This window comes from Asterias amurensis, chromosome 9 (assembly GCF_032118995.1).
Source record: "Asterias amurensis chromosome 9, ASM3211899v1".
Lineage (NCBI taxonomy): Eukaryota > Metazoa > Echinodermata > Asteroidea > Forcipulatida > Asteriidae > Asterias > Asterias amurensis.
In genome coordinates this window covers 14204323-14326848 of record NC_092656.1, presented here as the reverse complement: position 1 = coordinate 14326848, position 122526 = coordinate 14204323, and the positions used below count along the sequence as shown (strand labels likewise).

The window sequence follows — 122526 nt, the reverse complement described above, 5'->3', positions numbered from 1 at the left end:
AATCCCGAGTCAAGCTAGGCTTGCGTTTCAAGATTTGCAACTGCGCTTACGTTTCAAAATACATTTTCACAAGGACGTTTTTGAATCCCTCACGATTCCCTCCCCCTCCCCTCCCGACCCCCACCCCCCGAGATTACAAAATGTTTCACTGTGAATATAACTGGGCCCATTTATCCGTCAGTTTCATCTGTTTAGCAAAAAATACTGCTTACAAAATTTCTTTCTATTCAAAAATTTAGTTGGGCACTAGCCACAAGTTTACATCATTTCAAATTTTAAAATTTGGCTGGTTTCTGCTATGCAATACTATTTTGTGATAAGCAAATTTCTGTGCCTCTGTAGGCGCCTACAGGCATTGAATGGGTCCTGGCACGTCGGTACTCCTAGAACTATTTCGGTTTCAGCCGGACGAAACTGAAATAGTTCTAGGAGTAGCACGTCGGGAGCAAGATTGTACGCCACGATCGCATTTCAAACTGCATCATGCCTATGCACTGCAGTAGTATGCCTAGTTTGTGCCAGGAATGCTTTATTTACTTGTCACTGTCCCATCATTTTCTGGGTTAGTTTTTTGTGTTTTTCGTGACGATCTTTGGATGTACGTCGAAGCACGACTACCTCCACCGTCGAAGGATTTGCCTGATCCGTATATGTTGGTTGTTTATAATTTATGGATAGACTGGATCCTTATGCTGCGTCGTAGTAAAACGTTGCTATAAACAAAGCACCAGTCTACTTACAACATTGTGCGACAATGCCACGAAGGTTTGACAGTTGCAACGGCTGGAAACACGTACACGCTGGCCTTTTGCCGCTTTTGGGTTTTTTAATCATTTTTCGCTAATTACGTGACATTTTGATGATTTTATTTTACAGCAACCATCTATAAAAACATTATTGATGATTCTACAGCCCTAAATTGCGTAAACGGTGAGCCGGTGTGTCCCTTTAAAGGAGTACCAGAAGGTCAAGTCAAGCATCAAGAGGACGGTGCAACACCCGAGCTACTCAAGTTTATCCCACTGGACAACACAGTTCTGGCGCTCATCAAAACCTATGAGTTGGGAGAGCTACCTGAGAAGTGGGTTTTCTTCACATCACACCACTACCCAAATCAGGTGACCTCTCTAAACCAGAACTACCGGCAGGGGATCAGTCTGGGGATCAGTCTGTCCTCTCTTGTCTTAAAGACATACAACCGTATGATTCTGAATCGCATACGCCCTGTGCTTGATCCGCTTCTGAGAAACTCGAAGAATGGTTAGAAAAGGCGTCAGGGACAGAAACATGTCGTGTATCATCACCTTCATCAACATCAAGAAAGCCTTTGACACTATGCACCGATACAAGCTCATTGAGATTCTTCGAGCATATGGTGTTCCAGAGAAGGTAGTCATGGCAATCATTGCAAGCTACAACAAGACGTAGGCTAAGGGCGTCACCCCAGATGGTACCACATACCTCTTTGAAATCAAGGCGGGAGTACTGCAGGGGGACACACTACCGTAGAGAATAACATTTCGTAGATCAGCTGAAGAAGGAAACAACGCAACAGGAAACAACTGAGCTTAGGACGCTGATGCTGGACCGGAATGTGTGGAAGACGCTGATGCTGGACCGGAATGCGTGGAAGACGACCATCAGAGTTTCCCGAGAATTCGTCGGCTGAAGACATCCTCTCGCTCAACTACTACTGCTTCAGACCTGTACTGACATGACCTGACTCATCTTGTAGACCTGCGTATTCTGCGCACTGCTTCTAAACCTGAATTGACACGACCTGACCCATCTTGCAGACCTGCGTATTCTGCGTACTGCTTCAGACCAGAACTGACATGACCTGACCCATCTTGCAGACCTGCGTATTCTGCATACTGCTTCTAAACCTGAACTGACATAACCTGACCCATCTTGCAGACCTGCGTATTCTGCATACTGCTTCAGACCAGAACTGACATGACCTGACCCATCTTGCAGACATGCATATTCTGTGTACTGCTTCTAAACCTTAACTGACATGACCTGACCCATCTTGCAGACCTGCGTATTCTGCGTACTGCTTCAGACCAGAACTGACATGACCTGACCCATCTTGCAGACCTGCGTACTCTGCGTACTGCTTCAGACCTGAACTGACATGACCTATATACTCATTTTGCAGACCTGTATATCCGCGTACTGCTTCAGACCTGAACTGACATGACCTGACCCATCTTGCAGACCTGCGTACTCTGCAAACTGCTTCGGACCTAGCTGAACTGACATTACCTAACTCATTTTGCAGACCTGTATATCCACGTACTGCTTCAAACCTGAACTGACATGACTTGACCCATCTTGCAGGCCTGCGTAATCCGCGTACTGCTTCTGTCCTGAACTGACATGACCTAACTCATTTTGCAGACCTGTATATCCGCGTACTGCTTCAGATATATTCCACGAACTAAATGCCAAGGAGCTTTAAGTGCAGTATAAGAAAAACTGTTAAAAACAAAAAAATCGGGCCAAGCACCTTTAAAATACACTTGCATAGTGTTGCGACACAGTAGGGATATTCCCGAATGAGAAATGTCCCAATATCATTGTCGTATGAATTATCATGACAATACTGTGTACTGTGTGGGGCGGAAACGGGGCTATTACAATCATCATCACTCCCCATTTCAGGCTATTTGTAAAAACTATTACTGCCTACTTCATACATTGAAATCGGTACGGCGGGATCCAGAGAATGCATGGTATTATAGAGGAACGAAACATGTATTAATAGATTTTAACTGACATAATGATTTTTAAAAACACTTGACACCTCTGGTAATATTGTCAAAGACCAGTCTTCACACTTGGTTTATCTCAACATACGCACAAAATTACAAACCTGTAAAAATTTGAACTCAATTGGTCGTCGAAATTGCGAGATATTAATGGAAGAAAAAACACCCTTGTCACACGAAGTTGTGTGCTTTCAGATGCTTGATTTTGACACAATTTAACTATTTTAGTGGATAATTACTTCTTTCTTACTTTAATTCAGAGGGAGCCGTTTCTCACAATGTTTATTACAACAGCTCTCCATTGATCGTTAACAAGTACGTTTTTATGCTAACAATTTTTTTGAGTTATTCCAGTAGTGTCTATCAGTGCCTTTAAAATTGTTAGTTCCCAGATTTACATATAAGGGCCAACATAGTTTAAAATACTAGTGGGGAATAACTTCCCTTGAAAGGTTTGTTGTTTCATTAAATCTCGTCTGCAGTGTCTCGCAGTAGGGCCAATATAATGCAACACATCGAAAGTAAATACTTCAACACAATTGTTACATTAAAATTAGTTTATTGCATTTTAAAACTTACTCGTCCAATTGCATGCTCCCTCCCTCTTTGATTTATCTTATTAATGTTATTTTACCTTGTTACTCAAATTATTTTCAGCCCAACTATGATTGAATATTTCATCTACAAGCATTCACACTCCAAACATAATGTAGTTTCCAATAGAAAACCGGTCAGTAAGCCAACAATACACATCACGAGCGTGTATAACAAAAGCAGAACGACAACATTAAACCCTAGAATGCAAAAAAGTATTCCTTTACCTTTTATCGATGTTCAGTGTGAGTTCGCTTCTTCAAGGAATTCGAGGGACGTTCGAGGGGAATCTTGGAAACTGTTGATGCCGTCCTCCTATAACACAGATTTTTGGATATGTCCTGGCTTGATGACTTCAGCCTTATCCACCTACACATAACGGGGAATACCCATGTGAGAAATCAACACTCTTCGCCCGGTTACTTAGACATGATTTTGACTATCGCCCTCAAACGTTAGGAAATGAACTCTGGTTCATCAAATTCAGTCACTGGTGTGAATTCATTGTAGTCTAGTTTCCAACAAGGTAATTCAATGCAGTGGGGTAACCAGAGGGGGGGGGGGGGGGGGGCAGGGGGGCCGGCGCCCCCCCCCCCCCCCCCCCGTTTAGAACCCTTGCCCCCCCTCTTGCCCCCCCCATATGAAATCAGAGATAAGTATATTCTTATAGGCCTGTAAAACGGAAAACCTTTATTCATTATCAGTAGGCCCTATGTGGACTATAACATGAAAAATGCGTGGAAACGCGCGCGCGATCGTATTGGCGGTAAATGTTTGTTGTGGTTTTGCGGTTACAGAGAGCGCAGGATGTGACAAAGTTCTGTTAAATACGTGGTGGTCTGAACGCAGACCAATAGCTCCGTAAACACAAAGTCAGATCATGGAGGTAGAAATTTCTACCTCCATGGTCAGATGCACTACAGAGAAATTTACTACAGCACAAAAATGGCCAGCGAAAAAGGTTGCTTAGACCATTTCTTCTCCTTTGAAGCAAGCGGTGCAATTGAGAGGTAGGCCTATTATTTTTAAATATCCGTTTCGTAACTAAAATGTGATTATTAAACACCCACAATTTCGATCCTGTATTTTTGGCTTACACTTGTTACAATAAGGCCGAGTAAAAAAAGAAACATGTTTAGTGTCTGGGTTTCTCAAAAATAAGGAAGGAGGAGGGGCTTTTTATTATTTATTTCAAGATGGTCGCCATGAATGTCAAATATCAACTGGTTTTTTTCTGCTGCTGAAATACACAAAACATTAATGAAACAGTTTGGTCAAGGCATTCAGACAAGACATTCAGATTTTTTTTTTTTTTTTTTTTTTCTGAGATCATTTAAAATAACCCTTTTTCAAAAAAAAAAAGAAAAAAAAATGTGCATAAAAAACTTAAGAAAAAAAAGAGGTGTCCTGTAAAAAGGAAGCGGGCGGGGACGCTAAACATTTCTATTTTTCTATTTTTACTTGGCCTAATATTATTATGTTTTGGGTATTTACACACCCACAAAGCCTAGTTGAGAATACCTTGTACAACTCTAAATTGGTACTTGTTGACCACAGTTGGTAATTTAATCCTTTTATACAGTCAAAAAGTTTTATCTTATACAAAATGACATGTTCTCTAAGATTTTGTTGTTTTCGCAATCGTTTGTTACATGCTGACTATAGACTGTTTTAGAACTGCATTGGTGTGTATCAACTATATATCAGTTAACATATTTAATAATAATCTTGCACTTCTTTGGCCCCCCAAATTTAATCTTTGCCCCCACTTGCCCCGCCAAATGAAAATGTCTAGTTACGCCACTGATTCACTTCTGCAATTCTATGTAAATTTCGCGCTTTTTATTTATTTATTTATTTATGGTGAGCACTTTCTTGTTAAAGGCACTCTAACGTTTAGTAAATTATGAAAATATAAATTAGAAAGAAATTAACTTACTTGGTAACGAGCAACGGAGAGCTGTTGATATAAAACATTGTGAGAAACGGCTTTCTCTGAAGAAACACAGTTTTTGACAAACACCGTTTTTGACAAAGTTCTCACTAAAATAGTAGAATACTTCTGGCCAGAAGTCTTTTATTTATATACTATCTGAAAGCACACTAAATGTACATCAAGCGTGTTTTTTCTTTCAGTATTTTCTGGCAATTCAATGACCAATGGCCAATTCATGAGTCAAAATGTTCACAGGTTTGTTATTTTATGCATTTATTGGGATACACCAAGTGAGAATACTGGTCTTTGAGAAGTACCAAACGTATTCAGTGCCTTTAACTATTTAGGGTAGACTTCTATAGACCACCCCCATCTTTTATGCCTTGGGGATTTTTTTTATATTGATTATTACATGTATGTCTTCATGTTTGTCTCGCGAGTAATGCATGCCCCAAATGCACCCCCTAACCCTACCTAATAAGTATGTAAGGGGCTGAATGCATATTCCGATTTTCTCAGATAAGTCAAGGGCTGTTTAAGAAGCAAAACTCGGATGTAAAATCCCCTTAGAAATTTAATATTTGAAGTCATTTCTCCGAGAAAACAAAGCAATGGCTACTATGTTTGAGAGGTATACACGATACGGAGACACACATACGTTGGTACTCGCTGAAACTGGGCCAAAACATTTTTATACCCTTTAAAGGGGCATACCGGCTCACCGTTTACGCAATTTAGGGATGTAGAATCATAAATAATGTTTTTATAGATGGTTGCTGTAAAAAAAACATCATCAAAATGCCACGTAACTAGCGAAAAATGATTAAAAAAAAACAATGCGGTAAAAGGCCTGCGTAAACGTGTTTACAGCCGTTGCAACTGTAAAATCTCCGTGACATTGTCGCAAAACGTTGTAAGTAGACTGGTGCTTTGTTTATAGCAACGTTTTACTATGACGCAGCATAAGGATCCAGTCTATCCATGTATTATAAATAACCAGCATTAAAGGAACACGTTGCCTTGGATCGGTCGAGTTGGTCTTTAAAAAGTGTATGTAACCGTTTGTTATAGAATGCATATGATTAGAAAGATACTTTAAAAGTAGAATATAATGATCCACGCAAGTATCACTCGAAATTGCGTGGTTTTCCTTTTACCTCGTCGACTTACCCGGTCGTCTGTTTATGGGAGTCAAATTTTTGACTCCAATAAATGGCCGACCGTGTTAGTTCGCAGAGTAACAGGAAACCACGCAATTTCGAAGCAAAGGACGTCTTCCTTTAATAATTATACGGGTAAGGCAAATCCTTCGACGATGGAGGTAGTTTGTATTTTGACGTACATCCAAAGATTGTCATAGCCATGATGCAGTTTGGAATGCGATCGTGCCATGGCGTTGCGGGCCCAATTTCATTACTGTAGTGGCCCCAAAAAATTGCTTAGCACAAAATAGTATTGCATAGCAGAAACTGATTACCAGCCAAATTTTAATTAAATTTGAAATGTTGTGAAGTTTTGGCTGGTGCCCGACTAAATTTTTAAATAGTAAAGAAATTTTGTAAGCAGTATTTTCTGCTAAACAGATGAAACTGATCAATGGGCCCTGTTATTCACAGTGAAATATTTTTTAATCTCGGGGGAGGGGGGGGCGGGGAGGGGAGGGAATCTTGAGGGATTCGAAAGCGACCTTGTGAGAATGTATTTTGAAACGTAAGCGTAGCTGCAAATCTTGAAACGTAAGCCTAGCTTGACTCGGGATTGAAAGCGTACTATTTGATTATAGCGTAACTGGAACCTAAACATATCTTGGGTTGTATAAGCGTATGGAACGTAAGCGTAACTTGACACAGGATTAAAAGCGTACCTTTTGTTATTATAGCGTAACTTGATGGAAAGTAAGAGTATCTTGTTATGTAAGCGTAGCTGAGTAGCTGTGTAACTTAGAAAGTTTGTAATGAAGCTTATCTTGGAACATAAGTGTAGCTGGGTATCTTGGAGCGTAAACGTAGCTGCGTATGGAACGTAAGCGTAACTTGACTCAGGATTGAAAGCGTATACCTTTTGTTATTATAGCGTAACTTGAAGAAACGTAAGAGTATCTTGTAATGTAAGCGTAGCTGAGTAGCTTTGTAGCTTAGAATGTAACCTAAATCTTTTGGAACGTAAGCATATCGTGGCGAAACAGTCGCATGGGGACGCAATTGCTGACCTAGTTCCAGAGCCATCACCAGCGGTGCCGGGCACATGAACGGTGTGTGCACGGCGCGTGATCCCCGCATGGGGATCACATGGACAGCATGTGCTGACCACAGGCCGTAGCAGTGGGCATTTTAAGGCTGCGTTTGTTAGAAGTGATTTGGCGGGCTGTGAGGAAGTAGCGTTTGTAGAGAACAGGTCAGTAATTGCGAGCCCAGGGCTTGATTTGTGTTATTAAAATGAGAGAAGTGGACAGAATCATTAAAAGAAGTTGAAACAACAAAAGAGAAGGACTCAAAATAAACCGTTATCCTTATCAACGAGAAATTTTGCTTCAAAACAGTTATTTCTTGTTTTGTGTCCGTTATTGTTATTTGTTAGCTGCAGCGAAGACTTAAGACCGCTCGAGTCGACGTTACATTGGTGGCAGCGGTGGGATTTTAGCTCACAGGTAGGGCACATTAGGAGTTTAACTAGATGAAATAAAAACCGGTAGTGGTTTATACCGAGCCGGGAGGGAAATCTACGGGGACGGAGAGTCGTCAAAACCGGCAGTGGTGTATACCGAGCCCGGAGAGAAAGACGGCGACTGAAAGTCTCTAAAAATTACTAGTGGTGTAAACCGAGGCACTTGTAAATAACCAAAGACGCTCGGAGAGCCGCCCGGAGAGCCGCCCGGAGAGCCACCCGGAGCCGCCGGCCGGAGATCCGACCGGATAAATACGTAGAGCCGCCCGGAGCCAGACGTAGAGCCGCCCGGAGACAGACTTTGAGCTGCCCGGAGACAGATTTAGAACCGCCCGGAGAAACCAGAGGTTTTTAATAGTTTTTCAAACGTTTCATTGAGCATTCTACAATGGATAGGGCAAATACATTCGGGGTTGCTCCAAGATACTCCAATTTGAGTAAAGTTGAACTGTATCATGCCTTGGAGAGAGAGTATGAATGGATTTCCACCGAGATTGAACTGTTGTCACAGAGTTTAAGGCACAATGTAAGGCAGTTCAATGACATGTCTTCAAGACAAAAACTAAATGAGCCCGACGTAGGTGCAAATAGGGTTTCCGGGGATTCAAATACCAGCAAGGATGTAGCGTATACCCCTGCTATAAACAACGATCCAGCCCAAAGTGTAAATGAATGTGTGGCACCGACTAATTGACGAGATGAAAATGAAGGTCCATCAAGTCAGCACATGGATGGGAATCCCCAACGAAAAGACACGACTCTGGAATGGGATTCTCAGGGAGTGAACCCCAGACATGGGACGCAGACGGAATGCGCAGGGAGTTATGGCCAGAACGAGACCTTGCGGGTAGTTCAAGGGCCCTCCCTGTATGTGTGGATTGAAGAAGACCAGAGGGAGAGTAGCCCAACACAGAGAGCTCATGGGGCTGGACATCAACCACCTGATGATGGGGATAGGGCAGTGTTTCCAATGACAGATGAAACTAGACATTTCGGTCAGATGACACGCGATGACAAAGATTGGACAGGGACTGGGCAAGCTGATCCAGTGGACTGTTTGTCAGGCAAGACAGGGGGAAATCATGACTCCAATCAAGCCACCGTCTCTGTTAAAAGTGGCCTACCATTGAGAGAAGGGATTGACGAAGGCAACACAACCGGGTTGTCTACTCCAGTGGCAGAGGTTCCAATAGATAGGACCCAAAATGAACCAAAAGTGGTAAAACAGAGCAGCCACAATAAGTCAATAGTGTGGATAACAGACAGAGAAGAGAAGTGTAAAGAGCTTCAGATGAAACGGCAAAAGGGGGAAATGGAGAGTCCCACCATCAAGCCCGACCGCTACGACGGGAAGAGACAGTGGAAACCCTACCTGAAGCACTTTGAGATGTGTGCCAATAGAGATGGTTGGGATGACAAAAGCATATCTCAGTACCAAGCCGTAATTTTGATGGGGTCGGCACAACTAACCCTGGGTAGTCTAAGCCGACGGAAAGGACTACGAGCAACCAATCAAGGCTCTAGAATGTCTCTTGGATCCTTCCGGGGGAAGGACTTGATCAGGGCCACATTGAAAAATCGTCGCCAGCAGAAGCCATCAGAGAGCCTTGTGGCAGAGGAGAAAAGAAGACTGATAGACTGTGATAACCTGTAGTTGATTATTGTGTTAGCGCCCTCTATTGACTGGTTGTAGAAAGGGTGTTTTGTAGTTTAGTTGGCATCGATCTTGTTGTTTATTAAAGTCATGTACACATGGTTCGTTAACCTAATCCAGTGAGTTAAAGTCAGTATTTGAAGTTACTACATTTTGGCGACGATGATGGGATCCTGCTAAACAGGGAGAACATCCAGAAGAAATCTCAGTATGAACACCTGTAGGAATATCGGTGAATTTCAAGATGAAAAGGACAGTGAAGCATGGCCTCTGTATGTGGAACGATTGAAGCAGTTTTTTGAAGCAAACGATGTAGAGGATGCTGGTATACAGAGAGCTATTTTGTTAAGTGTTTGTGGTGCTGACACATACAAGTTGATATCAAGCCTTGTAGCACCAGCAAAACCAGGAGAAAAGACTTTTGATGAACTGATATCGATTGCTAAGGATCATTTCAACCCACTACCCCGGTAATCGTTCAGCGTTATAAGTTTATCACACGCATTCAGCAACAAGGAGAGACAACTGCAGAATTTGTTGCTGAATTACGCACGACACTGTGAGTATGGGTCTGCACTATAGAGGATATGTTGCGTGATCGCTTAGTATGTGGCTTAAAGGATGAACGAGTGCAACGAAGGCTGTTATCAGAGCCCTCCCTTAAATTCAAGAAAGCGTGAGAAATTTCACAAGCCATGGAGCTAGCCATGAAGAATGCCAAAGACCTTCAAAGAAACCTTGAGTCTTTGCCCGTACCAGTGGCCGCTGGACCCCTGCAGCAAACCTGTATAAGTTATTGTTTTGCCCTCGTGCTTTTATGAAGTACTCATCATCGGCTTGTCTCCGCTAAATGCCATGAAGTCCGTTTCTGCTGGGCCCAAAACTCACGACTAATCAAGATCCAAGACCAAGACCAAGGGATCACATGGACAACATGTGCTGACCACAGGCCGTAGCAGTGGGCATTTTTAGGCTGCGTTTGTTAGAAGTGATTTGGCGGGCTGTGAGGAAGGAGCGTTTGTAGAGAACAGGTCAGTAATTGCGAACCCAGGGCTTGATTTGTGTTATTAAAATGAGAGAAATGGACCGAATCATTAAAAGGAGTTGAATCAACGAGACAGAAGGAATCAAAATAAACCATTATCATTATCAACGAGACATTTTGCTTCAAAACAGTTTTTTGTGTCCGTTATTGTTATTTGTTAGCTGCAGCGAAGACTTTAGACCGCTCGAGTCGACGTTACAATATCTTGGAACGTAAGCGTAGCAGGGTATCTTGGAACAAAAAAGTAGCTGCGAATGGAACGTAAGCGTAGCTTGACTCAGGATTGAAAGCGTACCTTTTGTATTATAGCATAACTTGAAGGAACGCAAGCAAAACTTGGAATGTAAGCGTAGCAATTGGAACGTAAGCATATCTTGGAAGGTAAGCGTAGCTGGGTATTTTGTTACGTAAACGTAAGCGTAGCTTGACTCGGGCTTGAAGACGTACCTTTTGATATTATAGCGTAACTTGAAGGAACGTAAGCGAAGATGCATAGCTTGCAACGTAACCAAATAATACCTAAACAATCTCAAAAATAACACTTCATCCACCCAGAATTAAAAAAACAATTATGCTTTGAGGGAATTTTGTTTTATCATTATTTTTGTTCCAACCTTTTATAAAAAAATCTTATTCACCTGTTCTTTTCTTGATCGGGGGCTCCGTTTTTTGTAATCCTTTTTTTTTCTTCTTCATAAAACATTTTTTAAGCTATTCTCACACAATAACACTGTCAATATAACAAAATGCGGTATTCCTACGTTTTGACATCATCAATCTTTTTTTTATTACCTGAAAACTCCTGACAAAAAGAAATTAGAAGCCATGAAACAAAACAGAGCATAATATCGGAACGTTGCATTCATAAGGGGTTCGCCCCGGTGTTCCTGGTCCGATCGGCAGCAAATTGCGCCACAGCACCTTGTAAAACATTACATGGTGCTATAAGAATTAGGTCTCATAATTCAAAAACAGTCCCACATCTTGCAGGAAATACTGTGTTACAGCGCCAGGAGCGTCACTGAGTGACGGACATGTGCGCTATATAAGAAGCCACAATTATTATTATTATTATTATTATTATAAGAAATAACGGATTCGCCACGAGGTGTACCGACTGACAAACCCACGATGACAAACATGTACTTTGATGTCTGGCACCCAACCCCTCCCAAGCTCACGGCGAGACCCGCAAGCTGGGAGTTCGTAAGCGCCCGGGCTTACACACCTCCAGCCCCCACGAGACACGGCATGTGCGGTACGTGATATTCCCCAAGGCTTACGTTCCGATTGCTCCACGCCGTGGGGCCATATAACAAGCTTCCGTTACACGGACTCTTTGAATGCAAATCTTACGGTAGATTTTTCACCATTATTTATATTTTGTAGTGATAATTTGAATACATGATCTTTTTCGTCAAATACTCATTAATAATTTTGTAAAAAACAACATTTAAATTTGGTGTGGTAAGTTAATTTTAGACGGCTGGAAGTAAAACTAGCCCGGAGGGTCACGTGATTGTTTGTAACAGTTTTCGGTTAGAACAGTCACGCGACCTTCGTTTTTGTTTTAAAATGTTCAAAAACGGCTAAATTTGATGATTTTTTTAAGGACTGTTCTTCTTCATTCCTGGAAGACCATTGAATCTATATTTTAGTCTATTTTGTAGCCCAAATTGCCCAATTCAGCCGGTGTGCCCCTTTAATGGTAGGGAAAACCAACATGAGTTTTCCCATCATTTACCAATAGTCCCGTACTTTCTAGAAAACAACACGCACGAGAGTGAACAAAAACATTGCTTATTAAATGTTTTGCCTAATTTTTTATTTCCCCCCGATTAATTCTTCATAAACAGTTAAGTTCGAGTGTGCTTTTTATGGAAGGGCTCGGAGATTCTGAGCAATCAGAGTGTTCCGTCCACACTTGGACTAATTCACCATAGGGTGTATACTTTAATCGCAGGTCAATGACGGACCGGAGGTTTATCTGCAAGAGGGCGCTATTTTAGGCAATATTGTGTTGGCTAGAAGGTAGACTCAAGCCACAATCACAGACTTGGAACCATTCAAACTGTACTCGTAGTACTTCCAAGAAAAATCTGTTCGTTTCCCGAGAACAACATTATAACAAATTATAACACACCTGTTGCTTGTTCTGTATTCTGGTTGGCTGAAACACGGTCACGTGGAATGAACTAAAAAAGTCCATGGTCTAGTGATCGCGCGCGCGTGTTTTGCGGGAACTAGTTCCCGAGTGGGCACCAGTCTTTGAAAATAATGCCCGGTTACAGCGCCCTCTCTTGACTTGAACCGTGAACAGCAACTACATAACTTCCTTTCTTTTCCAGATTTCTGTTTTTATTTCACATTTTAAGACCGAGCTGTGTCATAAAACACATAATATATTGACTGGCATTAATCGGTAACTATAGTGTTTGTCTCCCCATCGGACCTGTGAGTGACCAAAAGACTAAATAGGTCGCTCTTCTGGTCACTAAAAGTCCCTCGGGGAAATAGACGTATACTAGTGACCTCATTGCCAGTTATGAATGTCAGCAACAGTCCCCAATTAGTATAAATGTATAGATTATTTCATATTCTTCCCGAAAATGTTAAAAGCGAGACCGGTGTGGCGGTTTCAACTTTCCGCTGTGTTCAGTTTTCCGAATGACCAAATACGGTAGCATTACGTCATGCGATGCCTGCGCACAGCAAGCGAAAGTAGTCCATTTTTAGTGCCGTATTGAGTCATCCGTTACCCTCGGGTAGCTGTCATGGCGGCGTCCACGAGTCGAGTACAACTAGCGACAAACGCGTGGATCGTATGACTTTTTTTATGCAAGCAGAGTGTGACCTGCCTAAAGTTGTACCCATGAATACATGTAAAGATGGGGCAAGAGATTATGTGACTACACAGAAAAGAATCGTAATAATTGAACACGCCGGAAAGCTAAAACCGTTCGAACAACGTGCTGATATGTCCGACTACGTCAAGACTGAAACCGCCACACCGGATCGTACCTAGTCCAGTCAGGATACAGCGATTTCCACAGTTAATCCAACTAGGTACGATCCGGTCTCGCTTTTAACATTTCCAGGTAGAATATGAAATAATCTATCCATACATACTAATTGGGGACTGTTGCCGACAATCATAACGGGAAAATTTGCAATTTTTTTGTGACTTGTTTTCTTTGTTTTTGAAGTCATTTTTTACGTACAAATTTCTCTTTTTAAAATTTGAGTTTTTATACATAACGACAGATATGCTCTTCATTTCAATTTTATACTGGTACATTATTTTGGTTGAGACTTTTCAGAAAAGGCTGAAAATGACCGAATTCCAGAAGCCCTTTTGACACAGAGGTCACGCACGAAAAACGATGCATACTCTGCAGATAAATCACAAAGGAAATTAGTGACCTGCGGGTAGACTGTGACTTCACACCAGGAAGCGCAGCCTATGTGTGACCAGCAATGTACACTGTTTGTACACTGAGTTGCGTACACTGTTTGTCATCCTGACTGCTCGGTCACACAGGCCCCGATAACGATTGCCTGAACATCTGACGTCACACTTCGAGGCCCGTGAATATTAACGCCAGAGACCTGCCTCCAGACCGGCGTGTTCACCTTTGACCTCAGTCATTTCACATAATGGGTGCGTTCGTTTAGCTTCCCCAGGTCGACCCCGGTGAGTGGCGTTTTTTTCCCCCAGGACGAACGTGTGCAGATTATAACTCACGTTCGTCCTAAAAAAGAAAACCGCCACACACCGGGGTCGACCCAGGGAAGCTAAACGAACGCACACATAGAGATACGCAGTCAACTTCTATTGCGGACGTGACAGCAGTCACGGATAAAGACAGGGGCTCAGTCTACGATAACGAGAACAAAAACGAGAACGTTTACAATGCACGCCCTCGATTGGTTGAATAAGCGTGCGCGTAATCAGTGCTGAGCAACTCAACCAATAGAATGCGTTGTCTTCGCGTTGTTCTCGTTATCATTTTTTTTCATTATCACTGCAGTGTGACCGGGCTTCAATCATACAAACTCAGGACGCCGACAGGTATATACATGAAACCTATAATAGAAGTTTTGAAGAATATAACCATTTATTGGGTGGAATGAGGTGATTAAAAAAAACAAAAAAACTTGCAATGTTAGACAACTTTATATCAAAATAAGAATGTGAACATTCTCAGGGGTAGAATGATTGAAACTTTCTCTTCCATCGCACTTTGTGACACTGTTTGGTGAGTGTCGAGTTTTTCGGTCATTGGTTAACGGTATGCCTGGCCATGCTCCTGGTGTTGGAGGGTCGAATGCTTTTTCAAAATGGTCTTGTCTAGATACTTGTCAAATGTTTGCATTTTCTTCCACTCCAACAACCTGAGAAACAAAATATTGTATAAATGGTAAAACACTGCCTTACTTTTATAGAAATCCATTCGATTTGTTTTTCTTTTTTCTTTCTTTTGAACTTGGGGGAATTATTAAGGGGGATGGAAGTTGATGGGAGTTTGAAGCAGTTAATTGAATCAATGCATTTGCGTGGTCTGGCAGTGGTTTCTCTGCTCGTCGCTCTCGTTGGTCGTGTGTGACATTTTGTTCAAATGCTAATCATCAGCCTCCTGGTTTAACAATAGTCCCATACTATTTCCACTCAACCCGATCCTCCCAAGAAAAAAACAAACCTGCTGTGCAATGTCGAATCTCCAAATTATAACTCGATTTATTATTGGGCACTTTTTTAATAAAAATTAATGCTTGAGCTCATCGGTGCGATTTGAGTGGGAATAATCTCCTATCGACTCAATGCAGTCGGATTTAATTAAAATAGAATGACGGATGTTGGGCAGTCATCCTAAACTTAAGACAGGTGGTATTTTGTGTACTCAATTTATCAACTAGATGAAGAAAAGAGAAAATCATTATTGCTGAATAAATATTTATTCAAAATCGGCGGTGTTGTTGTCACTAAGGCAGATATATAGTGTTGCCCAGTGTCATTTGTTTTTATTTTACTATTACATGAAAAACATTTCGTAAACGTAAACACATTATTAAAGCGGTCATTAAAGGAAAGCCGTGGGTTAAAAACACTGGACACTCTCGGTAATTGTCAAAGACTAGTCTTCTCACTTGATGTATCTTAACAAAATGCATAAAATAATAAACCCGTGGAAATTTGAGCTGAATTGGTCGGCGAAGTTGCGAGATAATAATGAAAGGAAAAACACCCTTGTCACAAGAAGTTGTGCGCTTTCAGATGCTTGATTTCGAGGCCTCAAATTCTAAATCTGAGGTATCGAAATCAAATTCGTGGAAAATTACTTCTTTCTCGAAAACTACATTACAGCTACGTTACAAAGGGAGCCGTTTCTCTCAATGTTTTATACTATCAACCTCTGCCCATTTCTCGTTTCCAAGTAAGGTTTTATGCTAATAATTATTTTTTAGTAATTGCCAATAGTGTCCACTGCCTTTAAACAAATTTGTTTAGTGGTGCGTAAAAATGTTCCGCTTTAAAGACGAGTTTATAGACCTCAGAATTTGATTTTAAGGTCTCGAAATCAAGCATCTGAAAGCACACAACATCGTTTGACAAGGGTGTTTTTTCCTTCCATTGTTATCTCGCAACTTCGACGACTAAGAGTTCAAGTTTCACAGGTGTGTTATTTTGTGCATAATGTTGAGGTACACTTAGTGAGAAGACTGGTCTTTGACAATTACCAAAGGTGTCCAGTGTCTTTAAAGACGAGTTTATAGGTGTCCATCCAGTCAGTGCTGGGAGGTTATTGTTGCCAGTAACTTGTTAACGCTGCATTCGACCAATTGCCTCGCTCATACGCATGAAAAACAAGAGTATCTATAAATTCAATTCAATTCAATTCAATACACGTTTATTTCGTACTCTTGTTGAGAAAACAAAACAATTGTGAGAATTAGACAGTACATAGAAATTTAACAAATCTAAAGTGTGTTAAATTATACAGAAAAACAATATAAACTAAAAGCATATAAACTAAAAATAAATATAAATATGAATAGTAAACTTGTGGGTACAACCATGAGTAAAATCTTTTTTGAAGGAGTGGTGGCTCTAAAAAGAGCCGGTTTGGTCTCGACGTTTCGAAGAGTAGACTCTGCTCGTCTGTACCCGCAAGTTTATTAAAATTATGATGAAAAACTAAATCTAATTAAACTAATCTAAATAAATAAATTGAAAACTAATCTAATAAATAAATTAGCTTTATCTCAAACAACGATAATTAACAAGGCTCTCTTCGCCCTTACTTTTATTTATTAGTTTTATTTTGTACATTTCATAGAGTCAGAAGATCTGGGCTTTGGTAATTCTTTAAGACGTTATCGAAAATAGGAAGAATTCCATTTCATTTCTACTTTAACTTTAATGAACAAATGGCACCTTAGGCCCTTCCAAACTCGTTTCATGAAAACTTCCACTTATTATGGCCTTGATCGACTTGAATATTATGGCCTTGGTCGACAATGACCTTGGTTGCCAATGACTTTGGTGTACCAGTGTCAAACGTTGCTTCTGTGAAGGAGGTTTATGTGGAGCTTTTCTTGCACTCGTCACAGTTTGTTGCACTATTAGAGAGTCGAAGGGATTGCTTTCTACACTTCATTGATGAGGGTTCGTTTGTTGAGGCCGCGGTCGCAGTAATAACACTATCTGAATTGCATTTAGACTTTAAAATGTGAACTCCGAAAGACCGCAACAATTTCATCAGTTACTGGGAGGAACAATAGGGAAATGTAAACTTGTCATCCAAGCAAAGAATTCCCTTTGTATAGGTACGCATTGATTTTCCCCTTCAACTTTGCAGCGAAAGCTTCGTGCAGAATCTGGTTCTTGATATCATCAAATGTTTGCGGGGAGTTAAGCCATTAGGGATGCACGTCCAATCTGTACAGAAAGACACCATTTTAAAATATTTTGTAAAGAAATAAGTTAATAAATTAGAAAAATTTACTTATTTGCACCGATGAGTCCGTTGAGTTATAGAGACCCAAGCAATGAGTGTTAGTTTCTACCACGTTTATGGGCAGGTTGACCAGCTAGATGTAGTGGTAAGATCTTTAACCCAAGGCGTTTGAAGGTCCCTCGGGAAAACAGGCTCCTGGGAATCCAGTCTTACGTCCAACGTGATTGTGTTTTGTAGACAAGTGCTAAATATTTCAAGAGCTATATTTTAAGTGATGCATAAAACTGTCCCTTGAAGGCACTGGAAACTATTGGCAATTACTCAAAATAATAGTTACCATACAAACTTACTTGTAAGCGACCAATGGAGAGATTTTCATGGTTTAAAACATTTTGAGAAGCGGCTCCCCCTAAAGAAACGTGGTTTTCGAGAAAGAAGTTATTTCTCACTGAAATATTTGAACCTCAGAATTTGATTTTGAGGTCTCGGAATCAAGCATAAAGCACAAAAGTTCGTGTGACAATGGTGTTTCTTCTTCCATTATCTCACAACTTCGACTACAAATTGCGTTCAAATTTTTGGCAGGTTTGTTATTTTTAGCAAATGTTGAGATAAACCGAGTGAGAAGACAGGTCTTTGACAATCACCATTGGTGTCCAGTGTCTTTAAAGACGAGTTTATTATGTGTCAATCCAATCAGTACTATGGGAGGTAATTTTTTGTAACTTAATTTGTCACGCATTCGACCAATTGCCTTGCTCATACGCATGGAAACAGTTTGACTTTAGATAGACCGATAGATTGATCGGTGAATAAGGTGGCAAAAGAAAACAAGTTTTTAATGAAAATAAATATGAATTTATTTAATTTACACCAAGGGATTGGATTAAGCATGTAGACGCTAAGTTGTAATAGTTCATAAACAAATTTGTTTCTTCTTTTTTAACTTAATAAACTTCCTGAAAAACTAATATAATTAACTAATCAAAATTTAACAATTCAAACAAATTAACTATTTTGTGTTATCTCAAACAACGATAATTAATAAGACTCTCTACGCCCTTACTTGTTATTTATTTTAGTTTGTACATTTCAATGAGGCAAAGATCTAGGGTTCTGAAAGCACGCAAATTCGTGTGACAAGGATGTTTTTTTTGTCATTGTTATCTCGCAACTTCAACGACCAATTGTGTTCAAGTTTCCACAGGTTTGTTATTTTGTGCAAATGTTGAGATACACCAAGTGAGAGAAGAGTGGTTTTAGACAATTGCCTAAGGTGTCAAAGGTGTCATTTGCCAAATGTGACGAGTTCGTAGGCTAAGTGTCAATCCAGTAAGTGCGGGGACTTATTTGTGACAGTAACTTGTTAGCGCTGCATTCGACCACATCCAAGTTTCGGCCACCACCCATACAGTGGTGCCAATTTCGTATCGCATGTTCATTTGCGTCTGAAACATCGGGGCATCGGAAACAAGTTTGGAATTCATAAATAAATAACTATTTAACTTATGGCATGAGATTGGGTTCAGAACTTTTTAATAATCCATAAAACATAATTATTTGTATTTTAATTAACTTTATGAAAAACTAAACTATTAAACTAATCCGTTTAACAATTCCTTTTATATAGGGTGATTTATATTAATAAATAAATAAATAAGTTTAAAAATTAATTGAATACATTAATGAAATTTTATTTATGTCAAGCAACGAAAAAGGGTCCATGTACTTTTTGTAGGACAAAAACACAATATGTACAGATTTACACTAAACTTACACAGTTTGAAGATAATGAATAGTAGAAAGCTTCCCTGAAATAATTACTTGCTGAGGTGCTGTAGTTTTTGAGAAATGAGTAAAACAATGTCATGAAAATAATTTTCGTCTCAGTGATCATGGGACGAAAATTATTTTGGCATGTAAAAACGTTTTTTCATGACATCGTTTAACTCTTTTCTCAAAAACTACAGCACCCCAGCAACTAATATTTTAAAGTCACCTGGAAGTGGTATTTTTTCAAAATAAAGCTTTTGTCACTAATATATGTGTTTTGATGAGTGGAATGTGAATAAACAGTTAACTAAGGTTTCTAAAAATCAGTTTTTATGTTATTTACAAATTTAAGAGTAGACCCCGACCCGAGAGGGCGCTGTTCGTGACGTCAATCGAGGCAGACTTTGCCTGCAATGCCGACCAGGTGTATTGCTGCTGAATGCAGAAAAACACTTTTTGAAATGTACCAACTCACGACTTGGACGTACATGCACTTTGCACGTGTGTTTACACACGTGCAAAGTCTGCCTCGATTGACGTCACAAAAGGGGTAGGCGGAGTCAGCCCCCCAAACAACTTTATATATTTTTTAAACATATAAATCGTGACAAACAATTACTAAAAAAATTGTTTTATTGTTCGTAAGCATAGATACTCTTATGTTTGAAAGAAAACAAATTATATTTCCAGGTGACTTTAAAGGAACACGTTGCCTTGGATCGGACGAGTTGGTCAAAACAAAAGCGTTCGTAACAGTTTTTTATATAATGCATATGGTTGGAAAGATGTTTTAAAAGTAGAATACAATGATCCACACAAGTTTGCCTCGAAATTGCGTGGTTTTCCTTCTATTGTGCGAACTAACACCGTCGGCCATTTATGGGAGTCAAAATTTTGACCCCCATAAATGGCCGACGTGTTAGTCGACGAGGTAAAAGGAAAACCACGCAATTTCGAGGCATGTTTGTGTGGATCATTGTATTCTACTTTTACAACATCTTTCTACCCATATGCATTTTATAAAAAAACGGTTACAAACGCTTTTCAAAGACCAACTCGACCGATCCAAGGCAACGTGTTCCTTTAAGGTACGCTTTTTACTATAGATTTTCTCGGTCAAATTCGGCAAATGAGCAGCCAATTTCATTTTCATGCGTTCAAATTAAAGCTGTTTTGCCTCTCCAGTTGTTACTGCGTTTCAAATTCAGAATTCGGCCATTCAATTTCGTTTTGAGTCGAGTCAAATTCATTTGGCACTCTGTTCAATTTAGCGTATCGTCATTCTTTTTCGAGACACACACGCCTCAAGAAGCGACTGCGAATTTGAATGCTGCCTTGATGAATTGTTAAATTGAATGTTTATTTTGTTACATCGAATGACGCAACATTACATTTGACTAATCATAAAACGAAATCGAATGACTCTTTTCAGTAGCACTCGATTTCGCGCGAAATAGAATAGCTTAATGGGTAAATTGGCTGCTCTTTTTCCGAAATTGGCCGAGAAAACCTATATACTTAACAACAGAAATTTACATTCCAACTTCAATATACAAATGGCACCTAAGGCCCTTCCAAACTCGGTCGATGAAAACTTCCACTTGCCTTTAAGGCACTCGGTCCGAATACTGGCCTTGATCGACAATGACCCGCCGTCGATTTCACAAAACTCTTCCTAAATTAAGACTAATCTTAAGACTTAGGACGAGTCCCAACCCTACACTGTAGCATGCAGACCTTAAGATTAATCCTAAGTTAGGAAGAGTTACTCGTCCTAACTCGAGATAAGACAAGCCCTAACTCTTTGTGAAATCGACGGCTTCATGTACCCGTTTCAAAGGCTGCTTGTGTGAAGGATAGAGCTTTTCTTGCACTCGTCACTGTTTGTTGACAGGATTGTTTTTGCTATTTATAAAAGCATGTAACCACTTTGTTGAGGCCGCGGTCGCAGTAATAACACTATCTGAATTGCATTTAGACTTTAAAATGAGAACTAGCAAGACCATCAATTACTGGGAGGGTCATAGGTAAATGTAAACTTGTCATCCAAGCAAAGAACTCCTTTGTATAGGTACGCATTGATTGTTCCCATCAACTTTGCTGCGAAAGCTTCGTGCAGAATCTGGTTCTTGATATCATTAAATGTTTGGGAAGTTAAGCCAATAGGGATGCACGTATAATTTGTTCAGAAAGACAGAATTTGAAATTATTTTATGAATAATTTTATGATTGAGAAATCTAGCTTGATTGCACCGATGAGTCCGTTGAGTTATAGAGACCCAAGCAAAGAGTGTTAATTTCTACCACGTTTATGGGCAGATTGACCAGCTAGCTGTAGTGGTGAGATCTTTAACCCAAGGCGTTGGAAGCCCCCCCCCCCCACCACGAGAAAACGAGTGTCCCCTTCCTCCTAAACATGGAGATGTGACTTAAGACACTCGGAACATTAGGACTACTGGGGGAACTAGTAAGGCGTTATTCCGGACCAGTTCTGTGCGAAGACCTCAACGCCTGAGGTACCTGGAGTCTAATATCTTGAGAAAAACTTGTTCACTGTTGGCATTGTGAAAACTAGCGAAACAATCAACTGAAAGGGGCCCCATAGCCGGCTGGTGGAGAGAGAAAAAAAATCGTCTGTTAAACACCAATAATCGATCAGTGTTAATAGTTCTGCTAACATAACCAGCTTGTTCATTGAGGCTTCTGGGAATCCAGTCTTACCTCCAACCTAATTGTGTTTTGTAAACAAGTGCTAAATATTTCAAGAGCTAAACTTTTAAGAGATGCATTGAAATGTTCCCCTTTATAAGCACCGGAAACTATTGGTTATTGCCCAAAATAATTGTTACCATAAAAACTTACTTGTTAGCGACCAATGGAGAGATTTTGATAGTATAGAACATCATGAGAAACGGCTCCCTCTGGAGTAACGCCATTTTTGAGAAAGAAGTTATTTTTCACTAAAATATTTGAATTTGATTGCGAGACCTCAGAAGAATAGATTTCGAGGTCCCGAAATCAAGCATCTGGAAGCACACAACTTCGTGCGACAAGGGTGTTTTTCTGCTATTATTATCTTGCAAATTCAACGACCAATTGTGTTAAAATTTCCAAAGGTTTGTTATTTTGTATTGAGATACACCGGGTAAGAAGACTGGTCTTTGACAATGACCAATATTGTCCAGTGTCTTGAACTAATGAGCAAAAGTGTTGAAGAAAATCAACAAAATCAGAAAAGTTATCAAAATATTTAAAACAAATTGACGGATGCTGTTTGCATTGGAGCCTAATTGCTTGATGAAAACACATGGTGTAGCTTCATTGTTGCGTCTGAGAATCCGACGTCATAGGATTGCACCCTACCACGTGACCTTGGTAGGTGAAGCATAGGGCATACGCTATATGTTTATTTGCAGTGAATTGACCAGCTCATATCTCTTATAGGAACTTCTTGTAGAAGACGTCATCAGCAAAATCTCTGATAAAACATTTGATTTGTTTGAGAATCCATACAAAGTGAGTAGAATTTGTGTCTGCTTTTCATTTTCTTTTGTCTGTTTTCCTATATTTAGTGTGATTGCCTTGTACCATTATGCTACTGGAAATTAGTTGATTAATTTGTTTACAAGCCACTGTTCAATTTACAACTTATAACAGGTTCATATTTAACTGTATTTTTTTTAGATTTGGATATTTTTCAAATTTACAGCTTAAAATTGTCATTATGGTCTGTAAATTGCTCTCGAAATAGGATTTTAAAGCAACCAATTTTTGTTTTACAATTTTTTCCTTCAAATCGTGAAAAATATGCTGTAGATTTTACGACTCAATCTAATTTTGCTTTGCTAACTTTTTTCAAATTGGATAAATCACACGTATTTGTTGCATTATATCACACTCGTTGTCGTGTTTTAGTTTCAAGGGATACAACAATCTATCCCTTCCTCTTTTTCGGTTGGTTTTGAGCAGCAAAGGACAAACAAATATATCCCTTCCACTTTTCAGCTTGATTTAAGCACCAAAGGATAAACAAAACTATCCCCTCCTCTTTTTGGCTAAGTTTGTGCACCCAATATTGACTTTGTTCTCCCAAAGGTATTTTATGGAGAAAAACAGTATAGTTTAACATTTTGAAAACATCATCAAGAAAAGTTGCTATATATTACCAAAAACAGTACAAAACTAAACATTGTTTTTTTTAATTGTGAACCTGTTTATTTTTGGTTATTCTTGTCAAGTATCTTAAAATATTCATTATGGTCTGAGAATTGCTCTCGAAACAGGATTTAAAGCAACAAGTTTTTGTTTTACCATTATGTCCTCCAAATCGTGAAAAACATGCTGTAGATTTTACGAATCAATCTAATTTTGCTATGCTAACGTTTTAAAAATAGATAAATTCCACTTATTTTTTACAATATATTTTCTTGCTCAGTTTGTGCACCCGATACTGAGTTTGTTCTTCCAAAAATATTTTATAGAGAAAAACATTGTGAACCTGTTTTATATAAAACAAAGGGATCAAGTTGAAGGCCAAAAATCAGGAGATAAAGTATATCTTTTGCAAACAAGATTAAAAAAAATAATTCAAGTTAAAGAAACAATAAGTGTTTGTAATGCAAACTTTTTTCATTTTGCTTCTTTTGTTAACTGTTGTGTATTTTTTAAACCATAATGCTATTTCTGCTCGAGTTTTTATTCTGTATCGCTCTGAAACAGTGTCAAAGCGCAGTTAAAGGCAGTGGACACTATTGGTAATTAATCAAAATAATTATTAGCATAAAACTTTACTTGGTGACGAGTAATGGGGAGAGGTTGATGGTATAAAACATTGTGAGAAACGGCTCCCTCTGAAGTGACATAATTTCCGAGAAAGAAGTAATTTTCCACGAATTTGATTTCAAGACCTCAGATTTAGAATTTGAGGGTCTCAAAATCAACCATCTAAACGCACGCAACTTCGTGTGACAAGGGTGTTTTTTTCTTGCATTATTATCTCACAACTTCGACGACCGTTTGAGCTCAAATTTTCACAGGTTTGTTATTTTATGCATATGTCGAGATACACCAAGTGAGAAGACTGGTCTTTGCATTTACCAATAGTGTCCACTGTCTTTAAGTTATAAGTAAGTAACGAACAAAACGATCAAATAGAAGAGTTTTTAAAAGTGAAGACATGTTCAAAAGTGTTACACATTGCAAAACTGGGGAGGTTATAGTTAACAGTGACATTGGGTGTTGTCACATTTATTATAACAGATCAACATTTACATCAAAGGGTGTTAAAATAGCACAAAATTTCTGCACAAATAACAACATTGGTGTTATTGGAACACCTTTCAATTTTCTTTTTGATTCTATATTCGGTATTAACAACTCCCATATGCTACCAATTTAAACACCCCAGTTGTTGAGTTGCATTTATCAATATTAAACATGGTTCTGCAACACAGTCACGCTCAAAACTCTCAATTTACCCACACTCATTTATGTTTCGATTCGCAACATCAGAACAAATTTAGGTTCATGCAATTATAGTATATGATCTCATTTAATAGGATGATACTCATATGGCGGTCTTTTCAGTCCTTTATTAAGATGTTTTACCCAATCTCCTGCCATGATATAAACAGAGCGAATCTAATAGCTCGTTCGTATACAGCTGTGATGTTGTCAGTTTAAAACGGTAGCGCAACTGATGACATGGTTATTTTGGGAACAAAATATTTTTTTTGTTACAATCGACGAGTTAATGCAATTGTAATAATCACTTTGAATCCACGATATTTTAATATTTTATTTCAAAATATCATTGTTTGATTTTCATACAATTTGAAACAATATCAAAACGGAGGGCAAATTATGTAGGGCCTATTGTCCAGCTTGTGCTTAGAAGACGTACATTTCAGCGTGTGTCAATCTCATAACTCCCAATTCATGTTCGTCACAACACAATCGACTTCAGAGAAGGTATTAAGGAGAGATACATGTATTGTGTTAGACCTAATGATACAACTTGATGATTTTATGAAACACTCACACAGCATAAAATACAACATTCGAATCCACTAATTTAATGTTTTATTTCAAGATATTTGTTTGATTTGCATACAATACGAAACAATATCAAAACGGATGGCAAATTATATAGGGCCTATATGGTCACGTTACACTATCTTGCGCCCAGATATAAGAAGACGGGTACACGAAACACTCATAAATTTTCAAGCAGACTTCTTTTTCGACTTTATAAAATAAGGAAGTTGAAAACAGTCTTTTTGTTAAACTGTGGCTTTATTGATATTTCTTTTTAAACAAACTTGGGAGTGATTCTACTCGTCACTTTCATATTAAAAATAATAAGTTTCGGTTTGACAAAATTGTTCTACAAACATGGTTGCCAATTATTTTGTAAATCAGTTATTAAAATGGAGACGTCATACTTACATCTGAAACTTGCTGTGGTGTTCAGATCATTGAATCCAGTGGCTTAGGTACAACCAAGTACAAGAACTTTCTTAACTCGTTAAATTAATACTCGGTCAAATCTCTCAGCACGATCTGTTGTCAGTGTCTGTCCTTTGATTTATTGAAATGCTAATTATTATAACACTTCTGGACAGCAACTTAATACAGCATCATATGCCTTTTCTTTGATAAATTAGTCTAGAGAGGAACGTATGTTTAAGTCGTTTTACGTCATGTAAATGTCTAAGTTGCAGATTGACAAGGCGATGACTAAAATATTCCTGCGGAGTTTGACCTTTAATAATTAGAAACGCCACCCACAAAGGTTCTCCTTCACTTCACTCCACAAAACGCTCTTTTAATTAGGATATTACGCCTTTTATACATGAACAATAACAACATGTACATGTTATACATTGGTAGACTTGTAGACATATTTTCCCATTTTTCGAGTTGATACAACTTTGTTTACTGTTTATTTTTGCACCAACTCCACACAAGACGTCATATTTTTGATGCTCAGATTATACGCTTTTATTTGTCTCGACATTTGATGAACGTAATTATTGTAGAACGTCGCAACTAAAGTAATGAATACAATTCATGAAAGGTTCTAGAATTTGTAATTTGGAATCATACCTAAATATTTTGTTCTGGATGGTTCTTGAAACACTTTAAACTATGGTTAGGCCTACCACAATGATAACCCAATCTAGATTAACAATCGATGTAAAAGATAAGGGTTTTAGTGATTGCAGTTCTCATGTTGATGTTTGATTACGTTTTATGAATGAGGGATGGGTGGGTGTGAAGGAAGGACAACATTATAAGTTGTCCAAACCTATCAATAAATCATTAAGATTTGTGTGTATGAATGAGACATGGTGATCTTTCATGCCGTCTATTCTGCCGAGAAGTACCCATCCAAGTGTACACTGATGATCAGGTACGGTGAAAAACAGTTTTTTTTTTCATTAAAATAAAATTAGCAGAATGAGCGATTAATGAGGCGCATCGGAAGCGGTTTGATCACCGTCATTTCCTCCATATGCAAACTCTACATCTGGTTTATAAATCCAGCTGTGTGCGCATGGATGACAATAACTTCATAACGATTTATTCATATTATCATTCATATGGAACTTTGGAGGAAATCCAGCATAGCATCATACTATATATAGCTCCCGTATCCGTTTTGCGATTTGAATAACAAGTTTATTTCTTTTCGCCACAGCGATCATTACTTGATCACTTTACCGTATCGATAACATTAAAAATAAGATTTCAAATATAGGAAGACTTTTGAACCAACTGGGACAATGTTTGTATTGATCTTCCTTATGACTTGTAGGTTATAATTATTTACCGGTCCAAATAACGTGCAATATCGCAAAAAATTATATCATTCTTTTAGATGTTTGGAAGAAAATTTTTAATGGAAAGTTTGGGTTTGGTGATATTAACAGGTGTTTTATATTGATGGAAAATCAATTCGGTATGTGAATGAAAAAGCAAAAGCGAGGAGTGATTTGTGACATGAGAATGTAAACAACCTAGTTGGTAATGTTAATCGACCTTCTGCTGGGTTGACAGCTGCCCTAAAGTGCCTTGGCACATATGCGTAATATCTTATGGCAGGAAGTTGATGTATTACTTACAGTATATGTGATGTATTAAGACTAGTGAATGACAACTATTTCTCTGAGCGATTCTGTAAATCATGCAATCCAAAACATAGGATAATGCCCGCTGAGTGTAAATCAAGCACAGCCAGTTTAATGACATGTGACGTAACAAATGTACAAAGCTATCAATAGTTTACAAACAAATTTGGATTCGTAGTGTTTTGAACTCAGTTGTGAAAGAGGGTTTACATCCTTCGGATGGGGCGTTAAGCCGTTGGTCCCATGTGTTGTGAAACGCATGTAAAAGAACCAAGAGAAGGGGTTCGCCCGGTGTTCCTGGTTGTGGCTGCTTAATGCGCCGTAGCACCTCAATAAACACTTATAAGGTGCTACATAATTGGGTCTCAGAATTCATCACTGCAATAACCTATCTTTCTGAAATGTTGTATATACTCAGCGCCTTGAGTACCTTGTTTGGTAGATACGTGCACTATATAAGACCTCGATATTATTATATTACTATTATTACATGAATTCGTAGTTTTTATTAATTTCTTCCAGCTCAAAATGAAGAAGCACCTGACGGTTCTCAATGTTCTCGTTTTCATGATGCTCATAAAACACGCTCTCTGCGGCGGCCACAGCTCTTGGTACCGAAGCAGTAGCGGGAGGAGCTCAATGCGGAGCAGTGTAAGACTTCACGGTGGACGACAGTTTACAAGCAGCAGTGGCAGTACCAGCAGCATGTGTGGCGGTGCCTATTTTAGTGGCATGAGTGGGATGAGCGGTAGTACAGGCAACGAAGACATTAGTGCTATGCTGTCTTCTCGTCGGTACAAAAGCAGGACTCCCCCGGAGTCATCAGAAGAACAGCAAACCAACAGCAATGGAAACACTTGTAGCCTGACTGATTGTTTGCCGTACATCAAAACACAGGAGGTAATTGAGCTTAGCTGGTCGCAAAAACGAGAGGCCTTCTGCAAGACACCGTTCATAAATACCTGGCGTGATGCGGATAAACTTTTGCAAGCGTCAAGCACTATTCTGCACACTCCAATCGTCACACTCAATTCGGAACAGAAATCTAAAATCTTATCCCGCTATGGAAACTACTTCCACGATCCCGATCGAACGCCACCCATACCATCTACAACTATCCCACCTCATCATCGAGAGAAGCGTAGCTCTAGCGTCAGTATCTGTCCGAGAGAAGAGCTATGGGATCCACTGGTTTTGGCTCTTACCGATGACGATGAGCTTATTCAAGTTATACAGGTTAGTGTAATAGTATTTTCTCTAACTAAATACTATCAGAAATAACTCACTATGAAACAATAAACTGGGCTTCTCAAATCGTGTTGTCACAAACTCTCCGTGTGTAAGTAAGAATAATCATAACATGTGAAACTATATACAGCTAGCTAGAAACCATCCAGTTGCAGGAGCTGCCAACTGAGGGCGCTAGACGTAGACAAGATGATGCACTTGTCACATCTTTCCTCCAATAAAGAAATGAGTCATACAGTTCAAATAATATTGTTCATCCAAAGAATCTTAAAGAAATAGATCAAGTTCCAATGTTAGGTCCATCCATAGAATATTGTGGCTCCAGTGTGGTTCAGTTTCAAATAATGTTGTGTCTTCAAATCAAACAATCCGAGTAGCCTTTTTTATGCATAACAAATAAACACTAACTCAACTTTCTAACTTTTGTTATTTTCTCAAGCCTGTTCTTTTCTCAGTCCTGTACTTTTAGTAGGTTACAAAGTCAGTGAGATGTGAGGGTTGTTTCACTGTGCGTCCTGATCTAGTTGTGACCAAAGGTTGTTGTCCTGGGTCTTGTTGTGGTTCTATGTTCGCGTCAATGGTTGTTTCCTTTGTTGGGACATTGGCATCAAAGTTTGGGTTGATTGGACTGTAATCCTCTTTGGTGCTGCGGAGATCTCTGCGATTTCTTCGGTATGTTTTGCCAGTTTGGGTCATCACTTCATATGATCGCGGTTCGCTTTTCTTGCGGGTTACAATCGCTTTCTTCCACTCTACCTTGTCTTTCATTGGTCTGACTCGAACTGTTTCACCGACTGTCAGTGGGGGGAGGTCTTTCGCTCTTTTGTCATAGTGATATGCCTGTCGTTTCTTGTTTTCAGCGAGTTGTTGGGGAACCTTCGTGATAATCTTTGGCTTAAGAAGTTTGTTTGTTGAAGGCAGCAGTGTCTTGGTTCTGCGATTCATCAGGCGTTGAACTGGACTGCTGGACAGTCCTTGAGATGGCCTGTTGCGAAAATCAAGTAACGCTAGGTAGGGGTCAGCTTTGGCGTTTGCGGCTTTTTTGAGCATTGTTTTAGCCATCTTTACTGCTTGCTCGGCTTTTCCGTTGCTTTGCGGATAGTATGGAGAAGAAGTTGTATGGGTAAACTCCCAGGTCGAAGTGAATGCTTTAAATTGTTCAGATTTAAACTGTGGTCCATTGTCTGTGATTAAATTATCAGGGATACCGTGTCGAGCGAAGTTAGCTTTGAGCTTCCTTATGACTGTGTTAGCCTTGGTATCTTCTAGGTAGTCGATTTCCCAGAAGTTGGAGTAGTAGTCGACTGTGATGAGGTAATTCTTGTCCCCTTGAACACACAGGTCTGCTCCAAGTTTTGCCCATGGTCTATTTGGAATTTCATGAGGGTGTAGAGTTTCTTTCTGCTGCTTGGACTCTAGTGATCTGCAGATGTCACACTTTTGGATGAAGTCTTTCACCTCTGCTGTGATACCTGGCCAGTACAGACACTCTCGTGCACGACGGAGACACCCTTCAATTCCGAGGTGAGACGAGTGAATGCGCTGAAGCATACTGCTACGAAGGGATTTTGGCACTATTACTCTTTCCCCTTTGAAGAGAAGTCCATCCTGGATGCTTAGCTCATCTCTGATGTCAAAGTAGGGGGTGAGCAAGTTGGGGACGTCACGTTTTATTTCAGTCCATCCATTCAATATGGAATCTTTGAGCAACATCAGCGTTTGATCATTTGCTGTGTGCTGTTGTATGTCATTCAATCTCTGTGGAGTGATAGGCAGATGTTTAATCATGTTGACTGTTTCTAGTCCCTTTTGAAAGCAATCTTGCGGTTTCTCGGGTAGGTATGCTCTGCTAAGTGTATCCGCCAGATACATTTCTTTACCCTGGTGGTACGAGACCTTTACATCATAGGTCTGTAGTCTCATCAGCATCCTCTGCAGACGCTTAGGTGCACGATGTAGAGGTTTGAGAACAATCATCTCAAGTGGCTTGTGATCTGTCTGCACATTAACTTGGCGACCATATGTGAACTGATGAAACCGTTCCAGGCCAAAGATGACGGAAAGTAGCTCTTTCTCAATTTGAGCATATCTTGTTTCACAGTCAGTGAGGGCTCTGCTTGCAAATGTAACAGGCTGACCTTTCTGCATCAATGCTGCCCCTAGCCCGGTCTGTGATGCATCAGACTGCAGAGTGAGCTCCTCCTTTGGATCATAGTACTTCAGTACTGGTGCCATGGTTACCATCTTAGTAATGGCATCTACTGCTTTGTCATGGCTATCTAGCCAGCACCAGTCTGCGTCCTTTTGTGTCAACTTTCTCAGTGGCTCACAGGTAGCGCTCAGTTGTGGAAGAAACTTGCTGAGATAATTGACAAAGCCAATGAATCTTTGTAGCTCTGTCTTGTTGGATGGCTTAGGCATCTCTTGCACAGCTTTCACCTTTGCTGGGTCAGGTTTCAGTCCATCTACTGTGATGAGATGTCCCATGAATGGCACCTGCTTCATTTTGAGCTTCAATTTGGCTTTGTTTAGCTTCAAATTTCTCTGACGGCATCTTTCTAGCAGAGCTTTTAGCTTCATGTCATGGTCAGCTGTTGCTTCAGCCATTGTATCCCCTTTTCCGAATACAAGTATATCATCAGCTATGGTTTGAACACCCTCAAGACCTTCTATAACTTGGTCTTGTCGTCGTTGGAATTCCTCCGGCGCCGTGCTGATTCCAAACGGCATACGCAGCCATCTGTATCTGCCAAATGGTGTGTTGAACGTTGTCAGGTAGGAGCTTTCTTCATCTAGCTCAACATGCCAGAAACCATTCTTTGCATCTAGAACGGAGAACACTTTGGCATTGTTCAAGTCGGGAAGGATATCATCAATCGTCTTCATTGGGTAGTGACTTCTGTTGAGTGCTTTGTTCAGATCTTTGGGATCAAGACAAATTCGCAGTTTGTGTGGTTTGACAACACAGACCAAACTTGATACCCATGGAGTAGGTGTATCAACTGGTTTGACAATTTGTGTTTCAGTCAGTTTGTCTAACTCTCGCTTCAGCTTCTGCTTCAAAGCGATTGGCACACGTCTCGGTGGATGCACCACAGGGTTGACGGTTGAATCCACATCAAGGTGATATTTGTTCTCGAGGCATCCTGTTCCTTCAAAAACATCTGCAAACTCGGTGATCAGTTGCTCTGCTGACTTCACTGTCTGCATTGGTGGGGCAACATAGGCAATATTCTCATGATGAACTTCTATCATGCCCATCTGTTGTGCTGCTTTACTCCCCAGTATCGGTGTCACTCCTTCATCTTGTACAACAACAAAATCTACCTTGTACTTCTTCTGGTTCTTAAGGTTAATCATCTTTAGTTTGCATCGCCCAAGTGGAATCAGTGTTGTCTTGTTGTACATGGACAACACCTGCTTCGTCTCTGTGAGCTGTGCATCTCCTATCAGATGTTTAGGGATCACATTACAAGTTGCTCCTGAGTCGATTTGAAGAAGAACTTGTTTTTTCGCTATCATCATTTTGGCATAGATGTTTTTCGCGAATGATTTCTCCACTGTGTGGATTGTCTCTGGTATGAGCTCCATGGTCATGAGTTCCTCGTACGTTGAGTCATCGGAACTGTCGTCATCTGCAACTGCATAAACTCTCGTACCTTTCGAAAGGCATTGTTTGGCAAAGTGGTTCATCTTGTGACACTTTGTGCATTCTTTTCCATATGCCGGGCATTTCTCTTTCACAAATTCATGCTGTAGCCCACAGAATTTGCAGACTCTTCCATGTGTGGCCGCTTTCTGTCGTGTCCCATCACTACGTGCTGGTTTTCGTTGCCTTTGTTTGTATACAGCATGTACTTCTGTGGCTGCAGGTTCTTCCAAGGTTTTAATTCTTTCCTTGGATAGCTCTGATGCTCGACTTATGGCTAGACATTTCTCAAGGTCAAGGCTACTTTCTCGTAAAAGCCTTTCACGTAGATTGGAATCTTGTATTCCACATATTATACGATCTCTCAGAAGCGAGTCACGAAGTGTTTCGAAGTTGCAAGTTTCGGCCAGTAGTTTCAGCTCAGTAAGATACTTCTCTATGGACTCTCCACCCTCTTGATTTCTAGTGAAAAATCTGTATCTCTCTACTGTTTCGCTCTTTTTGGGATCACAGTGTGCATCAAACGCCTCCAGGACATCGGTAAGCTTTGATTCATTTGTTAGCCCAAGTGTCTTGAACAGCTCTCGTCCTGTAGTACCAACAAGATACTGAAACATCTTCACCTTGATTTGGTCTTCTTTCTTGGCCATTGCTAGGTCAATGTAAAGTGTAAGCTCTTCTCTCCACCTTTTCCATGTACGGGAAAGGTCTCTGACCTCCATGTCAAGGTTGGCGGGTGGCCTGATTCTGTCCATTTTCTTTGCACTGCAGTCAGACAATAATTATGCTCACGCACAGAAATCTACCCAGGTACTTACTCCCAAGACTTATACTAATCAGCTAAATCATGGAAGGGGTCAGACCCGTCCCCCAGGATCAATAACTATACACAAACACAAAAATATCTGACTACTGCAGCAAATAGATCATAAAGTTCACTTTGTTCCTTCCTTGTCTGACGAAGTTCTCCTGGACAGTTCATGTGGTTCTTGATAGTTATTTGTTTCTCAATTTCAACAAATTATTTCTAGAGTCTAGCTGTACTTGTGACAATTTCTAAAGTAAATCTGTTACCTGGTTAGACGATCACTTCTTCATACCATACACACACACCTGGAGAGCACATGTCATGAGTTTCCAAACAATCACTAATCAGTGCAGCCTCGGTCAATTTCAATGCCTTGCCTTGTGCTGTCCTTTGGAAATCTTCTTCAATGTATGGACCAAATACACGATAAACACTTCTGACACCATGTAATAGTATTTTCTCTAACTAAATACTATCAGAAATAACTCACTATGAAACAATAAACTGGGCTTCTCAAATCGTGTTGTCACAAACTCTCCGTGTGTAAGTAAGAATAATCATAACATGTGAAACTATATACAGCTAGCTAGAAACCATCCAGTTGCAGGAGCTGCCAACTGAGGGCGCTAGACGTAGACAAGATGATGCACTTGTCACAGTTAGTTTCCTCACAGCGTGGTGCCCTATAAACCTTCAGGCAAGTTAATGGCTGACGGCATTTGTGATGTTCTCTTGGTGCAATATCATTTATATCACTACGTGACCGTACCCCACTAATACCTGTTCACACAGTCATAGACGCCGCTTCGTAGCCGGGTCGTAGCCAACAATGAGCGGGGAAAAGTCGTAGTGGGAACGCCATTATCGCACAAGCAGCGTGGTAACATCGTGGTGAGATCTCTGCGGTGGTCGTAATAAAAGCGCAGCACCGTCGGCAACCATTTCTAAGTAGAAAACCGCTTGGACGGCATTGGTTTTGGTGTAATCGCCAGTAATCGTAGGGGCAGTGAGTCAGAAACACTTTTTACGTAGAATTAGTAAAATGGGCGGAGTCTTCAATATGCCAAATTGATGATTTTGACGGCGATCATACTCCGACTTGATTTTTTTGAGATCGGGGTGATTGGCACGATCTTCGTAAAGGTCTGAGTGCTGTGTGAACAGGGGTATAATCCAGACAGTAAACTACACAGCTGGAATCGATGTTAAGTGTGTTTAAAGGACCCAGGAAGGTTCTCATCGTTCAGTACACTTCTTCAACCCCAAATCAGTGAATATGGGATTTGTTTTAATCAAACAGCAAAACATCATTTATTTATTTAACACCAAGGCGCGTGGGCTCCAAGAAAGGCTTTTGTTTTTTCCCCTCATCAATTATGCCTCAAATTGGCTTAAAGACACTGGATACATCTGGTAATTGTCAAAGACCAATCTTGTCACGTGGTATATCTCAACACATACATAAAATATTAAACCTGTGAAATTTGAACTCAATTATCGTCAAGGTTGCGAGAGAGAAATGGAAGAAAAACACCCTTGATGCACAAGTTGTGCGCTTTCAGATGCTTGATATCGAGACCTCAAATCAATTCAAATCAATTAGTGGGAAATTACTTCCTTAAAAAAAAACTACGTTACTTCAGAGGGAGCCGATACGGACAATGGTATACAAATATTGAATGGTTCAGAGTTCCATTTCACGAGGCGAAGCCGAGTAAAATGGAGCAGTCCACATTTTACCGAGCGATAGTGTTCCTTCCATTCCACGAATTAAAGCCACTCAATATTTGTTTTATTTAACTGACATATATATCCTTGTCATTTGATGTATTTCAAAAGTATAACATTATGAAAAATCACACAAATTACTGACAACCAAAATTCATAAAAGCGCCGCGTAGCGGCAACAATGCACAAATCGGATCACAACATTGGGAACAAGGACGATCCTAACTGTTGAATGGAAAATGCTACTCCCCATGGGCGAATAGGTCTTTTTGATCGCCGGTGCGGATGGGAGTAATAGTGTATGTCACGTGAAATAAGTTCCACCAATCAAATGACAAGGATCTGTATGTCAGTTATATAATTCATACTATCAACAGGTCTCCATTGCTTACTACCTAGTAAGTATTTATGCTTACAACTATTTTGAGTAAATACCAATAGTGTCCAATGACTTTAAGATTGCAACACCCAGACCACACGCCATGTTAGTTCATTACGACAAACATGACTTGATGTCTGGCTTCCAACCCCTCCCATCAATCTCCGAGGAGTTCAGCCCTTTTTGATTCGGATACATCACGTGAACTTTTTTTTAAATGCTCAAAAACGGCAAGTTCGATGATTGATTTTTAGGAACCGTTCGTTTTCATTCCTGGAACACCTTTATCGGAGTCACGTTGTAGTGTAGCCCAAATAGCCCAACGTAGCCGGTATGTCCCTTTCATGTGAGTCAAAGAAACCTGCCGATTTACGAAATGATGAGTGTTTGGTATTGGTTTGATTGCTTTTTAGATCGATGATGCCACGCAATGGATCCTGATGGAAAGGTGTGCGCAGACTCATTGTAACTTCGTATCAAGCTGTCAGTGCACGCACCACACCCGTCTCGTACGTGCAGCCGTCATCAGTTTTGACCAATCACAGGTGGTGGAGAGATATATCAAAGTGTACTGTTGTATTGGACAGATATTGTTTTAAAATCACTTTCCGGTCAGCATAGAGGTCAATCACAAAAAGACCCGAAGGCTAGGTTCAGTAACAACCGGGAGTTTTTAGAGTGTAGAAACACTTGTCGGTTATTTATTTTAAAGGGACGGCTGAGGTAGGAATATGGAAAAACAACAATTGTGGAAATAAAACTAGGGTACTCACAAAGATATCATGCCAAGTTCATGTACTTCCCTTTTGTTTTCACTGTATAAGTCACTTCACGGTCGTTAGCCTTATAATAAAGTGTATGTTTAGTAACGTAGTATAAGTATGTAGGTGCAAATTCAACTAAACTATTGATTGTTCACTTGGGCTGGCTTAATTAGTTTTCAATTCAATGTTTTATTACCAGTCAACTTTCGCAGAAAGGGAAATGGCAAGCTCTTCTTACCTAGAGGATAAAACATAACACTATTTCAAAATATGACATTGGTGGTACCCTTTTTGTTGAACTGTTTCTTAGGGCACTGGACACTTTTGGTAATTACTCAAAATAATTGCTTGCATAAAAACTTATTTCGCGCAATGGAGAGCTGTTGATAGTATAAACTGTTGTAAGAAACGGCTCTTTCGCTGAAGTAACATAGTTTTTGAGAAAAAAGAAGTTTCTCACTAAAATATTTGAATTGAATTCGAGACCTCAACTAAGTTCTCGATCTCAAGCATCTGAAAGAACACAACTTGTGCGACAAGGGTGTTTTTTCTTTTATAATTCTCTAGCAAAATCGACGACCAATTGAGTTCAAATGTTCACAGGTTTGTTACTTTATGCATATGTTGAAATACACCAAGTGAGAAGACTGTTTTTTGTCAATTACCAAAGGTGTCCAGCCGTCGATTTCACCAAACTTTTCCTAATGTAACCGAGTTGTAAGGAAGGCTACTATACAGGCAGTGACAAACAGACGGATGTTGAAGTTGAAGTATTTTTTTATTAGTGTTTATTTACAGTTGATGGTGTAGCTCATAAATACAAAAAAACGACAGTCAGATCGGTTCTATCTGGAAGTTAAGAAAGAACCAGAATTTAAATTACACAAATTGTACATATCTGACCAAGAATCAATAAATAATAATAATTTAAATACAGTGAAATAAGGCAACTTGTAAAATAAAAACTGAAACAGAGCTCTTCTTTACTCTAAGTATTTATAATTTTAGGAACAACCAGTTTTAGTACTAACGAGCCACTCAAAAAGCTCGCAAATGTTTAGATTGGAACAAAGGAGTGAAAATAACAATAAAGCTTGACTAAGAGAAAATTACAACAAGTGGGTTCTTCGGCATGATTATTCTTGATCCCATTCGGATACCTGGATGCATGAACTAAACAAATTATATAACTATTCTCCAAACTTCTCAAAGCCTTAGTAAAATCAAAAAGAAAAAAAAAAACTAAATAAATCTTACGCCAAGTTATAATCACTTTACTACTTCCCAAGGTCTTAGCTAATTCCAAGGAACAAATCTTGAACCAAGATATCATGTCAAGTATTTGGAATATTGCCAATGGGAGTCTAAAGATGTTCGTCACAAAATATACGGAGGGTGCAAGTAAAACCTAGAGTAGCACATAATAAATAATAAATAATTTTAAGCTAAAAGTACTTACGGGGATCTTGCTTCTTCTCACTCTTGCCTCCGATAAAGTTGGGGTTATATTACCCACGGCTCACAAGAATATAAAATTGCCAAGCAGCCCGACGACAAATATAGGTGTGGCATCAATGTACCAAGATGCGAAAGTGTTCCCGCAGGTGTGGCATCAATGTACCAAGATGCAAAAGTGTTCCCGCTAAACCACTTGCTATTTCCCAAGTACTATTTTTGGTATTCATGGAATGTCTTTCCATGAATACCCAAACTGATTGGATTATGCAAAGTATTTACAAAGCGCAAAGCAAACTAAGGAGGCTTGAAATTATGCAAATTAAATACGTAAACAACCAAAGAGGGCGCTATAGCATGCAGTTGTTGGACGCATGGCGGCGCTGCAAAATAGTCCTAGTGTATACAAATAGCAAAACTCGCCGAGTGCGTCGCGATCGCAAGTGCTATAAATGATTATATACATGGAAACAATGAAAAGTAAGACAATAATTATGTATTTACAAGAGTGCCTGGCAGCGAAGATTTATAATAGAAGTCTGGCGGGTCACACTTACTTAGGATTAATCTTAGGACTTAGGACGAGTTCAGTTCCGTATATGAAGACGTTAGGACGCATTGAACCCATCCTAAGTTAGGACGGACTACTCGTCCAAACTCGAGATAGGATTAATCCTAGTGTTTCGTGAAATCGACTGCAGTGCCTTTAAACAACAACAACAACAACAACAACAACAACAACAACAACAACAACAACAACAACAACAACAACAACAACAACAACAACAACAACAACAACAACAACAACAACAACAACAACAACAACAACAACAACAACAACAACAACAACAACAACAACAACAACAACAACAACAACAACAACAACAAAAACAACAACAACCAGAGATGTAAATATCATACTTGATTCTAGGTATTTTAATAAGTGTCTGTATTGAGCTGTTCTCTTAAGATCTTTACAAAAAGTCTCTTATTTGTAAGAAAAGGGGAGTAAAACATTTCATCTCATCAGGCACCCCTTCGTGACACCCAAATCCTTACTTGAGATGTTTGTTTCACCCATTGGTTTCTTGATATTATTAACTTTATGTATGTTATTATACTCAGTTCAGTAGCATCACCATTGCAACAAACACAAACTGGTTTACATATGGCAAAAACAAAAAGCCCCTTCATTTTAACCATTTCATTAATTACCAACAATCCTTTTCAGAAGCAGCATTTTGAGCAAACTTATTCTTCGTGCCATTGTGTATCATGTTTGCGAACATTATTTCTCACAGCGCCCTGTAAAGCAGGCTTGTAAATCAGAATGCTGAAATCCGCGCAATAAGCAGTGTCATTAAATAATTGGGATATGCTTTACCCGCTAGAGTATTACTTCATACATTGTTTGTGACTTTATAAAAATGTACGATATTTAATCTGCTCTCTAAATGTAAAAGAGTGAAAAAGCACCCATCTTTACGTTTCGAGTTGTCCCTCATATGGCTCTCTTTAAAAAGAGTGGTGGTTATTTCACTCTTTTAGAGGGGTTTCACTCCAGGACAAAGTGAAAAATCACTCAAAATGATGCAAACTTCAATCTAAAAAGATTGGAAGACCACTCGAAAAAGAGTTGTCCCTCATATGGCTCGTCAAAGAGTGCCCTTTCACTCTTTTGCATTTAGAGAAGGGTGCCAACTATAGCTTGCAAATTTCTTTGAATTATTATAGACTCTTTGTATAGGTAGAAACTATAATAAAATGTGAATACAACTTGAAGCCAATTAAAGAATCGTTCTGAATATGACGTAACGACTTACTATAACAATTCTTTAAATTCAGGCCTATTGCTTCAACGTCTGGGTTTTACGTTTTTCCGTTAGTCCAGAAACGAAAACATTTGAAGGACTATATATTTGAAAAACGACGATTATCTATAACTACCCCCATCTATAACTACCCCTATCCGTTGTGGAAGACTGTGCAAGTCGCGCGCGCACTGAAACAAGAAATCACGACAAACGAAGAACTTTATTTTGTATGAAATCAAATCTTTGCTTTAAATTAGCTTTAATGACAAATCTGAACCACAAAAATACTGATTCTTAAACTTGTATAAATTAGTTTTAGATTTTAAAAATAGATACACATATCATAACTAGTTTCATTGTGTAAACAAAAGAGACAAAGATGTTTATTTGATCTTAACTTTTTTGTAAACCATTTTGTAAATCTAGCCCATTAATGTTAATGTGAAACTACAAAAATTTGGTTTAAACGCAGACGCGCGATGGTAATTGCAAGGGCGTAAAATTAAGGCGTGGCGCAGTTTAAAGCCCGGTTCATACTTCCTGTGAATGAGAATGCGAAGCTAATCTTGACGTCACGAATTCGCAACGAACAATTCGCAGTAGTTGCCCTGTGCTCAACCCTTGCGAATTCGAGCGAAAACAAAGTTGAGCCGTCGATAATATGTTCCGCCTCGCATTCGCATTTGTGGAGGAAGTATGAACCTGGCTTAAAGACACTGGACACTATTGGTAATTGTCAAAGACCAGTCTTCTCATCATATACATAAAATAACAAACTTGTAAAATTTTTTACTCAATCGGTCATTGGAGTTGCGAGATAATAATGATAGAAAAACACCCTTGTCACACAAAATTGTGTGCGATTAGACGTTTGATTTCGAGACCTCAAGTTCTAAATCTGAGGTCTCGAAATCAAATTCGTGGAAAATTACTTCTTTCTCGAAAACTATGGCACTTCAGAGGGAGCCGTTTCTCACAATGTTTTATACCATCAACCTCTACCCAATACTCGTCACCAAGAAAGGTTTTATGCTAATAATTATTTTGAGTAATTACCAATAGTGTCCACTGCCTGTAACAAGACCTCGGCACCACCGGTTGTTCTTTTATTCATTCAGTCAGCGTCATTTTGTCACTGTCACGAAAACGATCAAACTGTATGTCCTTCAGTTCTATAAACTGCATTGAGTCATCACTCAACGTACCATCGGCTGTAAATGGGACAAAGTCTAGTATCCTGACACTCTCTGGAACTTCACCCGTGATGTGTAGCCATAAATTCAATTCGTCTGGTTCTCCAGATAGATTAGACAATTCCTGAAACAATTGAAGATAATGATTCATAAGGCAATGTTATAAGAGTAGTTAGATGTCATATAACGTTTTATAAAGGTCATCGACCCTTCAGAAAGTTCTCCCAAAAATTCGCTAAAAAATATTGACTTGATCCTTAACTCTGTCACAATCAGTGTCAGACATATTTTCCGATGAGGATGGTGGCACAGAACTAAGTTGCTCAACACTCAAATTGTGTGCATGCAAACGGTAACCAGCATGAAAACAGCATGAAACGGTAACCTTTATGAACCATCATTAAAATTTATCTGTAGTTCCAAGGGGTGAGGGATAGCATTGTCATTGGGGAACTGTAGTTCTGAGTGGTGGGGGATAGCATTGCTATTGGGGAACTGTAGTTCCATGGGGTGAGAGATGACATTGCCATTGGGGAACTGTAGTTCCAAGGGGTGAGGGATAACATTGCCATTGGGGAATTGCAGTTGCGAGGGGTGAGGGATAACATTGCCATTGGGGAACTGTAGTTCCAAGGGGTGGGGGATAACATTGCCATTGGGGAACTGTAGTTCCAAGGGGTGGGGGATAACATTGCCATTGGGGAACTGTAGTTCCGAGGAGTGAGGGATAACATTGCCATGGGGGAACTGTAGTTCCAATGGGTCAGGGATAATAATGTCATTGGGGAATTGTAGTTCCGAGGAGTGAGGGATAACATTGCATTGTGGAACTGTAGTTCCAAGGGTTGAGGGATAACATTGCCATTGGGGAACTGTAGTTCCGAGGAGTGAGGGATAACATTGTCGTTGGGGAACTGTAGTTCCAAGGGTAGAGGGATAACATTGCCTTTGTGGAACTGTAGTTCCAAGGGGTGAGGGATAATATTGCCATGGGGAAGCTGTGGTTTCAATGGGTCAGGGATAACATTGTCATTGGGGAATTGTAGTTCCAAGGGTTGAGGGATAACATTGCCATTGTGGAACTGTAGTTCCAAGGGGTGAGGGATAATATTGCCATGGGGAAGCTGTGGTTTCAATGGGTCAGGGATAACATTGTCATTGGGGAATTGTAGTTCCAAGGGTTGAGGGATAACATTGCCATTGTGGAACTGTAGTTCCAAGGGGTGAGGGATAACATTGCCATTGGGGAACTGTAGTTCCAAGGGGTGAGGGATAACATAGTCATTGTGGAATTGTAGTTCCGAGGAGTTAGGGATAACATTGCCATGGGGGAACTGTAGTTCCAATGGGTCAGGGATAGCATTTTCATTGGGGAAATGTAGTTCCAAGGGTTGAGGGATAACATTGCCTTTGTGGAACTGTAGTTCCAAGGGGTGAGGGATAATATTGCCATGGGGAAGCTGTGGTTTCAATGGGTCAGGGATAACATTGTCATTGGGGAATTGTAGTTCCAAGGGTTGAGGGATAACATTGCCATTGTGGAACTGTAGTTCCAAGGGGTGAGGGATAACATTGCCATTGGGGAACTGTAGTTCCAAGGGGTGAGGGATAACATAGTCATTGTGGAATTGTAGTTCCGAGGAGTTAGGGATAACATTGCCATGGGGGAACTGTAGTTCCAATGGGTCAGGGATAGCATTTTCATTGGGGAAATGTAGTTCCAAGGGTTGAGGGATAACATTGCCATTGTGGAACTGTAGTTCCAAGGGGTAGGGGAAAATATTGCCATTGGGGAACTGTAGTTCCAAGGGGTGAGGGATAGCATTGTCATTGGGGAACTGTAGTTCCAAGGGTAGAGGGATAACATTGCTATTGGGGAACTGTAGTTCCGAGGGGTGAGGGATAACATTGCTATTGGGGAACTGTAGTTCCGAGGGGTGAGGGATAACATTGCCATTGGGGAACTGTAGTTCCGAGGGGTGAGGGATAACATTGCTATTGGGAAACTGTAGTTCCGAGGGGTGAGGGATAACATTGCCATTGGGGAACTGTAGTTCCAAGGGTAGAGGGATAACATTGCTATTGGGGAACTGTAGTTCTGAGTGGTGGGGGATAGCATTGCTATTGGGGAACTGTAGTTCCATGGGGTGAGAGATGACATTGCCATTGGGGAACTGTAGTTCCAAGGGGTGAGGGATAACATTGCCATTGGGGAATTGCAGTTGCGAGGGGTAAGGGATAACATTGCCATTGGGGAACTGTAGTTCCAAGGGGTAAGGGATAACATTGCCATTGGGGAACTGTAGTTCCAACCAATGGGTCAGGGATAACATTGTCATTGGGTAATTGTAGTTCCAAGGTGTGCAACATTCAACACCAACAATTAGATTACTGGAAACAGTTTGCTCTTCTTGGTGCTTACATTTGATTGAACGGTTTCCGATTTGACTCCATCCATACTTTCTGCTGCCCCATCTAGCTCCATGTAGTCCGAGTCTTTTGCCAATAACTCATCTAACAACTCTGAGAGTTTAGTAAAAGAAGGTCGCAATAAGGGATTCTCCAACCAACACTGTCTCATAATATCATATCTGTAATTGGAATAAGGGGAAAATAGAACTGTTTCAAGTCGTGTTCCATCGTGAAGGGATTGTATTCCTACGTGGTTTTATGCAGGGAGTCAAAGAGGGAAATTATACAAGAGGTAATAATGCCCCCAAAAGAATTAGCTGTTACATATTTGCTTAACAACCCAAAAGGACGTGTGGTATAAATGCAAACATACAATTCGTTGTTGCAAATTGCTTACCAACCAAAAAGGACATTTTGTAAAATTGAAAAAAAATAATGTGAGCAGTTGCTCTTGCTGCTTACCAACCCAAATAACATAATTGCAAAAAAAAAAAAAAAAAAAAGGAAACGACGTTTCGATCTCACCAGAGTCTTAATGACAACACCTGACAAAAACTAGGGAAATGGAGACCGGGGGGGGGGGGGGGGGGGGTTGTTCAGAGAAGGGGCTGGTCTAAAACCACAACAGGTTGGAACACAAAAGACGGATAAGAGGTAGACAAAGTATGGGATATCTGTGGCAAAGACAAACAGTCGTTAATCATTTCCTTCAGAGCTTGGGGTTAAACAGTCTGGGGGCGCATTGTCCACAGTTTCTCCCTTTTGAGCCACATAGAGAACCATAGATAAAACAGACCTGTTGGAGTCCCAGGGCAAGACTGGGTCATGTCCGTCGTCTTTTGAGCCTGGACTACCAAGTGGGTATCTTTGGTCGAGTATTCGGTCGAGAATTGTGTTGGTCTCGGGGAAGTACTTTATGTGGTTAAGGCTGGATTAAAGAGTGGCACGTTTCCTGATTCCATGATAATCTTTATAACATAGCATCAGGAAACGTCAGAGATTTTAAAACGATGTTAGAATGACGACATAGTTGCCTCTTAAAGAAATTTGAGTTATAATTAGACCAATCCACCTCGTGATCAGACAAACCATGGAGGTAAAAATAGTGGACGCTGACGTAAAGGTTACATAGTGAACTTACACCTCCAGAGGGCAGCCTTCTGGTTGGTCCAGACGATAGCCTCGCTTTAATTTGGGGAGAAGCTCCGCATTCTGTATACCCTGATATGGGGCATCTCCTAGTGTGAAAATTTCATACAACACGATGCCGAATGACCAACTAGGAATGGGTGACGAGATCAGAAAAAGAGAAACACGATAAATTTAAGATAAATTCTCAATATAATTAAAAATATTTCAATTCTAAGCATAAAATTTAATATCACTCACCGTTTCAAATTCTTAAATTTAAATTAAAAATTTAAAACTTTTCAAGTTTTAATATTTCACAAGGAATTGTCACATTATTTTAAGATGAAGTGAAATCGCTTTTTAACAATAGAGGGTCCTTCTCTAATCACAAAGTGATGCTTTTCTACTTACACGTCAGCTTCAATCGTACATTTGCCAGTAAGATTGGTCTCCAGACTAACCCATTTCATAGGTCGTTTTTCGTCTGGTTCCAGCCTCTTGTATCCCCGTTCATATATATCAGCTGCTAGACCGAAGTCAGATACCTTAATCTGAAGATTTGCTCCTACCAGAACATTTCTGGCTGCAAGATCACCATGGTAATAGCGTGTCATGGAGATGTATTCCTTCAAAACAATTAAGGTAAATTACACTAATTAATAAGTAACCAAGGCCAGAAATCACAAAGAAAGGTGATTGATAACAACCATTGCCAACTGAGGCAATGGTTGTACTACTCCTGCGAAGGACCACAACAGGCTGAACGAGATGCTCAGATCTCGGCATATAACTTGTTTTGACTGCGTGATATAAAACAAAATGTCACAATTTTAGTGAGGTTATCCAATGCCGTTTATACATTTCTACTTATTCATAAATTAATTTTGTCTGTTTATTGGTCGACCGTTTCTTTTAATCATCACATTCACCAGGACGGAAAAACAAGCTGAAAAACATGTTTCTTTTCTATACCGCACTATGCGCCCATGCCAATTTCCGTTTGATATTCGCCCCCCCCCCCCCCCCCCATAAAGCAAGCTGTGTACAGTTCTTCTGATAGCGCCCTCTTTTAAATTATCTTTCTCAGCCCATGTTAAATTTCTCAGTTAGGGGAATGAATCTCCGGCGGACATAATTCCCTGGGACACCGGCAATAATAGGGCTTTTGCTTGGGTCATTAGTGCTGCAAACACAGGAGATTTATAAACTTATTTCATTAGGATGTTGGTACTACACAATGTATCAACGTGTATGGAATAAAACCAATCTGGTTCTTCTTGCCTTAACAAACGTTTCATTGAATTTGATGTGACAGTGAAGATTAAGGGAGAACAAGCCATGTTATACTTTACTTACATACCACGTGCTATCTGCCTAGCTATTTGAAGCTTTGATTTTTCAGTAACTTTATATATAGAATCCTCCTCAGCTGACTTACTCTGATCAAGTTGAAAAAATATTGAAATTTAAATTAACCAAGTTAAAGGCAGTGGTAATTACTCAAAATAATTTTTGGCATAAAACCTTACTTGGTAACGAGTAATGGGGAGAAGTTGATAATATAAACCATTGTGAGAAACAGCTCCCTCTAAAGTGACGTAGTTTTGGTGAAAAGTTATTTTCCACGAATTTGATTTCGAGGCCTCAAGTTTAGAACTTCTCGAAATCAAGCATCTGAAAGCACATAACTTCGTTTGACAGGGGTGTTTTTTCTTTTATAGTTTATCTCGCAACTCTGACGACCGATCGAGCTCAAATTTTCACAGGTTTGTTATTTTATGCATATTTTGAGATACACCAAGTGAGAAGACTGGTCTTTGACACTTTCCAATAGTGTACACTGTCTTTAAATCTTAGAAATGCTTAGGATATGAAATTTTACATTATTGCAAACAAAACTGAAACATGGCGTTTGCTGTGAGACAATGTAATACAATCGTCTATGAGCTTGAGCGATTAGACGAGAACCATTGGTGGCAAATCCGGAGCATTAAAATTCACAAGTTTTAAGATTGCTTTGTTTCAAAGCTAGTACTTGGACTGACCATCTTACAAAAAGAGTTCCATTCGTCGACGAGCAATCTAGGTGGTCCAGACCAACTAGTACAAAAAAGGAATCTTTTAAACCCACTTGCGACGTATTTAAGGTTTTGTAAAATGTACATTATATATAGACCTCACAAAGTCTGAGATTAGGTTTAAATATTTTGTAAAATAAATGATGGTAAATTTTACCTCTCTGCTTTTCCACATGAAATGAAGAAGGTCTCCGTATTTCATAAATTCTGTCAGGAGAAGATAAGGTTCCTCAATAGTGCAACATCCAAGCAAGGTTAAAATGTTGGCATGAGAACCGATCTATACATCAATTCAATCTCACCCAAAAATTGCTTCTTCATATTTTCAGTTGCATTGCCTGAGTTATAAACAAGATCATTTTAGAGAATTATAGTATGAGCTTCATTTATTAATTATTTCCTCTTTTTGAAGGCACTGTATGGACACTATAGTGGTAATTAAAAAATAATGTTTAGCACAAAAAGTTACTTAGATGAGCAATGGAAGCTGTTAATTGTATAAACATTGTGAGGAACGGCTCACTCTAAAGTAACTTAGTTCTTGAGAAGAAGTTTTTTATTTTCTCACTAAAATAATAAAATACTTCAGCGGAAGCCTTTGGTGAGGGAGATGAAAGCACACACATTTTTGGAACAGGGGTGTATTTTATTCATTTTTCTCTTGCAACTTCGATGACCAATTGAGACAAAAATTAATGTTCACAGGTTACTTTATGCATATCGTGGGATACGCCAAGTGAGAACAATGGGCTTTAACAATAACCAAAGGTGTCCAGTGCCTTTAAAAACGGACCATCAATATGATGACGAAGCTGCATTGCGAACAAGTAATAACTACCGCAAAAGCAGATTTGCCTTTCGGTTTCTGCTCGTGACATTACTTGGTCACAAGTACATGTTGAAATTATGTAATAATTTTGATTAATATTTGCCCGGTTTAGGCAAAAACACAGATAAAACAATTTGAAATGGTGTTTACCCTCAATGGTATTAAGCAAGCTGACATTGACCGTCTACAAAGGCTCCAAAACAATGCTGCTCGTATCATTTTCTTGCAACCCAAATACACACACGCATCCACTCTTCTCAAACAATTACACTGGTTACCAGTTAAACAACGCATCACCTTCAAAACATCAGTGAACATGCACAAAGCACTCTCCAACGTACTTCCACAATACCTTACAGAGTCGCTAAATTTCAACAAACCTGGCCGGAGTGGGCTCCGCTCCGGCCAGAATCTTACAATCCCTCGCACACACAAAATGGCAGGGGACCGGTCCTTTTCAGTCGCTGGTCCCCGGTGCTGGAACGCCCTACCAAGTCATATTCGGAACACCAACACACTCCAGACATTCAAGAGTAAATTATAAACACATCTATTCTCATAATCGTCTTTTCCGTAGCACTCTTCCAGCGCATTGAATTTTGTAAAATGCGCTTTATAAGTCTCATTTATTATTATTATTATTACCCTTTAATAAGTGTTATTTATTTTTCATTTTATTTACTTTATTTATTTATTTATTTTATTTTTTGGGGGAGAGAGGGAAAAACACAAACTACTTCGAAGTCGAATGTTTCTCAAAATGCATTATCCAAAGCTTCTATACTTCCTACCAAGCAAGTTTAGTGCAGCGGCGTAGTGAGAATATTGTATGTGATTCACCCCGCCCGACAAAAGGTGAGAAATGGGACTGAGACATTGAATGCAGTAAACGTGAACAGTTTAAATACCATGGGCCTGAGACATTGAATGCAGTAAACGTGAACAGTTTAAATACCATGGGCCTGAGACATTGAATGCAGTAAACGTGAACAGTTTAAATACCATGGGACTGAGACATTGAATGCAGTAAACGTGAACAGTTTAAATACCATGGGACTGAGACATTGAATGCAGTAAACGTGAACAGTTTAAATACCATGGGACTGAGACATTGAATGCAGTAAACGTGAACAGTTTAAATACCATGGGACTGAGACATTGAATGCAGTAAACGTGAACAGTTTAAATACCATGGGCCTGAGACATTGAATGCAGTAAACGTGAACAGTTTAAATACCATGGGACTGAGACATTGAATGCAGTAAACGTGAACAGTTTAAATACCATGGGCCTGAGACATTGAATGCAGTAAACGTGAACAGTTTAAATACCATGGGCCTGAGACATTGAATGCAGTAAACGTGAACAGTTTAAATACCATGGGCCTGAGACATTGAATGCAGTAAACGTGAACAGTTTAAATACCATGGGACTGAGACATTGAATGCAGTAAACGTGAACAGTTTAAATACCATGGGACTGAGACATTGAATGCAGTAAACGTGAACAGTTTAAATACCATGGGACTGAGACATTGAATGCAGTAAACGTGAACAGTTTAAATACCATGGGCCTGAGACATTGAATGCAGTAAACGTGAACAGTTTAAATACCATGGGACTGAGACATTGAATGCAGTAAACGTGAACAGTTTAAATACCATGGGCCTGAGACATTGAATGCAGTAAACGTGAACAGTTTAAATACCATGGGACTGAGACATTGAATGCAGTAAACGTGAACAGTTTAAATACCCTCATCTTAGGGACTACTTCAGGACACCATATTTGGAAAATCCAATTGAGGTTTTGCTCAATACTCAGGTTAATTAAATGTTCTTGTATAAATGTATAAGCAGTGTCTGCTGCCACCATGTGATCTCTCCCTTACTTACCTTTGATACTTTTGACTGCAACAGGGTAGAAGCCTGCTATCCCTTTTAGTGAACCAAAGGCTAAAGCTTTGTACACAACACCAAAGCTTCCTCGTCCGATCTCGGTACTACCTCTCAATAAACTCCGGTCAAATTCCTTTTCTGAAAAGCGTTCAGCACGTCTGGTATCTATACAATGATTTAATTTGTTTAACGTTTATTCAGAAAAATTATATTAACAACCCCAACTTTGGTCATAGAAAGATGATATTGCGCAGTCCATTGCGTCACTTTAGCAGGTAAGTTCCTCTGCAAATGGATGTATGAAGTTTCATACAAATGCAAATTATTATTGTTTTAATACTATAAAAAAAAGTCAAACATAGTTATGCAATTTGTGATGTTTGCCTGTGTTTAGTGTACTTGCCCTTTACAGATGTAATGCCAGATCTTTTACGCCAAAGGCAGATGAAGCAAATCACCACAAACAAAACAACAAGAGCACCGGCTGAACAGCTGGCCACAATTATCCAGAAATCATCTGGAGCTGAAGTGATATAAAATTGAGATTGCCACGGTTATTCAACAGAATGTCAAACCAGTTGGTAAAAAATACGTCCAACGATAAACTAATAATGATGTATAAAGTAACTTACAAGGTGGCCCTTTAGCTGTGCCTATGGTGATATTAACGTGTTGCAGAAGCACAGCAGTCCTACCAGTACATTGTTGCACTAAGGTATTGCTCATGCAGGATTTGTTGCCACTCTTAAGAAAGCCCTGTACCTGGGATAATATGAAGATGTCCGATGAAACGGAATTTTCAATATATATATTTAGCTGAAATTCATTCATTTCCTGCATATTTAAAGGAACACGTTGCCTTGGATCGGTCGAGTTGGTCTTTGAAAAGCGTTTGTAACCGTTTTTTTATAAAATACATATGGGTAGAAAGATGTTGTAAAAGTAGAATACAATGATCCACACAAACATGCCTCGAAATTGCGTGGTTTTCCTTTTACCTCGTCGACTAACACGTCGGCCATTTATGGGGGTCAAAATTTTGACTCCCATAAATGGCCGACCATGTTAGTTCGCACAGTAGAAGGAAAACCACACAATTTCGAGGCAAACTTGTGTGGATCATTGTATTCTACTTTTAAAACATCTTTCCAACCATATGCATTATATAAAAAACGGTTACAAACGCTTTTGTTTTGACCAACTCGTCCGATCCAAGGCAACGTGTTCCTTTAATCCAACCAAAAACAGGGAAATTTAATGCTTAAAAGAATAAAAGCTAAAGCAAAACTGACTAGAACCTAAAACTGAATGGAAATAATTAACTGGAGAATGAAACAAATAAAATACTCTAGATGGCTCTTTGTAAACAAAGTTCATAGCCTAACAATGATTTTAAAAGGACACTCACGCGGCAACTTTTTAGGCCTCGCAGGCACCCTTACTAAACTGAACAAGCATGATGTTGCCTCGAGAAATGATATCGGTTCCGTAGCAGCAGCTTTGTGTTGACGAGATAGGAATCAGACTGTTTAAAAAAGTCGTAACCTAAAACAAAACAAAATTGCCCCCCCCCCCAACACAAAAGGGGGGAAAAGTTGCCGTTAAAAATAAGTGCGCGCCAAAACTGCCCGCCTTCGGGTTTGGGCACTGTTGGGCGTTTGGGGGCTATGCGTCGCCGCGTAGGTGGCCATTATCATAGAACACCGTAACGTTGCAATATAAACCAAAACCAATACATGATTGGTCAGTGCAATAAGACAATAACATCTTTTGTAAAATGATAGGGTATAGGTAGTCATTGTGCCTACAAGGTGATGTCTTCATAACTCATTGTTATTTGTTTCTCAGAAATTTGAAGCAAACAATTTAACCCTCACTAGGTAAGTCTTACTTAAAAAAAAGCGTATGAAGAATGCCCATGAAGATTCCTACCCTGATTTCAATAACCTCGGTCCAGTTAGACGGAACATCAATTTGAAATGAATGTTCGAATGAGACATCGAACGGGTTAGTGTACATCATCTGGCTCTGAAATTAACATATACATAACAAACCGATAACACTCGTCCTGAATGTAGAATAAAATGTAATGGTTCATTGACACTTCAAGACTAGTTGACTAAGTAATGTTATTGACGTGGTTCATGTCGGGGTATTTCTTTGTTTTGTCATAATTGACTGGGTTTATTTTGGGTGAATATAATGTGACCATGAACAAACAATACTTTAAGAGTAACTATAAGTATAAATATGAATAGTAAACTTGCGGGTACAACCATGAGTAAAATCTCTTTTGAAGGAGTGGTGGCTCTAAACGTGGCTCGAAACGTCAAGACAAAACCGGCTCTTTTCAGAGCACCACTCTTTCAAAAGAGATTTTACACATGGTTGTACCCGCAAGTTTACTATTATAATTCATATTTATATTTATAGTTACTCTTATTCTCCACACCATGCAAAGTTTCAAACACAATTTAAATAATACTTTCTAGTCATTGGTTATAGCTCGAATAATGAGACTGAGAATAATTCTTTCAGTTATTTTCGGATACCCCATGTCACAAGAACATGACGACAAACATAACAATAACATCATTACGCATACTTACTGGCGCTGGTACAACAATATCGCTGATGAGAGGTTTAAACTGACTGTCAGATCGTATCACCACGACTTCAAACTGCCCTATCATTCTGTCGACTGGTATCTGGGCTGGTGGGTGCCAAAATACGTTAAACATACCGACTGGTGTACCTTTCGTAGTATCTACCCGCGTTGTTATGTTATCCACACGCAGTCCTATAGGCTTCGACAAAATTGGTACAACTGAAATGTATAAAAAAAATTATGTTATGTTACAACTTGTTTAATTAGTTATAATCATCACTCCAATATAACTTATATGACATGTCAATTATTTCAGTTTTATAATTGAATACTGACAAACTTTACTTGAAACAAACCTTTTGTCTGACAGAACTGCAAATCTTGTGTACTCTCAAAACAATCTGAATTCATTTGACAAAAAGGAAAAAGAAAACATGGTATCCGTTCTACAACAAGTTTCAACAACTTCTTAACATTTTGCTATTGACAAAGAAGAAAAGAGTCGTTCATACCTGGTAGCTCAATAACTCTCAGAGTCCGTCGCACTCCGTTTCTTACCATTGCAGTTAGGTTAACAGAATATACCTGTGTCCGGACAAAATACAGCATACAATAGGTTTGTCTTGTTGCCAAAGTTGCAGTTTGAAGACGATCAATCAAATCATGATTGGCAACAATGTACTACAGTTCCCTAAGAACAACTCTACCTGGCAAGTAGATATACACACATGGTGTTACCGCAAACCAATATATATTGATACCCCACCATGCATGTCTCAAATCCTATATACGTATGCTCTACGGGGAGCGCACCAATGGACTTGTAAAGTTATATCAACGATCTTCTACCAGACGTTATAATAATAATATTTATTCGGGCAATCACATTTACAAGCACACATACATACATTAAAAATATTTAAGAAAACAAAGAAAAACAACAGTGGGGTGCCCAGGAGAGCATAAAAGTTAAAAAAAATAACTGTCGCCAAAAGGCGTATGTCTCCTAAAACCTTAAAAATACATTAAAAGGCAAGAGGGGGCATATAAAAAAGCACAGAAGATAATACAAATCACAAAACAATTTAAAAAGGCAAACAAGCAAAGACATACACAGAAAAACACACCAAAAATGATATACGTAAAAAAAGCAAGTCTATACATCAAAATGGTTTAAGAGCAAAACAACATTTCCGATGAGGGGACACAAATGAAATGACATTGTAAACAGGCAAGTAACTCTATCTAAGAGCAAAACTGCAGGGGGTGGAAAAAATTTGAACAATTATAAAAATAACTAAAAAGCATAGAACATGAAACAAAACAATGAACAAAAAGGCAAACGAGCAAAACATGAACTTTAAAAAGCCAGTCTATACATCAAAATGGTTTTTGAGCTTAGGTAAAAATTCCTGTAAGGGGGCACATATGAAATCGTTAACAAGGTCAGTAGGCAAGTTGCTCCAGCCACGAGCAAAACGGCAGGGGATGGAAAATTTAAACAAGTCGGTACGGGCTGATAAATGATGAAAAACAAGTTTATCTTAGTGTCTAGCATTAACCAAGATTTTGCATAAAAAGGATGACAAGGCACCTGTATGATTGTGAGCAACTAATTGTTTACATACAAAAGCAAAGAACAGATATTCTCTTCTATTACTTAGGGTGGAAAGCCCTGTTTCTATAAGCCTGCTATTGTAGGGTTGTTCCTGTCTCCTTTGATGAAGCATTAGCCTTGTGGCATACCTCTGAACCTTTTCTAGTTGAGTCTCGTGTTTTACACGATAAATATGCCAAACAGGAGAACAATAATCTAAAAGAGGTAAAACAATAGACTTGTACAAAGTGAGCAGTGTTTTAGAGTTGCAGTCTCCCACAACATGACGAATAAAACCCAAAGTTCTATAGGATCTACCTGTGACAAAATTAACATGCGCATCCCAGGAGAGATTGTTTTGAACAAGTACACCTAGTAGTTTAAGCTCAGTGACCTCTTGAACAAGCATATTATTTATGGAATATGAAGCCTGGTATGACCAGCGACGCATTCTAGAGATGGAAAGAAACTTGCATTTACCTGGTTTCAAAAGGAGTAAATTTCTATTTGACCAGGCACTTATTTTGTCAAGATCTCTCTGGAGGGACAAAGAATCATTTTCTCCCTGAATTTGTCTATACAAAAAAGTGTCATCAGCATAGTGGCGAGGGGAGTTAGACAGCTGCATATGTAAGTCATTAATATAAATGTTAAAAAGCAATGGCCCCAAGACAGACCCCTGTGGTACTCCAGATGTGACATTAGACCAGCCTGATTCAGATCCGTGAAAATTTACCCTTTGTTTTCTTCCTGTGAGGAATGAATTAATCCAGCAAAGTAAGGAATCGTGGATCCCATAGGAATATCTGAGTTTGTTTACAAGAATATTATGAGAAATACAATCAAACGCTTTACTATAATCAAGAGATATAACATGCACAAATGACTTGACTTGATCCAGTGTTTCAGACCACTCCGTTATTGTGTCAGCAAGGAGTGTTGCACAAGAACGGCCTGGCCTGAAACCATGCTGAAAATCATACATCAGACCATTCAATTCCAGATGGGAACGGAGATTATCAGAAACAATACTCTCAAGTAGCTAAGAAAAAAAAACTTATCAACAAGTTGACATTTCTGAAGAGATGTAGAGATGCAAATGTAGTCCCCCGAAGTCTCTGCCTTAGGAGCCCATCCGAACTGAACAATTTGCTCGAATCATTCGTAAAGCCAACAAAGCTTTACTCCGAAGCCAAATCGCCTCAATCCGATGTTGTCTAGCCCAGACAGATCAACACATATCAGAATGCAAAGCTATAGTCTCCGTACGACTATGCAAACCATTGATTATGATAAAATTTCCGCCCTCACGGAAAAATCCATATCATACACGAATGCCTCAACCCAGAAGAACCTTATTCATAAATTCCAGCGCCTCTAATCTATAGCCAACAAGGTACGAACGCACCCTAATAGCAAGGGTTGCACAAGTAAAGGGACAAACAATCAGGGAATTAAACATAAATCAGTTGTAAACCTCAGTCAACGCCAGCTATCTGAAACTGAAACGGATGTCTTATCCTTGGGTATGAATTTTGCCACTACCCCGAACAAGATACCAGTTGAGGAATTCATCCAAGCAGTTGAACCCTCTATCCGAAAGCTGGACAAACAAAAGGCAGACGTCATCCGCATTCAAATTCATGAGGTCTTGAAACATTCTAAACCTCCTAAATCCAATCTATCTAAACGAGAATTCCAGGCTATAAATGACCTTCGCCGGGATCCCTCAATACACATCCTGAAGGCTGACAAGGGTAATGCCACTGTTGTAATGGACCGCACTGAATATGACCAAATTGTTCAAAGTATCCTTGACACAGATACCTATGTCCGCCTAAAGAAGAACCCGATCCCATTAGTTGAAAGGAAGCTCGCTGCCAAGCTCCTCTCCCTAAACCGTAGCACTGCCATATCCACTCCACTGTACAGACATCTCAGGCCTTCGGCCTCGAAGTGCCCGAGATTCTTTGGTCAGCCAAAGATTCACAAACCAGACAAACCGCTCCGCCCTATTGTCTCCTCTCGAGGTTCCCCTACCTACAACCTCGCCCAACACTTGACTAAGCTTTTACACCCACTTGTGGGCAAAACACCTCACCATGTACCCAATTCAGCAGGGTTTATCGATATTATCAAGGGAATTGAATTACAGTCATCCGATATATTAGTGAGTTTTGATGTCAAATCTCTTTTCACTAACGTACCCACCGATGAAGCTTGCCAAATAACCCTAGCGGTACTAGAACAAGATGATACTCTAACCGATCGAACCAGCCTAACGCCAGACCAGATTCATGATCTATTAATGACATGCGTGAAGTCCACATACTTCCAATGGAGAGATGGATATTACAGACAGGCTTTAGGAACTCCCATGGGGTCTCCTATCTCCCCAGTCTTAGCGAACATTTTCATGGAAGACTTTGAACAGAAAGCCCTGGGTACCGCTCGACTCAAACCCAAACTTTGGCTCCGATATGTGGATGACACGTTCATAATTTGGTCGCACGGATTGGAAAACCTTGATGACTTCCTTAGTCACATTAACCGCCAACACCCTAACATTCAGTTCACCATGGAAACTGAGACATCCGATTCATTACCTTTCCTTGATGTACTCATTTCCAATTGGAATGAGACCAATTCCGAACTGACTCCGCGGCAGTACAGTTATTACGATCCTATAAGCTAAAGTAGTAGTCCAGTCAAATTTCTATACCATCCGCCTTGGTAATAGCATGGAGCAATAGTTATAAAGCAGGACAGTTCATTTCAGAACTGAGAAGTCTCCCGAACCTCCGATTTTCTACTCCACGGCAGTAGAATAAAGCAAGACAGTTCCCTAAGAACAACTCTACCTGGCAAGTAAACTGCGCCAATAAAGTATCTAAACACTTACAAATAGTCAGATTTATCGGAACCTGAATTAGTATGCCAAAGAATATTTATTCATTTCTATTCACCGTTAATTTCTGCACATTTTGACACATCTTATGTTGCGCTACGATGTTGTTGGGTGGATTTATGGGCACTTGAGTGGCTTAAGGTCGAATTTCAAAAGTTGCAAAAGCCCCTATTCACCCCAATTCCAGAAGGGAACTCACACAAGCCTCACACACAGACAAAATCAAGACAAAAGACACAAACCCGTTTCGTTTACCTTACCATGAAGTTTATGGCCGTATCTTTAACTCTAAAACTGCTGATATCCTGTCCTCAATACTTGGTGTGTCCCCCATCACTGTTAACGGCAAGGAGTCGTCTTCTCATACTCCAAACGAGACATCTGATCTGTCCCTGGTCAATCCCCTGCCATTTCCTGATCAGGATGCGTCGCAATCCCTCGAGAGTGGTGTCAGGCTTGATGGACTTGTTCACTTTCTTCTGCTGCAGAAGTCACACTCGGGCGGCCACTCCTTGGCAGGTTGTCCACATTTCCCTGAGCTTGGTAGCCATTCCACCATTTTACTGACCGTCGCTGGTGACGTTCCAACTTGATGAGCTGCAGCTCGAATCGACATACCGGCTTCTATCAAACCAACGATCCGTCCTCTTTCCTGTTTGGTCAGTTGAGCCATCTTTCCTGTTATCTTGAAACACCTTTCCCTGTCTTACCACAATCAGGGATTCTGGCTCTTAACCCATTTTGTTGTATGCCTCCCATCTTTGACCCCTTTGCTTGGTTACTGACAATTATTGCTGATGTTCATCGCAACCGATTTATCCAAAACGCGACAAACAAATCATGTATAAAGGGCGGGCAAAAGAAACGCTGATCTTACTCGTCACAATACAACGATTTAGCTTGAATAGGGGCTTTTGCAACTTTTGAAATTCGACCTTAAGCCACTCAAGTGCCCATAAATCCACCAAACAACATCGTAGCGCAACATAAGATGTGTCAAAATGTGCAGAAATTAACGGTGAATAGAAATGAATAATTATTTTTTGGCATACTATTTCAGGTTCCGATATATCTGACCATTTGTAAGTGTTTAGATACTTTATTGGCGCAGTTTAGATATACACACATGGTGTTACCGCAAACCAATATATATTGTTACCCCACGCATGCAATGCCTCAAATTCTATAATGTAGTACCGGTTGACAAAGAGTTGAGTTTTGATTAACACAATACTGACACTTACATAGATCATGATATCATATCCAAATGGTAGATCCTGCAGATAAATCCATTCTGTACGCTGGAGGGACGAAATCAAGAACAGGTATCAGTGGAAATGAATTCCAAAGATTGTAAGTATCGTATTTGCAATTGTTCTGCAATGAGTGTTGACGTCTCGCCAATTATTACGACAATTTGAAGACCGAGAAAATGGTAAAAAATTACAAAACGCACTCGTGCAGTTACTGAATTTTTAGGTTGGTTAATGTCCGACGTTGGGGGGAGGGGGGGGGGTAAGTTAGTTGCCATTGACACTTTAGCACTACCCTTTGCGCAAGTGCAAACTATTGAATGAGGCACATGCTGGTCTATCTAAGTGATCACACAATACATGTAGTTTGTACAGGGTCGTAAGTTTTTAATCAAACGAAAAAATTTGCAACTTTTGGGGCTTCGATAACAAGACAATTTTTAATCTTTTTGTGGAAAATCAACAAATTTTAAGTTTTGGTGAAACTTTTAAGTTTTGGTGAAACATTTAGTTTCAACAACTGCAGCAAATTGTTCACAAAGTTTACTTTCTCGGACTTTTGTTGCAAGTTTTAAATGACATAAATTTGTACTCTCTGGTTTATAGTTTGACCAATGTCGCCAGATTGTAATCAACAACTTTGTACCAAACAATTTTGTACACAATTTTAAATTTTGGTACTTTGAAAACAGTTTATTTTTTTATTTTGATTTTTGGTTCTTTGAAAACAAACAAATTTTACTTTTTGGTGATACATGTATTTTAAATTTAAACAATTGCCGCAAATTTTTCATAAAGTTTACTTAAATGAAACAAATTTGTACTGTCGCCAATAATATGTAAATTTGTACTTTGAAAACAAACAACTTTGTACTTTTTGGTAATACAAAAAATGTCTCATTTTAAGTTAAACAAATTTTCAATGTTTTTGGTTTAAAAAAACAATCCTTTTCGGACTTCCTGGTACTATTTTCAAAAATTTCAGAAGTTTTTAATTAAACAAAACTTGCACTTATTTGTAATATTTTTCCTTTTCTGTGACTATTTTTACCAAGTTTTTAATCAAGTAAAGATGGTATTTTTTGGTAGTTTACGTACTGTAACATTTTTTAACAAAAGTAAAAATTGTCATGGTTTATGATTGAGATTTTTTTGAAATAAAAGTTGGATTTAATTTCAAAAAGAAAACAAATCTTTGTCTTTTCTTCTATTTGTTCTATAAAAAAAAAAAAAAGTAATTTTGGTGTAAAAAACTAATTATTTTTTTGCATTTTTATCCCCCTTCTTTCCTCCTTTTTTTACCCCGGGATAGTAGTCCTTTATGCCCCATTTTTGGCCCAGCATGTACCCCAGTCAACGTCTATATAGCCCAAGTACCGAATACTTGCGATGAGGTCTATTCCCCGTAAATTGGTTTTATTTATTATTTTTAGCGACGAAATAGATGAATGTTTTATCCTTACTGTTATTTTGTATACAGGGTTTGTAATATCACACGAAAACCCGGGTGATATTTTGTCGTAATCGACTTCAACGGCATATCCATCGAAATCTAGAATTATATGAAAGAAAACAAAATTAATGGTTACAATTAATTTATCAGTACCTGTCACGCACTATGGTTTAAAGCATAACACAAAGCCATAAGTCCATGAAACTTCATGTACACGTCCATACAGCGTGCAGAATGGTGCAAACCTGTACTGCATGTGGAGTGCTATTATTGTTCAGTTTACAAATGTCCAGTTCAACTAGCTTTGCCACTATTTTCCCTGATGTGGTTATAAATAAAACTGGGCTCCTGTCTTTATCCGCAAGGATTCACGAGCCTCGAAGTGTGACGTCAGATGTTCAGGCTATTATAAACAGAGCTGTGTATGTACATCTTGAAGAGCGCCCCCTTGAGCTCTCCTAAGTCTATGGTATGACCTGTCTTTGGTACCCTGTCTTCATCTGCAGACAGGCACCTGCTTTTCAGAATACAATTTCATTTGATAAACGTGCAGTGACGTATTAGCTTTCTTTATCTGTGTTCTGATTGGTTCGAAGGTGATTATGGACGGGGATTGACCCAGGTTTGAGGCCACCCTCTTGCATTATTGACGAGCTTTGGAGTGTGACAGTGCTATGGTGTGTGGTAAAACAAACTCGATTCGCAAAGCTGCAAACACCGCAGTGCAAAACTGCTTGATCTTCTACAAACAAACCATTGGCACCGAATTGACAGCTACAAAAATACGATTATGGCTAGATATCCGCTTCACCCTGACTGTAAAAAATATCCGTACAATTTACGCCACTTTACCTGGCTGCTAGGGTGCCAGGTTACGTGCCGTAAATTTCACGGTGGAAATTTGGTAAATATTGTGCCCTTAAGGAGTAGCTTACATAACTTCCACCGTGCAACTCACTGCACTTTACCTTGCACCCTAGCTGCCAGATAAAATGTCGTAAATATTACGGATATTTTTTTTACAGTGTGCTTTGAGTTAACTTGGTAGCAGTCGTAGCCATAGTAGCTAGCTACGACTGCTGCTATGTTAATTCAACGCATGGAGAAGCGAAAATCTAGCCATAGCCGTAAATCATAGCCATAGCAGCTAGCCTCCGGTTCAGATACGGCCTTAGCTATTCTTAGGAAAAAACTGACCGTGTCCTGGAGGTCTCGCCCAGCTGACATTAGCCTGGACGCTCCATCTATCTTCAAGTGACTTCACAACTTTCACATCAAACACCACTGTGCTTGAATTCACTCTTTCTGCAAAGCAGAAGGAAACAAATGACCTGATTATTAAAGACAGTTGTTTTGGGATCCATTCAGTACCGGGGTGTTGAGTCTCCGTCAACATAAACAACTTTGGTTGACATTATGTGACTATCTTCTATAAACCAGCAATCGAAATCAGCACCATCGTACGACATCCTTGACAGAATGCGCTCCCTAAAAACCAACTCACTACTTTACTCAAAAATAAGTGTTAGCATATTACAAACTTACTTGGTACTAGCAACGGAGAGCTGCTGATAGTATAAAACATTGTGAGAAACGGCTCCCTCTGAAGTAACGTAATTTTTGAGAAAGAAGTAATTTCTCACTAGAATAATTTATTTGAGTTAAATTACAGACCTCGACTGAGGTCTCGAATTCAAGGCATCTGAAAGCACACAACTTGTGTGAATTTTTTTTTGTTTTTCTTTATTCTCTTGCAACTTCGACGACCAAATGAAAGTGTTCACAGGTTTGTTTATAGTGCGTATGTCTAGATACACCCTGTATGAGCCACTGCGGACAAATTTTCAAACATTATTCCAACATGGATAATTTCCAATGAAGCTGTTGAATGCCATTATAGTCTGATAATCATGTATGCAGTAAGTCCGATTGCAATACTCACGTTCCTCATCGCAGCACAATGGTGGGGCAGTGCACACGTCTGGTTGTGAACAACATACCGAACTCCTGGTCGATTGAGTATGATGTAAGAGAATGAAGAAACCTATCATCCATAGCCTTCCAGCTAGACAGGATAAACCCATTAGATCTGTGCACACAGTGGGAGATATCAGACGCGTGCAACCATAATGTAATGTGCTGTGACCCATTGACAGCAAAGGGAACCTCGATACTGCATGGAATTATTCCAGTTACACACCTTCATATTGTTGTTATTAATTTGTTTACGGGTAAATAATAATTATAATGTTTTTAAAGGAAGCATTGTCATTCTCTCTCAACGTGAAGTCAGTTTTGTTTAGTGACATCAGTGAATGGAAACGAAACTGAAACGGTTGCAAGAATTTATTTTTTTATTGTTTATATTGTTTGCCCTCCGTTGTTGTTTTGAGGTTGTGCATGATAGCCATTTTAGGCTAATGACTTCTGAGTTAGATTCTCAGGTTTCGAGAAACAGTGGAGAACAAAATAATTTATGATACTGTATGACTCAAAGCTGCCACTGCCAAAGTCAAATCCATGCATTACGAATGACATTTTGAAACCAACAAGCTATTGGGATTACACTGAGCATGTTTTACTCTATGACACAATTTTCAATGAAATACAAAACACAATACCGACTGACTTACCGTTTCTGAATATTCACAATGACGCCATATCTTTAGTTACACATGACATGAACAGTAAACACACCACCGATGTATTAAGAACTGACACAGAAGTGAAAGTTGTGACCACTATTCAGGAACATGCACAAGAATCCCTCTATATATACACCGTTGTTCAATTTACCTAATATGTAAATGCACAACTTCGCCTGCACATTCCCGTCCAGCAATAGTGACAGTTTTGTTATTTTATTCTATGTGCCATTGGCCTTGACATGCTTCTGTAAGTTTGGCATTGTTCTGTGTGCTGGAATGCAAGAGAGGTCGAGTGTAAACGTAGAAAAACAGCTTTTGTTTGCTCGTCAAGACAAGACCATGCCCGACTGCTTTTCAGACTAGCACTGTGGCGCGATCGCCTGATGAAACCGTGTAATAGCAATTCTCAAAATGTCCTACTTGTATTTGGGTCCAAATTCGGGTTAAAACTTTTGGTTGTTTAGTACAAGGTGGATTCAAGACACTGGACACTATCGGTAATTGTCAAAGACCAGTCTTCTTACTTGGTGTATCTCAACATATTGTAACGATTCCGGGGTGGGGTATGGTTCTTATGAATTTAACCAAGCCGCCACTCTGGAATCTGAAGAAGTCACAGGGGAAGGATGAAATATAATATTGGGGGGATTGTCCTTAAACTCTACTGATGAGGCACATTGAAATAAATCAGTGTTTCAAACAGAGGGTTGACATTAACCGCAAGGAACTACACAGTGTGTATTTTATTCAATCATGTTCAATCACAAAATGTACATAGCGCCCTCTCTTGATTTAAACGGTATTAACTTAAGGTATTCTGTAATCAATCAGTTCGCTGGTTCATTATTCGCACGCAGCAGTACTTGGTAGCGTGGCTGCTCGTGTAGTAACTATCTACTGAGAATCGCCAATGAATAAAGTGAGTAGCATCATTTTGCGTGTGTGTGTGTCCTTAAATGGTCTTGAGTTCTTGAGGTCTTGAATGGTCTTGAGGTCTTGAGGTCTTGAGGTCTTGAGGTCTTGAGTGGCGATCTCGAGTCTGGAAGCGACTGAGCCCCGATCTCTGGTTTTCGTCCCCTTTTATAGCCTAGCAGACGTACGCGCTGCACTAAGCCAGAGAACCGATTGGTTAATTATAAGCGTTAAGAAAACAAAATGTTAACACCTTTGGTAGCGTGCGCGCTAGCAGTTTGTAAGCGTAAAGCACACGCGAACGCACAGCCCAATACGCACAACCAAATGTGTGAACACTAAATTTAGCTGAAGTTAAACTTACAATAATGGTGAATTAGCAAGACATTATAAATAGAGAGATAGCATTTAAGTAGTCTCAACAACTCTATAATTAATTCTAAAACGCAAGGCAGTTTTCGCCACACTACCCCCTTCTAAAAAAAGAATGCGTCCTCGCATTGTATCCGCAACAAGAAAATTTGTACATAACTCTGAAAAACTGGAACTCAACTTTATGAAATTATGGAGAATTTTAAAAACTCGCAAAAGAATAAGTTTCTAAAAAAAGAATGCTTCCTCGCATTGTATCCGCAACAAGAAAAGTTTGTACATAACTCTGAAAAACTGGAACTCAACTTTATGAAATTATGGAGAATTTTAAGAAACTCGCAAAAGAATAAGTTTCTAAAAAAAAAGAATGCTTCCTCGCATTGTATCCGCAACAAGAAAAATTTGTACACCCACCACTCAGAAAAATTGCTCTTAGTCTTACTTAAAATGGAAGTTATCTTTCTTGATTCTTCCTTAATTTTTTTTTTAAAAATCATTGCATCCAAATGCACCCATAAAATTCCACTTCGTCAGACCATCTTATTTCCATGGTCCATATTTCTCCAAGTTTGACACAAATCCACATACAAAAAAATTCTGGTCCTGCTGTACTACATGTACTCCAACCTAAGCACAGGCCACAATATAAATGTAATTAACAGGGTAACGAGAGAGAGAGAGAGAGCGCTTTTATATAAATAAAAAAATAATTAATAAAGACTACACACTACTACACTAGACTAGTGCAGCTGTTAATTTAGTATTACTTTTTTAGAGTAGAGAAATTTTCACTCAAAACAGATCTTAATGTTGGCCCAGCAAAACCTTCATTATAACCACAATTCTTGTTTGTTTCATTACTCTGCTTCTTAATCTTAAAAACCTAAATAATTTACCTTAAAATACTCCACTTTTTGTGTTACTGTGCCAACGCCTAAACTATCACACTTGTATACACGGAGGCATCCATCTTGTTTAATTTCACTGGTACCCTCGTTAAACCTGGCAGGTAAGCATAGCTAATGTGATATGTGCAGCTGCGTACCGTGGAAATACACAGACTGGGTCACCGTAGTTTTAGCGTTGACCAATCAAAAAGCTCAATTCTGCAAACCCATCTAGGTCAGTCCTAAATAGTAAGGGCGGCAATTTTAGAAACCAAAATCGTCGCGATAGCTATAAATTCTCGCCATACATTTTTATTTAAAACTGTTTAAAACAATAAATACTTAATCCTGGAACATTAAAAAGATACCAAATTTTCGGGATGAAAGCACACGCATTTTCCTCAAAAACAGTCCTTTCTTCAGACTATGCTAATTAGAAGCTGACCCGACAATTATTTGTAAGAAAGAAAATGATATGTAGTGTTTTATACCACAACCAAGATTGTACATACACGACACGTACACATTTCGTCTGGAAAAAAAAATAGCCTTGATTTTAGGCGAATGAAATTGAATAACTTACCAATTGTTGTTGTTGTTGTGGTACAATCAAATAAACTTACGTGGTCCAAGGTCCAAGCTAGTCAGTAATCTCTTCTCTTCCCGTAAATTTGGTTGCTTGTTTACTAAAAAAGGCCTAACAATGTAAATGTTGGGATAAAAAGTTCACTGTTCGTGTGATGTGAAGGTCGGATTAGGCAGTTGGTCCGTTGCTTGACGGGCGTACCCGGTCTGCCACTGAGGCCTGCCGGACGGAGTGTTCGCCGGAAGTAGGTACTCGTTGAAACGAACGGAATATTTTCGACCGTCTGGAAACTTCGCCGTCTCCGTAACTTGCCGGAAGATTAGGCCGTGGCCTAATTGATGGAGCTCGTGCTCCCTTGTCCTCGAGATATTCTCTGCAGTCGCTCGCTCCCTTACTCGTTGCACTTCGGCGCCTGCCGCACTCTGTGGTGGCCCTGTTCGGCAGAGGTGATGTGATTTGCTGCTAGCTGATGATGGGGCGGTGGTGATTGTGGTGGTCGCCGGACGACCCGGGCGGACCTGCTGCCGCGGCGGCCTGGTGGGGGCCCCGGTGTTTCCGCCCTCTGGTTGTTGTGATGGAGATGCCGTTATTGTCGTTGCCGATGTCTTGGGAGGTTGCGAGGGTGGTGTCGCATCTTCTGGAAACAGTTCTCTGTCCGGCGTAACGGGTGCCTTTGTATCTAGTATTGGTGAGTCGCTTGGTGAAGGTGATAAGGTGGGAGTCATTGGCGGCGACGGGGAGTTGAAGGGGGTTAATTCCGCCGGGAGGAGAGAAATGAGAGATGGTGGAGGGGCCATCCCCTCCATGATCGCCGCCACCGACAGCTGACTTTTGACATCCCCGGTCACCTCTTTCTTGCTCGTTCTGTCGGGGACTGAGACAACCGACTTCAACCGAGGCTCTCGATCCCTCCCCCTGGATGACTCCTTCTCATCATCTCGTCGTTCTTGCCATTGAACCGATCTACACTCTCTAGGGTGCATCTTATGGACCCGTAGCATGTGCTGCTGGTAGTAGTTAAACTGCACGAACTCCTGCCGGCACCGATGACACTTGAATATATCTCTCGTTTTCTTCAACCCCCATCCAGATTCGCCACTTCTTCTTTTGCTCATATTTATAACCTCTGCCGAATTGGTGTTCTCTGATTGAAGTCGGAAACTGCACTGATGATAACTTTTATTAATGATATAGCGCGCTGATATAGCTGGGCACCCGGGCCCCGGGCAATTCACTTACGTCACGCGTCACTTTTCCTTAATCTGTTTTGCCGCCAATTTGACGTGACGTCACTCTGTTTACTTCCTCGCCTGCTGAGCTCCATTAGCTCCTCCTGCAAAGCGCTGCCTTGCTTTAAGTAATTTTTTTATTTTTTTATTTTTTTTTATTTCCTCTTCTTGTAGTAGTTATTATCTCTCCTTTCCCAGGAACAATGTCAATCTGCTGAGCTGATGATGATGCAAACATCCACCTTACACGTTGGTATATTCTTGGAGATTCTCTTCCTAGGTCTCCCCTCTTTTCTCTTTTTTTTTTTTTTTTTTTTTCTTGATTCCGTAGATGAACTGTCTCGAGCAACTCCTTATTGCTCATTTTCTTTACTTCTGTTAGTTTTCTCTGCTTTTTCTTTATAATTTTACACTGCAACTATACTGGATCAATAACTTGCGGTCTCTCCGCAAAAACTTATGAGGGCGCCCTCCATAATATCCACTCACTCCGTGCGTGCGCGTTGCATCCAAGCACGAGTAGTATACAACATCCAGCATAACTTGATTAGGTCTCTCTACTCAGGTCGAAGGTGTTAGGCATTCCGACGTCTTGAAGAGGCTTGGCTTTGATAATAACTGCTTAACATTCTCGGGGCTTTGGAAGCTTGGTCCTGCCAGCAGGGCTCTCCCAAAGTCGATGTCGCTTATTAATCATCTTTGCTGCCGTCTTGGGGTCTTCTTTATGCTGTTTCCTCCTTTGCCTTTGCAGTCGTCCTAATCTTTGCAATAACCTTGATTTATTCTGTGGGCTCTTTTCACTCCAGCCCTTTATTCCTGCGTTCATCTCTCTTTGTTTACGTGTTTTTCCATCTTTTAAAAACTTCTTTTGCATCATCAAAGGCCTTGTATTTTCTCTTTATCTGTCCCCATATCTTGCCGGTGGCCGTCTTTCTCTGTGACTGCGACGCGCCTCGCAATTGTCTTGTTCCAGTCCCTCATCTTTCTCGAGGTTGTCCAACTGGTTTCTCTGCTGGCAAGGCTTCTCTTTATTTGTCTTCGCCGTCGTCTCCATGGTTTCTCTATCTTGATGTCGATTGTCACGAGTATCTTGCCGTCGTTCTGTACCATTTTCATCTCCATCCACCGTTGCTGGAGTTCGTGCCCTTGCCGTGTCTTGATACCACGTTGGCGCATTCTCTCCAGTGTAAGGTTTCAGTCTGTTGTAGTGTACAATTCTTGGCTTTCCCTTCGCTCCTTTCTGAATTCGGTAGGTGACGTCACTCATACACGTTGTTACCACAAATGGTCCATCCCACGGTAATTGGAACTTGGGGCAATGACCTCCTTTTCGTTTTGGGTTGTACAGCCATACTATGTCTCCTTTGCTGTATCCCCCATGGTCTGCTTTGTGGTCATAGTTGCGTTTCTGTCTGTCACTTGCAATTTGAAGATGTTCTCGTGCGTATTGATGGACTTGCTCCATACATTCCTGGCGACGAGCGACATATTCAGTTTGATTTTCTTGCTGGTCATCTTTCGGTCTCTCCATTAGTAAATCGACCGGCAGTGTTGCCTCTCTTCCCATCATCATCTCATTGGGTGTGTAGCCGGTTGTTTCGTGATCAGCAGATCTATAAGCCATCATGACATATGGCAAATAGATATCCCAGTCTCTCTGGTTATTGTCTACAAACATGGCTAGCATCCCTTCAATAGTTCTGTTCGCTCTCTCTATCATCCCGTCCGATTGAGGATGCAGTGCCGATGTTCTTGTTTTATCAATGCCAAGTAGTTCACATATTTCTTTGAAAAGGTGAGACTCAAAGTTTCTCCCTTGATCTGTATGGAGCTGCATCGGGACGCCATATCTGCAGACGAACTGTTCAACAAAAACTGTTGCTATGGTAGCGGCTTCTTGATTCGGTATTGCATAGGCCTCGGTCCACTTGGTGAAGTAGTCACCTATAACCAGAATATATCGGTTGTCTCGATCAGTCTGGGGTAGTGGACCCAACACATCCATAGCTACTCTTTCCATGGGTACTCCTACGTTATAGGTTTTCATTGGGCCTCGGCGGGTCTTGTTTGGAGACTTTCTTGATGCACACTTGTCGCATGTTGAGACGATGAGATTCACATCTCGTTGCCATCTGTTCCAGTAATACCTGCTTCTGACTCTGCCCCTTGTCTTGTTTTGTCCAAGATGACCACATGTTTTGTCGCTATGTAATCTTGTTACAAGAGTCTTCCTTAAACTCTTTGGAAGAACAGTCTGCCACTTGATGATATCGCCAGTCACGGTTTCCCATCGTCGGCATAGGACGCCGTCTCGAATGTGCAATCTTTCCCATTGTGCCCAGTAGCTCTTTACTTCTGCACTTTCAGGTGAAACATCAGCCCACCGTGGTCGCTCGGCTGAAGTTTCCTTCCATTGGAGTATCTTGCATACACTCTTGTCTTTTCTTTGTGCGTCTTTAAGTTCTTCTTCCGTTATAAACTGTTCCTCGTCGTTGTTTCTTTCATTTGTTTGCTGTTGAGCATTTGTCGTGACGATTCCACAAAATGGTTGATCAGCAATCTCTACAGATGCACCATCAACAATTGGTCTTGTACTTTCACTTGTTGTTTTATGCTGTCGGGGCTTTCTCATGCTGTACTTTATTTCTTGTGCTGTGCTGTATTTCTCCGTCTTGTCACATTGTTTGCATTCATTGGCACAAGGTTTTCTTGACAGACCGTCAGCGTTCCCATGTTGCTTACCAGGACGATGTTGGATATCGAAATCATAGGCGCTCATAAGTTCCAACCATCTTGCCATCTGTCCTTCCGGGTTCTTGAAATTCATTAGCCACCGAAGTGCTCCGTGATCTGTCCGGATGAGAAATTTCCTGCCATACAAGTAGTGATGAAAATGTTTGGTGGACGCAACCACTGCGAGTAATTCCTTTCTTGTTACACAATATTGTCTCTCTGCTTTAGCCAATGATCTGCTGTAGAATGCGATGACTTTCTCATTTCCATCTTGAACTTGTGATAACACTGCCCCTACTCCTTGATTACTTGCATCTGTGTCTAAGATGAAGGTTTCGTCACTTGAAGGGTACACTAGTATTGGAGTGGTTGTCAGATCCCTCTTGAGTCGTTGAAATGCATCTTCACATTCCTTTGTCCACACAAAATTAATTTGCGTCTTCTCTGTTAGGCGGTGCAGAGGTCTTGCAATTTCAGCAAAATTTCTGACGAATCGTCTGTAATATGAGCAAAGTCCTAGAAAGCTCCGAACTTCAGTCACTGTTCTGGGGGTGGGCCATTTATCAACTGCCTCTGTCTTGACCGGATCTGTCTGTATACCTTGACTTGAGACGACATGTCCCAAAAATGTCACTCTCTCCTGAAAGAGATGACACTTCTTTGGACTCAACTTAAGGCCAGCTGTCCTGAGTCGCGTCAGTACTTCTTGTAATCTTTGAAGGGCTGCTTGAAAATGATTTCCATAAACGATGACGTCATCAATGTAGAGTAAGCAGGTCTGCCATTGAAGTCCGGAGAGCACTCGTTCCATCAGGCGTTCAAAGGTTGCGGGCGCATTACATAAACCAAAGGGCATCACCTTGAATTCGAACAGCCCCTCTTTGGTAATGAAAGCAGTTTTCTCCTTATCTTTCTGTGCCATCTCCACTTGCCAGTACCCACTTGCCAAATCCAGCGTTGAGAACCACTGAGACCCGGATAGTGTGTCCAGTGAGTCGTCGATTCTTGGTAAAGGATAAGAGTCTTTGATGGTTGAGGCATTTAGTTTTCGGTAGTCCACACAAAATCTTGTCGATCCATCCTTTTTCTTGACTAAAACGATGGGCGAAGCCCAGGGGCTTGACGATGGTTCAATCACCCCTCGCTTTAACATCTTGTCGATTTCTTCTTTTGCTACATCTCTTTGATGTATTGGGAGTCTCCTGGATGGTTGTCTGATGGGCCGTGCCTCACCAGTATTTATCTCGTGCTTGACAATTGAAGTCTTTCCCAGATCACTTGAGTCTTTTGCAAAAACATCTTGAAACGTCGTCAAGACTCTTGATAATTGCATCTTTTGACTTGGATTTAGCCTTTCACCACTGATCTTGAATAATTCGGTCAAGTGCTCTGGAATTTCTTGTTCCGACGCTTGCTTGTTCTCTTGTAATATAGTTACACGACGTCCCTCTTTTTCTTGCACGATTTCACCACTCTCTACGGGTTCACACGTGGCTAACACTGCACCCTGGTAGATTATTATAGCTTCATCTTTAAGATTGAGAACTCTGATCGGTACCAATTCTTGTTGGACATCAACCAAGGTTTTGGCAACCATGACCTCGTGATTTTTGACGAATCTCGGCTCAGGTTCAACAATGCCAAACTTCGAATTTCTATTTCTGTGTTTCAGCTTGCCAGGTAGCAATATCTCTTCTCCTGCTTTGATTGTAATAGTTCGGTCGGCTATCACTCGGGTGCACTTTTCAGCAGACGCCCGGTAAACATGACATTTTACTTGCTGTCCTCCAATCTGCATTTCGCCTCTTCCCAAATTCAGTGTACAGTCGTACGTTTCAAGGAAGTCGTAGCCCAGAATTCCCTCAGGCTCAATGTCAGCTAGGTATACGTCTTGACTTATTACTTTACTTTGTTCTTTAACTTGAAATTCTAGCTTGAGTCGTCCTTGTCCCAAACAAGGGGCGAGTTCTCCATTGGCCATGGCTACTTTTACGTTTGTCGAATCTAGTCTTGGTCTTGAACTTTCGGAAATCTTGTAATACATATCTGGGCGGATGATAGTCAAGCTTGCCCCAGTATCCACTAGAAAGTTTACTTGAACGCCTTCAACTCGAACTGTTACTTCTATGCCTTGATTAATTACTGCACGCTTTACTGATGGGGGTTTGCTTTCTTTTGGTCCGTCTGTCCTTAGTTTCCCAGCCGACCGTTGGACCTCGAAATCGGCTGCTGTCCGTTTCCCTGCTGCATTGCTTGTTGGCTCATATTATTGTTGTATCTGTAAGAATTCTGTCTTGGGTGCGGACACTCACGTGCAAAATGGCCTAATTCATTGCAATTCCAACATGCAGGGGGTCCTCTATTGTTTCTTTCATGGTGCCTCCAGTTCGGTCCATCTTGCCTGTACTGGTTCTTTGCTTGGTTGCGTTGATCATATGCCGGTGATGACGTCACTTTATCGGTCTGGGTAAACCCAGCACCCTCTTTATGCCCACTGGTCATGTTCTTTAAAGCCTTGGTTAGAGCGCCAAGTTCATCAGACAGTGAGAGAATCTTGCCTTGTATGTCTTTCATTTCTTTACTTTGCTCCGATTCTTTGTCTTGTTCTGGTACGATAACTCTTGCCATTTTCCGAGTTACCCCACGCTGGCGATCAGCCGCCTGGAAAGCCTCTAGTTCCACTGCTATGCGGACTGCATCAGCCAGAGTTTCTGGTTTAGATTGGAAAACACGCCATCTTATCTCACCATCGGTCAGAGCATCAATAAAATGTTCTTGAGATAAAGTTTCTTGTACAACGTACGTAGGTGATGGGTACGCAAGCCGTGTGAGTCGTCTAATTGCTTGAGCCAACTCAGGCAATGTTTCTTCCCTCTTTCGTTGTCTGTTCTTTAACTGTACTCTAAATAATTCTTTCTGGTTATTTGAGCCGAACCTGTTGTTCAAGGCGGTTACCAAAGCTGTGTAGTCATGACGACTGTCATCATCCAAGTCACCCAAAACGCACTGTGCTGAACCTCTTTAATTGGCTGCGAGATACATAGCCTTTACTTTGTCACTCCAGCCATTCATTTCAGAAAGCATTTCAAATTGAACAGCATAGTCGTTCCAACAACTGGATCCGTCGTAGCTTGTAGGTTTTATCTTCATCTTTGCACCACAACCTCTGTTTTCTTGATTTCTTGTTTTCATGTTTTCTTGGTTGGGCCTTGTTTCTTGATCGGGTCTTGTTTTCTTGATTGGGTCTTGCAACTGTGCTCTGTATTCTTTTAATTGTTCTCTTTCTTCATTTGCGCAATCCAACTCTCTCTGAAGAATTTCACATTCTGCCCTCATTTTGTCTAGAACTGCTTGTCCCTGTTTGATTACTTTCTTTTCCGGAGAATTATCACTTGAAGTTGACTCTGATAATCTTGAATCACCGCTCTCTGTAATCTTTATTTCATCACTAGAACTTGCCGTGGAAATATTACTTTCATCTTCCCCTGAAACTTCACCTAAAAAGGATTCGTTCTGGATCTCTTGTTGTACTGGACTTTCCATCTTTATAAATTTCTCTTTTCGTCACTTTTAAACTCTTTAATTCTCTTGTTATGATTCGAAGTTCTTTAATTCACCAGTCTTGAGATCCCACCGCTGCCACCAAAATGTAACGATTCCGGGGTGGGGTATGGTTCTTATGAATTTAACCAAGCCGCCACTCTGGAATCTGAAGAAGTCACAGGGGAAGGATGAAATATAATATTGGGGGGATTGTCCTTAAACTCTACTGATGAGGCACATTGAAATAAATCAGTGTTTCAAACAGAGGGTTGACATTAACCGCAAGGAACTACACAGTGTGTATTTTATTCAATCATGTTCAATCACAAAATGTACATAGCGCCCTCTCTTGATTTAAACGGTATTAACTTAAGGTATTCTGTAATCAATCAGTTCGCTGGTTCATTATTCGCACGCAGCAGTACTTGGTAGCGTGGCTGCTCGTGTAGTAACTATCTACTGAGAATCGCCAATGAATAAAGTGAGTAGCATCATTTTGCGTGTGTGTGTGTCCTTAAATGGTCTTGAGTTCTTGAGGTCTTGAATGGTCTTGAGGTCTTGAGGTCTTGAGGTCTTGAGTGGCGATCTCGAGTCTGGAAGCGACTGAGCCCCGATCTCTGGTTTTCGTCCCCTTTTATAGCCTAGCAGACGTACGCGCTGCACTAAGCCAGAGAACCGATTGGTTAATTATAAGCGTTAAGAAAACAAAATGTTAACACCTTTGGTAGCGTGCGCGCTAGCAGTTTGTAAGCGTAAAGCGCACGCGAACGCACAGCCCAATACGCACAACCAAATGTGTGAACACTAAATTTAGCTGAAGTTAAACTTACAATAATGGTGAATTAGCAAGACATTATAAATAAAGAGATAGCATTTAAGTAGTCTCAACAACTCTATAATTAATTCTAAAACGCAAGGCAGTTTTCGCCACAATATGCATAAAATAGCAAACCTGTGAAAATTTGAGCTCAATTGTAGGTTGGGGAGGGGGGGGGGGGGTGATATAATTATGCATATGTATTCTTTTTTAAATTTACCTTTAAAATGCTTTGAACTTTGTTTAATTACCTACTCTTGATTGTGTATCTTTTATATGTGATTGTTTTGTTATTGTCTCTTTTTGTGTGGCTTTTTTTAAATGCACTGGACACGATTGGTAATTACTCAAAACAATTGTTAGCATACAAACTTACGGCGAGCAATCGAGAGCTGCTGATAGTATAACATATTTTGAGAACGGCTTCCTCTGAAGTAAACGTAGTTTTTGAGTAGTAGGTATATATTATCACTCAGCTATTATATAAGAAATGACTTCAGGCCTGAAGCATCTTATAAGGCATTTGATAGCTCACAATTTCTTTAATTGTCTTTTACAACTTCGATGACCAATTGAACCCAAGTTTTCACAGGCTTGTCTTTTTATGCATGTTGGGAAAAATCAAGTGAGGATACTGGTTTTTGACAATTTACCAAACGTATCCATGCTTTGACAAGTGTGTTTTAAAAATGGGAAAACACTTTCATGTTTTCATGATGAATAAATAAATATAATGTAATTAAATTTAATTTAATCTAGTCTAATCTAATCTAATCGCTTGCGGAAGTATAGGAAATATTCGTGTATGTAAGACAAAGTATTCACATATAGAACAACACGTATTGCTATCGTTAAAGTACTGACTCGTAAATTAATTGGTAATGTAACTTCCTAAGGTTGACAATGCATGATGCAAACAGGAAATAATGAAAAGAAAATCCCTAAATGTGGTTGCTTATTATTATGTGTGGAAAGTCCCTTTGGGAGAGTTTGACATTGAATGAAGCAACAACAGGTGTTTACTCAAGCTCAGCAACATAAACTTTGTTGGCACACTAATAATACCACACACACACACCGACGGGAAGTTTAATACTTCACGATAGTTCAAGATGGGGAAAGGATCGACATTTGTGTTTCTCTGCTTTGCCGCTCTGTACGTGGTACCAAATGGTTCTCATGCTACAAAACAGTTGATACCCAAAATTACAAACTGTGGTGAGTTCATGAGTATATTGAATAGGATGTTGGTTTATTTTGTTTATAACAAAATTTGATTGTACCTTTTGTGCAAATCATGTTGAGGTCCTACATTGATTTATGCCATGCTGATCGTAGTTTTATTGCCGAATACGGTTGTATCTGCTAACTAGATAATCTAAATTAGTTTAAAAGCACTGTTAGTAATTACTCAAAATAATTGTTAGCATTACAAAAAATTACTTGGTTATAACGAGTAATGGAGAGCTATTGATAGTATAAAACGTTGTGAGAAATGGCTCCCCCTGAAGTAACGTAGTTTTCGAAAAAGCAATAATTTTCCAAGAATTGCTTTAGAGACCTCAATATTAGATTTTGAGGTCTCGAAATCAAGCATATAATGTGTGATAAGGGTGTTTTTTCCATTTTTCTCTCGCAACTTCAACGACCAAAATTGAGCTCATATTTTTACAGGTTTGTTAGTTCATGCATATGTTGAGGTACACCAAGTGTAGACTGGTCTTTGAAACTTACCAGACCAGTGTCTTTAACGAGGAGCCAACAATTATAGCCCGTTTTATGGCAGACTTAAACAATTATTCAGATTGGGTTTGGGTAAAAATGTATCTTTGTATCCCCCCAAAACCAATAAGGGTACTCGTAAAGTGGCTGCCATACCTCAACAAGGCTCATGGGCGACCCTCTCAACCCATCTCCTAGTGTTTTCTTGGTACTGTTGTTGCTGTTGTTGTTGCTTTTTTTTGTGGGGGGGGGGGGGGCTAAAGAAATCTTCTGAAATGGCTTCCTTTTCAGAACTTTTTTTGTATGATCACATTGCTTTTTCGGGGCTAGCATAATACTGCAAAGGGAAACATATAAGCAGTCTTGTACCTTTTCACATTATTTGGATTGTAGCCTTTTGTCACAAATCGCAACTACTATCATAACAACACAACCGCCAGCTTTGCCCACACATAATGCTCTTTGCTTTTGTATTCTCATTATTCGGTGGGTCATTTGGCATGCAGGGCACTTGTTATGAAAAGAAAGAACACAATTATGACGAACACACTCTATATTCACGTGACTTTTCTCCCTTTTAGGCCCAGATTTCGAAGTGTGGTTTGAACCAGACCCAGTGTTGCTTATTAGTGGTTTGATGGCCAATTATACTCTTACCATGAAAGCAGGCAAGTACCTACTTATTTCCTAATCAATAAATGCATAGCCAAACTCACTTAATAGTTATTAGGCCTACTATAATAGTCGGTAATAGAGATCACATCTGCTTGAAGATTGAATCTGCTTCAATTTGATTACGCCTCCAACCTGAAAAGCATATGGTGTAGGCTTATACCACCAGCTAGCTGTAAATCAACACCCAAAAACTACAAAAACAACAAAACAAAAACGAAGCAGTTAATGATTCAATCCGGATTCTATTCCAATTCAGTGTTGAACTCAATCTATGAAATCAATATCAAATTCGCATACATTCAATCATGACTTGAAACGAATAATCGAAGCAGTGTACCAAAACACCATCAGCTTGTTCTTAATAATATATAATTTTGTATTATATAAACGAAAACTCAATTCAATTCAATTGTATTTCAATTCACTGGTTTACAAACGGGCCTCACACATATAGAGGCATACAAACCAAAGATGCAAGATGCAAGATGCGGAACTGAGCCTTTATCCAATGTTGGAACGTGAAATACGCATGGGCGCCATTTCAGCAAGTGATTGTTTTGTTTCCCATTGATAGGAATGGTCATTGTCTGCACTGATCTGCACATGTCTATTGTTGTATCAAAGGGGGCGTTCGTTTAGCTTCCCTGGGTTGACCCCGATGTTGCGTATTATATTTTTTTCCAGGACGAACGTGGGCACACAATTACCCCACGTTCGTCCTCGAACCAGGAAAAAACCCCAGACACGTCACCACGTGAGCCTTCCTGTGGTGACGTCATTGCACCTCGGGCCAGCCCCAAGTGACCCTATCCACAAGTGGGGCTCTTGGGGCTGGCCCGAGGTGCACTGACGTCACCACGGGAAGGCTCACGTGGTGACGTGTCTGGGTTTTTTTCCTGGTTCGAGGACGAACGCGGGGTAATTGTGTTCCCACGTTCGTCCAGGAAAAAAAATAAAATACGCAACATCGGCGTCGACCCAGGGAAGCTAAACGAACGCCCCCATAATAGTTACTTGCCGAAATGGCGTCCAGTGGGATTACACATTCCAGCCCGAGTTCCGCATCTTGCGCCTTGCGGTGCTATATTATCTTTGATACAAACTAACAATCAAGAAATAACTGTAAATAACTTAGGACATAAAGGCAAACCCAGATAAGCATGCTTCGTCTGAGTGTTCGTTAAGAAAGGAGATAAACACACTTATTAGTTGTTTCATCGGTCATTTTCAAAGCTATCAGTTTAAAAACACACTTCAATTATGGCTGCTGACTTGGCAACAGCCTAGTGACCAACACAAGAGGGCGGTATAACAAGGAAGCCTTAAGTTAAGAACAGGAGAGTGACACAAACAGAAACGGGAAGGACAGGAAACAAAAACACGGATACAGACGAGCAGAAAATAAACAAGTTAATAACGAAACCATAATAATGAAATATGGGGTGAACGCCTTATATCATGATTCCATAATGGCACCTGGGTAAAGATTACTCTCAGACAATGTCCCGTGGAGTGAGCGATGGATTTTGTTGAGGGTCTAGAATAGGGCTACTGTGACAAGTTACATGAACATGTAACAATAGAATTGAAAGAAAGTTTGAGAGTGATCCATGTTAGCAATAAAGAGAGATTTTGAGATCGAACAGATGGATTTCTGTTGAATGTCGATGTATGTAAATGTACATGCATACAAATACATGGTTTAATGTAGAAACATTCGAATTACAGCAGCCCTGAGGCCTTTGTGTTACAAATGTAAACAATCATATAACGATTACAATTACCAAGTATCAAAAGGACAATCAAGATACGTAAAGAAGCCTCAAATTATTTAGCACTAATCTAGTCAAGTCAATTTTTCCTCGTGGTCGATAACTTAATACAATTTTTAAGTTTATGTTAGAGTTTGCTTCCGTGGACTTTAATAACCTAAAGCCTACCGAAATCGGCTAAAAGAACAAGGAAATGATTTTAAAAAAACCCACCTCTACACTCCAGAAGGTTAACATTCACCTCGATACAACTAACAAGAATAACCTGAAACTTAACCTCAGATCAGAAATGCTGTGCCACATGGCGCAATAATAATTAAGTAGCGAATAACATTGTGTTTTGGTTATGATATGACTATATCCTCATTGTTATATTGTTTACATTATAGAGTAATGATCTTTATTGTGTTGATTCTCGTTTTGCTATGGTTATTTTGATACAGCTTATAGCATGTTGATGGGAACCGTAGAATTCCATTTCGACATATGGCCATACCATCTCAAATCTACCTACTGCGAAGATGGAATGACTACAGACCCTAAAGGATGTTATGTTAAAAAAGGAGGTGAGTAAATTACATGTGCACAGTTTTTAATAAACGCCAAGGCAGCAGACAAACTGGGCGGTGAATCTTTCGTTCTTCAATTTAGCTCGTTTTCCGGTGATGATATGAAATAGTTAGCCAATTCGCATATTGCTTTAAAGGCAGTGGACACTATTGGTAGTTGCCAAAGACTAGCCTTCACAGTTGGTGTATCTGAACATATGCATAAAATGACTAACCTGTGAAAATTTGAGCTCAATCGGTCATCAAACTTGCGAGATAATAATGAAAGAAGAAAACACCCTTGTCACACAAAGTTGTGTGCGATTAGATGGTTGATTTCGAGACCTCAAGTTCTAAATTTGAGGTCTCAAAATCAAATTCGTGGAAAATTACTTCTTTCTCGAAAACTACGTCACTTCAGAGGGAGCCGTTTCTCACAATGTTTTATATCACCATCCTCTCCCCGTCACTGACACCAAGAAAGGTTTTATGCTAATAATTATTTTGAGTAATTACCAATAGTGATTATACACTTTCGGAACAGAAAAATAAATAAAAAAATCTCAGATTTACAAATAACTTACAGGGTTTACAGAAGGTAATGGTGAAAGACTTCTCTTGAAGTATTATCCCATGAAATGCTTCACTTTTTGAGAAAACATTAAAACAATTATCAATTCTCGTTGTCGAGAATTAAGGATTTGTTTTAAACAGTACAGTCATTACACGGCGAAACGTGCGGAAACAAGGGTGGGTTTTCCCGTTATTTTCTCCCGACTCTGATGACCGATTGAGCCTAAATTTTCACAGGTTTTTTATTTTATATACAAGTTGTGATACACGAAGTGTAGGCCTTTGGACAATACTGTTTACCGAAAGTGTCCAATGGCTTTAAGCAAAACCAACCCGGAATCATTGTCGACTTTACAAATCTTGAATTACTTCTATACACCCACCCCGAGATGAAAACAAACAATTAAAGACACTGGACATACACCTTTGGCAATTCTCACTTGGTGTATCTCAACAGAATAACAAATCTGTGAAAATTTGAACTCAACTGGTCGTCGAAGTTGCGAGATAAGAATGGAAGAAAAAACACCCTTGTCACACGAAGTTGTGTGCTTTCAGATTCTTGATTTCGAGACCTCAAATTCTAAATCTGTTGCCTCAATATCAAAAATCGTGGAAAACTACTTCTTTATCGAAAACTACTCCGCTTCAGAGGGAGCCGTTTTTTGTTTACAATGTTTTATACTATCAACTGCTCTCCATTGCTTGTTACCAAGAAGCTTTCTGTGCTAACAATTATTTTGAGTAGTTACCAACAGTGTCCAGTGCCTTTAAGAACGCTAAAAGCTGTTTTGATATTAACAATTGACAATTTGACTATTTCAATTGCTGGACAGGAATTTGTTTTCTTCATTTTTTTCTACTCATACAGAGATCAGAACACTTGGAGGTCAGGTTGCCCTAGATGGCAGTTTTGCTTCTCTTTTCACGGTAAACATTGTAACTTGTGTTTGTCAAAATGTTGTCAATCTGCATATAGCTTTCTTACTTCAGTATAGATGCAACAACAGGGTATTGAACAAGTATGTCGGTTTGGCTGTGGGTAAATTTTTGAACCATACCACCCCATTTTACATTAAAACTGAATTTTAGGCCTGCAAAGTTAACTAATGAGCAGGTAAAAAACAGCCACAAGGAAGTAAACAACTTGTTGGTCCTTTCAGATTCCCTTGACAATCCGCAACACGTCGGATTTGGCCTACATGATAGTTTGGTCTTTTTACAAAACTAAGCGAACGAAAATATACGCATTTTGAAAGCTCCATGCGATTACGTGATGTACACTGTCAACAACCTTGTTTAATGTGACCACAGAAAATCTGTTATAAAAAATCCTTGACTTTCAAATAACTTATATAACCAAATATGACACCTTAAAAAAGTCGCTCACACGAGTTCAGTTTAGTCGAAACGGTTGGGATTTGTTTTTCAACAGTTTAAATGTGACGAAGACTGCGACGCCATTCCCAACAGACCAGGAAAACGTGTTTTAGGCAGTCACACAATGAATAACCAGACATAATCTACACTTTCGAATTTACTAATCAAAATGTCAAGGGTTCTTTTCAAAACCATCCCAACTCATTTAGAGATAGTCATTACATGGTGTTACCGCAAACCTTTCCATATTGTATTTCCACCATGCAAAGTTTCAAATCCTAAATTCTAATTTGATATTGTTCGTTTAATACAGAAGTCCGTGGTTCACGGAAATGCCACTGTTCATAATGAATATGGGGAACTGATGCTGTGCCTAAGACTAACCGTCCAAGTGAATGACGTCTAAATCACCAACAAGTCTCAGGCGAGAAAAACTACAGAACTTTCATATCATACAGATTATCATCAAGACAGCTTTGGCTAGAAGGCTAGAATAAGAGCAAAATGAGAGATAAATTCACTCCATCATTGCACCCTTGCCCACCCCCCCCCCCCCCCCCCAAAGCTGGTGTGTTACAAATTGTTAAAGACACTTGGCACTATTGAAGTTGTGGTTGTGATCAAGTTAAACTTATCATTCCAAAGTAGGCCCAAAGCCCAGAAAGTGATTGTGCTTTTTTCCCATTGATGCACCGGCTCTGTGAATTAACCTTCCTACTCATTTTAGGACCGTTATCAAATGCGGAATTTTCAAAACACAACTTAAAACGTTTCTTTTTAAAAGGCATTACGTTTGAAACGTTTTTCTGTATTCCTTTTACTTTTACTTCCTATTGTTTTATCTCGTTGTATGAATTTGTGTCAGTTTTATTGCAAACATAATTCTATCTGTATTCTAGCTGTAGTTTTGCTTATCTCTATTTTGCTTAATGTTTATAAACTGTACAGTGTTTCAGATTCTTAATATAAAACGCTACATTAAAGGGAAGGTACACGTTTGGTAAGTACTCAAAACAAATATTAACTTAAAATCTGAATTAGTAACGAGCATTGGAGAGCTGTTGATAGTAAACAACATTGTGAGAAACGGCTCCCTTTGAAGTAGCATATATTTTTTAGACAGAGGTCATTTCTCACTCACTAAAATAATAAAAGTCTCCTATTAACCAGAATTCTTTTATTCCTATCTGAAAGCACACAAACTCGTCCAACAAGGGTGTTTTTTCTCTCCTCATCTTTTTCTCGCAACTTAATTCAATGACCAATTTAGCTTAAATGTTCACGGGCTTGTGACTTTATGCTTATGATGGAATACACCAAGTGAGAAGATTCGTCTTTGACAATATTACCGAACGTGTACCTTCCCTTTTAGAATAAATTAATGTAATTTTAAATTAAAGTTACGAAACTAATAATGTTGAAAAACTATATAGTGTATGATAGCCATTTTAGGCTAATGACTTCTGAGTCAGATTCTCAGGTTTCGAGAAACAGTGGAGAACAAATAATGGAAAAGTTTCCGTATGGCGCCACCACTTTTTCATTCGAAATAAAATAATATAGTATCTAATTTACCTGCTTGATACATTAAATGCACTGGACACGATTGGTAATTACTCAAAACAATTGTTAGCATACAAACTTACGGCAAGCAGTCGAGAGCTGCTGATAGTATAACATATTTTGAGAACGGCTTCCTCTGAAGTAAACGTAGTTTTTGAGTAGGAGGTATATATTATCACTCAACTATTATATAAGAAATGACTTCAGGCCTGAAGCATTTTATAAGGCATTTGATAGCTCACAATTTCTTTAATTGTTCTTTTACAACTTCGATGACCAATTGAACCCAAATTTTCACAGGCGTGTCTTTTTATGCATGTTGGGAAAAATCAAGTGAGGATACTGGTTTTTGACAATTTACCAAACGTATCCATGCTTTGACAAGTGTGTTTTATAAATGGGAAAACACTTTTCATGTTTTCATGATGAATAAATAAATATAATGTAATTAAATTTAATTTAATCTAGTCTAATCTAATCTAATCGCTTGCGGAAGTATAGGAAATATTCGTGTATGTAAGACAAAGTATTCACATATAGAACAACATGTATTGCTATCGTTAAAGTACTGACTCGTAAATTAATTGGTAATGTAGCTTCCTAAGGTTGACAAGAGAGCAAATGATTATGGGCTTTATGTTTTTCAAGCATACGAAAGTGAAACCACGTATCGTTCGGCGGACAATGCATGATGCAAACAGGAAATAATGAAAAAAAATCCCTAAATGTGGTTGCTTATTATTATGTTGTGCAATATTAGTGTGGAAAGTCCCATTGAGAGAGTTTGACATTGAATGAAGCAACAAAAGGTGTTTACTACAAGCTCAGCAACATAAACTTTGTTGGCACACTAATAATACCACACACACACACCGACGGGAAGTTTAATACTTCACGATAGTTCAAGATGGGGAAAGGATCGACATTTGTGTTTCTCTGCTTTGCCGCTCTGTACGTGGTACCAAATGGTTCTCATGCTACAAAACAGTTGATACCCAAAATTACAAACTGTGGTGAGTTCATGAGTATATTGAATAGGATGTTGGTCTATTTTGTTTATAACATAATTTGATTGTACCTTTTGTGCAAATCATGTTGAGGTCCTACATTGATTTTTGCAATGCTGATCGTAGTTTTATTGCCGAATACGGTTGTATCTGCTAACTAGATAATCTAAATTAGTTTAAAAGCACTGTTAATAATTACTCAAAATAATTGTTAGCATTAAAAAAAATTACTTGGTTATAACGAGTAATGGAGAGCTGTTGATAGTATAAAACGTTGTGAGAAATGGCTCCCCCTGAAGTAACGTAGTTTTCGAAAAAGCAATAATTTTCCAAGAATTGCTTTAGAAACCTCAATATTAGATTTTGAGGTCTCGAAATGAAGCATATAATGTGTGATAAGGGTGTTTTTTCCATTTTTCTCTCGCAACTTCAACGAGCAAAATTGAGCTCATATTTTAACAGGTTTGTTATTTCATGCATATGTTGAGGTACACCAAGTGTAGACTGGTCTTTGAAACTTACCAGACCAGTGTCTTTAACGAGGAGCCAACAATATAGCCCGTTTTATGGCAGACTTAAACAATTATTCAGATTGGGTTTGGGTAAAATGTATCTTTGTATCCCCCCAAACCAATAAGGGTACTCGTAAAGTGGCTGCCATACCTCAACAAGGCTCATGGGCGACCCTCTCAACCCACCTCCTAGTGTTTTCTTGGTACTGTTGTTGCTGTTGTTGTTGCTTTTTTTTTTGGGGGGGGGGGCTAAAGAAATCTTCTGAAATGGCTTCCTTTTCAGAACTTTTTTGTATGATCAAATTGCTTTTTCGGGGCTAGCATAATACTGCAAAGGGAAACATATAAGCAGTCTTGTACCTTTTCACATTAATTGGATTGTAGCCTTTTGTCACAAATCGCAACTACTATCATAACAACACAACCGCCAGCTTTGCCCACACATAATGCTCTTTGCTTTTGTATTCTCATTATTCGGTGGGTCATTTGGCATGCAGGGCACTTGTTATGAAAAGAAAGAACACAATTATGACGAACACACTCTATATTCACGTGACTTTTCTCCCTTTTAGGCCCAGATTTCGAAGTGTGGTTTGAACCAGACCCAGTGTTGCTTATTAGTGGTTTGATGGCCAATTATACTCTTACCACGAAAGCAGGCAAGTACCTACTTATTTCCTAATCAATAAATGCATAGCCAAACTCACTTAGTTATTAGGCCTACTATAATAGTCGGTAGTAGAGATCACATCTGCTTGAAGATTGGATCTGCTTCAATTTGATTTACACCTCCAAGCTGAAAAGCATATGGTGTATGCTTAACAACCAGCTAGCTGTACATCAACACCCAAAAACTTCAAAAACAACAAAACAAAAACGAAGCAGTTAATGATTCAATCCGGATTCTATTCCAATTCAGTGTTGAACTCAATCTATGAAATCAATATCAAATTCGCATACATTAAATCATGACTTGAAACGAATAATCGAAGCAGTGTACCAAAACACCATCAGCTTGTTCTTAATAATATATAATTTTGTATTATATAAACGAAAACTCAATTCAATTCAATTGTATTTCAATTTACTGGTTTACAAACGGGCCTCACACATATAGAGGCATACAAACCAAAGATGCAAGATGCAAGATGCGGAACTGAGCCTTTATCCAATGTTGGAACGTGAAATACGCATGGGCGCCATTTCAGCAAGTGATTGTTTTGTTTCCCATTGATAGGAATGGTCATTGTCTGCACTGATCTGCACATGTCTATTGTTGTATCAAAGGGGGCGTTCGTTTAGCTTCCCTGGGTCGACCCCGATGTTGCGTATTATATTTTTTTCCAGGACGAACGTGGGCACACAATTACACCACGTTCGTCCTCGAACCAGGAAAAAACCCCAGACACGTCACCACGTGAGCCTTCCTGTGGTGACGTCATTGCACCTCGGGCCAGCCCCAAGTGACCCTATCCACAAGTGGGGCTCTTGGGGCTGGCCCGAGGTGCACTGACGTCACCACGGGAAGGCTCACGTGGTGACGTGTCTGGGGTTTTTTCCTGGTTCGAGGACGAACGCGGGGTAATTGTGTGCCCACGTTCGTCCAGGAAAAAAAAAAAATACGCAACATCGGCGTCGACCCAGGGAAGCTAAACGAACGCCCCCATAATAGTTACTTGCCAAAATGGCGTCCAGTGGGATTACACATTCCAGCCCGAGTTCCGCATCTTGCGCCTTGCGGTGCTATATTATCTTTGATACAAACTAACAATCAAGAAATAACTGTAAATAACTTAGGACATATAGGCAAACCCAGATAAGCATGCTTCGTCTGAGTGTTCGTTAAGAAAGGAGATAAACACACTTATTAGTTGTTTCATCGGTCATGTTCAAAGCTATCAGTTTAAAAACACACTTCAATTATGGCTGCTGACTTGGCAACAGCCTAGTGACCAACACAAGAGGGCGGTATAACAAGGAAGCCTTAAGTTAAGAACAGGAGAGTGACACAAACAGAAACGGGAAGGACAGGAAACAAAAACACGGATACAGACGAGCAGAAAATAAACAAGTTAATAACGAAACCATAATAATGAAATATGGGGTGAACGCCTTATATCATGATTCCATAATGGCACCTGGGTAAAGATTACTCTCAGACAATGTCCCGTGGAGTGAGCGATGGATTTTGTTGAGGATCTAGAATAGGGCTACTGTGACAAGTTACATGAACATGTAACAATAGAATTGAAAGAAAGTTTGAGAGTGATCCATGTTAGCAATAAAGAGAGATTTTGAGATCGAACAGATGGATTTCTGTTGAATGTCGATGTATGTATGTAAATGTACATGCATACAAATACATGGTTTAATGTAGAAACATTCGAATTACAGCAGCCCTGAGGCCTTTGTGTTACAAATGTAAACAATCATATAACGATTACAATTACCAAGTATCAAAAGGACAATCAAGATACGTAAAGAAGCCTCAAATTATTTAGCATTAATCTAGTCAAGTCAATTTTTCCTCGTGGTCGATAACTTAATACAATTTTTAAGTTTATGTTAGAGTTTGCTTCCGTGGACTATAATAACCTAAAGCCTACCGAAATCGGCTAAAAGAACAAGGACATGATTAAAAAAAAAACCACCTCTACACTCCAGAAGGTTAACATTACTCTCGATACAACTAACAAGAATAACCTGAAACTTAACCTCAGATCAGGAATGCTGTGCCACATGGCCCAATAATAATTAAGTAGCGAATAACATTGTGTTTTGGTTATGATATGCTATATCCTCATTGTTATATTGTTTACATTATAGAGTAATGATCTTTATTGTGTTGATTCTCGTTTTGCTATGGTTATTTTGATACAGCTTATAGCATGTTGATGGGAACCATAGAAGCCCATTTCGACATATGGCCATACCATCTCAAATCTACCTACTGCGAAGATGGAAGGACTACAGACCCTAAAGGATGTTATATTAAAAAAGGAGGTGAGTAAATTACATGTGCACAGTTTTTAATAAACGCCACTGCAGCAGACAAACTGGGCGGTGAATCTTCCGTTCTTCAATTTAGCTCGTTTTCCGGTGATGATATGAAATAGTTAGCCAATTCGCATATTGCTTTAAAGGCAGTGGACACTATTGGTAGTTGCCAAAGACTAGCCTTCACAGTTGGTGTATCTGAACATATGCATAAAATGACTAACCTGTGAAAATTTGAGCTCAATCGGTCATCAAACTTGCGAGATAATAATGAAAGAAGAAAACACCCTTGTCAAACAAAGTTGTGTGCGATTAGATGGTTGATTTCGAGACCTCAAGTTCTAAATCTGAGGTCTCGATATCAAATTCGTGGAAAATTACTTCTTTCTCGAAAACTACGTCACTTCAGAGGGAGCCGTTTCTCACAATGTTTTATATCACCATCCTCTCCCCGTCACTGACACCAAGAAAGGTTTTATGCTAATAATTATTTTGAGTAATTACCAATAGTGATTATACACTTTCGGAACAAAAAAATAAATAAAAAAATCTCAGATTTACAAATAACTTACAGGGTTTACAGAAGGTAATGGTGAAAGACTTCTCTTGAAGTATTATCCCATAAAAAGGTTCACTTTTTGAGAAAACATTAAAACAATTATCAATTCTCGTTGTCGAGAATTAAGGATTTATTTTAAACAGTACAGTCATTACACGGCGAAACGTGCGGAAACAAGGGTGGGTTTTTCCGTTAATTTCTCCCGACTCTGATGACCGATTGAGCCTAAATTTTCACAGGTTTGTTATTTTATATACAAGTTGTGATACACGAAGTGTAGGCCTTTGGACAATACTGTTTACCGAAAGTGTCCAATGGCTTTAAGCAAAACCAACCCGGAATCATTGTCGACTTTACAAATCTTGAATTACTTCTATACACCCACCCCGAGATGAAAACAAACAATTAAAGACACTGGACATACACCTTTGGCAATTCTCACTTGGTGTATCTCAACAGAATAACAAATCTGTGAAAATTTGAACTCAACTGGTCGTCGAAGTTGCGAGATAAGAATGGAAGAAAAAACACCCTTGTCACACGAAGTTGTGTGCTTTCAGATTCTTGATTTCGAGACCTCAAATTCTAAATCTGTTGCCTCAATATCAAAAATCGTGGAAAATTACTTCTTTATCGAAAACTACTCCGCTTCAGAGGGAGCCGTTTTTGTTTACAATGTTTTATACTATCAACTGCTCTCCATTGCTTGTTACCAAGAAGCTTTCTGTGCTAACAATTATTTTGAGTAGTTACCAACAGTGTCCAGTGCCTTTAAGAACGCTAAAAGCTGCTTTGATATTAACAATTGACAATTTGACTATTTCAATTGCTGGACAGGAATTTGTTTTCTTCATTTTTTTCTACTCATACAGAGATCAGAACACTTGGAGGTCAACTTGCCCTAGATGGAAGTTTTGCTTCTCTTTTTACGGTAAACATTGTAACTTGTGTATGTCAAAATGTTGTCAATCTGCGTATAGCTTTCTTACTTCAGTATAGATGCAACAACAGGGTATTGAACAAGTATGTCGGTTTGGCTGTGGGTAAATTTTTGAACCATACCACCCCATTTTACATTAAAACTGAATTTTAGGCCTGCAAAGTTAACTAATGAGCAGGTAAAAAACAGCCACAAGGAAGTAAACAACTTGTTGGTCCTTTCAGATTCCCTTGACAATCCGCAACACGTCGGATTTGGCCTACATGATAGTTTGGTCTTTTTACAAAACTAAGCGAATGAAAGTATACGCATTTTGAAAGCTCCATGCGATTACGTGATGTACACTGTCAACAACCTTGTTTAATGTGACCACAGAAAATCTGTTATAAAAAATCCTTGACTTTCAAATAACTTATATAACCAAATATGACACCTTAAAAAAGTCGCTCACACGAGTTCAGTTTAGTCGAAACGGTTGGGATTTGTTTTTCAACAGTTTAAATGTGACGAAGACTGCGACGCCATTCCCAACAGACCAGGAAAACGTGTTTTAGGCAGTCACACAATGAATAACCAGACATAATCTACACTTTCGAATTTACTAACCAAAACGTCAAGGGTTCTTTTCAAAACCATCCCAACTCATTTAGAGATAGTCATTACATGGTGTTACCGCAAACCTTTCCATATCGTATTTCCACCATGCAAAGTTTCAAATCCTAAATTCTAATTTGATATTGTTCATTTAATACAGAAGTCCGTGGTTCACGGAAATGCCACTCTTCATAATGAATATGGGGAACTGATGATGTGCGGAAGACTAACCGTCCAAGTGAATGACGTCTAAATCACCAACAAGTCTCAGGCGAGAAAAACTACAGAACTTTCATATCATACAGATTGTCATCAAGACAGCTTTGGCTAGAAGGCTAGAATAAGAGCAAAATGAGAGATAAATTCACTTCATCATTGCACCCTTGCCCACCCCCCCCCCCCCAAAGCTGGTGTGTTAAAAATTGTTAAAGACACTTGGCACTATTGAAGTTGTGATCAAGTTAAACTTCATCATTCCAAAGTAGGCCCAAAGCGCAGAAAGTGATTGTGCTTTTTTTCCCATTGATGCACCGGCTCTGTGAATTAACCTTCCTACTCATTTTAGGACCGTTATCAAATGCGGAATTTTCAAAACACAACTTAAAACGTTTCTTTTTAAAAGGCATTACGTTTGAAACGTTTTTCTGTATTCCTTTTACTTTTACTTCCTATTGTTTTATCTCGTTGTATGAATTTGTGTCAGTTTTATTGCAAACATAATTCTATCTGTATTCTAGCTGTAGTTTTGCTTATCTCTATTTTGCTTAATGTTTATAAACTGTACAGTGTTTCAGATTCTTAATATAAAACGCTACATTAAAGGGAAGGTACACGTTTGGTAAGTACTCAAAACAAATATTAACTTTAAATCTGAATTAGTAACGAGCATTGGAGAGCTGTTGATAGTAAACAACATTGTGAGAAACGGCTCCCTTTGAAGTAGCATATATTTTTTAGACAGAGGTCATTTCTCACTCACTAAAATAATAAAAGTCTCCTATTAACCAGAATTCTTTTATTCCTATCTGAAAGCACACAAACTCGTCCAACAAGGGTGTTTTTTCTCTCCTCATCTTTTTTTCGCAACTTAATTCAATGACCAATTTAGCTTAAATGTTTACGGGCTTGTGACTTTATGCTTATGATGGAATACACCAAGTGAGAAGATTCGTCTTTGACAATATTACCGAACGTGTACCTTCCCTTTTAGAATAAATTAATGTAATTTTAAATTAAAGTTACGAAACTAATAATGTTGAAAAACTATATAGTGTATGATAGCCATTTTAGGCTAATGACTTCTGAGTCAGATTCTCAGGTTTCGAGAAACAGTGGAGAACAAATAATGGAAAAGTTTCCGTATGGCGCCACCACTTTTTCATTCGAAATAAAATAATATAGTATCTAATTTACCTGCTTGATATATTCCTTTTTGTAAAAACGGGTGAAAAAGTGGTGGCGCCATACGGAAAGTTATCCCAAATGATTTATGAGACTGTATGGCTCAAAGCTGCCACTGCCAAAGTCAAATCCATGCATTACGAATGACATTGTGAAACCAACAAGCTAATAGGATTACACTGAGCATGTTTTACTCTATGAAACAATTTTCAATGAAATACAGAACACAATACCGACTGACTTACCGTTTCTGAATATTCACAATGACGCCATATCTTTAGTTACACATGTCATGAACAGTAAACACACCACCGATGTATTAAGAACTGACACAGAAGTGAAAGTTGTGACCACTATTCAGGAACATGCACAAGAATCCCTCTATATGTACACCGTTGTTCAATTTACCTAATACATGTAAATGAACAACTTCGCCTGCACATTCCCGTCCCAAGGGGCAATGAGTGAACCAATCAGGAGAACCATCTGCGAAACACCGTCCAATGAGTCGCCTGTTAGAAAGATTTCTAGGAAGTCTGGTAACAACATCGACCAGTGGTTGACACACGGTCGCTGCCCAAACTTTCTCCAATCAGATGACTTGTAAGTGGGAGTTTGGGTCAGGGTTTTGTAGACTTGCAACCCGACGTCTGAAACCACACAAACGTATTGAATTCCACACACTTAACCGTGTTGATTTCCACAAGGATGCCATGCCACTGGACCTTCTAAGTTTCAATCCAAGATGGTGCGGGTTACGCTTTTAATAGTATAGAGTCTCAAAAGGTCCTACTTGTATTCGGGTCCAAATTCGGGCTAAAACGTTTGGTTGTTTAGTACAAGGTGGATTCAAGACACTGGACACTATCGGTAATTGTCAAAGACCAGTCTTCTTACTTGTTGTATCTCAACATATGCATAAAATAACAAACCTGTGAAAATTTGAGCTCAAATGTAGGTGGGGGAGGGGGGGGGGGGGTGATATAATTATGCATATGTATTCTTTTTTAAATTTACCTTTAAAATGCTTTGAACTTTGTTTAATTACCTACTCTTGATTGTGTATCTTTTATATGTGATTGTTTTGTTATTGTCTCTTTTTGTGTGGCTTTTTTTAAATGCACTGGACACGATTGGTAATTACTCAAAACAATTGTTAGCATACAAACTTACGGCAAGCAATCGTAGTTTTTGAGTAGGAGGTATATATTATCACTCAACTATTATATAAGAAATGACTTCAGGCCTGAAGCATTTTATAAGGCATTTGATAGCTCACAATTTCTTTAATTGTTCTTTTACAACTTCGATGACCAATTAAACCCAAATTTTCACAGGCTTGTCTTTTTATGCATGTTGGGAAAAATCAAGTGAGGATACTGGTTTTTGACAATTTACCAAACGTATCCATGCTTTGACAAGTGTGTTTTATAAATGGGAAAACACTTTTCATGTTTTCATGATGAATAAATAAATATAATGTAATTAAATTTAATTTAATCTAGTCTAATCTAATCTAATCGCTTGCGGAAGTATAGGAAATATTCGTGTATGTAAGACAAAGTATTCACATATAGAACAACATGTATTGCTATCGTTAAAGTACTGACTCGTAAATTAATTGGTAATGTAGCTTCCTAAGGTTGACAAGAGAGCAAATGATTATGGGCTTTATGTTTTTCAAGCATACGAAAGTGAAACCACGTATCGTTCGGCGGACAATGCATGATGCAAACAGGAAATAATGAAAAAAAAATCCCTAAATGTGGTTGCTTATTATTATGTTGTGCAATATTAGTGTGGAAAGTCCCATTGAGAGAGTTTGACATTGAATGAAGCAACAAAAGGTGTTTACTCAAGCTCAGCAACATAAACTTTGTTGGCACACTATTAATACCACACACACACACCGACGGGAAGTTTAATACTTCACGATAGTTCAAGATGGGGAAAGGATCGACATTTGTGTTTCTCTGCTTTGCCGCTCTGTACGTGGTACCAAATGGTTCTCATGCTACAAAACAGTTGATACCCAAAATTACAAACTGTGGTGAGTTCATGAGTATATTGAATAGGATGTTGGTCTATTTTGTTTATAACATAATTTGATTGTACCTTTTGTGCAAATCATGTTGAGGTCCTACATTGATTTTTGCAATGCTGATCGTAGTTTTATTGCCGAATACGGTTGTATCTGCTAACTAGATAATCTAAATTAGTTTAAAAGCACTGTTAATAATTACTCAAAATAATTGTTAGCATTAAAAAAAATTACTTGGTTATAACGAGTAATGGAGAGCTGTTGATAGTATAAAACGTTGTGAGAAATGGCTCCCCCTGAAGTAACGTAGTTTTCGAAAAAGCAATAATTTTCCAAGAATTGCTTTAGAAACCTCAATATTAGATTTTGAGGTCTCGAAATGAAGCATATGATGTGTGATAAGGGTGTTTTTTCCATTTTTCTCTCGCAACTTCAACGAGCAAAATTGAGCTCATATTTTCACAGGTTTGTTATTTCATGCATATGTTGAGGTACACCAAGTGTAGACTGGTCTTTGAAACTTACCAGACCAGTGTCTTTAACGAGGAGCCAACAATATAGCCCGTTTTATGGCAGACTTAAACAATTATTCAGATTGGGTTTGGGTAAAATGTATCTTTGTATCCCCCAAACCAATAAGGGTACTCGTAAAGTGGCTGCCATACCTCAACAAGGCTCATGGGCGACCCTCTCAACCCACCTCCTAGTGTTTTCTTGGTACTGTTGTTGCTGTTGTTGTTGCTTTTTTTGGGGGGGGGGGGCTAAAGAAATCTTCTGAAATGGCTTCCTTTTCAGAACTTTTTTTGTATGATCAAATTGCTTTTTCGGGGCTAGCATAATACTGCAAAGGGAAACATATAAGCAGTCTTGTACCTTTTCACATTATTTGGATTGTAGCCTTTTGTCACAAATCGCAACTACTATCATAACAACACAACCGCCAGCTTTGCCCACACATAATGCTCTTTGCTTTTGTATTCTCATTATTCGGTGGGTCATTTGGCATGCAGGGCACTTGTTATGAAAAGAAAGAACACAATTATGACGAACACACTCTATATTCACGTGACTTTTCTCCCTTTTAGGCCCAGATTTCGAAGTGTGGTTTGAACCAGACCCAGTGTTGCTTATTAGTGGTTTGATGGCCAATTATACTCTTACCATGAAAGCAGGCAAGTACCTACTTATTTCCTAATCAATAAATGCATAGCCAAACTCACTTAGTTATTAGGCCTACTATAATAGTCGGTAATAGAGATCACATCTGCTTGAAGATTGAATTTGCTTCAATTTGATTACACCTCCAACCTGAAAAGCATATGGTGTAGGCTTATACCACCAGCTAGCTGTAAATCAACACCCAAAAACTACAGAATCAACAAAACAAAAACGAAGCAGTTAATGATTCAATCCGGATTCTATTCCAATTCAGTGTTGAACTCAATCTATGAAATCAATATCAAATTCGCATACATTCAATCATGACTTGAAACGAATAATCGAAGCAGTGTACCAAAACACCATCAGCTTGTTCTTAATAATATATAATTTTGTATTATATAAACAAAACTCAATTCAATTCAATTTTATTTCAATTCAACTGGTTTACAAAAGGGCCTTACACATGTATAGGCATACAAACCAAAGATGCAAGATGCAAGATGCGGAACTGAAGCTTTATCCATTGTTGGAACGTGAAATACGCATGGGCGCCATTTCAGCAAGTGATTGTTTTGTTTCCCATTGATAGGAATGGTCATTGTCTGCACTGATCTGCACATGTCTATTGTTGTATCAAAGGGGGCGTTCGTTTAGCTTCCCTGGGTCGACCCCGATGTTGCGTATTGTATTTTTTTCCAGGACGAACGTGGGCACACAATTACCCCACGTTCGTCCTCGAACCAGGGAAAAAGCCCAGACACGTCACCACGTGAGCCTTCCTGTGGTGACGTCATTGCACCTCGGGCCAGCCCCAAGTGACCCTATCCACAAGTGGGGCTCTTGGGGCTGGCCCGAGGTGCACTGACGTCACCACGGGAAGGCTCACGTTGTGACGTGTCTGGGGTTTTTTCCTGGTTCGAGGACGAACGTGGGGTAATTGTGTGCCCACGTTCGTCCAGGAAAAAAATAAAATACGCAACATCGGGGTCGACCCAGGGAAGCTAACCGAACGCACCCATAATAGTTACTTGCCGAAATAGCGTCCAGTGGGATTACACATTCCAGCCCGAGTTCCGCATCTTGCGCCTTGCGGTGCTATATTATCTTTGATACAAACTAACAATCAAGAAATAACTGTAAATAACTTAGGACATATAGGCAAACCCAGATAAGCATGCTTCGTCTGAGTGTTCGTTAAGAAAGGAGATAAACACACTTATTGTTTGTTTCATCGGTCATGTTCAAAGCTATCAGTTTAAAAACACACTTCAATTATGGCTGCTGACTTGGCAACAGCCTAGTGACCAACACAAGAGGGCGGTATAACAAGGAAGCCTTAAAGATGGACTATAACAGATTATTGATATAGCCAATATTACTATTTTTATACAAGAAATGTAAAATAAGGACTGATATTTTAGTAGTATTCAATAAAACCTTTTCCTTCATGCAAAAAAAACACAAATTCGCGCGGCGTACTCCGACCCAGAAAACTCAGTTTCGGCAAAAGCCGGTGACCCACGAACCATTCATACACAGTGTGTGACGTCACACCACGTACCGAAGCTCTGTACACAGTGTGTCAGGTCGATCGTGTGCGTGCATTTTACATGTACATTGAATGTGGAATAACATCGGACACTATAGGCTGCATTTTTTTGACACAAAAAAACAGCGAAAATGTCCGATGGCAGCGGGTCTTGGGAAAACCACAGTATAGATGAGGAAAAGGCATTTCAGGGAGGCACTTCAGAGGAAAGTGAGGGCTCTAGCGATAAGGGGAGCTCACTGGACGAGAGTGAAGCCGAAGACGTGTTATGAGTACATGTAGTTAACCAGCCCGGGGACGATGATCGTCAGGCCGTAGACGATGAGCCAAACCCTGATGATCGACGGCTAAAGACAGACTGGTAAGGCCACAAAACGTTTCATGAATTATACTGAATGATGCTTCGTTTGATCAGTTTATTTCTGCTCCCAAAAATAGTTGAAGGCTATCCTTGACTAAATTAAAACATGAACGAACATGATGGACAAGGTTTATTGTTTACCTCCATTCACGTTATAATACATGTATGTGAACAACACATGCACTGACTTAGGCAGTAGAAATGTGAGGGGAGGGGTAATTTTTGTCTTGCGTTTTATACTTTGTTGGCAAAATTCATACATTATCAATTTAAACTGATATAGTAGATAACCTATGTTGTTGTTTTTCTCCACCAAGTAACTGCGTGGTGGTTCACACATGTGCATCTACACAAATATCTCATGTACATGTATGTAACTGCTACTTTGGATTATGATTGCCTTCTGGCATGGGTATAGTTTTAAAGCAATTCAGGTACACACATGCAATATTAACACTTCACCATGCAAACCACAAATCTGTTGCTAATAATTTTGTATGAATTCTTTTGTTAATAATTTTGTATGAATTCTTTTGTTTTGTTTTACAGAAAACACTGCAATGATGATTATCAGCAAGTGGTGAGCTTAGGACTATTTTGTCCGTTCAACCGCTGTCACTGACATCATGTTTGATGGCAGCAACACGAAGGACGTTTCCAAACCCTCGTGTACAGTACAGTGGAAGGATTTTCGTATCCACCAACGGATTAGGCAGCTTTGCTTTGGTTTGTCTTCAGTCGTAACAATTTTCCAAGTTATAATGATCCGGAGGGAGTGAGAAATAATTTGATAAGCCATAATAATTTACGTATAAATGTACATGTATATTATTTCATTTTGTTTCTTTCAGATGGGTGGGTGGTTCAAATTGATTAATTTAATTTGAACCACCCACCCCTCTGAAAGACACAAAATGTAAATTACTATATGGCTTATAAAATTAGGTGTGTGGTTCAAATTGATTAATTTAGCACTTATGTGCAATAAACTTTTCCCCTGTTGTCAACAATACACTATGATTAACATGGTAACAACATTCAACTTGGTTAGCAGAAATATAAAAAAAAACCAAAAAAACAGAAGCCATGTACACCTCCATAATAACGACAACACTAAAACTGTATGTATTTGCAAACGACAATAGTTTATTTTTGAGTTTAAAATATCAAAATTGAAAAAAGGTTGCCTAGTGATAGCGAAATCATCTGAACATTCCGTCATCAAAAAAAGTTAACTATACAACCCTGTCAACGCCCCTCCCCCCAAAAAAGAAAACCTAAGCCATGTTATGTACCTAGTTAGCTGTGGTTCTCTTTGTAAATTGTAAATTAAGTTGTACATTAAAAGAATATAATAAAATCATTGTGTACAGACCATGTCATTCTGTTTTTAAACAAAGTTGATTGTACTACCCTGGTTACCCCCCCCCCAAAAAAAAAATATATATATAAAAAATAAAATAAAAACCCACATCAATGTGTACAAGCTAGGGCCCAATTTCATGGATCTGCTTACTGTAAACAAAGAATCGACACTTGCGGAAGCAGGAAATTCTGTGCTTACATCAAGCGCGTTTCACAGGTTACCAGCGAATTTTGGCTTTTGCTGGTCATGGGTGCATAGTTGGTTTATACCAGGCATTCTACGCTTACAAAGTAAGCGCAGAAATTTAGCCTTTGGACGTAAGCAGAGAACCGTGATCATAGCGCACATTTTGGTGGTGAACAGATCCATGAAATTGGGCACAGGTCATGTCATTCTTTAAACAAAGTTGATTCTACTACCATGGACCCCCCCCCCCTACCAAAAAAACCACCAAAAAATCAATGTGTACAGGCTAGCTAGGGCCCAGTTTCATGGATCTGCATACTGTAAACAAAGAATCGGCACTTGCGGAAGCAGGGAATTCTGTGCTTACATCAAGCGCGTTTCACAGGTTACCAGCGAATTTTGGCTTTTGCCGGTCATGGGTGCATAGTTGGTTTATACCAGGCATTCTACGCTTACAAAGTAAGCTCAGAAATTTAGCGTTTGGACGTAAGCAGAGAACGGTGATCATAAGCGCAGAATTCGGTGATGAACAGATCCATGAAACTGGACACAGGTCATTCTTTCTTCAAACAAAGTTGAACCCACTACCTTTGAACCCCCACCCCCCCCATCCTTTTCCGGCTGGTGAAGGTTGATGTCAATGACACGGGGGTTACACATCAGCTGCGGATGGAGTTGTTTTCATGTCTTGTCACCCTGCTGACAATGAAACAGTGCATTGTGCATGCATTCTTTCGTATCTGTTAATGAAAAATAAAAAACAAAACCAAATAATCGTTATGTGGGATTTCTTGAAAATTTACAAGGCAGAAATACAATCTCGGAAGGATTGACGTAACACCATGTACTGACAATCTCTTTGAGTTGGCAGGCGTAGTTTTGAAAAGAACCTTACAGGAGTTAACGCAAAACCAGTACAAAAGGAGTCCACATGCAACAAAACCAAGGGGGCAGGTTTTCTTTATGTCTGATAGAAAACATGACCTCCAACCACCCCCTCCCCCAGATCTACACCTAGTACAAAACTGTTCAGGTACAGATCGGGGTGGGGGGGGGGGGGTTCTTGCGATTCAACACCCCATCCCCTCCCCCCCCCCCTCCACCGTGAACAGTTTTCAAAGGGGCAGCTGAAAAACTAAAAATGAAGAAATCATCTGATCCTCTGAAAATGTGCATGCATAGGCCTACTACTTACCTAGAGTGCTATTGAGAATCTTAGGTCTCCATTTCTAGTTCTGGCTAGCATGTCTCCGTACTGCATTGTCTTCGTCCTGCATCCTCATTGTAGTGTAGAGCTGCGAGTTATTTCTGTACAAAAAAAATAAAAACAGAAAATAAATAAATAAATAAATAAAAAAACTAGTGCTGAAAAAGAACTGGCCTTATTTTACAAATGCAAATATAGTAAACACTCCATAATTAACCGTGCCAAGCCAATAAACACAGCTATAGGAAAACTTCAGACTAAACTTCTCTGGAATTGGTAACTTGAATTAGGAGAGAAAAATTCTGAATGACCATGGATGGGCAATTATATGGATGGGAGTTTGAACATATTTTTGAGCTGTGCCTTAAAAAAAAAAACGAACAATTCTTAGGCAGCTTTGGCAAAAACAATGTCCAGCAATCCAGTATAGAACAATATAAATACATGTCAGCGAGGCCAATAAACTGTTAACTGTAACAATCAACTTTTTAAATGGATTAATATAGTGTTCACACATGGTTGAGCATGAACATGCCAGAAAGTGTAAACCAGGGCATAAACATGCCTAAAGCACTTGGGTGGCTACATGGATTCATCACTCAACAGAGTCACTACACTATGTAGCTATTTTATGGTAGTCGGGTCAGATTCAGAGCGTGCACATCGTGTCATTTGACAACAAGATGATTGTTCCTTGCATGAAAAGGATAGAGATTGTTTACTATTTTTCTTATTACAATTACATGTACATGTATTGGGGCCTGAATTAATAATGGAGATAGTTTCTCAGTGGTAGATTTTTAAAAATTATTAACAAGTACTTACCAGGCTTTTCTCCCTCTCTTTTCTGTAATGCCACTTGATTCTTTTGCTGTTCCACGGCCACATGCGACCAGGGCCACGGCAGAGGGACCCCACCGACGTCGTAGCATGCACAAGGAGCACTGGCTGGGGCCTGGTGGTAGAAGATCCCCCTGAATTCTCTCGATGTTTAGAGGTTTAAATTTCGGAATCGATCCAGGCTTCTTACACAAACTTTGAAACTTCTAGTGCATCCACAAACAACCAAATAGTCGGCAGTATTTATAGCTGATACATTATAAACAAAAAGCTTCGTAGCATACACGCACGCCTAAAGTGTGGATGATGAAAACGCATACACAACACACGGAGTAACATGGCGTAATCTTTGTTTACTCTCGTTGCTTCATGGGTATGACATCACCATTTTTTGACCGCGTTCATGACGTCCGCTGGTTTACAAATCCGCTTGGATTTCAGTGTTGGTTTAATAGCCGGGAACCAGTACAGGGCGGGAAATTTCAAAATCGAAGAATCGAGGTCAAATTTTTTCGGAGAAATTGTAGCAAAATTATTTGGAGAAAAACATGACCACAACAATGAATTGATAGCTGAACACAACATAAACAAGTTCTGATAGTGATTTTAATGTAGGAGTACCGTTATAGTCCATCTTTAAGTTAAGAACAGGAGAGTGACACAAACAGAAACGGGAAGGACAGGAAACAAAAACACGGATACAGACGAGCAGAAAATAAACAAGTTAATAACGAAACCATAATAATGAAATATGGGGTGAACGCCTTATATCATGATTCCATAATGGCACCTGGGTAAAGATTACTCTCAGACAATGTCCCGTGGAGTGAGCGATGGATTTTGTTGAGGATCTAGAATAGGGCTACTGTGACAAGTTACATGAACATGTAACAATAGAATTGAAAGAAAGTTTGAGAGTGATCCATGTTAGCAATAAAGAGAGATTTTGAGATCGAACAGATGGATTTCTGTTGAATGTCGATGTATGTAAATGTACATGCATACAAATACATGGTTTAATGTAGAAACATTCGAATTACAGCAGCCCTGAGGCCTTTGTGTTACAAATGTAAACAATCATATAACGATTACAATTACCAAGTATCAAAAGGACAATCAAGATACGTAAAGAAGCCTCAAATTATTTAGCATTAATCTAGTCAAGTCAATTTTTCCTCGTGGTCGATAACTTAATACAATTTGTAAGTTTATGTTAGAGTTTACTTCCGTGGACTATAATAACCTAAAGCCTACCGAAATCGGCTAAAAGAACAAGGAAATGATTTAAAAAAAAAACACCTCTACACTCCAGAAGGTTAACATTAACCTCGATACAACTATTAAACAAGAATAACCTGAAACTTAACCTCAGATCAGGAATGCTGTGCCACATGGCCCAATAATAATTTAGTAGCGAATAACATTGTGTTTTGGTTATGATATGACTATATCCTCATTGTTATATTGTTTACATTATAGAGTAATGATCTTTATTGTGTTGATTCTCGTTTTGCTATGGTTATTTTGATACAGCTTATAGCATGTTGATGGGAACCATAGAAGCCCATTTGGACATATGGCCATACCATCTCGAATCTACCTACTGCGAAGATGGAACGACTACAGTAGACCCTAAAGGATGTTATATTAAAAAAGGAGGTGAGTAAATTACATGTGCACAGTTTTTAATAAATGCCAAGGCAGCAGACAAACTGGGCGGTGAATCTTCCGTTCTTCAATTTAGCTCGTTTTCCGGTGATGATATGAAATAGTTAGCCAATTCGCATATTGCTTTAAAGGCAGTGGACACTATTGGTAGTTGCCAAAGACTAGCCTTCACAGTTGGTGTATCTGAACATATGCATAAAATGACTAACCTGTGAAAATTTGAGCTCAATCGGTCATCAAACTTGCGAGATAATAATGAAAGAAGAAAACACCCTTGTCACACAAAGTTGTGTGCGATTAGATGGTTGATTTCGAGACCTCAAGTTCTATATCTGAGGTCTCGATATCAAATTCGTGGAAAACTACTTCTTTCTCGAAAACTACGTCACTTCAGAGGGAGCCGTTTCTCACAATGTTTTATATCACCAACCTCTCCCCGTCACTGACACCAAGAAAGGTTTTATGCTAATAATTATTTTGAGTAATTACCAATAGTGTCATTATACACTTTCGGAACAGAAAAATAAATAAAAAAATCACAGATTTACAAATAACTTACAGGGTTTACAGAAGGTAATGGTGAAAGACTTCTCTTGAAGTATTATCCCATAAAATGCTTCACTTTTTGAGAAAACATTAAAACAATTATCAATTCTCGTTGTCGAGAATTAAGGATTTATTTTAAACAGTAGAGTCATTACACGGCGAAACGTGCGGAAACAAGGGTGGGTTTTTCCGTTAATTTCTCCCGACTCTGATGACCGATTGAGCCTAAATTTTCACAGGTTTGTTATTTTATATACAAGTTGTGATACACGAAGTGTAGGCCTTTGGACAATACTGTTTACCGAAAGTGTCAAATGGCTTTAAGCAAAACCAAACCGGAATCATTGTCGACTTTACAAATCTTGAATTACTTCTATACACCCACCCCGAGATGAAAACAAACAATTAAAGACACTGGACATACACCTTTGGCAATTCTCACTTGGTGTATCTCAACATACGCACAGAATAACAAATCTGTGAAAATTTGAACTCAACTGGTCGTCGAAGTTGCGAGATAAGAATGGAAGAAAAAACACCCTTGTCACACGAAGTTGTGTGCTTTCAGATTCTTGATTTCGAGACCTCAAATTCTAAATCTGTTGCCTCAATATCAAAAATCGTGGAAAATTACTTCTTTATCGAAAACTACTCCGCTTCAGAGGGAGCCGTTTTTTGTTTACAATGTTTTATACTATCAACTGCTCTCCATTGCTTGTTACCAAGAAGCTTTCTGTGCTAACAATTATTTTGAGTAGTTACCAACAGTGTCCAGTGCCTTTAAGAACGCTAAAAGCTGCTTTGATATTAACAATTGACAATTTTACTATTTCAATTGCTGGACAGGAATTTGTTTTCTTCATTTTTTTCTACTCATACAGAGATCAGAGCACTTGGAGGTCAGGTTGCCCTAGATGGAAGTTTTGCTTCTCTTTTCACGGTAAACATTGTAACTTGTGTTTGTCAAAATGTTGTCAATCTGCATATAGCTTTCTTACTTCGGTATAGATGCAACAACAGGGTATTGAACAAGTATGTCGGTTTGGCTGTGGGTAAATTTTTGAACCATACCACCCCATTTTACATTAAAACTGAATTTTAGGCCTGCAAAGTTAACTAATGAGCAGGGAAAAAACAGCCACAAGGGAGTAAACAACTTGTTGGTCCTTTCAGATTCCCTTGACAATCCGCAACACGTCGGATTTGGCCTACATGATAGTTTGGTCTTTTTACAAAACTAAGCGAATGAAAGTATACGCATTTTGAAAGCTCCATGCGATTACGTGATGTACACTGTCAACAACCTTGTTTAATGTGACCACAGAAAATCTGTTATAAAAAATCCTTGACTTTCAAATAACTTATATAACCAAATATGACACCTTAATAAAGTCGCTCACACGAGTTCAGTTTAGTCGAAACGGTTGGGATTTGTTTTTCAACAGTTTAAATGTGACGAAGACTGCGACGCCATTCCCAACAGACCAGGAAAACGTGTTTTAGGCAGTCACACAATGAATAACCAGACATAATCTACACTTTCGAATTTACTAATCAAAACGTCAAGGGTTCTTTTCAAAACCACCCCAACTCATTTAGAGATAGTCATTACATGGTGTTACCGCAAACCTTTCCATATCGTATTTCCACCATGCAACGTTTCAAATCCTAAATTCTAATTTGATATTGTTCGTTTAATACAGAAGTCCGTGTTTCACGGAAATGCCACTATTCATAATGAATATGGGGAACTGATGCTGTGCCTAAGACTAACCGTCCAAGTGAATGACGTCTAAATCACCAACAAGTCTCAGGCGAGAAAAACTACAGAACTTTCATATCATACAGATTATCATCAAGACAGCTTTGGCTAGAAGGCTAGAATAAGAGCAAAATGAGAGATAAATTCACTTCATCATTGCACCCTTGCCCACCCCCCCCCCCCCCCCCAAAGCTGGTGTGTTAAAAATTGTTAAAGACACTTGGCACTATTGAAGTTGTGATCAAGTTAAACTTCATCATTCCAAAGTAGGCCCAAAGCCCAGAAAGTGATTGTGCTTTTTTCCCATTGATGCACCGGCTCTGTGAATTAACCTTCCTACTCATTGTAGGACCGTTATCAAATGCGGAATTTTCAAAACACAACTTAAAACGTTTCTTTTTAAAAGGCATTACGTTTGAAACGTTTTTCTGTATTCCTTTTACTTTTACTTCCTATTGTTTTATCTCGTTGTATGAATTTGTGTCAGTTTTATTGCAAACATAATTCTATCTGTATTCTAGCTGTAGTTTTGCTTATCTCTATTTAGCTTAATGTTTATAAACTGTACACTGTTTTAGATTCTTAATATAAAACGCTACATTAAAGGGAAGGTACACGTTTGGTAAGTACTCAAAACAAATATTAACTTTAAATCTGAATTAGTAACGAGCATTGGAGAGCTGTTGATAGTAAACAACATTGTGAGAAACGGCTCCCTTTGAAGTAGCATATATTTTTTAGACAGAGGTTGTTTCTCACTAAAATAATAAAAGTCTCCTATTAACCAGAATTCTTTTATTCCTATCTGAAAGCACACAAACTCGTCCAACAAGGGTGTTTTTTCTCTCCTCATCTTTTTCTCGCAACTTAATTCAATGACCAATTTAGCTTAAATGTTCACGGGCTTGTGACTTTATGCTTATGTTGGGATACACCAAGTGAGAAGATTCGTCTTTGACAATATTACCGAACGTGTACCTTCCCTTTTAGAATAAATTAATGTAATTTTAAATTAAAGTTACGAAATTAATAATGTTGAAAAACTATATAGTGTATGATAGCCATTTTAGGCTAATGACTTCTGAGTCATATTCTCGGGTTTCGAGAAACAGTGGAGAACAAATAATGGAAAGTTATCCCAAATGATTTATGAGACTGTATGGCTCAAAGCTGCCACTGCCAAAGTCAAATCCATGCATTACGAATGACATTGTGAAACCAACAAGCTATTGGGATTACACTGAGCATGTTTTACTCTATGACACAATTTTCAATGAAATACAGAACACAATACCGACTGACTCACCGTTTCTGAATATGGCGGCATATTCACAATGACGCCATATCTTTAGTTACACATGTCATGAACACCTCGTAATCACCCACATACCTTACACAGACAATGGGCGACCTGGCGTATGTGAGTTTGTGCGTGCGCACTTGGTTTTTCACTCAACTATGGTGTCGTATGTCGTATGGATATAATACAGGAAAACAACTTTTTTTGAGACCTGATAAAAATTGTGTACACTTGTGCTCACCAAATCGAAAAACACAATTGAATACCAACCACCCTCGTGTGCCTATACCTAAATTTTGATCCACCGCTATTGACCGAAAAGTCACAAAAAATGTAAAAATATGCCATGATGTTTCAGCGAAACACCACAAACGGTAAATGAAAACGTGTATATTCACAATTCTTGTCTCCAATGATTCAACTTTACACGCAGGCAAGAGCGCAGACTGGCGGTACCACACGTTCTGTACAGAGAGATTTAATCCTACTCGTTAATTGGCCGTCCAGCTGGAGGTCTCCTATCTTTTTCCACTGGCCAGACAGGGGCATTGTCGGAGTATTCTTTTGTTACTCTGCGGTTTTGCGGGTCGTTCGAGCTCCTTCTTTTCCTTCCTCCATGAGTAAACACACCACCGATGTATTAAGAACTGACACAGAAGTGAAAGTTGTGACCACTATTCAGGAACATGCACAAGAATCCCTCTATAATATACACCGTTGTTCAATTTATCTAATATATGTAAATGAACAACTTCGCCTGCACATTCCCGTCCAGCAATAGTGACAGTTTTGTTATTTTATTCTATGTGCCGTTGGCCTTGACATGCTTCAGTAAGTTTGGCATTGTTCTGTGTGCTGGAACGCAAGAGAGGTCCAGTGTAAACGTAGAAAAACAGCTTTTGTTTGCTCGTCAAGACAAGACCATGCCCGACTGCTTTTCAGATTAGCACTGTGGCGCGATCGCCTGATGAAACCGTGTAATAGCAATTCTCAAAATGTCCTACTTGTATTCGGGTTAAAACTTTTGGTTGTTTAGTACAAGGTGGATTCAAGACACTGGACACTGTCGGTAATTGTCAAAGACCAGTCTTCTTACTTGGTGTATCTCAACATATGCATAAAATAGCAAACCTGTGAAAATTTGAGCTCAATTGTAGGTTGGGGAGGGGGGTGATATAATTATGTATTTTATGTATTCTTTTTTAATTTACCTTTAAAATGCTTTGAACTTTGACTGTTTAATTACCTACTCTTGATTGTGTATCTTTTATATGTGATTGTTTTGTTATTGTCTCTTTTTGTGTGGCTTTTTTTTAAATGCACTGGACACGATTGGTAATTACTCAAAACAATTGTTAGCATACAAACTTACGGCGAGCAATGGAGAGCTGCTGATAGTATAACATATTATGAGAACGGCTTCCTCTGAAGTAAACGTAGTTTTTGAGTAGGAGATATATATTATTACTCAACTATTATATAAGAAATGACTTCAGGCCTGAAGCATTTTATAAGGCATTTGATAGCACACAATTTCTTTAATTGTTCTTTTACAACTTCGATGACCAATTGAACCCAAATTTTCACAGGCTTGTCTTTTTATGCATGTTGGGAAAAATCAAGTGAGGATACTGGTTTTTGACAATTTACCAAACGTATCCATGCTTTAACAAGTGTGTTTTATAATTGGGAAAACACTTTTCATGTTTTCATGATGAATAAATAAATATAATTTAATTAAATTTAATTTAATCTAGTCTAATCTAATTTAATTGCTTGCGGAAGTCTAGGAAACATTCGTGTATGTAAGACAAACTATTCATATATAGAAAAACACGTATTGCTATCGTTAAAGTACTCGTAAATTAATTGGTAATGTAACTTCCTAAGGTTGACAAGAGAGCAAATGATTATGGGCTTTATGTTTTTCAAGCATACGATAGTGAAACCACGTATCGTTTGGCGGACAATGCATGATGCAAACAGGAAATAATGAAAAAAAAAATCCCTAAATGTGGTTGCTTATTATTATGTGTGGAAAGTCCCATTGAGAGAGTTTGACATTGAATGAAGCAACAAAAGGTGTTTACTACAAGCTTAGAGCCTCATAGCAACATAAACTTTGTTGCCAATACTAATAATACCACACACACCGACGGGAAGTTTAATACTTCACGATAGTTCAAGATGGGGAAAGGATCGACATTTGTGTTTCTCTGCTTTGCCGCTCTGTACGTGGTACCAAATGGTTCTCATGCTACAAAACAGTTGATACCCAAAATTACAAACTGTGGTGAGTTCATGAGTATATTGAATAGGATGTTGGTCTATTTTGTTTATAACAAAATTTGATTGTACCTTTTGTGCAAATCATGTTGAGGTCCTACATTGATTTTCGCAATGCTGATCGTAGTTTTATTGCCGAATACGGTTGTATCTGCTAACTAGATAATTTAAATTAGTTTAAAAGCATTGTTAGTAATTACTCAAAATAATTGTTAGCATTACAAAAAATTACTTGGTTATAACGAGTAATGGAGAGCTGTTGATAGTATAAAACGTTGTGAGAAATGGCTCCCCCTGAAGTAACGTAGTTTTCGAGAAAGCAATATTTTTCCAAGAATTGCTTTATATAGAGACCTCAATATTAGATTTTGAGGTCTCGAAATGAAGCATATAATGTGTGATAAGGGTGTTTTTTCCATTTTTCTCTCGCAACTTCAACGACCAAAATTGAGCTCATATTTTCACAGGTTTGTCATTTCATGCATATGTTGAGGTACACCAAGTGTAGACTGGTCTTTGAAACTTACCAGACCAGTGTCTTTAACGAGGAGCCAACAATTATAGCCCGTTTTATGGCAGACTTAAACAATTATTCAGATTGGGTTTGGGTAAAATGTATCTTTGTATCCCCCCAAACCAATAAGGGTACTCGTAAAGTGGCTGCCATACCTCAACAAGGCTCATGGGCGACCCTCTCAACCCACCTCCTAGTGTTTTCTGGGTACTGTTGTTGCTGTTGTTGTTGCTTTTTTTTTTGGGGGGGGGGCTAAAGAAATCTTCTGAAACGGCTTCCTTTTCAGAACTTTTTTTTGTATGATCACATTGCTTTTTCACATTATTTGGATTGTAGCCTTTTGTCACAAATCGCAACTACTATCATAACAACACAACCGCCAGCTTTGCCCACACATAATGCTCTTTGCTTTTGTATTCTCATTATTCGGTGGGTCATTTGGCATGCAGGGCACTTGTTATGAAAAGAAAGAACACAATTATGACGAACACACTCTATATTCACGTGACTTTTCTCCCTTTTAGGCCCAGATTTCGAAGTGTGGTTTGAACCAGACCCAGTGTTGCTTATTAGTGGTTTGATGGCTAATGGTACTCTTACCATGAAAGCAGGCAAGTACCTACTTATTTCCTAATCAATAAATGCATAGCCAAACTCACTTAGTTATTAGGCCTACTATAATAGTCGGTAGTAGAGATCACATCTGCTTGAAGATTGGATCTGCTTCAATTTGATTTACACCTCCAAGCTGAAAAGCATGGTGTAGGCTTAACAACCAGCTAGCTGTACATCAACACCCCAAAACTACAAAAACAACAAAACAAAAACGAAGCCACACACTGTTGAAGCAGTTCAATGATTCAATCTGGATTCTATTCCAATTCAGTGTTGAACTTAATCTATGAAATCAATATCAAATTCGCATAAATTCAATCATGACTTGAAACGAATAATCGAAGCAGTGTACCAAAACACCATCAGCTTGTTCTTAATAATATATAATTTTGTATTATATAAACAAAACTCAATTCAATTCAATTTTATTTCAATTCACTGGTTTACAAAAGGGCCTCATACATGTAGAGGCATACAAACCAAAGATGCAAGATGCAAGATGCGGAACTGAGCCTTTATCCAATGTTGGAACGTGAAATACCCCACGTTCGTCCTCGAACCAGGAAAAAGCCCAGACACGTCACCACGTGAGCCTTCCTGTGGTGACGTCATTGCACCTCGGGCCAGCCCCAAGTGACCCTATCCACAAGTGGGGCTCTTGGGGCTGGCCCGAGGTGCAATGACGTCACCACGGGAAGGCTCACGTGGTGACGTGTCTGGGGTTTTTTCCTGGTTCGAGGACGAACGTGGGGTAATTGTGTGCCCACGTTCGTCCTGGAAAAAAAATATAATACGCAACATCGGGGGTCGACCCAGGGAAGCTAAACGAACGCACCAATTAATAGTTACTTGCCGAAATGGCGTCCAGTGGGATTACACATTCCAGCCCGAGTTCCGCATCTAGCGCCTTGCGGTGCTATATTATCTTTGATACAAACTAACAATCAAGAAATAACTGTAAATAACTTAGGACATATAGGCAAACCCAGATAAGCATGCTTCGTCTGAGTGTTCGTTAAGAAAGGAGATAAACACACTTATTAGTTGTTTCATCGGTCATGTTCAAAGCTATCAGTTTAAAAACACACTTCAATTATGGCTGCTGACTTGGCAACAGCCTAGTGACCAACACAAGAGGGCGGTATAACAAGGAAGCCTTAAGTTAAGAACAGGAGAGTGACACAAACAGAAACGGGAAGGACAGGAAACAAAAACACGGATACAGACGAGCAGAAAATAAACAAGTTAATAACGAAACCATAATAATGAAATATGGGGTGAACGCCTTATATCATGATTCCATAATGGCACCTGGGTAAAGATTACTCTCAGACAATGTCCCGTGGAGTGAGCGATGGATTTTGTTGAGGATCTAGAATAGGGCTACTGTGACAAGTTACATGAACATGTAACAATAGAATTGGAAGAAAGTTTGAGAGTGATCCATGTTAGCAATAAAGAGAGATTTTGAGATCGAACAGATGGATTTCTGTTGAATGTCGATGTATGTATGTAAATGTACAAGCATACAAATACATGGTTTAATGTAGAAACATTCGAATTACAGCAGCCCTGAGGCCTTTGTGTTACAAATGTAAACTAGACATTAAGTGTTTGTGAACAAACACGAAGCTGTTCCGTTTTGTTTTGCTTGGATTATGTGCTTCATTGCCCAAGGAATATATAACTGAAAAAAGGTTTCAAAAAAGTTGTGTAGCTCTTGTTATAAAGTCTTACTTCCCGGTTGACCCGTAAGTAAAGGTCAACATGGGCCCATAGCTACCAAAGATTCATCTGCAATGCCAAGGAGTCTTTAAAATCGGTTGTGTAGATCTTGATATATAGTCCCACTTCCGGTTGACCCAGAAGTAGAGGTCAACTTGGGGTCACAGTTTTCCAAAGCTAATATTTATTGGCTTAGAGTCTATAACTGAAGTTTGAACATATGCTTTGTACTTTTTTAGATATGGGCTCACTCCCGGTTGACCCGGAAGTAAAGGTCAACATTGGGTCAAGGTTGTTTCAAACTAATCTTGAATGCCCAAGGAGTCTATAACTGAACAAAAATTTATAATCTGTTGTATAGTTCTTGAGATATGGTCCCACTTCCGGTTGACCAGGAAGTAGGGGTCAACTTGAGGTCACGGTTTTTTAAAGTTAATATTTTATGCCTAAGGAGTTTATAACTGAAAACATTTTGAAAATCTGCTGTATAGTTCTTGAGATATGGTGACACTTCCGGTTGACGCGGAAGTAGAGGTCAACTTGAGGTCACAGTTTTTTCAAATTAATCTCCTACTCCCAAGGAGTCTTTAAAGCCATTGGACCCTTTCGGTACAGGGAAAAAAAAAAGTTCACAGATTTACAAATAATTTACAGGGTTTACAGAAGGTAATGGTGAAAGACTTCTCTTGAAATATTAGTCCATGAAATGCTTTACTTTTTGAGAAAACGGTAAAACAGTATAAATTCTCGTTAACGAGAATTACGGATTTGTTATAAACACATGTCATGACACGGCGAAACGCGCGAAAAAAGGAGTGGGTTTTCCCGTTATTTTCTCCCGACTCCGATGTCCGACTGAGCCTAAATTTCCACAGGATTGTTATTTTATATATAAGTTGTGATACACGAAGTGTGGGACTTGGACAATACTGTTTACCGAAAGTGTATAATGGCTTTAAGAACAAACAGTTGAAAAGTCGGCCCTGAAGTTCTTGAGATATGATGCTGCAAAGATTTCCTAATTAATATGCAAATGAGGGTCACTGGTGATTAATTAATAAATAATTTTAATATGTTTTATGATAGGAATTAAGCTAAACATCCTAAAGCTTCCGTTTGATATTATTTTACGTGTTTAAAAACACATCATTAATTTGTACGATATCCTTTATTTTCCTACTCCTGCCGATAGGGGCGCTCTTATGAGACATTTCAATTGCACGATTTCTGCACCGTAATGTCTGTATCTGACTCTGTATTTGTATGTGTACGTCGCAGAGACCAAAACTGTCATAAAATGTCAAGCTATAACTTCCCCTATAGAACACGGCCCAGTTTTATGGCTCTACTGTGTCTGCTTCAACCAAACTCTGCCCATTTATTATACAACCACCATTCTCTGCTTACTGTGCAGGCGCTGAAATATCTGTACAATTAGTTCAAAGCAAAGATTACATATGATAAGTTTGCCCGCGCACAAGCAAAAATATCCCTGCTAAGCTGTGAAATATGCTTTATGTAAGCGATAATATCCGCGCTTCTGATGTGTCAATTCTTTGCTTACGCAGTGAAGCAGAGTCAAATTGGACCAGTTTCACAAGATTTCCCCTCATGTACTAACAATCTTTTTTGACTTTACCAAAAGTGTAGGCCTTACCAAACCTACTTACAGGGCAAAATTACATGGTGTTCTTGACCACCAAAGTCTGCGCTTACGATCACCATTTTCCGCTTACTGTGATGTGCAAGCTTGGAAAATAATGTGCGAGCTTGGAAGCACACAGACAAAAGAAATCCCTGCTATAAGCAGTCTATTTCGCTTGACGTAAGCGCAGAATTCAATGCTTCTGCAGAGCACGGAATCTTTTTCATTAAGCAAGTTCCCATCATGACTCGACTAGTCGCACCTCAAACCTAACTACGACACTTGTCGAGATAAAATACAGATTCTCAAGATTTGTGCCGCTATGTGCCGCAAAAGCAGTATTAATTATGTTGCGAATGGGTGACTAGTGAATTTTACTACTCGACTAGTCGCACCTCAAACCTGACTACGACACTTGTCGAGATAAAATACGGATTCTCAAGATTTGTACCGCTATGTGCCGCAAGGGCAATATTAATTATGTTGCGAATGGGTGTGACTAGTGAAATTTACTACTCGACCAGTCGCACTTCAAACCTAACTACGACACTTATCGAGATAAAGTACGGATTCTCAAGATTTGTGCCGCTATGCCGCAAGGGCAATATAAATTATGTTGCGACTAGTAGTAAGCAACACAACTGGTTCACCAAACAGGTAGTCGGGACAAATTTTTAATAACGTTGAGAATGGGTGCGACTAGTGAAATTTACAACTTGACTAGTCGCACTTCAAACCTAACTATGACACTTGTCGAGATAAAGTACAGATTCTCAAGATTTGTGCCGCTATGCCGCAAGGGCAATATTAATTATGTTGCGAATAGTAGTAAGCAACACAACTGGTTCACCAAACAGGTAGTCGGGACAAATTTTGTAGTCGATGTGTGGACACGATTATAACGGAGTAGAGAAAAACAGTAGTCGCGACTCAAGTAATAATTTGTAGTCGCGACTTTAACACTAAAGCACACTAGTCGCCCCTGCCTAGTTTTGTCACAAGTAAAGCACGGTTTTTCCTGCGAATGCAAATCAAATTTTTAAGTCACTGTTTTCGCAGTGAAAGTTTCGCAGGAGTTGAGCACAATTAGTCAACTGTAGCAAATTTTTTGATGCGAATTCTGACGTGAAGAACACATTCCCTACTAAGCTGTAAAATACGCTTAGCATAAACACAGTTCCCTGATTACGTAAGCGCTGCGATTCTTTCCTTTAAAAGCCATTGGCCCAGGACCAAACTACATATAGCTTTTTAAACACATAAAGCAGCTTAACCATGCCTCATGTTCAAGTTGTGAATCCAGGTGTTCTGCTCAATTTCTGCAATTTTGTAAAGCAAAATGTTTTGCCTGTTTATTATAAGCAGCTCTATAAAACTGTGCCACTCAACCACCACAGAAACGTCAGCATAATAAAATCTCTGCTTTTGTATCCCTGTCAAAGAGTTTTTGTTTGTCATGGTCTAATTTCCGAACGTTACGCGAAATACTGGAATTAGTTTAGGCAAATGGTCGCCGGCGCGAACAAGGTGACTTTACCCGTAAATAATTCCAAATCCCGGGCGGTCTATTTTCGTCGTCCACGCTCGTCGCCTGAAATGAACCCGGTCCACGACGCACCATGCCCAGGCATGTCAAATTTTGGGAACAAGTTTAGACTTGTGCTAGTCGGTGACCGTAAGAAATCTATGTATATTGAACAAAAAAACGCAATAACACCGGTCGAAAATGGGATAAGGACTTGGTCAAGTTAACAATTTACAATAAGTTCTGATGCTTTTAAAATGACCATCAATAAAACATATTTTAATCTAAAACAGTTTTGGGAAGTGTTCAACATGGAATTTAATTTTAATCGAATTAATCATGTTTCCAAAAGCTGGGTTTGTTTACACTTCAAGAGCCATTGTGTTCGTGCACAGACACAAAACGTGCAATACATGACGTCATGGTGACGTCGTCCAGAATTTTATGTCGGAAATCACATTCACAGGACCTGACTAGTGTAAAGCTGAAAAAAGTTTCAGGATTGGCGGTCTACTTTTTGAGATATGGTCCTAACTAGGTTTGCTAATTAAATATTCACAAGCTTAATTAAGGCTTATTAATTAACAATTTTTACATTTTTTACGATAAGAATTAAGCTTATGTTGTAAGCTTCAATTTGGTATAATAAACTCACTCTTTCGTATTATGGTTTAGGAGATTAGGCTGCCGCAAAAACGTGTAAAACACTATGGGATTTAGGGAGAAACGAATAATAATAATAATGACGACGACGACGACGACGACGACGACGACGACGACGACGACGACGACGACGACGACGACGACGACGACGACGACGACGACGACGACGAAAACAATAGCTGTTCCGACTGGATCGGAACAGCTAACAATCATATAACGATTACAATTACCAAGTATCAAAAGGACAATCAAGATACGTAAAGAAGCCTCAAATTGTTTAGCATTAATCTAGTCAAGTCAATTTTTCCTCGTGGTCGATAACTTAATACAATTTTTAAGTTTATGTTAGAGTTTACTTCCGTGGACTATAATAACCTAAAGCCTACCGAAATCGGCTAAAAGAACAAGGAAATGATTTAAAAAAAAACCACCTCTACACTCCAGAAGGTTAACATTAACCTCGATACAACTAACAAGAATAACCTGAAACTTAAAGGAACACGTTGCCTTGGATCGGACGAGTTGGTCAAAACAAAAGCGTTTGTAACCGTTTTTTATAGAATGCATATGGTTGGAAAGATGTTTTAAAAGTAGAATACAATGATCCACACAAGTTTGCCTCGAAATTGCGTGGTTTTCCTTCTACTGTGCGAACTAACATGGTCGGCCATTTATGGGAGTCAAAATTTTGACCCCCATAAATGGCCGACGTGTTAGTCAACAAGGTAAAATGAAAACCACGCAATTTTGAGGCATGTTTGTGTGGATCATTGTATTCTACTTTCACAACATCTTTCTACCCATATGCATTTTATAAAAAACGGTTACAAACGCTTTTCAAAGACCAACTCGACCGATCCAAGGCAACGTGTTCCTTTAACCTCAGATCAGGAATGCTGTGCCACATGGCCAAATAATAATCTAGTAGCGAATAACATTGTGTTTTTGTTTTGACTATATCCTCATTGTTATATTGTTTACATTATAGAGTAATGATCTTTATTGTGTTGATTCTCGTTTTGCTATGGTTATTTTGATACAGCTCATAGCATGTTGATGGGAACCATAGTAGCCCATTTGGACATATGGCCATACCATCTCAAATATACCTACTGCGAAGATGGAACGACTGCATTTGACCCTAAAGGATGTTATATTAAAAAAGGAGGTGAGTAAATTACATGTGCACAGTTTTTAATAGACGCCAAGGCAGCAGACAAACTGGGCGGTGAATCTTCCGTTCTTCAATTTAGCTCGTTTTCCTGCACTGCAAAAACATTGGTCAAATCATTTGTTGGGCAAAGTAACTTCAACAATTAATGGTCGATAATTGCCCAACAAAACAAATAATTGGTCTTGTTGGGCAAACATTTTGTTTGCCCAATCTTTGTTTAAAAAGCGGAACAAAAGTTGGGCAAGTGTTGGGAAAATATTTCGTAATCTGAACTCATCATAACTGTTGGTTACACTTTTGCTTATTTATTGAGCAACTTTTTGGTAATCTCGATTGTTGGTTAAAATTATGCACATTAGTTGGTCAAAATTGTCCGATCATGCGCACTACGATTAAAGAGTTGCCAAAAAGTTGGGCATTAAACAGTAGAACAAAGATATTTTCCAACATGGCGAGTGGAGGAGTGGCTGTGACGAGCGGGGTTGTCCAGTGGACATAGATCCAATTTAAAGGTGAGTTTTTAACTAAATATGAAGTTGTGTTTTCTATTCAGTCGTATATATAGTCGTGACAATTGCAGAGCGAGCAACACATTGACACTACTGTGATAGTTTCAGTTTTATCATGCCATTATGTGCAACGCCGGTTGTGGCATGTATGCGTGGTTGTTGTGTTGCTTTGTGTATGAAATACATGAATGGAACTATCACTGCATTGCTTGCGCTGCAACTGTCACGACTGTGTACAACAACTGAACAGGAAACAAACTTTATTTAGTTAAAAACTAACCTTCCAAAGCATCTACAAACCACTGAGCACCCTCACGATTTTGAGAGAGAGATGCCAAGGTCACAACTCACCACCGTTTGCCATCGTGGAAAATATATTTTATATGCCTGGTTGTATGACGTATCACAGGAGAAACTGTAAATCAAAGGGTTAAATACATTCACCATTTGTTGGATAACACCGAAAATGGTTAAACATTTTAACTAGATCATGAATAAAATCATCGCCCAATAAGTGGGTAATTGATAATTATTAAATAACCAGAAAGTGGGTAAACAAAAAATTACCCAACTGTTGGTTACCAAAATATACCCAACTATTGATGATGAAATATTACCCAATTATTTGGCAATCAGAGCGCCCAACTTTGCCCAAAAGTTGGAGGAGTTCACTATTCGCCCTTAAATGGGTAAAAAGTTGGGCATTATTTTACCCAATTTTTTTTACAGTGTGTGATGATATGAAATAGTTAGCCAATTCGCATATTGCTTTAAAGGCAGTGGACACTATTGGTAGTTGCCAAAGACTAAGCCTTCACAGTTGGTGTATCTGAACATATGCATAAAATGACTAACCTGTGAAAATTTGAGCTTAATCGGTCATCAAACTTGCGAGATAATAATGAAAGAAGAAAACACCCTTGTCACACAAGGTTGTGTGCGTTTAGATGATTGATTTCGAGACCTCAAGTTCTAAATCTGAGGTCTCGATATCAAATTCGTGGAAAATTACTTCTTTCTCGAAAACTACGTCACTTCAGAGGGAGCCGTTTCTCACAATGTTTTATACCATCAACCTCTCCCCGTTACTCGTCACCAAGAAAGGTTTTATGCTGATAATTATGTTGAGACATTACCAATAGTGTCATTATACACTTTCGGAACAGAAAAAAAAAATTACAGATTTACAAATAACTTACAGGGTTTACAGAAGGTAATGGTGAAAGACTTCTCTTGAAATATTATCCCATGAAATGCTTTACTTTTTGAGAAAACATTAAAACAATTATCAATTCTCGTTGTCGAGAATTACGGATTTATTTTAAACAGTACAGTCATTACACGGCGAAACGTGCGGAAACGAGGGTGGGTTTTCCCGTTATTTTTTCCCGACTTCAATGACCGATTGAGCCTAAATTTTCACAGGTTTGTTATTTTATATACAAGTTGTGATACACGAAGTGTGGGCCTTTGGACAATACTGTTTACCGAAAGTGTCCAATGGCTTTAAGCAAAACCAAACCGGAATCAATTTTCTTCAAAATAAAAATACATTGTCGACTTTACAAATCTTGAATTACTTCTACACCCACCCCTAGATTAAAACAAACAATTAAAGACACTGGACATACACCTTTGGCAATTCTCACTTGGTGTATCTCAACATACGCACAGAATAACAAATCTGTGAAAATTTGAACTCAACTGGTCGTCGAAGTTGCGAGATAAGAATGGAAGAAAAAACACCCTTGTCACACGTAGTTGATTTCGAGACCTCAAATTCTTAATCTGTTCTCTCAATATCAAAAATCGTGGAAAATTACTTCTTTATCGAAAACTACTCCGCTTCAGAGGGAGCCGTTTTTTGTTTACAATGTTTTATACTATCAACTGCTCTCCATTGCTTGTTACCAAGAAGCTTTCTGTGCTAACAATTATTTTGAGTAGTTACCAACAGTGTCCAGTGCCTTTAAGAACGCTAAAAGCTGCTTTGATATTAACAATTGACAATTTGACTATTTCAATTGCTGGACAGGAATTTTTTTTTAAATTTGTTTCTACTCATACAGAGATCAGAACACTTGGAGGTCGGCTTGCCCTAGATGAAAGTTTTGCTTCTCTTTTCACGGTAAACATTGTAACTTGTGTTTGTCAAGATGTGTCAATCTGCATATAGCTTTCTTACTTAAGTATAGATGCAACAACAGGGTATTGAACAAGTATGTCGGTTTGGCTGTGGGTAAATTTTTGAACCATACCACCCCATTCTACATTAAAACTGAATGTTAGGCCTGCAAAGTTAACTAATGAGCAGAAAACAGCCACAAGGGAGTAAACAACTTGTTGGTCCTTTCAGATTCCCTTGACAATCCGCAACACGTCGGATTTGGCCTACATGTATAGTTTGGTCTTTTTCCAAAACTAAGCGAATGAAAGTATACGCATTTTGAAAGCTCCATGCGATTACGTGATGTAGCACTGTCCACAACCTTGTTTAATGTGACCACGGAAAATCTGTTATAGAAAATCCTTGAACTTCAAATAACTTATATAACCAAATATGACACCTTAATAAAGTCGCTCACACGAGTTCAGTTTAGTCGAAACGGTTGGGATTTGTTTTTCAACAGTTTAACAGCAGACGAAGACTGCGACGCCATTCCCCAACAGACCAGGAAAACGTGTTTTAGGCAGTCACACAATGAATAACCAGACATAATCTACACTTTCGAATTTACTAATAAAAACGTCAAGTTGAAACCAACGGTTCTTTTCAGAACCACCCCAACTCATTTAGAGATAGTCATTACATGGTGTTACCGCAAACCTTTCCATATCGTATTTCCACCATGCAAAGTTTCAAATCCTAAATTATAACTTGATATTGTTCGTTTAATACAGAAGCCCGTGTTTCACGGAAATCTCACTGTTCATAATGAATATGGGGAACTGATGCTGTGCGGAAGAGTAACCGTCCAAGTGAATGACGTCTAAATCACCAACAAGTCTCAGGCGAGAAAAGTTACAGAACTTTCATATCATACAGATTGTCATCAAGACAGCTTTGGCTAGAAGGCTAGAATGAGAGCAAAATGAGAGATACATTCACTTCATCATTGCACCCTTGCCCCCCCCCCTCCCCAAAGCTGGTGTGTTAAAAAGTGTTAAAGACACTTGACACTATTGGAAATTGTCAAAGACCAGTCTTACCTCTTGGTGTATCTTAACATACGCATACAAAACAAACCTGTAAATATTTGCGCTCAATTGGTCGTCAAAAATGCGAGATATGAATGAAATAAAAAACACCCTTCTCACATGAAGTTGTGTGCTTTCAGATGCTTGATTTCGGGACCTCAAAATCTAATTCTGAGGTCTCGAAGCCAAATTCGTGAAAAATTACTTCAGAGGGAGCCGTTTCCCACAATGCTGTACATCAACAGCTCTCCATTACTCGTTACCAAGTAAGTTTTTATGCTAAAAATTATTGTGAGTAATTACCAATAGTGTCCACTGCCTTTAAGTGGAAATGCTTAAAAGAGAAGTATTTTCCCCTGAAAATGGGATCTATCAACTAACCCAACGGTGACCCAGTAATAATTGGTTCTAAAAAACTAGACGCGTTTTGATTTTAGATTGTTTACGAATGGACAAAAATGCAGACATTATAAATCTATTTCTACAGGGTCAGAATTGAACCTGATTCCTGGTTCCAGATCCGTTTCAGGCAGGGTCAAGCTGGCCTGGAAAATGGAAAAAGGGATACCAACTCGGATTCCTTGTTATTTTGGACAACTTTCTTGGTCATTTTGACAAAGATTCTGATTGATACGGACAAAGGTATAGGTCAAGCCCTACGGGACGTGGATCTGGGTAAATTTGGACCATTGTTTTTAGAGTGTATGGAAACAATACGATATTGAAATTGGAAAGAAAATTGGGGGGGGGGACACTTGTGTAAATATCTTCCGATGACAATAGTTTAGTAATTGTTTTCAAAGCAATTTCATTTCTATAATCTGTACACGAATGGTAAGCTTTTCCCGTACCGCCACAGGATTTCAGGCAACATGAACTAGTCTGGAAAAATCGTATCACTTGGTCCCCCTCCTTAGATGGAACATCTGGTAGATAAACAGCGCAGATAATTTTCAAAAAAAGCTAATCGACGTGCGAGAAAAAAAGGTCAGAGACAAATTCACATTGTAAATGTTTTTTTTTTTTTTTTTTACAAATACCGCGGAACATGAAGGCCTTTTACATTTTCCCGGAATGTACATTCCTCTCCCATAAAAGCGTCAACCAGACCTAGCTGATGGGCTTGATTGCCTCACTGCCTGATGAACATCATCACGATTGACGACCGTGAAGGGGTTCAACATAAACCACAATGGTTGACTTTAGAAATCCAGGAACCAGCCGATTATTGTCATGCATGCAGCGCCCTTTTCGAAACCACGGCTTCTTCTTTAGATTCGGCTGAGGCTAGCTTGGCCCCGCGGTTGTTTTGACAATTGCACGTGATTTGCGTATACGCGCTCTGAAGCTGATACGGAGCCTGAAGCCGAAATCCAAAGCCGAAGCCGTGGTTTCGAAAAAGACCTTCTAGTTTCTGTATTTCTGAGCATGCGCACATATCTAAAAGCGATGGGCTTACCTCGTGAGTCTGCTGCCATCTGTAGTGTTACCCAAAGGTCTCACATAATGAAAAGAATATGTTCATTGCATTTTCCTAGTTTTTGTTAAAATAAATGTGATCAATAATATTGAGTCAAGGATTGTAGACGTCCCCATACTTGTAGAAATAACAAAACATTTTGTATCGTCTCAGAGACGATGTTTGTTCTAACTTGACAGTTTAAAACTGATCCACGTAAAGTAAATAATGCACATAGGATAAAGTCACAAAGTGCACGGAGAGACAACGTTTGAGTATTACTGATACTGACGTGGTGACGTCACATACAGATGGCAGAAGCTCGGCTGTTTATACATGCAAATAATAACATTCAAATATTAGTGTCAGAAAAATTGGTAGTTCTTGTCAGCAGTGAGATGATTGCTTAATCGCGTCAGACTGACGACCTGATTACGGGAACGTCAAAACATGGCTGGTTATATTAGCGCGGCCGTATGGACAGTATTTGATTCCTGTTTACACAGGCATGCGTTAGCGTTTGACCCATGCGGTCCTAGCTAAGGCGGCCCCCTTCAGATGTGCAGAGACCAGGGGTTTATTAGTTTGGATTTCGCGGCTTTTCGCGCCAATTTTGCACTGCTTTGTAAACAGCCCAGGGGTTGCGTGGCGAGGGGACCGTACTCCGCTTAGACCAGGCTGCCTCGGGGTGATGTCGAACGCGCTATTAATCATGGCACTTTCATTGCTTTTTTGTTTGAATGATTGCCGTCCCGTCTTCTACTCTAAACTGTTCAGTGACTGTATGGATCCCGTCATGTTGTCAGCCTATCCCCGCTTTTGTATACATAAGACCAAGTTTCACTTTTAAGAGACAATACAGAATTATAGGAACAATATTTGACGAGTCTTTGGTGTTCTTGTCGTTCATCTAGCTTTATGAAGCATAATAATAATATGGTAATTGTTGCTTTTCGCGTTTGTTAGTGAGTGTGGCTTTTGTTGCAGTGCGCGTAGTTTATTTTTTTAGTGTGACTAACAGAACACTCGGTGTTGGTGTATCAGTAGTACTTATTAATCATTGATAAAGAAGACCAGTAGGGCCTACCAATAAACATTCACAATAATGCACACTTCAATTCTAATGATTCGTAATAGACAAAGTGGTTTTCACTCGTTTTTCTTGTACTTTTCTGAGTCTCTCTTTTACTGGCATCATATCTAAAGAGTGGGCAAGAGTTCATTTGGGACGTTATAATAAAAACAATGCTTACCAGTTATATTCCGAGGGATATTATCTGTTAGCAATTCCACAGTCTTCCAGACACTGTAGAGAGTGTCTAATTTCACCAATACTGGGGCGGATCCATTGCACGGGTGGGGTCAGGTGGGTCAAACAATCATACTACATGACAGACTAAAGGCCCGGTCACACAGGCCCCGATAACGAGAACTAAAACGAAAACGATAAAAATGCACGCCCTCGATTGGTTGAAATTGCTCCACGCAGAATACGGCCAAGCTTATTCAACCAATTGAGGGCGTGCATTTTTAGCATTGTAGTTTTCGTTCTCGTTATCGGGGCCTGTGTGTGTACGAGTCAATTCCTTGGAGACAGCGGACCAATCTATGTTTTAAACAATTCAGTGGGTGAACGACCTTGCCCTGACTACTCAAACTTTAGATTGTGTTTATCAAGTGTCCTCTCACAGAAAAAGTGGGGTTTTAACTAAATTCATAGGCAGAGTATTAAAAGTGTACTCGGAGTCAAAACTATTGTATTTGTATTTCTAAAGAATGTTATTGTGTTCTTTTCACAAAAGTTGAACAAACTATAGCGATTTTGTTTAACATTCATCACTTTTTTGAACGCTGAGATTTACCGATATATTTTCTTGAATGTTGTTAAGGATTGTTTGTTTATTTACCCTTCATCCTTTATTATTTCGACAATGCTTGGGTGATCATTTGTTTTACCATCTTTTCATGCTTTCTGTATGTAATAAATGGTTAAAGGTCATTCTCTTTTGTATTTGTATGGATTTTTAAATCATTGTACCGGTATTTGCATTCTTGATTTGGGCTAGTCGGCCGCCATGTTTGCTTTTTAATAAATATAATATATATAATATCGTTTCTAATAGCCATTTTTAAGTGACAACAGCGCCCTCTATAAAGCAAATCGTTTGCTACAACCACTTCTCAGTTGGTGGTTTCGGCTGTTGCTACGGCTAGATCACACAAAGACCTTTTTCTTCAAATCACATCTGGAGCCTACGGCAAATTACCATTTCTAAAGTTGCTGTATTTGGACTCAACTTCAAACTTTTGTAAATAGGCAAACTTTTCGTACTTAAACATACTCAATCTTGTCTGCAACTGTCAACGACCGACACAAATTGAAAGGAGTAAGCACGTCCTAACCAACAGAAAAGGTTTCAGAACTTACCACTGTCAAGCTAGAAGTGTTTTCCTGCCAAAAGTAGGACTATCTAACGTCTGTAAAATTGACGTCTCTCGATCACAGTAATGCGTTTGATAAATTAATAATAAATCTTATTTCAGACGTTTTTTTCCATACGACATCAAGAGAGTGAAAGGAAGTCGCCAGTAGGCCTGTTTCGTTATATTGACACTCTCAAGCCGCTGGCTGAAAACTATAAAATAATGGATGGTTTTTTCGTCATGTTTTCTTGCCTAACAATACGTTGCCAAGGAAATACAACATTGTATGGCAGGTATTTTCTACAGTGAGCCGGGGCTGTGCGGCTGATGTTGCTATACTTCACGGGTGAATGCTCACCCAGGGCAAGTGGTTAGACGGCTCTGTGATAGGTGGTGGTAGCAGGGCGCCAATCCTGTCTATATTAATACAAAAGAGCCACTGACAGCACTGTTGAAGTTTTCAAGCTGACAAAAGCCTTTGGCAAATCTTCAAGATTTCTCTCTCAAATCGTTTTGATCATCTTTTTGTTTTCGTTTTGTTCAGAGAGTCTTTTATGGCAATCTCATGCGTCAATGAATCCCGACATTAATCAGGAGACAATTGAAGATCGTAAAAGGAAACAAGAAAAACGCACCAGGATGCGCTTCTGGGAAATAACAATCTCTTCTTTTTAAAGTGCAGTTATTATTGAAGACAGTGGACACTATTGGTAATAACTCAAAATAATTATTGGCATAAAACCTTTTTTGGTGACGAGTAATGGGGAGAGGTTGAAAAACATTGTGAGAAACGGCTCCCTCTGAAGTGCCATAGTTTTCGAGAAAGAAGTAATTTTCCACGAATTTGATTTCGAGACCTCAGATTTAGAACTTGAGGTCTCGAAATCAAGCATCTGATCAACGCACACAAGTTTGTGTGACATGGGTGTTTTTTTCTTTCATTATTATCTCGCAAGTTCGATGATCGATTGAGCTCAAATTTTCACAGGTTTGTTATTTTATGCATATATTGAGATACACCAACGGTGAAGGCTAGTCTTTTACAAATACCAATAGTGTCCATTGCCTTTAAGAAATGTGGAAATTTTTAAAGTATAGACATTATAAGGGCTGACTTGGTTGCATTCTTCTCGGTCATGTCAATGTGATTCAAACCGAGGCAGGAATGACAAAGAGGACGTACCCACAATAAATTATTCCGGTAGGATTCGAACCCATGACCAACCATTCTTGTTCCAAATCCATGGCTCCTCTGAATTCTGCGCGCTGAATTCTGCGCTTACAGGTCATAATATAGACTTACGAACTTTGAAGGGCGCCTTAAGCGAAGAATAATCCGCAGTATGTATGCATGCAGAGCCATGAACTAGACCCATTATGTCTTACCACAGAGACCGGCTACCGCAACGTTGTTAAAGACTCTGGTCTACTATTGATAAATGTAAAAGACCAGTCTTCTCACTTGGTGTATCTCAACATATGCACAAAATAACAAACCTGTGAAAATTTGAGCCCAATTGGGTGTTGAAGTTGCGAGATAATAATGAAAGAAAAAACACCCTTGTTACATGAAGTTGTGTGCTTTCAGATGCTTGATTTCGAGACCTCAAATTCTAAATTTGAGGTCTCGAAATCAAATTTGTGGAAAAATACTTCTTTCTTGAAAAACTAATTCACTTCAGAGGAAGCCGTATTATACTATCAACCTACCCCATTACTCGTTACCAAGTAAGGTTTTATGCTAATAATTATTTTGAGTAATTACTAATAGTGTCCACTGCCTTTAAAGTCCCTTGTTGGTTTTCATTTTGAGAGTTAATCGACCTGCTATCGATGTTGTACAGGGGGTATGGAACACGACCAATGATTATAACATGCAATAATGTAGTGTGATTGGCGCCCTCAAGTTGGCAGAGTTTCAGAATGGTTTTTAAACCGGGTTTAAAATCGCGATAAGAAGCTTCAACTGTATTATGTTTAGAAAAACAGCAACAGGTTCACATTTAATCTTGATATTTTTTGAGTGAAAGATACTACACTGATTTTGAGTAATGTTATGAAATACACAACATTCCAAACAAAACAATATAAGCTGTC

General features: G+C 39.2%; 7 protein-coding genes, 1 long non-coding RNA gene and 1 pseudogene across 8 annotated transcripts in view; 6 read left to right on the top strand and 3 right to left on the bottom strand.

The window, feature by feature from the left end:
- Positions 1-3681, bottom strand: part of LOC139941970 (uncharacterized) — an 11205-nt gene extending 7524 nt beyond the window's left edge. The window contains exon 1 of the mRNA XM_071938618.1: positions 3596-3681. The gene's annotated coding sequence lies outside the window, so the exon portion shown is untranslated. The remainder of the gene's footprint in view (positions 1-3595) is intronic.
- Positions 3682-22818: 19137 nt separating this feature from the next.
- Positions 22819-38188, top strand: LOC139942152 (uncharacterized). The gene is made up of 3 exons (XM_071938883.1): positions 22819-22915; positions 28054-28767; positions 35757-38188. The coding sequence occupies exons 2-3, from the start codon at positions 28060-28062 to the stop codon at positions 35940-35942; spliced, it is 894 nt and encodes a 297-aa protein (XP_071794984.1). The 5' UTR covers positions 22819-22915; positions 28054-28059; the 3' UTR covers positions 35943-38188.
- Positions 38189-38430: 242 nt separating this feature from the next.
- On the bottom strand, positions 38431-61524 carry LOC139941704 (uncharacterized; annotated as a pseudogene).
- Positions 54650-57244, top strand: LOC139941753 (uncharacterized). Its single transcript, XM_071938369.1, has 2 exons — positions 54650-55738; positions 57224-57244. The coding sequence occupies exons 1-2, from the start codon at positions 54650-54652 to the stop codon at positions 57242-57244; spliced, it is 1110 nt and encodes a 369-aa protein (XP_071794470.1).
- Positions 61525-73452: 11928 nt separating the features above from the next.
- On the top strand, positions 73453-79685 carry LOC139941364 (uncharacterized). The gene is made up of 5 exons (XM_071937822.1): positions 73453-73680; positions 74766-74852; positions 77075-77197; positions 78624-78682; positions 79446-79685. The coding sequence occupies exons 1-5, from the start codon at positions 73575-73577 to the stop codon at positions 79536-79538; spliced, it is 468 nt and encodes a 155-aa protein (XP_071793923.1). The 5' UTR covers positions 73453-73574; the 3' UTR covers positions 79539-79685.
- LOC139941363 (uncharacterized) lies at positions 79680-89666 on the top strand. Its single transcript, XM_071937821.1, has 5 exons — positions 79680-81708; positions 82787-82873; positions 85095-85217; positions 86643-86701; positions 87465-89666. Exons 1-5 carry the CDS (start codon positions 81603-81605, stop codon positions 87555-87557), a joined length of 468 nt encoding a protein of 155 aa, XP_071793922.1. The 5' UTR covers positions 79680-81602; the 3' UTR covers positions 87558-89666.
- Positions 89667-89702: 36 nt separating this feature from the next.
- On the top strand, positions 89703-120073 carry LOC139941362 (uncharacterized). Its single transcript, XM_071937820.1, has 6 exons — positions 89703-90552; positions 104775-104985; positions 106017-106103; positions 112708-112833; positions 115418-115476; positions 116250-120073. Exons 2-6 carry the CDS (start codon positions 104880-104882, stop codon positions 116340-116342), a joined length of 471 nt encoding a protein of 156 aa, XP_071793921.1. The 5' UTR covers positions 89703-90552; positions 104775-104879; the 3' UTR covers positions 116343-120073.
- On the top strand, positions 90546-101588 carry LOC139941361 (uncharacterized). The gene is made up of 5 exons (XM_071937819.1): positions 90546-90755; positions 91832-91918; positions 98950-99075; positions 100512-100570; positions 101334-101588. The coding sequence occupies exons 1-5, from the start codon at positions 90650-90652 to the stop codon at positions 101424-101426; spliced, it is 471 nt and encodes a 156-aa protein (XP_071793920.1). The 5' UTR covers positions 90546-90649; the 3' UTR covers positions 101427-101588.
- LOC139942334 (uncharacterized) lies at positions 94944-98271 on the bottom strand. Its single transcript, XR_011786651.1, has 3 exons — positions 97402-98271; positions 96565-96677; positions 94944-96109 (listed from the first exon to the last, which is right to left on the bottom strand). It is a non-coding gene; the product is annotated as an uncharacterized lncRNA (long non-coding RNA).
- Positions 120074-122526: the final 2453 nt, after the last annotated feature.

Bases quoted from the DNA above. Each gene is read 5' to 3' on its own strand.
- LOC139942152 (XM_071938883.1), top strand. From the start codon at position 28,060: ATGAAGAAGCACCTGACGGTTCTCAATGTTCTCGTTTTCATGATGCTC. The intron at 28,768-35,756 runs GTTAGTGTAATA...ATTGCTTTTTAG, and splicing joins AGCTTATTCAAGTTATACAG to ATCGATGATGCCACGCAATG.
- LOC139941753 (XM_071938369.1), top strand. From the start codon at position 54,650: ATGAATTTTGCCACTACCCCGAACAAGATACCAGTTGAGGAATTCATC. The intron at 55,739-57,223 runs GTACTCATTTCC...TCTATAATGTAG, and splicing joins ATTCATTACCTTTCCTTGAT to TACCGGTTGACAAAGAGTTG.
- LOC139941364 (XM_071937822.1), top strand. From the start codon at position 73,575: ATGGGGAAAGGATCGACATTTGTGTTTCTCTGCTTTGCCGCTCTGTAC. The intron at 73,681-74,765 runs GTGAGTTCATGA...TCTCCCTTTTAG, and splicing joins ACCCAAAATTACAAACTGTG to GCCCAGATTTCGAAGTGTGG. The intron at 77,198-78,623 runs GTGAGTAAATTA...CTACTCATACAG, and splicing joins ATGTTATGTTAAAAAAGGAG to AGATCAGAACACTTGGAGGT.
- LOC139941363 (XM_071937821.1), top strand. From the start codon at position 81,603: ATGGGGAAAGGATCGACATTTGTGTTTCTCTGCTTTGCCGCTCTGTAC. The intron at 85,218-86,642 runs GTGAGTAAATTA...CTACTCATACAG, and splicing joins ATGTTATATTAAAAAAGGAG to AGATCAGAACACTTGGAGGT. The intron at 86,702-87,464 runs GTAAACATTGTA...CATTTAATACAG, and splicing joins GTTTTGCTTCTCTTTTTACG to AAGTCCGTGGTTCACGGAAA.
- LOC139941361 (XM_071937819.1), top strand. From the start codon at position 90,650: ATGGGGAAAGGATCGACATTTGTGTTTCTCTGCTTTGCCGCTCTGTAC. The intron at 91,919-98,949 runs GCAAGTACCTAC...ATTTTGATACAG, and splicing joins TACTCTTACCATGAAAGCAG to CTTATAGCATGTTGATGGGA. The intron at 100,571-101,333 runs GTAAACATTGTA...CGTTTAATACAG, and splicing joins GTTTTGCTTCTCTTTTCACG to AAGTCCGTGTTTCACGGAAA.
- LOC139941362 (XM_071937820.1), top strand. From the start codon at position 104,880: ATGGGGAAAGGATCGACATTTGTGTTTCTCTGCTTTGCCGCTCTGTAC. The intron at 104,986-106,016 runs GTGAGTTCATGA...TCTCCCTTTTAG, and splicing joins ACCCAAAATTACAAACTGTG to GCCCAGATTTCGAAGTGTGG. The intron at 106,104-112,707 runs GCAAGTACCTAC...ATTTTGATACAG, and splicing joins TACTCTTACCATGAAAGCAG to CTCATAGCATGTTGATGGGA.